This window comes from Schistocerca serialis, chromosome 11 (genome assembly GCF_023864345.2).
Source record: "Schistocerca serialis cubense isolate TAMUIC-IGC-003099 chromosome 11, iqSchSeri2.2, whole genome shotgun sequence".
NCBI classification, from domain to species: domain Eukaryota; kingdom Metazoa; phylum Arthropoda; class Insecta; order Orthoptera; family Acrididae; genus Schistocerca; species Schistocerca serialis.
This window is the reverse complement of record NC_064648.1, coordinates 19876668-20020846: the sequence shown is the minus strand read 5'-3', so window position 1 is coordinate 20020846 and position 144179 is coordinate 19876668.

Here is a 144179-nt window from a genome sequence, read left to right as displayed (position 1 = left end):
GCCTTTACTATGAGTTCAGTTTAGAATCCGATGCTTCACTTCAGGTTTACTGTATCCCTTGGACCTTCTTATTGACGATGAAACACAGAGTTTGCATCCGAATTTAATACAAAAGGCACAATGCCGACTTAAGTGCAAGAGGACTGACACTGTAAATTTCTTTGATTTGAACCTCTCCTGTGAGTCTAGTTGTAGATTCCGATGCTTCACTTCAGGTTTACTGTATCCCTTGGACCTTGTTATTGACTATTAACCACAGGAATTGCATCCGAATTTAATACAAATGGCACAATACCGACTTAGGTACAAGAGGACTGACACTCTCACTTTCTATGATTTGAACCTCTACTGTGAGTTCCGTTTGGATTCCGCTGCTTCAATTCAGGTTTACTGTATCCCTTGGACCTTCGTATTAACGAAGAAACACAGAGTTTGCATCCGAATTTAATACAAAAGGGACAATGCCGACTTAAGTGCAAGAGGACTGACACTCTAATTTTCTATGATTTGAACCTCTCCTGTGAGTCTACTTTTAGATTCCGATGTTCACTTCAGGTTTACTGTATCCCTTGGACCTACTTATTGACGATGAAACACAGAAATTGCATCCGAATTTAATATAAATGGCACAATGGCGACTTAAGTACAAGAGGACTGACACTCTCACTTTCTATGATTTGAACCTCTCCTGTGAGTTCCGTTTAAGATTCCGATGCTTCACTTCAGGTTTACTGTATCCCTTGGACCTTCTTATTGACGATGAAACACAGAAATTGCATCTGAATTTAATACAAAAGGCACAATGCCGAATCAAGTACAAGAGGACTGACACTCTCACATTCTATGAGTTGAACCTCTCCTGTGAGTCCAGTTTTAGATTCCGATGCTTCACTTCAGGTTTACTATATACCTTGCACCTTCTTATTGACGATCAAACACAGAAATTGCATCCGAATTTAATACAATACGCACCATGCCGACTTTAGTACAAGAGGACTGACACTCTCACTTTCTATGATTTGAACCTCTCCAGTTAGTCTAGTTTTAGATTCCAATGCTTCACTTCAGGTTTACTATATCCCTTGAACCTTCGTATTGACGATGAAACACAGATTTTGCATCCGAATGTAACATAAAAGGCGCAATGCCGACTTAAGTACAAGACGACTGACACTCTAACTTTCTAAGAATTGACACCTCTCCTGTGAGTCCAGTTTTAGATTCCGATGCTTCACTTCAGCTTTACTATATACCTTGCACCTTCTTATTGACGATGAAACATAGAAATTGCATCGGAATTTAATATAAATGGGCACAATGCTGACTTAAGTAAAAGAGGACCGACACTCTAATTTTCTATTATTTGAACCTGTCCTGTGAGTCCAGTTTTACATTCCGATGCTTCACTTCAGGTTTACTATATCCCATGGACTATCTTATTGACTATGAAACACAGAAATGGCATCCGAATTTAATACAAAAGGCACAATGCCGTGTTAAGTACAAGAGGACTGACACTCAAAATTTCTATGATTTGAACCTCTCCTGTGAGTATAGTTTTAGATTCCGATGCTTCACTTCAGGTTTACTGTATACCTTGCACTTTCTTATTGACGATGAAACACAGAAATTGCATCTGAATTAAATACGAAAGGCACAATGCCGACTTAAGTACAAGAGGACTGACACTCTCACTTTCTATGATTTGAACCTGTCCTGTGAGTCCAGTTTTAGATTCCGATGCTTCACTTCAGGTTTACTGTATCCCTTGGACCTCCTTATTGACGAAGAAACACAGAAATAGCATCCGAAATTAATACAAATATCACAATGCCGACTTAAGTAGAAGAGGACTGACACTCTCACTTTCTATGATTTGAACCTCTCCTGTGAGTCCAGTTTTAGATTATGATGCTTCACTTCAGGTTTACTGTATCCCTTGGGATTTCCGATTGACGATGAAACACAGAAATTGAATCGGAATTAAATTGAAAAGGCACAATGCCGACTAAAGTGTAAGAGGACTGACACTCTCACTTTCTATGATTTGAACATCTCCTTTGAGTCCAGTTTTAGATTCCGATGCTTCACTTCAGGTTTACGGTATACCTTGCACCTTCTTATTGACGATGAAACACAGAAATTGCATCCGAATTAAATACAAAAGGCACAATGCCGACTTAAGTACAAGAGGACTGACACTCTCACTTTCTATGATTTGAACCTCTCCTGTGAGTCCGGTTTTAGATTCCGATGCTTTACTTCAGGTTTACTGTATACCTTGCACCTTCTTATTGACGATGAAACATAGAAATTGCATCGGAATTTAATACAAATGGGCACAATGCTGACTTAAGTAAAAGAGGACCGACACTCTAATTTTCTATTATTTGAACCTCTCCTGTGAGTCCAGTTTTACATTCCGATGCTTCACTTCAGGTTTACTGTATCCCTTGGACCTTCTTATTGACGACGAAACACAGAAATTGCATCCGAATTTAATACAAAATGCACAATACCGACTTAAGTACAAGTGGAGTGACACTCTCTCTATGATCTGAACCTCTCCTGTGAGTCCAGTTTTAGATTCTGATGCATCACTTCAGGTTTACTGTATCCCATGGACCTTCTTATTGACTATGAAACACAGAAATTGCATCCGAATTTAATACAAAAGGCACAATGCCAACTTAAGAACAAGAGGAATGACACTCTCACTTTCTATGATTTGAACCTCTCCTGTGAGTCCAGTTTTAGATTCCAATGCTTCACTTCAGGTTTATTGTATACCTTGCACCTTCTTATTGACGATGAAACACAGAAATTGCATCCGAATTTAATACAAACCGCACAATGCCGACTTAAGTACAAGAGGACTGACACTCTCACTTTCTATGATTTGTACCTCTACTGTGAGTCTAGTTTTAGATTCCGATGCTCCACTTCAGGTTTACTGTATCCCTTGGTTCTTCTTATTGACGATGAAACACAGAGTTTGCATCCGAATTTAATACAAAAGGCACAATGCCGACTTTAGTACAAGAGGACTGACTCTCAAAGTTTCTATGATTTGAACGTCTCCTGTGAGTCCAGTTTTAGATTCCGATGCTTCACTTCAGGTTTACTGTATACCTTGCACCTTCTTATTGACGATGAAACACAGAAATTGCATCCGAATTTAATACAAAAGGCACAATGCCGACTTAAGTACAAGAGGACTGACACTCTCACTTTCTATGATTTGAACCTCTACTATGAGTTCAGTTTAGAATCCGATGCTTCACTTCAGGTTTACTGTATCCCTTGGACCTTCTTATTGACGATGAAACACAGATTTTGCATCCGAATTTAATACAAAAGGCACAATGCCGACTTAAGTGCAAGAGGACTGACACTGTAAATTTCTTTGATTTGAACCTTTCCTGTGAGTCTAGTTGTAGATTCCGATGCTTCACTTAAGGTTTACTGTATCCCTTGGACCTTGTTATTGACTATTAACCACAGGAATTGCATCCGAATTTAATACAAATGGCACAATACAGACTTAGGTACAAGAGGACTGACACTCTCACTTTCTATGATTTGAACCTCTCCTGTGAGTCCGGTTTTAGATTCCGATGCTTTACTTCAGGTTTACTGTATCCCTTGGACCTTCTTATTGACGATGAAACACATAAATTGCATCGGAATTTAATACAAATGGGCACAATGCAGACTTCAGTACAAGATGACTGACACTCTCACTTTCTATGATTTGAATCTCTCCTGTGAGTCCAGTTTTAGATTCCGAGGCTTCACTTCAGGTATACTATATACTTTGCACCTTCTTATTGACGATGAAACACAGAAATTGCATCCGAATTTAATTTAAAAGGCACAATACCGACTCAAGAACAAGAGGAGTGACACTCTAACCTTCTATGATTTGACCTCTCCTGTGAGGCCAGTTTTGATTCCGATGCTTCACTTCAGGTTTACTGTATCCCTTGGACCTTCTTATTGACGATGAAACACAGAAATTACATCCGAATTTAATACAAATTGCACAATGCCGACTTAAGTACAAGAGGAGTGACACTCACAATTTCTATGATTTGAACCTTTCCTGTGAGTCCAGTTTTAGATTCAGATGCTTCACTTCAGGTTTACTGTATCTCTTGGACCTTCTTATTGACGATGAAACACAGAATTTGCATCCGAATATAATACAAATGGCACAATGCCGACTTCATTACAAGATGACTGACACTGTCACTTTCTATGATTTGAACCTATCCTGTGAGTCCAGTTTTAGATTCCGATGTTTCACTTAAGGTTTACTGTATCCCTTGGACCTTCTTATTGACGATGAAACACAGAAATTGCATCCAAATTTATCACAAAAGGCACAATACCGACTTAAGTACAAGCGGAGTCACTCTCTAGATTTCTTTGATTTGAACCACTCCTGTGAGTCCAGTTTTAGATTCCGATGCTTCACTTCAGGTTTACTGTATCGCTTGGTCCTTCTTGTTGACGATGAAAGGCAGAAATTGCATCCGAATTTAATAGAAAAGGCACAATGGCGACTTAAGTACAAGTGGATTGACACTCTCAAATTCTATGATTTGAACCTCTCCTTTGAGTCCAGTTTTAGATTCCGATGCTTCACTTCAGGTTTACTGTATACCTCGCACCTTCTTATTGACGGTGAAACACAGAAATTGCAGCGGAATTAAATTCAAAATGCACAATGCCGACTTAAGTACAAGAGGACTGACACTCTAACTTTCTATGACTGGAACCTCTCCTGTGAGTCCAGATTTATGTTCCGATGCTTCACTACAGGTTTACTGTATCCCTTGGACCTTTTTATTGACGATGAAACACAGAAATTGCATCCGAATTTAATACAAATGGCACAATGCCGACTTAAGTACAAGAGGACTGACACTCTCACTTTCTGTAATTTGAACATCTCCTGTGAGACAAGTTTCAGATTACGATGCTTCATTTCAGGTTTACTGTATACCTTGCTCCCTCTTATTGGCGATGAAACACAGAAATTGCATCGGAATTAAATTCAAAAGGCACAATGCCGACTTAATTACAAGATGACTGGCACACTCACTTTCTATGATTTGAACCTCTCCTGTGAGTCCAGTTTTAGATTCCGATGCTTCACTTCAGGTTTACTGTATCCCTTGGACCTTCTTATTGACGATGAAACACAGAAATTGCATCCGAATTTAATACGAAATGCACAATGCCGTCTTAAGTAAAAGAGTACTGACACTCTAATATTCTATGATTTGAACCTCTCCTGTGAGTCCAGTTTTAGATTCCGATGCTTCACATAAGGTTTTCTGTATCCCTTGGACCTTCTTATTGACGATGAAACACAGAAATTGCATCCAAATTTAATACAAATGGCACATTGCCGACTTAAGTACAAGAGGACTGACACTCTCACTTTCTATAATTTGAACATCTCCTGTGAGACAAGATTTAGATTCCGATGCTTCATTTCAGGTTTACTGTATACCTTGCTCCCTCTTATTGGCGATGAAACACAGAAATTGCATCGGAATTAAATTCAAAAGGCACAATGCCGACTTAATTACAAGATGACTGACACTCTATTTTTCTATGATTGGAACCTCTCCTGTGAGTCCAGTTTTAGATTCCGATGCTTCACTTCACGTTTACTGTATCCCTTGGACCTTCTTATTAGCGATGAAACACAGAAATTGCATCCGCATTTAATACAAATGGCACAATGCCGACTTAAGTACAAGCGGACTGACACTCTCACTTTCTATGATTTGAACCTCTCCTGTGAGTCCAGTTTTAGATTCCGATGCTTCGTTTCAGGTTTACTGCATTGCTTGGACCTTCTTATTGACGATGAAACACAGAAATTGCATCCGAATTTAATACAAAAGGCACAATGCCAACTTAAGAACAAGAGGACTGACACTCTCACTTTCTATGATTTGAACATCTCCTGTGAGTCCAGTTTTAGATTCCGATGCTTCACTTCAGGTTTACTGTATACCTTGCACTTTCTTATTGACGATGAAACACAGAAATTGCATCCGAATTTAATACAGACGGCACAATGCCGACTTAAGTACAAGAGGACTGACACTCTCACTTTCTATGATTTGTACCTCTACTGTGAGTCTAGTTTTAGATTCCGATGCTCCACTTCAGGTTTACTGTATCCCTTGGTTCTTCTTATTTACGATGAAACACAGAGTTTGCATCCGAATTTAATACAGAAGGCACAATGCCGACTTTAGTACAAGAGGACTGACACTCAAAGTTACTATGATTTGAACGTCTCCTGTGAGTCCAGTTTTAGATTCCGATGCTTCACTTCAGGTTTACTGTATACCTTGCACCTTCTTATTGACGATGAAACACAGAAATTGCATCCGCCTTTAATACAAAAGGCACAATGCCGACTTAAGTACAAGAGGACTGACACTCTCACTTTCTATGATTTGAGCCTTTACTATGAGTTCAGTTTAGAATCCGATGCTTCACTTCAGGTTTACTGTATCCCTTGGACCTTCTTATTGACGATGAAACACAGAGTTTGCATCCGAATTTAATACAAAAGGCACAATGCCGACTTAAGTGCAAGAGGACTGACACTGTAAATTTCTTTGATTTGAACCTCTCCTGTGAGTCTAGTTGTAGATTCCGATGCTTCACTTCAGGTTTACTGTATCCCTTGGACCTTGTTATTGACTATTAACCACAGGAATTGCATCCGAATTTAATACAAATGGCACAATACCGACTTAGGTACAAGAGGACTGACACTCTCACTTTCTATGATTTGAACCTCTACTGTGAGTTCCGTTTGGATTCCGCTGCTTCAATTCAGGTTTACTGTATCCCTTGGACCTTCGTATTAACGAAGAAACACAGAGTTTGCATCCGAATTTAATACAAAAGGGACAATGCCGACTTAAGTGCAAGAGGACTGACACTCTAATTTTCTATGATTTGAACCTCTCCTGTGAGTCTACTTTTAGATTCCGATGTTCACTTCAGGTTTACTGTATCCCTTGGACCTACTTATTGACGATGAAACACAGAAATTGCATCCGAATTTAATATAAATGGCACAATGGCGACTTAAGTACAAGAGGACTGACACTCTCACTTTCTATGATTTGAACCTCTCCTGTGAGTTCCGTTTAAGATTCCGATGCTTCACTTCAGGTTTACTGTATCCCTTGGACCTTCTTATTGACGATGAAACACAGAAATTGCATCTGAATTTAATACAAAAGGCACAATGCCGAATCAAGTACAAGAGGACTGACACTCTCACATTCTATGAGTTGAACCTCTCCTGTGAGTCCAGTTTTAGATTCCGATGCTTCACTTCAGGTTTACTATATACCTTGCACCTTCTTATTGACGATCAAACACAGAAATTGCATCCGAATTTAATACAATACGCACCATGCCGACTTTAGTACAAGAGGACTGACACTCTCACTTTCTATGATTTGAACCTCTCCAGTTAGTCTAGTTTTAGATTCCAATGCTTCACTTCAGGTTTACTATATCCCTTGAACCTTCGTATTGACGATGAAACACAGATTTTGCATCCGAATGTAACATAAAAGGCGCAATGCCGACTTAAGTACAAGACGACTGACACTCTAACTTTCTAAGAATTGACACCTCTCCTGTGAGTCCAGTTTTAGATTCCGATGCTTCACTTCAGCTTTACTATATACCTTGCACCTTCTTATTGACGATGAAACATAGAAATTGCATCGGAATTTAATATAAATGGGCACAATGCTGACTTAAGTAAAAGAGGACCGACACTCTAATTTTCTATTATTTGAACCTGTCCGGTGAGTCCAGTTTTACATTCCGATGCTTCACTTCAGGTTTACTATATCCCATGGACTATCTTATTGACTATGAAACACAGAAATGGCATCCGAATTTAATACAAAAGGCACAATGCCGTGTTAAGTACAAGAGGACTGACACTCAAAATTTCTATGATTTGAACCTCTCCTGTGAGTATAGTTTTAGATTCCGATGCTTCACTTCAGGTTTACTGTATACCTTGCACTTTCTTATTGACGATGAAACACAGAAATTGCATCTGAATTAAATACGAAAGGCACAATGCCGACTTAAGTACAAGAGGACTGACACTCTCACTTTCTATGATTTGAACCTGTCCTGTGAGTCCAGTTTTAGATTCCGATGCTTCACTTCAGGTTTACTGTATCCCTTGGACCTCCTTATTGACGAAGAAACACAGAAATAGCATCCGAAATTAATACAAATATCACAATGCCGACTTAAGTAGAAGAGGACTGACACTCTCACTTTCTATGATTTGAACCTCTCCTGTGAGTCCAGTTTTAGATTATGATGCTTCACTTCAGGTTTACTGTATCCCTTGGGATTTCCGATTGACGATGAAACACAGAAATTGAATCGGAATTAAATTGAAAAGGCACAATGCCGACTAAAGTGTAAGAGGACTGACACTCTCACTTTCTATGATTTGAACATCTCCTTTGAGTCCAGTTTTAGATTCCGATGCTTCACTTCAGGTTTACGGTATACCTTGCACCTTCTTATTGACGATGAAACACAGAAATTGCATCCGAATTAAATACAAAAGGCACAATGCCGACTTAAGTACAAGAGGACTGACACTCTCACTTTCTATGATTTGAACCTCTCCTGTGAGTCCGGTTTTAGATTCAGATGCTTTACTTCAGGTTTACTGTATACCTTGCACCTTCTTATTGACGATGAAACATAGAAATTGCATCGGAATTTAATACAAATGGGCACAATGCTGACTTAAGTAAAAGAGGACCGACACTCTAATTTTCTATTATTTGAACCTCTCCTGTGAGTCCAGTTTTACATTCCGATGCTTCACTTCAGGTTTACTGTATCCCTTGGACCTTCTTATTGACGACGAAACACAGAAATTGCATCCGAATTTAATACAAAATGCACAATACCGACTTAAGTACAAGTGGAGTGACACTCTCTCTATGATCTGAACCTCTCCTGTGAGTCCAGTTTTAGATTCTAATGCTTCACTTCAGGTTTACTGTACCCCTTGGACCATCTTATTGACGATGAAGCACAGAAATTGCAAATGAATTCAATACAAAAGGCACAATGCCGACTTAAGTACAAGAGGACTGACACTCTCACTTTCAATGATTTGAACCTCTACTGTGAGTTCCGTTTAGATTCCGCTGCTTCAATTCAGGTTTACTGTATCCCTTGGACCTTCGTATTAACGAAGAAACACAGAGTTTGCATCCGAATTTAATACAAAAGGGACAATGCCGACTTAAGTGCAAGAGGACTGACACTCTAATTTTCTATGATTTGAACCTATCCTGTGAGTCTACTTTTAGATTCCGATGTTCACTTCAGGTTTACTGGATCCCTTGGACCTACTTATTGACGATGTAACACAGAAATTGCATCCGAATTTAATATAAATGGCACAATGCCGACTTAAGTACAAGAGGACTGACACTCTCACTTTCTATGATTTGAACCTCTCCTGTGAGTTCCGTTTAAGATTCCGATGCTTCACTTCAGGTTTACTGTATCCCTTGGACCTTCTTATTGACGATCAAACACAGAAACTGCATCCGAATTTAATACAAAACGCACCATGCCGACTTAAGTACAAGACGACTGACACTCTAAATTTCTAAGAATTGAACCTCTCCTGTGAGTCCAGTTTTAGATTCCGATGCTTCACTTCAGCTTTACTATATACCTTGCACCTTCTTATTGACGATGAAACATAGAAATTGCATCGGAATTTAATACAAATGGGCACAATGCTGACTTAAGTAAAAGAGGACCGACACTCTAATTTTCTATTAATTGAACCTGTCCTGTGAGTCCAGTTTTACATTCCGATGCTTCACTTCAGGTTTACTATATCCCATGGACTATCTTATTGACTATGAAACACAGAAATTGCATCCGAATTTAATACAAAAGGCACAATGCCGTGTTAAGTACAAGAGGACTGACACTCAAACTTTCTATGATTTGAACCTCTCCTGTGAGTATAGTTTTAGATTCCGATGCTTCACTTCAGGTTTACTGTATACCTTGCACCTTCTTATTGACGATGAAACACAGAAATTGCATCCGAATTAAATACGAAAGGCACAATGCCGACTTAAGTACAAGAGGACTGACACTCTCACTTTCTATGATTTGAACCTCTCCTGTGAGTCCAGTTTTAGATTCCGATGCTTCACTTCAGGTTTACTGTATCCCTTGGACCTCTTTATTGACGAAGAAACACAGAAATTGGATCCGAAATTAATACAAATATCACAATGCCGACTTAAGTACAAGAGGACTGACACTCTCACTTTCTATGATTTGAACCTCTCCTGTGAGTCCAGTTTTAGATTATGATGCTTCACTTCAGGTTTACTGTATCCCTTGGGATTTCTAATTGACGATGAAACACAGAAATTGAATCGGAATTAAATTGAAAAGGCACAATGCCGACTAAAGTGTAAGAGGACTGACACTCTCACTTTCTATGATTTGAACATCTCCTTTGAGTCCAGTTTTAGACTCCGATGCTTCACTTCAGGTTTACGGTATACCTTGCACCTTCTTATTGACGATGAAACACAGAAATTGCATCCGAATTAAATTCAGAAGGCACAATGCCGACTTAAGTACAAGAGGACTGACACTCTCACTTTCTATGATTTGAACCTCTCCTGTGAGTCCGGTTTTAGATTCCGATGCTTTACTTCAGGTTTACTGTATACCTTGCACCTTCTTATTGACGATGAAACATAGAAATTGCATCGGAATTTAATACAAATGGGCACAATGCTGACTTAAGTAAAAGAGGACCGACACTCTAATTTTCTATTATTTGAACCTCTCCTGTGAGTCCAGTTTTACATTCCGATGCTTCACTTCGGGTTTACTGTATCCCTTGGACCTTCTTATTGACGACGAAACACAGAAATTGCATCCGAATTTAATACAAAATGCACAATACCGACTTAAGTACAAGTGGAGTGACACTCGCTCTATGATCTGAACCTCTCCTGTGAGTCCTGTTTTAGATTCTGATGCATCACTTCATGTTTAATGTATCCCTTGGACCTTCTAATTGACAATAAAACACAGAAATTGCATCCGAATTTAATACAAAGCGCACAATGCCGACTTAAGTACAAGAGGACTGACACTCACACTTTCTATGGTTTGAACCTCTCTTGTGAGTCCAGTTTTAGATTCTGATGCTTCACTTCAGGTTTACTGTATCCCTTGGACCTTCTTATTGACGATGAAACACAGAAATTGCATCTGAATTTAATACAAAATGCACAATGCCGAATCAAGTACAAGAGGACTGACACTCTCACATTCTATGAGTTGAACCTCTCCTGTGAGTCCAGTTTTAGATTCCGATGCTTCACTTCAGGTTTACTATATACCTTGCACCTTCTTATTGACGATGAAACACAGAAATTGCATCCGAATTTAACACAAAACGCACCATGCCGACTTTAGTACAAGAGGACTGACACTCTCACTTTCTATGATTTGAACCTCTCCAGTTAGTCTAGTTTTAGATTCCAATGCTTCACTTCAGGTCTACTATATCCCTTGAACCTTCGTATTGACGATGTAACACAGATTTTGCATCCGAATGTAACATAAAAGGCGCAATGCCGACTTAAGTACAAGACGTCTGACACTCTAACTTTCTAAGGATTGAACCTCTCCTGTGAGTCCAGTTTTAGATTCCGATGCTTCACTTCAGGTTTACTATATACCTTGCACCTTCTTATAGACGATGAAACATAGAAATTGCATCGGAATTTAATACAAATGGGCACAATGCTGACTTAAGTAAAAGAGGACCGACACTCTAATTTTCTATTATTTGAACCTCTCCTGTGAGTCCAGTTTTACATTCCGATGTTTCACTTCAGGTTTACTATATCCCTTGGACTATCTTATTGACGATGAAACACAGAAATTGCATCCGAATTTAATACAAAAGGCACAATGCCGTGTTAAGTACAAGAGGACTGACACTCAAACTTTCTATGATTTGAACCTCTCCTGTGAGTATAGTTTTAGATTCCGATGCTTCACTTCAGGTATACTGTATACCTTGCACCTTCTTATTGACGAAACACAGAAATTGCATCCGAATTAAATACAAAAGGCACAATGCCGACTTAAGTACAAGAGGACTGACACTCTCACTTTCTATGATTTGAACCTCTCCTGTGAGTTCAGTTTTAGATTCCGATTTTTCACTTCAGGTTTACTGTATACCTTGCACCTTCTTATTGACGATGAAACACAGAGTTAGCATCCGAATTTAATACAAAAGGCACAATGCCGACTTAAGTACAAGACGACTGACACTCTAACTTTCTATGATTTGAACCTCTCCTGTGAGTCCAGTTTTAGATTCCGATGCTTCACTTCAGGTTTACTGTATCCCTTGGACCGTCTTATTGACGATGAAACACAGAAATAGCATCCGAATCTAATACAAAAATCACAATGGCGACTTAAGTGCAAGAGGACTGACACTCTCACTCTCTATGATTTGAACCTCTCCGGTGAGTCCGGTTTTAGATTCCAATGCTTCACTTTTGGTTTACTGTATACCTTGCACCTTCTTATTGACGATGAAACACAGAAATTGCACCGGACTTAAATTCAAAAGGCACAATGCCGACTTAAGTACAAGACGACTGACACTCTAATTTTCTATGATTTGAACCTCTCCTGTGAGTCCAGTTTTAGATTCCGATGCTTCACTTCATGTTTACTGTATCTCTTGGACCTTCTTATTGATGATGAAACGCAGAAATTGCATCCGAAATTGATACAAAAGGCACAATACCGACTTAAGTACAAAAGGAGTGACACTCTAACTTTCTATGACTTGACCTCTCCTGTGAGTCCAGTCTTAGATTCCGATGCTTCACTTCAGGTTTACTGTATCCCTTGGACCTTCTTATTGACGATGAAACACAGAAATTGTATCCGAATTTAATACAAATTGCACAATGCCGACTTAGGTACAAGAGGACTGACACTCTCACTTTCTATGATTTGAACCTCTCCTGTGAGTCCAGTTTTAGAATCCGATTCCTCAGGTGTACTGTATACTTTGCACCTTCTTATTGACGATGAAACACAGAAATTGAATCCGAATTTAATACAAAAGGCACAATATAGACTTAGGTACAAGAGGAATGACATTCTAACTTTGTATGATTTGAACCTCTCCTGTGAGCCCAGTTTTAGATTCCGATGCTTCACTTCAGGTTTACTCTATCCCTTGGACCTTCTTATTGACGATGAAACACAGAGTTTGCATAAGAATTTAATACAAAAGGCACAATACCGACTCAAGTACAAGAGGAGTGACACTCTAACTTTCTTTGATTTGACCTCTCCTGTGAGTCCAGTTTTAGATTCCGATGCTTCACTTCAGGTTTACTGTATCCCTTGAACCTTCTTATTGACGATGAAACTCAGAAATTGCATCCGAAATTAATACAAATGGCACAATGCCGACTTAAGTACAAGAGGACTGACACTCTAACTTTCTATGATTTGAACCTCTCCTGTGAGTCCAGTTTTAGATTCAGATGCTTCACTTCAGGTTTACTGTATCTCTTGGACCTTCTTATTGACGATGAAATACAGAAATTGCATCCGAAACTAATACAAATGGCATAATGCCGACTTAATTACAAGATGACTGACACTCTCATTTTCTATGATTTGAACCTATCCTGTGAGTCCAGTTTTAGATTCCAATGTTTCACTTAAGGTTTACTGTATCCCTTGGACCTTCTTATTGACGATGAAACACAGAAAATGCATCCGAATTTAATACAAAAGGCACAATACCGACTTAAGTACAAGCGGAGTGACACTCTAACTTTCTATGATTTGAACCTCTCCTGTGAGTTCAGTTTTAGATTCCGATGCTTCACTTCAGGTTTACTGTCTTGCTTGGTCCTTCTTGTTGACGATGAAAGACAGAAATTGCATCCGAATTTAATACAAAAGGCACAATGGCGACTTAAGTACAAGTGGACTGACACTCTCACATTCAATGATTTGAACCTCTCCTGTGATTCCAGTTTTAGATCCCGATGCTTCACTTCAGGTTTACTGTATTCCTTGCACCTTCTTATTGACGATGAAACACAGAAATTGCATCGGAATTAAATTCAAAAGGCACAATGCCGACTTAAGTACAAGAGTTCTGACACTCTAACTTTCTACAATTGGAACCTCTCCTGAGAGTCCAGATTTAAATTCCGGTGCTTCACTACAGGTTTACTGTATCCCTTGGACCTTCTTATTGACGATGAAACACAGAAATTGCACCCGAATTTAATACAAAAGGCACAATGCCGACTTAAGTACAAGAGGACTGACACTCTCACTTTCTATAATATGAAAATCTCCTGTGAGTCCAGTTTTCGATTCCGATGCTTCATTTCAGGTTTTATGTATACCTTGCACCCTCTTATTGACGGTGAAACACAGAAATTGCATCGGAATCAAATTCAAAAGGCACAATGCCGACTTAATTACAAGATGACTGACACTCTCACTTTCTATGATTTAAACCTCTTCTGTGAGTCCAGTTTTAGATTCCGATACTTCACTTCAGGTTTACTGTATCACTTGGACCTTCTTATTGACGATGAAACACAGATATTGCATCCGAATTTAATACAAATGGCTTAATGCCGACTTAATTACAAGATGACTGACACTCTCACTTTCTATGATTTGAACCTCTCCAGTGAGTACAGTTTTAGATTCCGATGCTTCACTTCAGGTTAACTGTATCCCTTGGACCTTCTTATTGACGATGAAACACAGAAATTGCTTCCGAATTTAATACAAAATGCACAATGCCAACTTAAGTAAAAGAGGACTGACACTCTAACATTCTATGATTTGAACCTATCCTGTGAGTCCAGTTTTAGTTTCCGATGCTTCACTTAAGGTTTACTGTATCCCTTGGACATTCTTATTGACGATGAAACACAGAAAATGTATCCGAATTTAATACAAAATGCACAATGCCGTCTTAAGTAAAAGAGGATTGACACTCTAATATTCTATGTTTTGAACCTCTCCTGTGATTCCAGTTTTAGATTCCGAGGCTTCACATAAGGTTTACTGTATCCCTTGGACCTTCTTTTTGACGATGAAACACAGAAATTGCATCGGAATTAAATTCAAAAGGCAAAATGCTGACTTAAGTACAAGAGGACTGACACTCTAACTTTCTATGATTTTAACCTCTCCTGTGAGTTCAGTTTTAGATTCCGATGCTTCACTTCAGGTTTACTGTATCCCTTGGACCGTCTTATTGACGATGAAATACAGAAATTGCATCCGAATTAAATACAAAAATCACAATGGCGACTTAAGTACAAGAGGACTGACACTCTCACTCTTTATGATTTGAACCTCTCCGGTGAGGCCAGTTTTTAGATTCCGATGTTTCACTTAAGGTTTACTGTATCCCTTGGACTTTCTTATTGACGATGAAACACAGAAATTGCATCCGAATTAGTACAAAAGGCACAATACCGACTTAAGTACAAGCGGAGTGACACTCTAACTTTCAATGATTTGAACCTCTCCGTTGAGTCCAGTTTTAGATTGCGATGCTTCACTTCAGCTTTACTGTATCGCTTGGTCCTTCTTGTTGACGATGAAAGACGGAAATTGCATCCGAATTTAATACAAAAGGCACAATGGCGACTTAAGTACAAGTGGGCTGACACTCTCATATTCTATGATTTGAACCTCTCCTGTGAGTCCAGTTTTAGATTCCGGTGCTTCACTTCAGGTTTACTGTATACCTTGCACCTTCTTATTGACGATGAAACACAGAAATTGCATCGGAATTAAATTCAAAAGGCACAATGCCGACATAAGTACAAGAGGACTGACACTCTACCTTTCTATGATTGCAACCTCTCCTGAGAGTCCTGATTTAGATTCCGATGCTTCACTACAGGTTTACTGTATCCCTTGGACCTTCTTATTGACTATGAAACACAGAAATTGCATCTGAATTTAATACCAAAGGCACAATGCCGACTTAAGTACAAGAGGACTGACACTCTCATTTTCTATAATTTGAACATCTCCTCTGAGTCCAGTTTTAGATTCCGATGCTTCATTTCAGATTTACTGTATACCTTGCACCCTCTTATTGACGATGAAACACAGAAATTGCGTCGGAATTAAATTCAAAAGGCACAATGCTGACTTAATTACAAGATGACTGACACTCTCACTTTCTATGATTTGAACCTCTCCTGTGAGTCCAGTTTTAGATTCCGATGCTTCACTTCAGGTTTACTGTATCCCTTGGACCTTCTTTTTGGTGATGAAACACAGAAACTGCATCCGAATTTAATACAAATGGCACAATGCCGACTTAAGTACAAGAGGACTGACATTCTCACTTTCTATGATTTGAACCTTTATTGTGAGTCCAGTTTTAAATTCCGATGCTTCACTTCAGGTTTACTGTATCCCTTGGACCTTCTTCTTGACGATGAAACACAGAAATTGCATCCGAATTTACTACAAATGGCTTAATGCCGACTTAATTTCAAGATGACTGACACTCTCACTTTCTATAATTTGAACCTCCCCTGTGAGTACAGTTTTAGATTCCGATGCTTCACTTCAGGTTAACTGTATCCCTTGGACCTGCTTATTGACGATGAAACACAGAAATTGCTTCCGAATTTAATACAAAATGCACAATGCCGACTTAAGTAAAAGAGGACAGACACTCTAACGTTCTATGATATGAACCTATCCTGTGAGTCCAGTTTTAGATTACGATGCTTCACTTAAGGTTTACTGTATCCCTTGGACCTTCTTATTGACGATGAAACACAGAAATTGTATCCGATTTTAATACAAAAGGCACAATACCGACTTAAGTACAAGCGGAGTGACACTCTAAATTTCAATGGTTGAACCTCTCCTGTGAGTCCATTTTTAGATTTCTATGCTTCACTTCAGGTTTACTGTATCGCTTGGTACTTCTTGTTGACGATGAAAGACAGAAATTGCATCCGAATTTAATACAAAAGGCACAATGGCGACTTAAGTACAAGAGGACTGACACTGTAACTATCTATGATTTGAATCTCTCCTGTGAGTCCAGTTTTAGATTCCGATGCTTCACTACAGATTTACTGTATCCCTTGGACCTTCTTATAGACGACGAAACACAGACATTGCAACCGAATTTATTACAAATGGCACAATACCCACTTAAGTACAAGCGGACTGACACTCTCACTTTCTACGATTTGAACCTGTCCTGTGAGTCCAGTTTTAGATTCCGATGCTTCACTTCAGGTTTACTGTATCCCTTAGACCTTCTTATTGACGATGAAACACAGACATTCCATCGGAACTAAATTCATAAGGCACAATGCCGACTTAATTACAAGATGACTGACACTCTCACTTTCTATGATTTGAACCTATCCTGTGAGTTCAGTTTTAGATTCCGATGCTTCACTTAAGGTTTACTGTATCCCTTGCACATTCTTTTTGACGATGAAACACAGAAAATGTATCCGAATTTAATACAAAATGCACAATGCCGTCTTAAGTAAAAGAGGATTGACACTCTAATATTCTATGTTTTGAACCTCTCCTGTGATTCCAGTTTTAGATTCCGAGGCTTCACATAAGGTTTACTGTATCCCTTGGACCTTCTTTTTGACGATGAAACACAGAAATTGCATCGGAATTAAATTCAAAAGGCACAATGCTGACTTAAGTACAAGAGGACTGACACTCTAACTTTCTATGATTTGAACCTCTCCTGTGAGTCCAGTTTTAGATTCCGATGCCTCACTTCAGGTTTACTGTATCCCTTGGACCGTCTTATTGACGATGAAACACAGAAATAGCATCCGAATTTAATACAAAAATCACAATGGCGACTTAAGTACAAGAGGACTGACACTCTCACTCTTTATGATTTGAACCTCTCCGGTGAGTCCAGTTTTTAGATTCCGATGTTTCACTTAAGGTTTACAGTATCCCTTGGACCTTCTTATTGACGATGAAACACAGAAATTGCATCCGAATTAGTACAAAAGGCACAATCCCGACTTAAGTACAAGCGGAGTGACACTCTAACATTCTATGATTTGAACCTCTCCTTTAGGTCCAGTTTTAGATTCCGATGCTTCACTTCAGGTTTACTGTATCGCTTGGTCCTTCTTGTTGACGATGAAAGACAGAAATTGCATCCGAATTTAATACAAAAGGCACAATGGCGACTTAAGTACAATTGGGCTGACACTCTCATATTCTATGATTTGAACCTCTCCTGTGAGTCCAGTTTTAGATTCCGGTGCTTCACTTCAGGTTTACTGTATACCTTGCACCTTCTTATTGACGATGAAACACAGAAATTGCATCGGAATTAAATTCAAAAGGCACAATGCCGACATAAGTACAAGAGGACTGACACTCTACCTTTCTATGATTGCAACCTCTCCTGTGAGTCCAGATTTAGATTCCGATGCTTCACTACAGGTTTACTGTATCCCTTGGACCTTCTTATTGACGATGAAACACAGAAATTGCATCCGAATTAGTACAAAAGGCACAATCCCGACTTAAGTACAAGCGGAGTGACACTCTAACTTTCTATGATTTGAACCTCTCCTTTAGGTCCAGTTTTAGATTCCGATGCTTCACTTCAGGTTTACTGTATCGCTTGGTCCTTCTTGTTGACGATGAAAGACAGAAATTGCATCCGAATTTAATACAAAAGGCACAATGGCGACTTAAGTACAAGTGGGCTGACACTCTCATATTCTATGATTTGAACCTCTCCTGTGAGTCCAGTTTTAGATTCCGGTGCTTCACTTCAGGTTTACTGTATACCTTGCACCTTCTTATTGACGATGAAACACAGAAATTGCATCGGAATTAAATTCAAAAGGCGCAATGCCGACATAAGTACAAGAGGACTGACACTCTACCTTTCTATGATTTGAACCTCTCCTGTGAGAACAGTTTTAGTTTCCGATGCTTCACTTCAGGTTTACTGTATCCCTTGGACCTTCTTCTTGACGATGAAACACAGAAATTGCATCCGAATTTAATACAAATGGCTTAATGCCGACTTAATTTCAAGATGACTGACACTCTCACTTTCTATAATTTGAACCTCCCCTGTGAGTACAGTTTTAGATTCCGATGCTTCACTTCAGGTTAACTGTATTCCTTGGACCTTCTTATTGACGATGAAACATACAAATTGCTTCCGAATTTAATACAAAATGCACAATGCCGACTTAAGTAAAAGAGGACTGACACTCTAACATTCTATGATATGAACCTATGCTGTGAGTCCAGTTTTAGATTCCGATGCTTCACTTAAGGTTTTCTGTATCCCTTGGACCTTCTTATTGACGATGAAACACAGAAATTGTATCCGATTTTAATACAAAAGGCACAATGGCGACTTAAGTACAAGAGGACTGACACTGTAACTATCTATGATTTGAATCTCTCCTGTGAGTCCAGTTTTAGATTCCGATGCTTCACTACAGATTTACTGTATCCCTTGGACCTTCTTATAGACTACGAAACACAGACATTGCAACCGAATTTAATACAAATGGCACAATACCGACTTAAGTACAAGCGGACTGACACTCTCACTTTCTACGATTTGAACCTCTCCTGTGAGTCCAGTTTTAGATTCCGATGCTTCACTTCAGGTTTACTGTATCCCTTAGACCTTCTTATTGACGATGAAACACAGACATTCCATCAAAACTAAATTCATAAGGCACAATGCCGACTTAAGTACAAGACGACTGACACTCTAACTTTCTATGATTTGAACCTCTCCTGTGTGTCCAGATTTAAATTCCGATGCTTCACTTCAGGTTTACTGCATCCCGTGGACCTTCTTATTGACGATGAAATACAGAAATTCCATCCGAATTGAATACAAATGGCACAATACCGACTTAAGTACAAGAGGAGTGACAGTCTAACTCTCTATGATTTGAACCTCTCCTGTGAGTCCAGTTTTAGATTCCGATGCTTCACTTTAGGTTTACTGTATCCCTTGGTCCTTCTTGTTGACGATGAAACACAGAAATTGCATCCGAAATTAATACAAAGGGCACAAAGGCGACTTAAGAACAAGAAGACTAACACTCTCACTTTCTATGATTTGAACCTCTCCTGTGAGTCCAGTTTTAGAATCCGATGCTTCACTTCAGGTTTACTGTATACCTTGCACCTTTTTATTGCCGATGAAACACAGAAATTGCATCGGAATTAAATTCAAAAGTCACAATGCCGACTTAAGTACAAGAGGACTGACATTCTCACTGTCTATGATTTGAACCTCTCCTGTGAGTCCAGTTTTAGATTCCGATGCTTCACTTCATGTTTACTGTATCCCTTGGACCATCTTATTGACGATGAAACACAGACATTGCATCGGAACTAAATTCAAAAGGCACAATGCCGATTTAAGTAAAAGAGGACTGACACTCTCACTTTTTATGAATTGAACCTCTCCTGTGAGTCCAATTTTGGATTCCGACGCTTCACTTCGGGTTTACTGTATCCCTTGGACCTTCTTATTGACGATGAAACACAGAAATTGCTTCCGAATTTAATACAAAATGCACAATGCCAACTTAAGTAAAAGAGGACTGACACTCTAACATTCTATGATTTGAACCTGTCCTGTGAGTCCAGTTTTAGATTCCGATGCTTCACTTAAGGTTTACTGTATCCCTTGGACCTTCTTATTGACGATGAAACACAGAAATTGTATCCGATTTTAATACAAAAGGCACAATGGCGACTTAAGTACAAGAGGACTGACACTGTAACTATCTATGATTTGAATCTCTCCTGTGAGTCCAGTTTTAGATTCCGATGCTTCACTACAGATTTACTGTATCCCTTGGACCTTCTTATAGACTACGAAACACAGACATTGCAACCGAATTTAATACAAATGGAACAATACCGACTTAAGTACAAGCGGACTGACACTCTCACTTTCTACGATTTGAACCTCTCCTGTGAGTCCAGTTTTAGATTCCGATGCTTCACTTCAGGTTTACTGTATCCCTTAGACCTTCTTATTGACGATGAAACACAGACATTCCATCGGAACTAAATTCATAAGGCACAATGCCGACTTAAGTACAAGACGACTGACACTCTAACTTTCTATGATTTGAACCTCTCCTGTGAGTCCAGATTTAAATTCCGATGCTTCACTTCAGGTTTACTGTATCCCTTGGAACTTCTTATTGACGATAAAACAAAGAAATTGCATTCGAATTTAATACAAAAGGCACAATGGCGACTTAAGTAAAGAGGACTGACACTCTCACATTCTATGATTTGAACCTCTCCTGTGGGTCCAGTTTTAGATTCCGATGCTTCACTTCAGGTTTACTGCATCCCGTGGACCTTCTTATTGACGATGAAATACAGAAATTCCATCCGAATTGAATACAAATGGCACAATACCGACTTAAGTACAAGAGGAGTGACAGTCTAACTCTCTATGATTTGAACCTCTCCTGTGAGTCCAGTTTTAGATTCCGATGCTTCACTTTAGGTTTACTGTATCCCTTGGTCCTTCTTGTTGACGATGAAACACAGAAATTGTATCCGAAATTAATACAAAGGGCACAAAGGCGACTTAAGAACAAGAAGACTAACACTCTCACTTTCTATGATTTGAACCTCTCCTGTGAGTCCAGTTTTAGAATCTGATGCTTCACTTCCGGTTTACTGTATACCTTGCACCTTTTTATTGCCGATGAAACACAGAAATTGCATCGGAATTATATTCAAAAGTCACAATGCCGACTTAAGTACAAGAGGACTGACATTCTCACTGTCTATGATTTGAACCTCTCCTGTGAGTCTAGTTTTAGATTCCGATGCTTCACTTCATGTTTACTGTATCCCTTGGACCATCTTATTGACGATGAAACACAGACATTGCATCGGAACTAAATTCAAAAGGCACAATGCCGATTTAAGTAAAAGAGGACTGACACTCTCACTTTTTATGAATTGAACCTCTCCTGTGAGTCCAATTTTGGATTCCGACGCTTCACTTCGGGTTTACTGTATCCCTTGGACCTTCTTATTGACGATGAAACACAGAAATTGCATCGGAATTAAATTCAAAAGGCACAATGCCGACTTAAGTACAAGAGGACTGACACCTTAACTTTCAGTGATTTGAACCTCTCCTGTGAGTCCAGTTTTAATTTCCGATGCTTCACTTCACTTTTACTGTATCCCTTGGACCTTCTTATTGACGATAAAACACAGAAATTGCATCCGAATTTAATACAAAAGGCACAATGGCGACTTAAGTACATAGGACTGACACTCTCTCTTTCTATGATTTGAACCTCTCCTGTAGATCCAGTTTCAAATTCCGATGCTTCACTTCAGGTTTACTGTATACCTTGCACCTTCTTATTGACGATGAAACACAGAAATTGCATCCGAATTTAATACAAATGCCATAATGCCGACTTAAGTACAAGAGGACTGACATTCTCACTGTCTATGATTTGAACCTCTCCTGTGAGTCCAGTTTTAGATTCCGATGCTTCACTTCATGTTTACTGTATCCCTTGGACCTTCTTATTGACGATGAAACACAGAGTTTGCATCCGAATTTAATACAAAAGGCACAATGCCGACTTAAGTACAAGAGGACTGACACTCTAACTTTCAATGATTTGAACCTCTCCTGTGAGTCCAGTTTAAGATTCCGATGCTTCACTTCAGGTTTACTGTATCCCTTGGTCCTTCTTGTTGACTATGAAACACAGAAATTGCATCCGAAATTAGTACAAAGGGCACAAAGGCGACTGAAGAACAAGAGGACTGACACTCTCACTTTCTATGATTTGAACCTCTCCAGTGAGTACAGTTTTAGATTCCGATGCTTCACTTCAGGTTAACTGTATCCCTTGGACCTTCTTATTGACGATGAAACACAGAAATTGCTTCCGAATTTAATACAAAATGCACAATGCCAACTTAAGTAAAAGAGGACTGACACTCTAACATTCTATGATTTGAACCTATCCTGTGAGTCCAGTTTTAGTTTCCGATGCTTCACTTAAGGTTTACTGTATCCCTTGGACATTCTTATTGACGATGAAACACAGAAAATGTATCCGAATTTAATACAAAATGCACAATGCCGTCTTAAGTAAAAGAGGATTGACACTCTAATATTCTATGTTTTGAACCTCTCCTGTGATTCCAGTTTTAGATTCCGAGGCTTCACATAAGGTTTACTGTATCCCTTGGACCTTCTTTTTGACGATGAAACACAGAAATTGCATCGGAATTAAATTCAAAAGGCAAAATGCTGACTTAAGTACAAGAGGACTGACACTCTAACTTTCTATGATTTTAACCTCTCCTGTGAGTTCAGTTTTAGATTCCGATGCTTCACTTCAGGTTTACTGTATCCCTTGGACCGTCTTATTGACGATGAAATACAGAAATTGCATCCGAATTAAATACAAAAATCACAATGGCGACTTAAGTACAAGAGGACTGACACTCTCACTCTTTATGATTTGAACCTCTCCGGTGAGGCCAGTTTTTAGATTCCGATGTTTCACTTAAGGTTTACTGTATCCCTTGGACTTTCTTATTGACGATGAAACACAGAAATTGCATCCGAATTAGTACAAAAGGCACAATACCGACTTAAGTACAAGCGGAGTGACACTCTAACTTTCAATGATTTGAACCTCTCCGTTGAGTCCAGTTTTAGATTGCGATGCTTCACTTCAGCTTTACTGTATCGCTTGGTCCTTCTTGTTGACGATGAAAGACGGAAATTGCATCCGAATTTAATACAAAAGGCACAATGGCGACTTAAGTACAAGTGGGCTGACACTCTCATATTCTATGATTTGAACCTCTCCTGTGAGTCCAGTTTTAGATTCCGGTGCTTCACTTCAGGTTTACTGTATACCTTGCACCTTTTTGTTGACGATGAAACACAGAAATTGCATCGGAATTAAATTCAAAAGGCACAATGCCGACATAAGTACAAGAGGACTGACACTCTACCTTTCTATGATTGCAACCTCTCCTGAGAGTCCTGATTTAGATTCCGATGCTTCACTACAGGTTTACTGTATCCCTTGGACCTTCTTATTGACTATGAAACACAGAAATTGCATCTGAATTTAATACCAAAGGCACAATGCCGACTTAAGTACAAGAGGACTGACACTCTCATTTTCTATAATTTGAACATCTCCTCTGAGTCCAGTTTTAGATTCCGATGCTTCATTTCAGATTTACTGTATACCTTGCACCCTCTTATTGACGATGAAACACAGAAATTGCGTCGGAATTAAATTCAAAAGGCACAATGCTGACTTAATTACAAGATGACTGACACTCTCACTTTCTATGATTTGAACCTCTCCTGTGAGTCCAGTTTTAGATTCCGATGCTTCACTTCAGGTTTACTGTATCCCTTGGACCTTCTTTTTGGTGATGAAACACAGAAACTGCATCCGAATTTAATACAAATGGCACAATGCCGACTTAAGTACAAGAGGACTGACATTCTCACTTTCTATGATTTGAACCTTTATTGTGAGTCCAGTTTTAAATTCCGATGCTTCACTTCAGGTTTACTGTATCCCTTGGACCTTCTTCTTGACGATGAAACACAGAAATTGCATCCGAATTTACTACAAATGGCTTAATGCCGACTTAATTTCAAGATGACTGACACTCTCACTTTCTATAATTTGAACCTCCCCTGTGAGTACAGTTTTAGATTCCGATGCTTCACTTCAGGTTAACTGTATCCCTTGGACCTGCTTATTGACGATGAAACACAGAAATTGCTTCCGAATTTAATACAAAATGCACAATGCCGACTTAAGTAAAAGAGGACAGACACTCTAACGTTCTATGATATGAACCTATCCTGTGAGTCCAGTTTTAGATTACGATGCTTCACTTAAGGTTTACTGTATCCCTTGGACCCTCTTATTGACGATGAAACACAGAAATTGTATCCGATTTTAATACAAAAGGCACAATACCGACTTAAGTACAAGCGGAGTGACACTCTAAATTTCAATGGTTTGAACCTCTCCTGTGAGTCCATTTTTAGATTTCTATGCTTCACTTCAGGTTTACTGTATCGCTTGGTCCTTCTTGTTGACGATGAAAGACAGAAATTGCATCCGAATTTAATACAAAAGGCACAATGGCGACTTAAGTACAAGAGGACTGACACTGTAACTATCTATGATTTGAATCTCTCCTGTGAGTCCAGTTTTAGATTCCGATGCTTCACTACAGATTTACTGTATCCCTTGGACCTTCTTATAGACGACGAAACACAGACATTGCAACCGAATTTATTACAAATGGCACAATACCGACTTAAGTACAAGCGGACTGACACTCTCACTTTCTACGATTTGAACCTGTCCTGTGAGTCCAGTTTTAGATTCCGATGCTTCACTTCAGGTTTACTGTATCCCTTAGACCTTCTTATTGACGATGAAACACAGACATTCCATCGGAACTAAATTCATAAGGCACAATGCCGACTTAATTACAAGATGACTGACACTCTCACTTTCTATGATTTGAACCTCTCCTGTGAGTACAGTTTTAGATTCCGATGCTTCACTTCAGGTTAACTGTATCCCTTGGACCTTCCTATTGACGATGAAACACAGAAATTGCTTCCCAATTTAATACAAAATGCACAATGCCAACTTAAGTAAAAGAGGACTGACACTCTAACATTCTATGATTTGAACCTATCCTGTGAGTTCAGTTTTAGATTCCGATGCTTCACTTAAGGTTTACTGTATCCCTTGCACATTCTTTTTGACGATGAAACACAGAAAATGTATCCGAATTTAATACAAAATGCACAATGCCGTCTTAAGTAAAAGAGGATTGACACTCTAATATTCTATGTTTTGAACCTCTCCTGTGATTCCAGTTTTAGATTCCGAGGCTTCACATAAGGTTTACTGTATCCCTTGGACCTTCTTTTTGACGATGAAACACAGAAATTGCATCGGAATTAAATTCAAAAGGCACAATGCTGACTTAAGTACAAGAGGACTGACACTCTAACTTTCTATGATTTGAACCTCTCCTGTGAGTCCAGTTTTAGATTCCGATGCCTCACTTCAGGTTTACTGTATCCCTTGGACCGTCTTATTGACGATGAAACACAGAAATAGCATCCGAATTTAATACAAAAATCACAATGGCGACTTAAGTACAAGAGGACTGACACTCTCACTCTTTATGATTTGAACCTCTCCGGTGAGTCCAGTTTTTAGATTCCGATGTTTCACTTAAGGTTTACAGTATCCCTTGGACCTTCTTATTGACGATGAAACACAGAAATTGCATCCGAATTAGTACAAAAGGCACAATCCCGACTTAAGTACAAGCGGAGTGACACTCTAACTTTCTATGATTTGAACCTCTCCTTTAGGTCCAGTTTTAGATTCCGATGCTTCACTTCAGGTTTACTGTATCGCTTGGTCCTTCTTGTTGACGATGAAAGACAGAAATTGCATCCGAATTTAATACAAAAGGCACAATGGCGACTTAAGTACAATTGGGCTGACACTCTCATATTCTATGATTTGAACCTCTCCTGTGAGTCCAGTTTTAGATTCCGGTGCTTCACTTCAGGTTTACTGTATACCTTGCACCTTCTTATTGACGATGAAACACAGAAATTGCATCGGAATTAAATTCAAAAGGCACAATGCCGACATAAGTACAAGAGGACTGACACTCTACCTTTCTATGATTGCAACCTCTCCTGTGAGTCCAGATTTAGATTCCGATGCTTCACTACAGGTTTACTGTATCCCTTGGACCTTCTTATTGACGATGAAACACAGAAATTGCATCCGAATTAGTACAAAAGGCACAATCCCGACTTAAGTACAAGCGGAGTGACACTCTAACTTTCTATGATTTGAACCTCTCCTTTAGGTCCAGTTTTAGATTCCGATGCTTCACTTCAGGTTTACTGTATCGCTTGGTCCTTCTTGTTGACGATGAAAGACAGAAATTGCATCCGAATTTAATACAAAAGGCACAATGGCGACTTAAGTACAAGTGGGCTGACACTCTCATATTCTATGATTTGAACCTCTCCTGTGAGTCCAGTTTTAGATTCCGGTGCTTCACTTCAGGTTTACTGTATACCTTGCACCTTCTTATTGACGATGAAACACAGAAATTGCATCGGAATTAAATTCAAAAGGCGCAATGCCGACATAAGTACAAGAGGACTGACACTCTACCTTTCTATGATTTGAACCTCTCCTGTGAGAACAGTTTTAGTTTCCGATGCTTCACTTCAGGTTTACTGTATCCCTTGGACCTTCTTCTTGACGATGAAACACAGAAATTGCATCCGAATTTAATACAAATGGCTTAATGCCGACTTAATTTCAAGATGACTGACACTCTCACTTTCTATAATTTGAACCTCCCCTGTGAGTACAGTTTTAGATTCCGATGCTTCACTTCAGGTTAACTGTATCCCTTGGACCTTCTTATTGACGATGAAACATACAAATTGCTTCCGAATTTAATACAAAATGCACAATGCCGACTTAAGTAAAAGAGGACTGACACTCTAACATTCTATGATATGAACCTATGCTGTGAGTCCAGTTTTAGATTCCGATGCTTCACTTAAGGTTTTCTGTATCCCTTGGACCTTCTTATTGACGATGAAACACAGAAATTGTATCCGATTTTAATACAAAAGGCACAATGGCGACTTAAGTACAAGAGGACTGACACTGTAACTATCTATGATTTGAATCTCTCCTGTGAGTCCAGTTTTAGATTCCGATGCTTCACTACAGATTTACTGTATCCCTTGGACCTTCTTATAGACTACGAAACACAGACATTGCAACCGAATTTAATACAAATGGCACAATACCGACTTAAGTACAAGCGGACTGACACTCTCACTTTCTACGATTTGAACCTCTCCTGTGAGTCCAGTTTTAGATTCCGATGCTTCACTTCAGGTTTACTGTATCCCTTAGACCTTCTTATTGACGATGAAACACAGACATTCCATCAAAACTAAATTCATAAGGCACAATGCCGACTTAAGTACAAGACGACTGACACTCTAACTTTCTATGATTTGAACCTCTCCTGTGTGTCCAGATTTAAATTCCGATGCTTCACTTCAGGTTTACTGCATCCCGTGGACCTTCTTATTGACGATGAAATACAGAAATTCCATCCGAATTGAATACAAATGGCACAATACCGACTTAAGTACAAGAGGAGTGACAGTCTAACTCTCTATGATTTGAACCTCTCCTGTGAGTCCAGTTTTAGATTCCGATGCTTCACTTTAGGTTTACTGTATCCCTTGGTCCTTCTTGTTGACGATGAAACACAGAAATTGCATCCGAAATTAATACAAAGGGCACAAAGGCGACTTAAGAACAAGAAGACTAACACTCTCACTTTCTATCATTTGAACCTCTCCTGTGAGTCCAGTTTTAGAATCCGATGCTTCACTTCAGGTTTACTGTATACCTTGCACCTTTTTATTGCCGATGAAACACAGAAATTGCATCGGAATTAAATTCAAAAGTCACAATGCCGACTTAAGTACAAGAGGACTGACATTCTCACTGTCTATGATTTGAACCTCTCCTGTGAGTCCAGTTTTAGATTCCGATGCTTCACTTCATGTTTACTGTATCCCTTGGACCATCGTATTGACGATGAAACACAGACATTGCATCGGAACTAAATTCAAAAGGCACAATGCCGATTTAAGTAAAAGAGGACTGACACTCTCACTTTTTATGAATTGAACCTCTCCTGTGAGTCCAATTTTGGATTCCGACGCTTCACTTCGGGTTTACTGTATCCCTTGGACCTTCTTATTGACGATGAAACACAGAAATTGCTTCCGAATTTAATACAAAATGCACAATGCCAACTTAAGTAAAAGAGGACTGACACTCTAACATTCTATGATTTGAACCTGTCCTGTGAGTCCAGTTTTAGATTCCGATGCTTCACTTAAGGTTTACTGTATCCCTTGGACCTTCTTATTGACGATGAAACACAGAAATTGTATCCGATTTTAATACAAAAGGCACAATGGCGACTTAAGTACAAGAGGACTGACACTGTAACTATCTATGATTTGAATCTCTCCTGTGAGTCCAGTTTTAGATTCCGATGCTTCACTACAGATTTACTGTATCCCTTGGACCTTCTTATAGACTACGAAACACAGACATTGCAACCGAATTTAATACAAATGGAACAATACCGACTTAAGTACAAGCGGACTGACACTCTCACTTTCTACGATTTGAACCTCTCCTGTGAGTCCAGTTTTAGATTCCGATGCTTCACTTCAGGTTTACTGTATCCCTTAGACCTTCTTATTGACGATGAAACACAGACATTCCATCGGAACTAAATTCATAAGGCACAATGCCGACTTAAGTACAAGACGACTGACACTCTAACTTTCTATGATTTGAACCTCTCCTGTGAGTCCAGATTTAAATTCCGATGCTTCACTTCAGGTTTACTGTATCCCTTGGAACTTTTTATTGACGATAAAACAAAGAAATTGCATTCGAATTTAATACAAAAGGCACAATGGCGACTTAAGTAAAGAGGACTGACACTCTCACATTCTATGATTTGAACCTCTCCTGTGGGTCCAGTTTTAGATTCCGATGCTTCACTTCAGGTTTACTGCATCCCGTGGACCTTCTTATTGACGATGAAATACAGAAATTCCATCCGAATTGAATACAAATGGCACAATACCGACTTAAGTACAAGAGGAGTGACAGTCTAACTCTCTATGATTTGAACCTCTCCTGTGAGTCCAGTTTTAGATTCCGATGCTTCACTTTAGGTTTACTGTATCCCTTGGTCCTTCTTGTTGACGATGAAACACAGAAATTGTATCCGAAATTAATACAAAGGGCACAAAGGCGACTTAAGAACAAGAAGACTAACACTCTCACTTTCTATGATTTGAACCTCTCCTGTGAGTCCAGTTTTAGAATCCGATGCTTCACTTCCGGTTTAATGTATACCTTGCACCTTTTTATTGCCGATGAAACACAGAAATTGCATCGGAATTATATTCAAAAGTCACAATGCCGACTTAAGTACAAGAGGACTGACATTCTCACTGTCTATGATTTGAACCTCTCCTGTGAGTCTAGTTTTAGATTCCGATGCTTCACTTCATGTTTACTGTATCCCTTGGACCATCTTATTGACGATGAAACACAGACATTGCATCGGAACTAAATTCAAAAGGCACAATGCCGATTTAAGTAAAAGAGGACTGACACTCTCACTTTTTATGAATTGAACCTCTCCTGTGAGTCCAATTTTGGATTCCGACGCTTCACTTCGGGTTTACTGTATCCCTTGGACCTTCTTATTGACGATGAAACACAGAAATTGCATCGGAATTAAATTCAAAAGGCACAATGCCGACTTAAGTACAAGAGGACTGACACCTTAACTTTCAGTGATTTGAACCTCTCCTGTGAGTCCAGTTTTAATTTCCGATGCTTCACTTCACTTTTACTGTATCCCTTGGACCTTCTTATTGACGATAAAACACTGAAATTGCATCCGAATTTAATACAAAAGGCACAATGGCGACTTAAGTACATAGGACTGACACTCTCTCTTTCTATGATTTGAACCTCTCCTGTAGATCCAGTTTCAAATTCCGATGCTTCACTTCAGGTTTACTGTATACCTTGCACCTTCTTATTGACGATGAAACACAGAAATTGCATCCGAATTTAATACAAATGCCATAATGCCGACTTAAGTACAAGAGGACTGACACTCTCTCTTTCTATGATTTGAACCTCTCCTGTAGATCCAGTTTCAAATTCCGATGCTTCACTTCAGGTTTACTGTATAACTTGCACCTTCTTATTGACGATGAAACACAGAGTTTGCATCTGAATTTAATTCAAAAGGCAAAACGCCAACTTAAGTACAAGAGGACTGACACTCTAACTTTCTATGATTTGAACCTCTCCTGTGAGTCCAGTTATAGATTCCGATGCTTCACTTCAGCTTTACTGTATCCCTTGGACCGTCTTACTGACGATTAAACACAGAAATTGCATCCGAATTTAATAAAAAATCAAAATGGCGACTTAAGTGCAAGAGGACTGACACTCTCACTCCCTATGATTTGAACCTCTCCTGTGAGTCCAGTTTTAGATTCCGATGCTTCACTTCAGGTTTACTGTATTCCTTGCACCTTCTTATTGACGATGAAACATAGAAATTGCACCGGAATTAAATTCAAAAGACACAATGCCGTCTTAAGTACAAGACGACTGTCACTCTAACTTTCTATGATTTGAACCTCTCCTGTGAGGCCAGTTTTAGATTCCGATTCTTCAGGTTTACTGTATACCTTGCACCTTCTTATTGACGATGGAACACAGAAATTGCATCCGAATTTAATACAAAAGGCACAATACCGACTCAAGTACAAGAGGAGTGACACTCTCACTTTCTGTGATTTGAACCTCTCCTGTGAGTCCAGTTTTAGATTCCGATTCTTCAGGTTTACTGTATACCTTGCACCTTCTTATTGACGATGAAACACAGAAATTGCATCCGAATGTAATACAAAAGTCACAATGCCGACATAAGTAAAAGAGGACTGACATTCTAACTTCTATGATTTGAACCTCTCCTGTGAGCCCAGTTTTAGATTCCGATGCTTCACTTCAGGTTTACTGTATCCCTTTGACCTTCTTATTAACGATGAAACACAGAGTTTGCATCCGAATTTAATACAAAAGGCACAATACCGATTCAAGTACAAGAGGAGATACACTCTAACTTTCTATGATTTGACCTCTCCTGTGGGTCCAGTTTTAGATTCCGATGATTCACTTCAGGTTTACTGTATCCCTTGGACCTTCTTATTGACGATGAAACACAGATATTGCATCCGAATTTAATACAATTGGCACAATGCCGACTTAAGTACAAGAGGACTGACACTCACACTTTCTATGGTTTGAACCTTTCCTGTGAGTCCAGTTTTAGATTCAGTTTTTTCACTTCAGGTTACTGTATCTCTTGGACCTTCTTATTGACGATGAAACACAGAAATTGCATCCGAATTTAATACAAATGGCATAATGCCGACTTAATTACAAGATGACTGACACTCTCACTTTCTATGATTTGAACCTATCCTGTGAGTCCAGTTTTGGATTCCGATGTTTCACTTAAGGTTTACTGTATCCCTTGGACCTTCTTATTGACGATGAAACACAGAAATTGCATCCGAATTTAATGCAAAAGGCACAATACCGACTTAAGTACAAGCGGAGTGACACTCTAACTTTCTAAGTTTTGACCCCCTCTCCTGTGAGTCCAGTTTTAGATTCCGATGCTTTACTTCAGGTTTACTGTATCGCTTGGTCCTTCTTGTTGACGATGAAAGACAGAAATTGCATCCGAATATAATACAAAAGGCACAATGGCGACTTAAGTACAAGTGGACTGACACTCTCACGTTCTATGATTTGAACCTCTCCTGTGAGTCCAGTTTTAGATTCCGATGCTTCACGTCAGGTTTACTGTATACCTTGCACCTTCTTATTGACGATGAAACACAGAAATTGCATCGGAATTAAATTCAAAACGCACAATGCCGACTTAAGTACAAGAGGACTGACACTCTAACTCTCTATGATTGGAACCTCTCCTGTGAGTCCAGATTTATATCCCGATGCTTCACTACAGGTTTACTGTATCCCTTGGACCTTCTTATTGACAATGAAACACAGAAATTGCAACCGAATTTAATACAAATGACACAATGCCGACTTAAGTACAAGAGGACTGACACTCTCACTTTCTATGATTTGAACCTCTTCTGTGAGTCCAGTTTGAGATTCCGTTGCTTCACTTCATGTTTACTGTATCCCTTGAGACCTTCTTATCGGCGATGAAACACAGAAATTGCAACCGCATTGAATACAAATGGCACATTGCCAACTTAAGTACAAGAACACAGACACTCTCACTTCCTATGTTTTGAACCTCTCCTGTGAGTTCAGTTTTAGATTCCGATGCTTCACTTCAGGTTTACTGTATACCTTGCACCTTCTTATTGACGATGAAACCCAGAAATTGCACCGCAATTAAATTCAAAAGGCACAATGCCGACTTAAGTACAAGACGACTGACACTCTAACTTTCTATGACTTGAACCTCTCCTGTGAGGCCAATTTTAGATTCCGATGCTTCACTTCATGCTTACTGTACCTCTTGGACCTTCTTATTGACGATGAAACACAGAAATTGCATCCGAATTTAATACAAAAGGCACAATGCCGACTTAAGTACAAGAGGACTGACACTCTCACTTTCTATGATTTGAACCTCTACTGTGAGTTCAGTTTAGAATCTGATGCTTCACTTCAGGTTTACTGTATCCCTTGGACCTTCTTATTGTCGATGAAACACAGAGTTTGCATCCGACTTTAATACAAATGGCACAATGCCGACTTTAGTGCAAGAGGACTGACACTGTAAATTTCTATGATTTGAACCTCTCCTGTGAGTCTAGTTTTAGATTCCGATGCTTCACTTCAGGTTTACTGTATCCCTTGGAACTTGTTATTGACTATGAACCACAGGAATTTCATCCGAATTTAATACAAATGGCACAATGCCGACTTAAGTACAAGAGGACTGACACTCTCACATTCTATGATTTGAACCTCTCCAGTGAGTACAGTTTTAGATTCCAATGCTTCACTTCAGGTTTACTATATCCCTTGAACCTTCGTATTGACGATGAAACACAGATTTTGCATCCGAATGTAACAATAAAGGGCCAATGCCGACTTAAGTACAAGAGGACTGACACTCTAACTTTCTAAGAATTGAACCTCTCCTGTGAGTCCAGTTTTAGACTCCCATGCTTCACTTCAGGTTTACTATTTCCCTTGGACTATCTTATTGACGATGAAACGCAGAAATTGCATCCGAATTTAATACCATAGGCACAATACCGACTTAAGTACAAAAGGAGTGACACTCTAACTTCCTATGATTTGACCTCTCCTGTGAGTCCAGTTTTAGATTCCGATGCTTCACTTCAGGTTAACTGTATCCCTAGGACCTTCTTATTGACGATGAACCACAGAAATTGCATCCGAATTTAATACAAATGGCACAATGCCGACTTAAGTACAAGAGGACCGACACTCTCACTTTCTATGATTTGAACCTCTCCTTTGAGTCCAGTTTTAGATTCCGATTCTTCAGGTTTACTGTATACCTTACACCTTCTTATTGACGATGAAACACAGAAATTGCATCCGAATTTAATACAAAAGGCACAATGCTGACTTAAGTACAAGAGGACTGACATTCTAACTTTCTGTGATTTGAACCTCTCCTGTGAGCCCAGTTTTAGATTCCGATGCTTCACTTCAGGTTTACTGTATCCCTTGGACCTTCTTATTGAAGATGAAACACAGAGTTTGCATCCGAATTTAATACAAAAGGCACACTACCGACTCAAGTACAAGAGGAGTGACACTCTAACCTTCTATGATTTGACCTCTCCTGTGAGTCCAGTTTTAGATTCCGATGCTTCACTTCAGGTTTACTGTATCCCTTGGACCTTCCTATTGACGATGAAACACAGAAATTGGATCCGAATTTAATACAAATGGCACAATGGCGACTTAAATACAAGAGGACTGAGATTCTCACTTTCTATGATTTGAACCTCTACTGTGAGTCTAGTTTTAGATTCCGATGCTTCACTTCAGGTTTACTGTATCCATTGGTTCTTCTTATTGACGATGAAACACAGAGTTTGCATCTGAATTTAATACAAAAGGCACAATGCCGACTTAAGTACAAGAGGACTGACACTCTAAGTTTCTATGATTTGAACCTCTCCTGTGAGTCCCGTTTTAGATTCCGATGCTTCACTTCAGGTTTACTGTATTCCTTGCACCTTCTTATTGACGATGAAACACAGAAATTGCATCCGAATTTAATACAAAAGGCACAATGCCGACTTAAGTACAAGAGGACTGACACTCTCACTTTCTATGATTTGAACCTCTACTGTGAGTTCAGTTTAGAATCTGATGCTTCACTTCAGGTTTACTGTATCCCTTGGACCTTCTTATTGTCGATGAAACACAGAGTTTGCATCCGACTTTAATACAAAAGGCACAATGCCGACTTTAGTGCAAGAGGACTGACACTGTAAATTTCTATGATTTGAACCTCTCCTGTGAGTCTAGTTTTAGATTCCGATGCTTCACTTCAGGTTTACTGTATCCCTTGGAACTTGTTATTGACTATGAACCACAGGAATTTCATCCGAATTTAATACAAATGGCACAATGCCGACTTAGGTACAAGAGGACTGACACTCTCACATTCTATGATTTGAACCTCTCCAGTGAGTACAGTTTTAGATTCCGATGCTTCACTTCAGGTTTACTGTATCCCTTGGAACTTGTTATTGACTATGAACCACAGGAATTTCATCCGAATTTAATACAAATGGCACAATGCCGACTTAGGTACAAGAGGACTGACACTCTCACTCTCTATGATTTGAACCTCTCCTGTGAGTCCAGTTTTAGATACCGATGATTCGCTTAAGGTTTACTGTATCCCTTGGAACATCTTATTGACGATGATACACAGAAATTGCATCGGAATTAAATTCAAAACGCACAATGCCGACTTATGTACAAGAGGACTGACACTCAAACTTTCTATGATTTGAACCTCTCCTGTGATTCCAGTTTTAGTTTCCGATGCTTCACTTCAGGTTTACTGTATCCCTTGGACCTTCTTATTGACGATGAAACACAGAAATTGCATCCGAATTTAGTACAAACGGCACAATGGCGACTAAAGTACAAGAGGACTGACACTCTCACTTTCTATGATTTTAAACTCTCCTGTGAGGCCAGTTTTAGATTCCGGTGCTTCACTTCAGGTTTACTGTATACCTTGCACCTTCGTATTGACGATGAAACACAGAAGTTGCATCGGAATTAAATTCAAAAGGCACCACGCCGACTTAAGTACAAGAGGACGACACTCCAACTTTCTATGTTTTGAACCTCTCCTGTGAGTCCATTTTTAGATTCCGATGCTTCACTTCAGGTTTACTGTATCCCTTGGACCTTCTTATTGACGATGAAACACAGAGTTTGCATCCGAATTTAATACAAAAGGCACAAGGCCGACTTACGTGCAAGAGGACTGACACTCTAACTTTCTATGATTTGAACCTCTCCTGTGAGTCCAGTTTTAGATTCCGATGCTTTACTTCAGGTTTACTGTATCCCTTGGACCTTCTTATTGACGATGAAACACAGAAATTGCATCCGAATTTAATACAAAAGGCACAATGGCGACTTAAGTACAAGAGGACTGACACTCTCACTTTCTATGATTTGAACCTCTCCCGTGAGTCCAGTTTTAGATTCCGATGCTTCACTTCAGATTTACTGTATCCCTTGGACCTTCTTATTGACGATGAAACACAGAAATTGCATCCAAATTTAATACAAAAGACACAATGCCGACTTAAGTACAAGAGGACTGACACACTAACTTTCTATGATTTGAACGTCTCTTTTGAGTATAGTTTTAGATTCCGATGCTTCACTTCAGGTTTACTGTATACCTTGCACCTTCTTATTGACGATGAAACACAGAAATTGCATCCGAATATAATACAAAAGGCACAATGGCAACTTAAGTACAAGTGGACTGACACTCTCACGTCCTATGATTTGAACCTCTCCTGTGAGACCAGTTTTAGATTCCGATGCTTCACGTCAGGTTTACTGTATACCTTGCACCTTCTTATTGACGATGAAACACAGAAATTGCATCGGAATTAAATTCAAAACGCACAATGCCGACTTAAGTACAAGAGGACTGACACTCTAACTCTCTATGATTGGAACCTCTCCTGTGAGTCCAGATTTATATTCCGATGCTTCACTACAGGTTAACTGTATCACTTGGACCTTTTTATTGACGATGAAACACAGAAATTGCATCCGAATTTAATACAAATGGCACAATTACGACTTAAGTACAAGACGACTGACACTCTCACTTTCTATAATTTGAACATCTCCTGTGAGTCCAGTTTTAGATTCCGATGCTTCATTTCAGGTTTACTGTATACCTTGCTCCCTCTTATTGACGATGAAACACAGAAATTGCATCGGAATTAAATGGAAAAGGCACAATGCCGACTTAATTACAAGATGACTGACACTCACACTTTCTATGATTTGAACCTCTCCTGTGAGTCCAGTTTTAGATTCCGATGCTTCACTTCAGGTTTACTGTATCCCTTGGACCTTCTTAGTGACGATGAAACACAGAAATTGCATCCGAATTTAATACAAAATGCACAATGCCGTCTTAAGTAAAAGAGGACTGACACTCTAATATTCTATGATTTGAACCTCTCCTGTGAGTCCAGTTTTAGATTCCGATGCTTCACATAAGGCTTACTGTATCCCTTGGACCTTCTTATTGACGCTGAAACACAGAAATTGCATCGGAATTTAATACAAAAGGCACAATACCGACTTAAGTACAAACGGAGTGACACTTTTACTTTCTATTATTGGAATCTCTCCTGTGGGTCCAGTTTTAGATTCCGATGCTTCACTACAGGTTTACTGTATCCGTTAGACCTTCTTATTGACGATGAATCACAGAAATTGCATCCGAATTTAATACAAATGGCACAATGCCGGCTTAAGTACAAGAGGACTGACACTCTAACTTTCTATGATTGGAACCTCTCCTGTGAGTCCAGTTTTCGATTCCGATGCCACACTTCAGGTTTACTGTATCCCTTGGACCTTCTTATTGACAATGAAACACAGAAATTGCAACCGAATTTAATACAAATGACACAATGCCGACTTAAGTACAAGAGGACTGACACTCTCACTTTCTATGATTTGAACCTCTTCTGTGAGTCCAGTTTGAGATTCCGTTGCTTCACTTCATGTTTACTGTATCCCTTGAGACCTTATTATCGGCGATGAAACACAGAAATTGCATCCGCATTGAATACAAATGGCACATTGCCGACTTAAGTACAAGAACACAGACACTCTCACTTCCTATGATTTGAACCTCTCCTGTGAGTTCAGTTTAAGATTCCGATGCTTCACTTCAGGTTTACTGTATACCTTGCACCTTCTTATTGACGATGAAACCCAGAAATTGCACCGCAATTAAATTCAAAAGGCACAATGCCGACTTAAGTACAAGACGACTGACACTCTAACTTTCTATGACTTGAACCTCTCCTGTGAGGCCAATATTAGATTCCGATGCTTCACTTCATGTTTACTGTACCTCTTGGACCTTCTTATTGACGATGAAACGCAGAAATTTGCATCCGAATTTAATACCATAGGCACAATACCGACTTAAGTACAAAAGGAGTGACACTCTAACTTTCTATGATTTGACCTCTCCTGTGAGTCCAGTTTTAGATTCCGATGCTTCACTTCAGGTTTACTGTATCCCTAGGACCTTCTTATTCACGATGAAACACAGAAATTGCATCCGAATTTAATACAAATGGCACAATGCCGACTTAAGTACAAGAGGACCGACACTCTCACTTTCTATGATTTGAACCTCTCCTTTGAGTCCAGTTTTAGATTCCGATTCTTCAGGTTTACTGTATACCTTACACCTTCTTATTGACGATGAAACACAGAAATTGCATCCGAATTTAATACAAAAGGCACAATGCCGACTTAAGTACAAGAGGACTGACACTCTCACTATCTATGATTTGAACCTCTACTGTGAGTTCAGTTTAGAATCTGATGCTTCACTTGAGGTTTACTGTATCCCTTGGACCGTCTTATTGTCGATGAAACACAGAGTTTGCATCCGACTTTAATACAAAAGGCACAATGCCGGCTTTAGTGCAAGAGGACTGACACTGTAAATTTCTATGATTTGAACCGCTCCTGTGAGTCTAGTTTTAGATTCCGATGCTTCACTTCAGGTTTACTGTATCCCTTGGAACTTGTTATTGACTATGAACCACAGGAATTTCATCCGAATTTAATACAAATGGCACAATGCCGACTTAGGTACAAGAGGACTGACACTCTCACTTTCTATGATTTGAACCTCTCCAGTGAGTACAGTTTTAGATTCCAATGCTTCACTTCAGGTTTACTATATCCCTTGAACCTTCGTATTGACGATGAAACACAGATTTTGCATCCGAATGTAACAATAAAGGGTCAATGCCGACTTAAGTACAAGAGGACTGACACTCTAACTTTCTAAGAATTGAACCTCTCCTGTGAGTCCAGTTTTAGACTCCCATGCTTCACTTCAGGTTTACTATTTCCCTTGGACTATCTTATTGACGATGAAACACAGATATTGCATCCAAATATAATACAAAAGACACAATGCCGACTTAAGTACAAGAGGACTGACACACTAACTTTCTATGATTTGAACGTCTCTTGTGAGTATAGTTTTAGATTCCGATGCTTCACTTCAGGTTTACTGTATACCTTGCACCTTCTTATTGACGATGAAACACAGAAATTGCTTCCGAATTAAATACAAAAGGCACAATGCCGACTTAAGTACAAGAGGACTGACACTCTCACTTTCTATGATTTGAACCTCTCCTGTGAGTCCAGTTTTAGATTCCGATGCTTCACATAAGGTTTACTGTATCCCTTGGACCTTCTTATTGACGATGAAACACAGAAATTGCATCCGAATTTAATACAAAAGGCACAATACCGACTTAAGTACAAGCGGAGTGACACTCTAACTTTCTATGATTTTTATATCTCCTGTGGGTCCAGTTTTAGATTCCGATGCTTCACTTCAGGTCTACTGTATCCCTTGGACCTTCTTATTGACGATGAAACACAGAAATTGCATCCGAATTTAATACAAATGGCACAATGCTGGCTTAAGTACAAGAGGACTGACACTCTCACTTTCTATGATTGGAACCTCTCCTCTGAGTCCAGTTTTAGATTCCGATGCTTCACTTCAGGTTTACTGTATACCTTGCACCTCCTTATTGAAGATGAAACAAATAAATTGCATTGGAATTAAATTTAAAATTCACAATTCCGACTTAAGTACAAGAGGACTGACATTCAAACTTTCTATGATTTGAACCTCTCCTGTGCGCCCAGTTTTAGATTCCGATGCTTCACTTCAGGGATACTGTATTCCTTGGACCTTCTTATTGACGATGAAACACAGAAATTGCATCCGAATTTAATACAAATGGCACAATGCCGACTTATGTACAAGAGGACTGACACTCACACTTTCTATGGTTTGAACCTTTCCTGTGAGTCCAGTTTTAGATTCAGATGCTTCACTTCAGGTTTACTGTATCTCTTGGACCTTCTTATTGACGATGAAACACAGAATTTGCATCCGAATTTAATACAAATGGCATAAAGCCGACTTAATTACAAGATGACTGACACTCTCACTTTCTATGATTTGAACCTATCCTGTGAGTCCGGTTTTAGATTCCGATGTTTCACTTAAGGTTTACTGTATCCCTTGGACCTTCTTATTGACGATGAAACACAGAAATTGCATCTGAATTTAATACAAAAGGCACAATACCGACTTAAGTACAAGCGGAGTGACACTCTAACTTTCTATGATTTGAACCTCTCCTGTGAGTCCAGTTTTAGATTCCGATGTTTCACTTCAGGTTTACTGTATCGCTTGGTCCTTCTTGCTGACGATGAAAGACAGAAATTGCATCCGAATTTAATACAAAAGGCACAATGGCGACTTAAGTACAAGTGGACTGACACTCTCACATTCTATGATTTGAACCTCTCCTGTGAGTCCAGTTTTAGATTCCGATGCTTCACTTCAGGTTTACTGTATACCTTGCACCTTCTTATTGAAGATGAAACTCAGAAATTGCATCGGAATTAAATTCAAAAGGCACAATGCCGACTTAAGTACAAGAGGACTGACACTCTAACTCTCTATGATTGGAACCTCTCCTGTGAGTCCAGATTTATATTCCGATGCTTCACTACTGGTTTACCGTATCCCTTGGACCTTTTTTTTGACGATGAAACACAGAAATTGCATCCGAATTTAATACAAAAGGCACAATGCCGACTTAAGTACAAGAGGACTGACACTCTCACTTTCTATAATTTGAACATCTCCAGTGTGTCCAGTTTTAGATTCCGATGCTTCACTTCATGTTTACTGTATCCCTTGAGACTTTCTTATCGGTGATGAAACACAGAAATAGCATCCGCATTTAATACAAATGGCACAATGCCGACTTAAGTACAAGAGCACTGACACTTTCACTTTCTATGATTTGAACCTCTCCTGTGAGTTCAGTTTTAGTTTCCGGTGCTTCACTTCAGGTTTACTGTATACCTTGCACCTTCGTATTGACGATGAAACACAGAGTTTGCATCTGAATTTAATACAAAAAGGCACAATGCCGACTTAAGTACAAGAGGACTGACACACTAACTTTCTAAGATTTAAACCTCTCCTGTGAGTCCAGTTTTAGATTCCGATGCTTCACTTCAGGTTTACTGTATCCCTTGGACCGTCTTATTGACGATGAAACACAGAAATTGCATCCGAATTTAATACAAAAATCACAATGGTGACTTAAGTGCAAGAGGACTGACACTCTCACTCCCTATGATTTGAACCTCTCCTGTGCGTCCAGTTTTAGATTCCGATGCTTCACTTCAGGTTTACTGTATACCTTGCACCTTCTTATTGACGATGAAACACATAAATTGCACCGGAATTAAAATCAAAAGGCACAATGCCGACTTAAGTACAAGACGACTGACACTCTAACTTTCTATGATTTGAACCTCTCCTGTGAGGCCAGTTTTAGATTCGGATGCTTCACTTTATGTTTACTGTATCTCTTGGACCTTCTTATTGACGATGAAACGCCTAAATTGCATCCATATTTAATACAAAAGTCACAATACCGACCTAAGTACAAAAGGAGTGACACTCTAACTTTCTATGATTTGACCTCGCCAGTGAGTCCAGTTTTAGATTCTGATGCTTCACTTCAGGTTTACTGTATCCCTTGGACCTACTTATTGACGATGAAACATAGAAATTGCATCCGAATTTAAAACAAATGGCACAATGCAGACTTAAGTACAAGAGGACTGACACTCTCACTTTCTATGATTTGAACCTCTCCTGTGAGTCCAGTTTTAGATTCCAATTCTTCAGGTTTACTGTGTACCTGGCACCTTCTTATTGACGATGAAACACAGAAATTGCATCCGAATTTAATACAAATGGCACAATGCCGACTTAAGTACAAGAGGATGCCACTCACACTTTCTATGGTTTGAACCTTTCCTGTGAGTCCAGTTTTAGATTCAGATGCTTAACTTCAGGTTTACTGTATCTCTTGGACCTTCTTATTGACGATGAAACACAGAAATTGCATCCGAATTTAATACAAATGGCACAATGCCGACTTAAGTACAAGAGGACTGACACTCTCACTTTCTATGATTTGAACCTCTCCTGTGAGTCCAGTTTTAGAGTCCGATGCTTCACTTCATGTTTACTGTATCGCTTGGTCCTCCTTGTTGACGATGAAAGACAGAAATTGCATTCGAATTTAATACAAAAGGCACAATGGCGACTTAAGTACAAGTGGACTGACACTCTCACATTCTATGGTTTGAACCTCTCCTGTGAGTCCAGTTTTAGATTCCGATTCTTCACTTCAGGTATACTGTATACCTTGCACCTTCTTATTGACGATGAAACACAGAATTTGCATCGGAATTAAATTCAAAAGGCACAATGCCGACTTAAGTACAAGAGGACTGACACTCTAACTCTCTATGATTGGAACCTCTCCTGTGAGTCCAGATTTATATTCCGATGCTTCACTACAGGTTTACTGTATCACTTGGACCTTTTTATTGACGATGAAACACAGATATTGCATCCGAATTAAATTCAAAAGGCACAATTCCGACTTAAGTACAAGTGGACTGACACTCTCACTTTCTATAATTTGAACATTTCCTGTGAGTCCAGTTTTAGATTCCGATGCTTCATTTCAGGTTTACTGTATACCTTGCTCCTTCTTATTGACGATGAAACACAGAAATTGCATCTGAATTTAATACAAAAGGCACAATACCGACTTAAGTACAAGCGGAGTGACACTCTAACTTTCTATGATTTGAATCTCTCCTGTGGGTCCAGTTTTAGATTCCGATGCTTCACTACAGGTTTACTGTATCCCTTAGACCTTCTTATTGACGATGAAGCACAGAAATTGCATCCGAATTTAATACAAATGGCACAATGCCGACTTAAGTACAAGAGGACTGACACTCTCACTTTCTATGATTTGAACCTCTCCTGTGAGTCCAGTTTTAGATTCCGATGCTTCACTTCAATTTTACTGTATCCCTTGAGTCCTTCTTATCGGCGATGAAACACAGAAATTGCATGCGCATTTAATACAAATGGCACATTGCCGTCTTAAATAAAAGAGGACTGACACTCTAATATTCTATGATTTGAACCTCTCCTGTGAGTCCAGTTTTAGATTCCGATGCTTCACATAAGGTTTACTGTATCCCTTGCACCTTCTTGTTGACGATGAAACACAGAGTTTGCATCCGAGTGTAATACAAAAGGCACAATGCCGACTTAAGTACAAGAGGACTGACACTCTAACTTTTTGTGATTTGAACCTCTCCGGTGAGTCCAGTTTTAGATTCCGATGCTTCACTTCATGTTTACTGCATTCCTTGGACCTTCTTATTGACGATGAAACACAGAAATTGCATCCGAATTTAATACAAAAGGAACAATTCCAACTTAAGAACAAGAGGATTGACACTCTCACTTTCTATGATTTGAACCTCTCCTGTGAGTCCTGTTTTAGATTCCGATGCTTCACTACAGGTTTACTGTATACCTTGCACCCTCTTATTGACGATGAAACACAGAAATTGCAACCGAATTTAATACAAAATGCACAATGCCGTCTTAAGTAAAAGAGGACTGACACTCTAATATTCTACGATTAGAACCTCTCCTGTGAGTCCAGTTTAAGATTCCGATGCTTCACATAAGGTTTACTGTATCCCACGGACCTTCTTATTGACGATGAAACACAGAAATTGCATTCGAATTTAATACAAATGGCACAATGCCGACTTAAGTACAAGATGACTGACACTCTCACTTTCTATGATTTGAATCTCTCCTGTGAGTCCAGTTTTAGCTTCTGATGCTTCACTTCAGGTTTACTGTATCCCTTGGACCTTCTTACTGACGATGAAACACAGAAATTACATCCGAATTAAATACAAACGGCACAATGCCGACTTAAGTACAAGAGGAGTGACACTCACACTTTCTATTATTTGATCCTTTCCTGTGAGACCAGTATCAGATTCAGATGCTTCACTTCAGGTTTACTGTATCTCTTGGACCTTCTTTTTGACGATGAAACACAGAATTTGCATCCGAATTTAATACAAATGGCATAATGCCGAATTAATTAGATGATGACTGACACTCTCACTTTCTATGATTTGAACCTATCCTGTGAGTCCAGTTTTAGATTCAGATGTTTCACTTAAGGTTTACTGTATCCCTTGGACCTTCTTATTGACGATGAAACACAGAAATTGCATCTGAATTCAATACAAAAGGCACAATGCCGACTTCATTACAAGATGACTGACACTCCCACTTTCTATGATTTGAACCTCTCCTGTGAGTCCAGTTTTAGATTCCGATGCTTCACTTCAGGTTTACTGTATCCCTTGGACCTTCTTATTGACGATGAAACACAGAAATTGCATCCGAATTTAATACAATATGCACAATGCCGTCTTAAGTAAAAGAGGACTGACACTCTAATATTCAATGATTTGAACCTCTCCTGTGAGTCCAGTTTTAGTTTCCGATGCTTCACATTAAGTTTACTGTATCCCTTGGACCTTCTTGTTGACGATGAAACACAGAAATTGCATCCAAATTTAATACAAATGGCACAATGCCGACTTAAGTACAAGAAGACTGACACTCTCACTTTCTATGATTTGAATCTCTCCTGTGAGTCCAGTTTTAGATTCCGATGCTTCACTTCAGGTATACTGTATACCTTGCACCTTCTTATTGACGATGAAACACAGATATTGCATCGGAATTAAATTCAAAAGGCACAATTCCCACTAAAGTACAAGAGGACTGACACTCTAACTTTTTATGATTTGAACCTCTCCTGTGAGTCCAGTTTTAGATTCCGATGCTTCACATCATGTTTACTGCATTCCTTGGACCTTCTTATTGACGACGAAACACAGAAATTGCATCCGAATTTAATACAAAAGGAACAATTCCAACTTAAGAACAAGGGGACTGACATTCTCACTTTATATGATTTGAACCTCTCCTGTGAGTCCTGTTTTAGATTCCGATGCTTCACTTCAGGTTTACTGTATACCTTGCACCTTCTTATTGACGATGAAACACAGAAATTGCATCCGAATTTAATACAAAATGCACAATGCCGTCTTAAGTAAAAGAGGACTGACACTCTAATATTCTACGATTTGAACCTCTCCTGTGAGTCCAGTTTTAGATTCCGGTGCTTCATATCAGGTTTACTGTATCCCTTTGACCTTCTTATTGACGATGAAACACAGAAATTGCATCCGAATTTAATACCAATGGCACAATGCCGACTTAAGTACAAGAGGACTGACACTCTCACTTTCTATGATTTGAACCTCTACTGTGAGTCTAGTTTTAGATTCCGATGCTTCACTTCAAATTTACTGTATCCCTTGGTTCTTCTTATTGACGATGAAACACAGAAATTGCATCCGAATTTAATACAAATAGCATAATGCCGACTTAATTACCAGATGACTGACACTCTCACTTTCTATGATTTGAACCTATCCTGTGAGTCCAGTTTTAGATTCCGATGTTTCACTTAAGGTTTTCTGTATCCCTTGGACCTTCTTATTGACGATGAAACACAGAAATTGCATCCGAATTTAATACAAAAGGCACAATGGCGACTTAAGTACAAGTGGACTGACACACTCACATTCTATGATTAGAAACTCTCCTGTGAGTCCAGTTTTAGATTCCGATGCTTCACTTGAGGTTTACTGTATACCTTGCACCTTCTTATTGACGATGAAACACAGAAATTGCATCGGAATTAAATTCAAAAGGCACAATGCCGATTTTAGTACAAGAGGACTGACAGTCTAACTTTCTATGATTGGAACCTCTCCTGTGAGTCCAGATTTATATTCCGATGCTTCACTACAGGTTTACTGTATCCCTTGGACCTTTTTATTGACGATGAAACACAGAAATTGCATCCGAATGTAATACAAAAGGCACAATGCCGACTTAAGTGCAAGAGGACTGACACCCTCACTTTCTATAATTTTAACATCTCCTGTGAGTCCAGTTTTAGATTCCGATGCTTCATTTCAGGTTTACTGTATACCTTGCTCCTTCTTATTGACGATGAAACACAGAAATTGCATCCGAATTTAATACAAAAGGCACAATACCGACTTAAGTACAAGCGGAGTTACACTCTAACATTCTATGATTTGAATCTCTCCTGTGGGTCCAGTTTTAGATTCCGATGCTTCACTACAGGTTTACTGTATCCCTTAGACCTTCTTATTGACGATGAAACACAGAAATTGCATCCGAATTTAATACAAATGGCACAATGCCGGATTTAGTACAAGAGGACTGACACTCTCACTTTCTATGATTTGAACCTCTCCTGTGAGTCCAGTTTTAGATTCCGATGCTTCACTTCAGGTTTACTGTATACCTCGCACCTCCTTATTGACAATGAAACACAGAAATTGCATCGGAACTAAAATCAAAAGGCACAATGCCGACTTAAGTACAAGAGGACTGACACTCTAACTTTCTATGATTGGAACGTCTCCTGTGAGTCCAGTTTTAGATTCCGATGCCTCACATCAGGTTTACTGTATCCCTTGGACCTTCTTATTGACGATGAAACACAGAAATTGCAACCGAATTTAATACAAATGGCACAATGCCGACTTAAGTACAAGAGGACTGACACTCTCACTTTCTATGATTTGAACCTCTCCTGTGAGTCCAGTTTTAGATTCCGATGCTTCACTTCATTTTTACTGTATCCCTTGAGTCCTTCTTATCGGCGATGAAACACAGAAATTGCATGCGCATTTAATACAAATGGCACATTGCCGACTTAAGTACAAGAGCACTGACACTCTCACTTTCTATGATTTGAACCTCTCCTGTGAGTTCAGTTTTTGATTCCGATGCTTCACTTCGGGTTTACTGTATACATTGCACCTTCTTATTGACGATGAAACACAGAAATTGCACCGGAATTAAATTCTACAGGCACAATGCCGACTTAAAAACGAGACGACTGACACACTAACTTTCTATGATTTGAACCTCTCCTGTGAGGCCAGTTTTGATTCCGATGCTTCACTTCATGTTTACTGTACCTCTTGGACCTTCTTATTGACGATGAAACGGAGAAATTGCATCCGAATTTAATACCATAGGCACAATACAGACTTAAGTGCAAAAGGAGTGACACTCAAACTTTCTATGATTTGACCTCTCCTGTGTGTCCAGTTTTAGATTCCGATGCTTCACTTCAGGTTTACTGTACCTCTTGGGCCTTCTTATTGACGATGAAACACAGAAATTGCATCCGAATTTAATACAAATGACACAATGCCGACTTAAGTACAAGATGACTGACACTCTCACTTTCTATGATTTGAATCTCTCCTGTGAGTCAAGTTTTAGATTCCGATGCTTCACTTCAGGTATACTGTATACTTTGCACCTTCTTATTGACGATGAAACACAGAAATTGCATCCGAATTTAATACAAAAGGCACAATACCGACTCAAGTACAAGAGGAGTGACACTCACACTCTCTATGATTTGAACCTTTCCTGTGAGTCCAGTTTCAGATTCAGATGCTTCACTTCAGGTTTACTGTATCTCTTTGACCTTCTTATTGACGATGAAACACAGAAATTGCATCCGAATTTAATACAAATGGCATAATGCTACTTAATTACAAGATGACTGACACTCTCACTTTCTATGATTTGAACCTGTCCTGTGAGTCCAGTTTTAGATTCAGATGTTTCACTTAAGGTTTACTGTATCCCTTGGACCTTCTTATTGACGATGAAACACAGAAATTGCATCCGAATTTAATACAAAAGGCACAATACCGACTTAAGTACAAGCGGAGTGACACTCTAACTTTCTATGATTTGAACCTCTCCTGTGAGTCCAGTTTTATATTCCGATGCTCCACTTCAGGTTTACGGTATCGCTTGGTCCTTCTTGTTGACGATGAAAGACAGAAATTGCATCCGAATTTAATACAAAAGGCACAATGGCGACTTAAGTACAAGTGGACTGACACTCTCACATTCTATGATTTGAACCTCCCCTGTAAGTCCAGTTTTAGATTCCGATGCTTCTCTTGAGGTTTACTGTATACCTTGCACCTTCTTATTGACGATGAAACACAGAAATTGCATCGGAATTAAATTCAAAAGGCACAATGCCGACTTAAGTACAAGAGGACTGACACTCTAACTTTCTATGATTGGAACCTCTCCTGTGAGTCCAGATTTATATTCCGATGCCTCACTACAGGTTTACTGTATCCCTTGGACCTTTTTATTGACGATGAAACACAGAAATTGCGAACGAATGTAATACAAAAGGCACAATGCCGACTTAAGTACAAGAGGACTGACACCCTCACTTTCTATAATTTGAACATCTCCTGTGAGTCCAGTTTTAGATTCCGATGCTTCATTTCAGGTTTACTGTATACCTTGCTCCCTCTTATTGACGATGAATCACAGAAATAGCATTGAAATTAAATTCAAAAGGCACAATGCCGACTTAATTACAAGATGACTGACACTCTCACTTTCTATGATTTGAACCTCTCCTGTGAGTCCAGATTTATATTCCGATGCTTCACTACAGGTTTACTGTATCACTTGGACCTTTTTATTGACTATGAAACACAGATGTTGCATCCGAATTTAATACAAAAGGCACAATTCCGACTTAAGTACAAGAGGACTGACACTCTCACTTTCTATAATTTGAACATCTCCTGTGAGTCCAGTTTTAGATTCCGATGCTTCATTTCAGGTTTACTGTATACCTTGGACCTTCTTATTGACGATGAAACACAGAAATTGCATCCGAATTTAATACAAATGGCACAATGCCGACTTAAGTACAAGAGGACTGACACTCTCACTTTCTATGATTTGAACCTCTCCTGTGAGTCCAGTTTTAGATTCCGATGCTTCACTTCATTTTTACTGTATCCCTTGAGTCCGTCTTATCGGCGATGAAACACAGAAAATGCATGCGCATTTAATACAAATGGCACATTGCCGACTTAAGTACAAGAGCACTGACACTCTCACTTTATATGATTTGAACCTCTCCTGTGAGTTCAGTTTTTGATTCCGATTCTTCACTTCGGGTTTACTGTATACCTTGCACCTTCTTATTGACGATGAAACACAGAAATTACGCCGGAATTAAATTCAAAATGCACAATGCCGACTTAAGTATGAGACGACTGACACTCTAACTTTCTATGATTTGAACCTCTCCTGTGAGGCCAGTTTTGATTCCGATGCTTCACTTCATGTTTACTTTACCTCTTGGACCTTCTTATTGACGATGAAACGCAGAAATTGCATCCGAATTTAATACCATAGGCACAATACAGACTTAAGTACAAAAGGAGTGACACTCAAACTTTCTATGATTTGACCCCTCCCGTGTGTCCAGTTTTAGATTCCGATGCTTCACTTCAGGTTTACTGTATCTCTTGGGCCTTCTTATTGACGATGAAACACAGAAATTGCATCCGAATTTAATACAAATGGCACAATGCCGACTTAAGTACAAGAGGACTGACACTCTCACTTTCTATGATTTGAACCTCTCCTTTGAGTCCAGTTTTAGATTCCGATTCTTCAGGTTTACTGTATACCTTATACCTTCTTATTGACGATGAAACACATAAATTACATCCGAATTTAATACAAATGGCATAATGCCGACTTAAGTACAAGATGAGTGACACTCACACTTTCTATGATTTGAACGTTTCCTGTGAGTCCAGTTTCAGATTCAGATGCTTCACTTCAGGTTTACTGTATCTCTTGGAACATCTTATTGACGATGAAACACAGATATTGCATCCGAATTTAATACAAATGGCATAATGCCGACTTAATTAGAAGATGACTGACACTCTCACTTTCTATGATTTGAACCTATCCTGTGAGTCCAGTTTTAGATTCCGATGCTTCACTTCAGGTTTACTGTATCCCTTGGACCTTCTTATTGACGATGAAACACAGAAATTGCATCCGAATTTAATACAAAATGCACAATGCCGTCTTAAGTAAAAGAGGACTGACACTCTAATATTCTATGATTTGAACCTCTCCTGTGAGTCCAGTTTTAGATTCCGATGCTTCACATAAGGTTTACTGTATAACTTGCACCTTCTTATTGACAATGAATCACAGAGTTTGCATCCGAATGTAATACAAAAGGCACAATGCCGACTTAAGTACAAGAGGACTGACACTCTAACTTTTTATGATTTGAACCTCTCCGGTGAGTCCAGTTTTAGATTCCGATGCTTCACTTCATGTTTACTGCATTCCTTGGACCTTCTTATTGAAGATGAAACACAGAAATTGCATCCGAATTTAATACAAAAGGAACAATTCCAACTTAAGAACAAGAGGACTGACACTCTCACTTTCTATGATTTGAACCTCTCCTGTGAGTCCTGTTTTAGATTCCGATGCTTCACTTCAGGTTTACTGTATACCTTGCACCTTCTTATTGATGATGAAACACAGAAATTGCATCCGAATTTAATACAAAATTCACAATGCCGTCTTAAGTAAAAGAGGACTGACACTCTAATATTCCATGATTTGAACCTCTCCCGTGAGTCCAGTTTTAGATTCCGATGTTTCACATAAGGTTTACTGTATCCCTTGGACCTTCTTATTGACGATGAAACACAGAAATTGCATCCGAATTTAATACAAATGGCACAATGCCGACTTAAGTACAAGATGACTGACACTCTCACTTTCTATGATTTGTATCTCTCCTGTGAGTCCAGTTTTAGATTCCGATGCTTCACTTCAGGTATACTGTATACTTTGCACCTTCTTATTGACGATGAAACACAGAAATTGCATCCGAATTTAATACAAAAGGCACAATACCGACTCAAGTACAAGAGGAGTGACACTCTAACCTTCTATGATTTGACATCTACTGTGAGGCCAGTTTTAGATTCCGATGGTTCACTTCAGGTTTACTGTATCCCATGGACCTCCTTTCTGACGACGAAACACAGAAATTACATCCGAATTATATACAAATGGCACAATGCCGACATAAGTACAAGAGGAGTGACACTCACACTTAATATGATTTGAACCTTTCCCGTGAGTCCAGTTTCAGATTCAGATGCTTCACTTCAGGTTTACTGTATCTCTTGGACCTTCTTATTGACGATGAAACACAGAAATTGCATGCGAATTTAATACAAATGGCATAATGCCGACTTAATTAGAAGATGACTGACACTCTCACTTTCTATGATTTGAACCTATCCTGTGAGTCCAGTTTTGGATTCAGATTTTTCACTTAAGGTTTACTGTATGCCTTGGACCTTCTTATTGACGATGAAACACAGAAATTGCATCCGAATTCAATACAAAAGGCACAATACCGACTTAAGTACAAGTGGACTGACACTCTCACTTTCTATAATTTGAACATCTCCTGTGAGTCCAGTTTTAGATTCCGATCCTTCATTTCAGGTTTACTGTATACCTTGCTCCCTCTTATTGACGATGAAACACAGAAATTGCATCGGAATAAAATTCAAAAACACAATGCCGACTTAATTGCAAGATGACTGACACTCTCACTTTCTATGATTTGAACCTCTCCTGTGAGTCCAGGTTTAGATTCCGATGCTTCACTTCAGGTTTACTGTATCCCTTGGACCTTCTTATTGACGATGAAACACAGAAATTGCATCCCAATTTAATACAAAATGCACAATGCCGTCTTAAGTAAAAGAGGACTGACACTCTCACTTTCTATGATTTGAATCTCTCCTGTGAGTCCAGTTTTAGATTCCGATGCTTCACTTCAGGTATACTGTATACCTTGCACCTTCTTATTGACGATGAAACACAGATACTGCATCGGAATTAAATTCAAAAGGCACAATTCCCACTTAAGTACAAGAGGACTGACACTCTAACTTTCTATGATTTGAATCTCTCCTGTGAGTCCAGTTTTAGATTCCGATGCTTCACTTCAGGTTTACTGTATCCCTTGGACCTTCTTATTGACGATGAAACACAGAAATTGCATCCCAATTTAATACAAAATGCACAATGCCGTCTTAAGTAAAAAAGGACTGACACTCTAATATTCTATGATTTGAACCTCTCCTGTGAGTCCAGTTTTAGTTTCCGATGCTTCACATAAGGTTTACTGTATCCCTTGGACCTTCTTATTGACGATGAAACAGTGAAATTGCATCCGCATTTAATACAAATGGCACAATGCCGACTTAAGTACAAGAGGACTGACACTCTCACTTTCTATGATTTGAACCTCTCCTGTGAGTCCAGTTTTAAATTCCGATGCTTCATTTCAGGTTTAGTGTATCCCTTGGACCTTCTTATTGATGATGAAACACAGAAATTGCATCCGAATTTAATACAAAATGCACAATACCGACTTAAGTACAAGCGGAGTGACACTCTAACTTTCTATGATTTGAATCTCTCCTGTGGGTCCAGTTTTAGATTCCGATGCTTCACTACAGGTTTACTGTATCCCTTAGACCTTCTTATTGACGATGAAACACAGAAATTGCATCCGAATTTAATACAAATGGCACAATGCCGGATTTAGTACAAGAGGACTGTCACTCTCACTTTCTATGATTTGAACCTCTCCTGTGAGTCCAGTTTTAGATTCCGTTGTTTCACTTCAGGTTTACTGTATACGTTGGGGCTCCTTATTGACGATGAAACACAGAAATTGCATCGGAACTAAATTCAAAAGGCACAATGCCGACTTAAGTACAAGAGGACTGACACTCTAACTTTCTATGATTGGAACCTCTCCTGTGAGACCAGTTTTAGATTCCGATGCCTCTCTTCAGGTTTACTGTATCCCTTGGACCTTCTTATTGACGATGAAACACAGAAATTGCATCCGAATTTAATACAAAAGGCACAATGCCGACTTAAGTACAAGAGGACTGACACTCTCACTTTCTATGATTTGAACCTCTCCTGTGAGTCCAGTTTTAGATTCCGATGCTTCACTTCATTTTTACTGTATCCCTTGAGTCCGTCTTATCGGCGATGAAACACAGAAAATGCATGCGCATTTAATACAAATGGCACATTGCCGACTTAAGTACAAGAGCACTGACACTCTCACTTTCTATGATTTGAACCTCTCCTGTGAGTTCAGTTTTTGATTCCGATGCTTCACTTCGGGTTTACTGTATACCTTGCACCTTCTTATTGACGATGAAACACAGAAATTGCACCGGAATTAAATTCAAAAGGCACAATGCCGACTTAAGTACGAGACGACTGACACTCTAACTTTCTATGATTTGAACCTCTCCTGTGAGGCCAGTTTTGATTCCGATGCTTCACTTCATGTTTACTGTACCTCTTGGACCTTCTTATTGACGATGAAACGCAGAAATTGCATCCGAATTTAATACCATAGGCACAATACAGACTTAAGTACAAAAGGAGTGACACTCAAACTTTCTATGATTTGACCTCTCCCGTGTGTCCAGTTTTAGATTCCGATGCTTCACTTCAGGTTTACTGTATCTCTTGGGCCTTCTTATTGACGATGAAACACAGATATTGCATCCGAATTTAATACAAATGGCACAATGCCGACTTAAGTACAAGAGGACTGACACTCTCGCTTTCTATGATTTGAACCTCTCCTTTGAGTCCAGTTTTAGATTCCGATTCTTCAGGTTTACTGTATACCTTATACCTTCTTATTGACGATGAAACACAGAAATTACATCCGAATTTAATACAAATGGCATAATGCCGACTTAAGTACAAGATGAGTGACACTCACACTTTCTATGATTTGAACGTTTCCTGTGAGTCCAGTTTCAGATTCAGATGCTTCACTTCAGGTTTACTGTATCCCTTGCACCTTCTTATTGACAATGAAACACAGAGTTTGCATCCGAATGTAATACAAAAGGCACAATGCCGACTTAAGTACAAGAGGACTGACACTCTAACTTTTTATGATTTGAACCTCTCCGGTGAGTCCAGTTTTAGATTCCGATGCTTCACTTCATGTTTACTGCATTCCTTGGACCTTCTTATTGAAGATGAAACACAGAAATTGCATCCGAATTTAATACAAAAGGAACAATTCCAACTTAAGAACAAGAGGACTGACACTCTCACTTTCTATGAATTGAACCTCTCCTGTGAGTCCTGTTTTAGATTCCGATGCTTCACTTCAGGTTTACTGTATACCTTGCACCTTCTTATTGATGATGAAACACAGAAATTGCATCCGAATTTAATACAAAATTCACAATGCCGTCTTAAGTAAAAGAGGACTGACACTCTAATATTCCATGATTTGAACCTCTCCTGTGAGTCCAGTTTTAGATTCTGATGTTTCACATAAGGTTTACTGTATCCCTTGGACCTTCTTATTGACGATGAAACACAGAAATTGCATCCGAATTTAATACAAATGGCACAATGCCGACTTAAGTACAAGATGACTGACACTCTCACTTTCTATGATTTGAATCTCTCCTGTGAGTCCAGTTTTAGATTCCGATGCTTCACTTCAGGTATACTGTATACTTTGCACCTTCTTATTGACGATGAAACACAGAAATTGCATCCGAATTTAATACAAAAGGCACAATACCGACTCAAGTACAAGAGGAGTGACACTCTAACCTTCTATGATTTGACATCTGCTGTGAGGCCAGTTTTAGATTCCGATGGTTCACTTCAGGTTTACTGTATCCCATGGACCTTCTTTCTGACGACGAAACACAGAAATTACATCCGAATTAAATACAAATGGCACAATGCCGACATAAGTACAAGAGGAGTGACACTCACACTTTCTATGATTTGAACCTTTCCCGTGAGTCCAGTTTCAGATTCAGATGCTTCACTTCAGGTTTACTGTATCTCTTGGACCTTCTTATTGACGATGAAACACAGAAATTGCATCAGAATTTAATACAAATGGCATCATGCCGACTTAATTAGAAGATGACTGACACTCTCACTTTCTATGATTTGAACCTATCCTGTGAGTCCAGTTTTGGATTCAGATGTTTCACTTAAGGTTTACTGTATCCCTTGGACCTTCTTATTGACGATGAAACACAGAAATTGCATCCGAATTCAATACAAAAGGCACAATACCGACTTAAGTACAAGAGGACTGACACTCTCACTTTCTATAATTTGAACATGTCCTGTGAGTCCAGTTTTAGATTCCGATCCTTCATTTCAGGTTTACTGAATACCTTGCTCCCTCTTATTGACGATGAAACACAGAAATTGCATCGGAATTAAATTCAAAAGCACAATGCCGACTTAATTACAAGATGACTGACACTCTCACTTTCTATGATTTGAACCTCTCCTGTGAGTCCAGTTTTAGATTCCGATGCTTCACTTCAGGTTTACTGTATCCCTTGGGCCTTCTTATTGACGATGAAACACAGAAATTGCATCCCAATTTAATACAAAATGCACAATGCCGTCTTAAGTAAAAGAGGACTGACACTCTAATATTCTATGATTTGAACCTCTCCTGTGAGTCCAGTTTTAGTTTCCGATGCTTCACATAAGGTTTACTGTATCCCTTGGACCTTCTTATTGACGATGAAACAGTGAAATTGCATCCGAATTTAATACAAATGGCACAATGCCGACTTAAGTACAAGAAGACTGACACTCACACTTTCTATTATTTGAATCTCTCCTGTGAGTCCAGTTTTAGATTCCGATGCTTCACTTCAGGTATACTGTATACCTTGCACCTTCTTATTGACGATGAAACACAGATACTGCATCGGAATTAAATTCAAAAGGCACAATTCCCACTTAAGTACAAGAGGACTGACACTCTAACTTTCTATGATTTGAATCTCTCCTGTGAGTCCAGTTTTAGATTCCGATGCTTCACTTCAGGTTTACTGTATCCCTTGGACCTTCTTATTGACGATGAAACACAGAAATTGCATCCCAATTTAATACAAAATGCACAATGCCGTCTTAAGTAAAAGAGGACTGACACTCTAATATTCTATGATTTGAACCTCTTCTGTGAGTCCAGTTTTAGTTTCCGAAGCTTCACATAAGGTTTAGTGTATCCCTTGGACCTTCTTATTGACGATGAAACAGTGAAATTGCATCCGCATTTAATACAAATGGCACAATGCCGACTTAAGTACAAGAGGACTGACACACTCACTTTCTATGATTTGAACCTTTCCTGTGAGTTCTGTTTTAGATTCCCATGCTTCACTTCAGGTTTACTGTATACCTTGCACCTTCTTATTGACGATGAAACACAGAGTTTGCATCCGAATGTAATACAAAAGGCACAATGCCGACTTAAGTACAAGTGGACTGACACACTAACTTTTTATGATTTGAACCTCTCCTGTGAGTCCAGTTTTAGATTCCGATGCTTCACTTCATGTTTACTGCATTCCTTGGACCTTCTTATTGACGACGAAACACAGAAATTGCATCCGAATTTAATACAAAAGGAACAATTCCAACTTAAGAACAAGAGGACTGACACTCTCACTTTCTATAATTTGAACCTCTCTTGTGAGTCCTGTTTTAGATTCCGATGCTTCACTTCAGGTTTACTGTACACCTTGCACCTTCTTATTGACGATGACACACAGATATTGCATCCGAATTTAATACAAAATGCACAATGCCGTCTTAAGTAAAAGAGGACTGACACTCTAATATTCTATTATTTGAACCTCTCCTGTGAGTCCAGTTTTAGATTCCGATGCTTACATAAGGTTTACTGTATCCCTTGGACCTTCTTATTGACGATGGAACACAGAAATTACATCCGAATTTAATACAAATGGCACAATGCCGACTTAAGTACAAGATGACTGACACTCTCACTTTCTATGATTTGAATCTCTCCTGTGAGTCCAGTTTTAGATTCCGATGCTTCACTTCAGGTATACTGTATACTTTGCACCTTCTTATTGACGATGAAACACAGAAATCGCATCCGAATTTAATACAAAAGGCACAATACCGACTCAAGTACAAGAGGAGTGACACTCTAACCTTCTATGATTTGACCTCTCCTGTGAGGCCAGTTTTAGATTCCGATGCTTCACTTTAGGTTTACTGTATCTTTTGGACCTTCTTATTGACGATGAAACACAGAAATTGCATCCGAATTTAATACAAAAATCGCAATGGCGAGTTAAGTACAAATGGACTGACACTCTCACTTTCTATGAATTGAACCTCTCCTGTGAGTCCAGTTTTAGATTCCGATGCTTCACTTCAGGTTTACTGTATCAGTTAGACCTTCTTATTGACGAAGAAACACAGAAATTGCATCCGAAATTAATACAAATGGCACAATGCCGACTTAAGTTCAAGGGGACTGACACTCACACTTTCTATGATTTGAACGTTTCCTGTGAGTCCAGTTTTAGATTCAGATGCTTCACTTTAGGTTTACTGTATCTCTTGGACCTTCTTATTGACGATGAAACACAGAATTTGCATCCGAATATAATACAAATGGCACAATGCCGACATAATTACAAGATGACTGACACTGTCACTTTCTATGATTTGAACCTATCCTGTGAGTCCAGTTTTAGATTCCGATGTTTCACTTAAGGTTTACTGTATCCCTTGGACCTTCTTATTGACGATGAAACACAGAAATTGCATCGGAATTAAATTCAAAAGGCACAATGCCGACTTAAGTACAAGAGGACTGACACTCTCACTTTCTATAATTTGAACATCTCCTGTGAGACAAGTTTTAGATTCCGATGCTTCATTTCAGGTTTACTGTATACCTTGCTCCCTCTTATTGGCGATGACATACAGAAATTGCATTGGAATTAAATTCCAAAGGCACAATGCCGACTTAATTACAAGATGACTGACACACTCACTTTCTATGATTTGAACCTCTCCTGTGAGTCCAGTTTTAGATTCCGATGCTTCACTTCATGTTTACTGTATCCCTTGGACCTTCTTATTGACTATGAAACACAGAAATTGCATCCGAATTTGATACAAAATGCACAATGCCGTCTTAAGTAAAAGAGGACTGACACTCTAATATTCTATGATTTGAACCTCTCCTGTGAGTCCAGTTTTAGATTCCGATGCTTCACATAAGGTTTACTGTATCCCTTGGACCTTCTTATTGACGATGAAACACAGAAATTGCATCCGAATTTAATACAAATGGCACAATGCCGACTTAAGTACAAGAGGACTGACACTCTCACTTTCTATAATTTGAACATCTCCTGTGAGACAAGTTTTAGATTCCGATGCTTCATTTCAGGTTTACTGTATACCTTGCTCCCTCTTATTGGCGATGACATACAGAAATTGCATTGGAATTAAATTCCAAAGGCACAATGCCGACTTAATTACAAGATGACTGACACACTCACTTTCTATGATTGGAACCTCTCCTGTGAGTCCAGTTTTAGTTTCCGATGCTTCACTTCACGTTTACTGTATCCCTTGGACCTTCATATTGGCGATGAAACAAAGAAATTGCATCCGCATTTAATACAAATGGCACAATGCCGACTTAAGTACAAGCGGACTGACACTCTCACTTTCTATGATTTGAACCTCTCCTGTGAGTCCAGTTTTAGATTCCGATGCTTCGCTTCAGGTTTACTGCATTCCTTGGACCTTCTTATTGACTATGAAACACAGAAATTGCATCCGAATTTAATACAAAAGGCACAATGCCAACTTAAGAACAAGAGGACTGACACTCTCACTTTCTATGATTTGAACCTCTCCTGTGAGTCCAGTTTTAGATTCCAATGCTTCACTTCAGGTTTATTGTATACCTTGCACCTTCTTATTGACGATGGAACACAGAAATTGCATCCGAATTTAATACAAACCGCACAATGCCGACTTAAGTACAAGAGGACTGACACTCTCACTTTCTATGATTTGTACCTCTACTGTGAGTCTAGTTTTAGATTCCGATGCTCCACTTCAGGTTTACTGTATCCCTTGGTTCTTCTTATTGACGATGAAACACAGAGTTTGCATCCGAATTTAATACAAAAGGCACAATGCCGACTTTAGTACAAGAGGACTGACTCTCAAAGTTTCTATGATTTGAACGTCTCCTGTGAGTCCAGTTTTAGATTCCGATGCTTCACTTCAGGTTTACTGTATACCTTGCACCTTCTTATTGACGATGAAACACAGAAATTGCATCCGAATTTAATACAAAAGGCACAATGCCGACTTAAGTACAAGAGGACTGACACTCTCACTTTCTATGATTTGAACCTCTACTATGAGTTCAGTTTAGAATCCGATGCTTCACTTCAGGTTTACTGTATCCCTTGGACCTTCTTATTGACGATGAAACACAGATTTTGCATCCGAATTTAATACAAAAGGCACAATGCCGACTTAAGTGCAAGAGGACTGACACTGTAAATTTCTTTGATTTGAACCTCTCCTGTGAGTCTAGTTGTAGATTCCGATGCTTCACTTCAGGTTTACTGTATCCCTTGGACCTTGTTATTGACTATTAACCACAGGAATTGCATCCGAATTTAATACAAATGGCACAATACAGACTTAGGTACAAGAGGACTGACACTCTCACTTTCTATGATTTGAACCTCTCCTGTGAGTCCGGTTTTAGATTCCGATGCTTTACTTCAGGTTTACTGTATCCCTTGGACCTTCTTATTGACGATGAAACACATAAATTGCATCGGAATTTAATACAAATGGGCACAATGCAGACTTCAGTACAAGATGACTGACACTCTCACTTTCTATGATTTGAATCTCTCCTGTGAGGCCAGTTTTGATTCCGATGCTTCACTTCAGGTTTACTGTATCCCTTGGACCTTCTTATTGACGATGAAACACAGAAATTACATCCGAATTTAATACAAATTGCACAATGCCGACTTAAGTACAAGAGGAGTGACACTCACAATTTCTATGATTTGAACCTTTCCTGTGAGTCCAGTTTCTGATTCAGATGCTTCACTTCTGGTTTACTGTATCTCTTTGACCTTCTTATTGACGATGAAATACAGAAATTGCATCCGAATTTAATACAAATGGCATAATGCCGACTTAATTACAAAATGACTGACACTCTCACTTTCTATGATTTGAACCTATCCTGTGAGTCCAGGTTTGGATTCAGATGTTTCACTTAAGGTTTACTGTATCCCTTAAACCTTCTTATTGACGATGAAACACAGAAATTGCATCCGAATTTAATACAAAATGCACAATGCCGTCTTAAGTAAAAGAGGACTGACACTCTAATATTTTATGATTTTAACCTCTCCTGTGGGTCCAGTTTTAGATTCCGGTGCTTCACATAAGGTTTACTGTATCCCTTGGAGCTTCTTGTTGACGATGAAACACAGATGTTGCATCCGAATTTAATACAAAAAACGCAATGGCGAGTTAGGTACAAATGGACTGACACACTCACTTTCTATGAGTTGGACCTCTCCTGTGAGTCCAGTTTTAGATTCCGATGCTTCACTTCAGGTTTACTGTATCCCTTAGACCTTCTTATTGACAATGAAACACAGAAATTGCAACCGAATTTAATACAAATGGCACAATGCCGACTTAAGTTCAAGAGGACTGACACTCACACTTTCTATGATTTGAACGTTTCCTGTGAGTCCAGTTTTAGATTCAGATGCTTCACTTCAGGTTTACTGTATCTCTTGGACCTTCTTATTGACGATGAAACACAGATTTGCATCCGAATATAATACAAATGGCACAATGCCGACTTCATTACAAGATGACTGACACTGTCACTTTCTATGATTTGAACCTATCCTGTGAGTCCAGTTTTAGATTCCGATGTTTCACTTAAGGTTTACTGTATCCCTTGGACCTTCTTATTGACGATGAAACACAGAAATTGCATCCAAATTTATCACAAAAGGCACAATACCGACTTAAGTACAAGCGGAGTCACTCTCTAGATTTCTTTGATTTGAACCACTCCTGTGAGTCCAGTTTTAGATTCCGATGCTTCACTTCAGGTTTACTGTATCGCTTGGTCCCTCTTGTTGACGATGAAAGGCAGAAATTGCATCCGAATTTAATAGAAAAGGCACAATGGCGACTTAAGTACAAGTGGATTGACACTCTCAAATTCTATGATTTGAACCTCTCCTTTGAGTCCAGTTTTAGATTCCGATGCTTCACTTCAGGTTTACTGTATACCTCGCACCTTCTTATTGACGGTGAAACACAGAAATTGCAGCGGAATTAAATTCAAAATGCACAATGCCGACTTAAGTACAAGAGGACTGACACTCTAACTTTCTATGATTGGAACCTCTCCTGTGAGTCCAGATTTATGTTCCGATGCTTCACTACAGGTTTACTGTATCCCTTGGACCTTTTTATTGACGATGAAACACAGAAATTGCATCCGAATTTTATACAAATGGCACAATGCCGACTTAAGTACAAGAGGACTGACACTCTCACTTTCTGTAATTTGAACATCTCCTGTGAGACAAGTTTCAGATTACGATGCTTCATTTCAGGTTTACTGTATACCTTGCTCCCTCTTATTGGCGATGAAACACAGAAATTGCATCGGAATTAAATTCAAAAGGCACAATGCCGACTTAATTACAAGATGACTGGCACACTCACTTTCTATGATTTGAACCTCTCCTGTGAGTCCAGTTTTAGATTCCGATGCTTCACTTCAGGTTTACTGTATCCCTTGGACCTTCTTATTAACGATGAAACACAGAAATTGCATCCGAATTTAATACGAAATGCACAATGCCGTCTTAAGTAAAAGAGGACTGACACTCTAATATTCTATGATTTGAACCTCTCCTGTGAGTCCAGTTTTAGATTCCGATGCTTCACATAAGGTTTTCTGTATCCCTTGGACCTTCTTATTGACGATGAAACACAGAAATTGCATCCAAATTTAATACAAATGGCACATTGCCGACTTAAGTACAAGAGGACTGACACTCTCACTTTCTATAATTTGAACATCTCCTGTGAGACAAGATTTAGATTCCGATGCTTCATTTCAGGTTTACTGTATACCTTGCTCCCTCTTATTGGCGATGAAACACAGAAATTGCATCGGAATTAAATTCAAAAGGCACAATGCCGACTTAATTACAAGATGACTGACACTCTATTTTTCTATGATTGGAACCTCTCCTGTGAGTCCAGTTTTAGATTCCGATGCTTCACTTCACGTTTACTGTATCCCTTGGACCTTCTTATTAGCGATGAAACACAGAAATTGCATCCGCATTTAATACAAATGGCACAATGCCGACTTAAGTACAAGCGGACTGACACTCTCACTTTCTATGATTTGAACCTCTCCTGTGAGTCCAGTTTTAGATTCCGATGCTTCGTTTCAGGTTTACTGCATTGCTTGGACCTTCTTATTGACGATGAAACACAGAAATTGCATCCGAATTTAATACAAAAGGCACAATGCCAACTTAAGAACAAGAGGACTGACACTCTCACTTTCTATGATTTGAACATCTCCTGTGAGTCCAGTTTTAGATTCCGATGCTTCACTTCAGGTTTACTGTATACCTTGCACTTTCTTATTGACGATGAAACACAGAAATTGCATCCGAATTTAATACAGACGGCACAATGCCGACTTAAGTACAAGAGGACTGACACTCTCACTTTCTATGATTTGTACCTCTACTGTGAGTCTAGTTTTAGATTCCGATGCTCCACTTCAGGTTTACTGTATCCCTTGGTTCTTCTTATTTACGATGAAACACAGAGTTTGCATCCGAATTTAATACAGAAGGCACAATGCCGACTTTAGTACAAGAGGACTGACACTCAAAGTTACTATGATTTGAACGTCTCCTGTGAGTCCAGTTTTAGATTCCGATGCTTCACTTCAGGTTTACTGTATACCTTGCACCTTCTTATTGACGATGAAACACAGAAATTGCATCCGAATTTAATACAAAAGGCACAATGCCGACTTAAGTACAAGAGGGCTGACACTCTCACTTTCTATGATTTGAGCCTTTACTATGAGTTCAGTTTAGAATCCGATGCTTCACTTCAGGTTTACTGTATCCCTTGGACCTTCTTATTGACGATGAAACACAGAGTTTGCATCCGAATTTAATACAAAAGGCACAATGCCGACTTAAGTGCAAGAGGACTGACACTGTAAATTTCTTTGATTTGAACCTCTCCTGTGAGTCTAGTTGTAGATTCCGATGCTTCACTTCAGGTTTACTGTATCCCTTGGACCTTGTTATTGACTATTAACCACAGGAATTGCATCCGAATTTAATACAAATGGCACAATACCGACTTAGGTACAAGAGGACTGACACTCTCACTTTCTATGATTTGAACCTCTACTGTGAGTTCCGTTTGGATTCCGCTGCTTCAATTCAGGTTTACTGTATCCCTTGGACCTTCGTATTAACGAAGAAACACAGAGTTTGCATCCGAATTTAATACAAAAGGGACAATGCCGACTTATGTGCAAGAGGACTGACACTCTAATTTTCTATGATTTGAACCTCTCCTGTGAGTCTACTTTTAGATTCCGATGTTCACTTCAGGTTTACTGTATCCCTTGGACCTACTTATTGACGATGAAACACAGAAATTGCATCCGAATTTAATATAAATGGCACAATGGCGACTTAAGTACAAGAGGACTGACACTCTCACTTTCTATGATTTGAACCTCTCCTGTGAGTTCCGTTTAAGATTCCGATGCTTCACTTCAGGTTTACTGTATCCCTTGGACCTTCTTATTGACGATGAAACACAGAAATTGCATCTGAATTTAATACAAAAGGCACAATGCCGAATCAAGTACAAGAGGACTGACACTCTCACATTCTATGAGTTGAACCTCTCCTGTGAGTCCAGTTTTAGATTCCGATGCTTCACTTCAGGTTTACTATATACCTTGCACCTTCTTATTGACGATCAAACACAGAAATTGCATCCGAATTTAATACAATACGCACCATGCCGACTTTAGTACAAGAGGACTGACACTCTCACTTTCTATGATTTGAACCTCTCCAGTTAGTCTAGTTTTAGATTCCAATGCTTCACTTCAGGTTTACTATATCCCTTGAACCTTCGTATTGACGATGAAACACAGATTTTGCATCCGAATGTAACATAAAAGGCGCAATGCCGACTTAAGTACAAGACGACTGACACTCTAACTTTCTAAGAATTGACACCTCTCCTGTGAGTCCAGTTTTAGATTCCGATGCTTCACTTCAGCTTTACTATATACCTTGCACCTTCTTATTGACGATGAAACATAGAAATTGCATCGGAATTTAATATAAATGGGCACAATGCTGACTTAAGTAAAAGAGGACCGACACTCTAATTTTCTATTATTTGAACCTGTCCGGTGAGTCCAGTTTTACATTCCGATGCTTCACTTCAGGTTTACTATATCCCATGGACTATCTTATTGACTATGAAACACAGAAATGGCATCCGAATTTAATACAAAAGGCACAATGCCGTGTTAAGTACAAGAGGACTGACACTCAAAATTTCTATGATTTGAACCTCTCCTGTGAGTATAGTTTTAGATTCCGATGCTTCACTTCAGGTTTACTGTATACCTTGCACTTTCTTATTGACGATGAAACACAGAAATTGCATCTGAATTAAATACGAAAGGCACAATGCCGACTTAAGTACAAGAGGACTGACACTCTCACTTTCTATGATTTGAACCTGTCCTGTGAGTCCAGTTTTAGATTCCGATGCTTCACTTCAGGTTTACTGTATCCCTTGGACCTCCTTATTGACGAAGAAACACAGAAATAGCATCCGAAATTAATACAAATATCACAATGCCGACTTAAGTAGAAGAGGACTGACACTCTCACTTTCTATGATTTGAACCTCTCCTGTGAGTCCAGTTTTAGATTATGATGCTTCACTTCAGGTTTACTGTATCCCTTGGGATTTCCGATTGACGATGAAACACAGAAATTGAATCGGAATTAAATTGAAAAGGCACAATGCCGACTAAAGTGTAAGAGGACTGACACTCTCACTTTCTATGATTTGAACATCTCCTTTGAGTCCAGTTTTAGATTCCGATGCTTCACTTCAGGTTTACGGTATACCTTGCACCTTCTTATTGACGATGAAACACAGAAATTGCATCCGAATTAAATACAAAAGGCACAATGCCGACTTAAGTACAAGAGGACTGACACTCTCACTTTCTATGATTTGAACCTCTCCTGTGAGTCCGGTTTTAGATTCCGATGCTTTACTTCAGGTTTACTGTATACCTTGCACCTTCTTATTGACGATGAAACATAGAAATTGCATCGGAATTTAATACAAATGGGCACAATGCTGACTTAAGTAAAAGAGGACCGACACTCTAATTTTCTATTATTTGAACCTCTCCTGTGAGTCCAGTTTTACATTCCGATGCTTCACTTCAGGTTTACTGTATCCCTTGGACCTTCTTATTGACGACGAAACACAGAAATTGCATCCGAATTTAATACAAAATGCACAATACCGACTTAAGTACAAGTGGAGTGACACTCTCTCTATGATCTGAACCTCTCCTGTGAGTCCAGTTTTAGATTCTGATGCATCACTTCAGGTTTACTGTATCCCATGGACCTTCTTATTGACTATGAAACACAGAAATTGCATCCGAATTTAATACAAAAGGCACAATGCCAACTTAAGAACAAGAGGACTGACACTCTCACTTTCTATGATTTGAACCTCTCCTGTGAGTCCAGTTTTAGATTCCAATGCTTCACTTCAGGTTTATTGTATACCTTGCACCTTCTTATTGACGATGAAACACAGAAATTGCATCCGAATTTAATACAAACCGCACAATGCCGACTTAAGTACAAGAGGACTGACACTCTCACTTTCTATGATTTGTACCTCTACTGTGAGTCTAGTTTTAGATTCCGATGCTCCACTTCAGGTTTACTGTATCCCTTGGTTCTTCTTATTGACGATGAAACACAGAGTTTGCATCCGAATTTAATACAAAAGGCACAATGCCGACTTTAGTACAAGAGGACTGACTCTCAAAGTTTCTATGATTTGAACGTCTCCTGTGAGTCCAGTTTTAGATTCCGATGCTTCACTTCAGGTTTACTGTATACCTTGCACCTTCTTATTGACGATGAAACACAGAAATTGCATCCGAATTTAATACAAAAGGCACAATGCCGACTTAAGTACAAGAGGACTGACACTCTCACTTTCTATGATTTGAACCTCTACTATGAGTTCAGTTTAGAATCCGATGCTTCACTTCAGGTTTACTGTATCCCTTGGACCTTCTTATTGACGATGAAACACAGATTTTGCATCCGAATTTAATACAAAAGGCACAATGCCGACTTAAGTGCAAGAGGACTGACACTGTAAATTTCTTTGATTTGAACCTTTCCTGTGAGTCTAGTTGTAGATTCCGATGCTTCACTTAAGGTTTACTGTATCCCTTGGACCTTGTTATTGACTATTAACCACAGGAATTGCATCCGAATTTAATACAAATGGCACAATACAGACTTAGGTACAAGAGGACTGACACTCTCACTTTCTATGATTTGAACCTCTCCTGTGAGTCCGGTTTTAGATTCCGATGCTTTACTTCAGGTTTACTGTATCCCTTGGACCTTCTTATTGACGATGAAACACATAAATTGCATCGGAATTTAATACAAATGGGCACAATGCAGACTTCAGTACAAGATGACTGACACTCTCACTTTCTATGATTTGAATCTCTCCTGTGAGTCCAGTTTTAGATTCCGAGGCTTCACTTCAGGTATACTATATACTTTGCACCTTCTTATTGACGATGAAACACAGAAATTGCATCCGAATTTAATTTAAAAGGCACAATACCGACTCAAGAACAAGAGGAGTGACACTCTAACCTTCTATGATTTGACCTCTCCTGTGAGGCCAGTTTTGATTCCGATGCTTCACTTCAGGTTTACTGTATCCCTTGGACCTTCTTATTGACGATGAAACACAGAAATTACATCCGAATTTAATACAAATTGCACAATGCCGACTTAAGTACAAGAGGAGTGACACTCACAATTTCTATGATTTGAACCTTTCCTGTGAGTCCAGTTTTAGATTCAGATGCTTCACTTCAGGTTTACTGTATCTCTTGGACCTTCTTATTGACGATGAAACACAGAATTTGCATCCGAATATAATACAAATGGCACAATGCCGACTTCATTACAAGATGACTGACACTGTCACTTTCTATGATTTGAACCTATCCTGTGAGTCCAGTTTTAGATTCCGATGTTTCACTTAAGGTTTACTGTATCCCTTGGACCTTCTTATTGACGATGAAACACAGAAATTGCATCCAAATTTATCACAAAAGGCACAATACCGACTTAAGTACAAGCGGAGTCACTCTCTAGATTTCTTTGATTTGAACCACTCCTGTGAGTCCAGTTTTAGATTCCGATGCTTCACTTCAGGTTTACTGTATCGCTTGGTCCTTCTTGTTGACGATGAAAGGCAGAAATTGCATCCGAATTTAATAGAAAAGGCACAATGGCGACTTAAGTACAAGTGGATTGACACTCTCAAATTCTATGATTTGAACCTCTCCTTTGAGTCCAGTTTTAGATTCCGATGCTTCACTTCAGGTTTACTGTATACCTCGCACCTTCTTATTGACGGTGAAACACAGAAATTGCAGCGGAATTAAATTCAAAATGCACAATGCCGACTTAAGTACAAGAGGACTGACACTCTAACTTTCTATGATTGGAACCTCTCCTGTGAGTCCAGATTTATGTTCCGATGCTTCACTACAGGTTTACTGTATCCCTTGGACCTTTTTATTGACGATGAAACACAGAAATTGCATCCGAATTTAATACAAATGGCACAATGCCGACTTAAGTACAAGATTACTGACACTCTCACTTTCTGTAATTTGAACATCTCCTGTGAGACAAGTTTCAGATTACGATGCTTCATTTCAGGTTTACTGTATACCTTGCTCCCTCTTATTGGCGATGAAACACAGAAATTGCATCGGAATTAAATTCAAAAGGCACAATGCCGACTTAATTACAAGATGACTGGCACACTCACTTTCTATGATTTGAACCTCTCCTGTGAGTCCAGTTTTAGATTCCGATGCTTCACTTCAGGTTTACTGTATCCCTTGGACCTTCTTATTGACGATGAAACACAGAAATTGCATCCGAATTTAATACGAAATGCACAATGCCGTCTTAAGTAAAAGAGGACTGACACTCTAATATTCTATGATTTGAACCTCTCCTGTGAGTCCAGTTTTAGATTCCGATGCTTCACATAAGGTTTTCTGTATCCCTTGGACCTTCTTATTGACGATTTAACACAGAAATTGCATCCAAATTTAATACAAATGGCACATTGCCGACTTAAGTACAAGAGGACTGACACTCTCACTTTCTATAATTTGAACATCTCCTGTGAGACAAGATTTAGATTCCGATGCTTCATTTCAGGTTTACTGTATACCTTGCTCCCTCTTATTGGCGATGAAACACAGAAATTGCATCGGAATTAAATTCAAAAGGCACAATGCCGACTTAATTACAAGATGACTGACACTCTATTTTTCTATGATTGGAACCTCTCCTGTGAGTCCAGTTTTAGATTCCGATGCTTCACTTCACGTTTACTGTATCCCTTGGACCTTCTTATTAGCGATGAAACACAGAAATTGCATCCGCATTTAATACAAATGGCACAATGCCGACTTAAGTACAAGCGGACTGACACTCTCACTTTCTATGATTTGAACCTCTCCTGTGAGTCCAGTTTTAGATTCCGATGCTTCGTTTCAGGTTTACTGCATTGCTTGGACCTTCTTATTGACGATGAAACACAGAAATTGCATCCGAATTTAATACAAAAGGCACAATGCCAACTTAAGAACAAGAGGACTGACACTCTCACTTTCTATGATTTGAACATCTCCTGTGAGTCCAGTTTTAGATTCCGATGCTTCACTTCAGGTTTACTGTATACCTTGCACTTTCTTATTGACGATGAAACACAGAAATTGCATCCGAATTTAATACAGACGGCACAATGCCGACTTAAGTACAAGAGGACTGACACTCTCACTTTCTATGATTTGTACCTCTACTGTGAGTCTAGTTTTAGATTCCGATGCTCCACTTCAGGTTTACTGTATCCCTTGGTTCTTCTTATTTACGATGAAACACAGAGTTTGCATCCGAATTTAATACAGAAGGCACAATGCCGACTTTAGTACAAGAGGACTGACACTCAAAGTTACTATGATTTGAACGTCTCCTGTGAGTCCAGTTTTAGATTCCGATGCTTCACTTCAGGTTTACTGTATACCTTGCACCTTCTTATTGACGATGAAACACAGAAATTGCATCCGCCTTTAATACAAAAGGCACAATGCCGACTTAAGTACAAGAGGACTGACACTCTCACTTTCTATGATTTGAGCCTTTACTATGAGTTCAGTTTAGAATCCGATGCTTCACTTCAGGTTTACTGTATCCCTTGGACCTTCTTATTGACGATGAAACACAGAGTTTGCATCCGAATTTAATACAAAAGGCACAATGCCGACTTAAGTGCAAGAGGACTGACACTGTAAATTTCTTTGATTTGAACCTCTCCTGTGAGTCTAGTTGTAGATTCCGATGCTTCACTTCAGGTTTACTGTATCCCTTGGACCTTGTTATTGACTATTAACCACAGGAATTGCATCCGAATTTAATACAAATGGCACAATACCGACTTAGGTACAAGAGGACTGACACTCTCACTTTCTATGATTTGAACCTCTACTGTGAGTTCCGTTTGGATTCCGCTGCTTCAATTCAGGTTTACTGTATCCCTTGGACCTTCGTATTAACGAAGAAACACAGAGTTTGCATCCGAATTTAATACAAAAGGGACAATGCCGACTTAAGTGCAAGAGGACTGACACTCTAATTTTCTATGATTTGAACCTCTCCTGTGAGTCTACTTTTAGATTCCGATGTTCACTTCAGGTTTACTGTATCCCTTGGACCTACTTATTGACGATGAAACACAGAAATTGCATCCGAATTTAATATAAATGGCACAATGGCGACTTAAGTACAAGAGGACTGACACTCTCACTTTCTATGATTTGAACCTCTCCTGTGAGTTCCGTTTAAGATTCCGATGCTTCACTTCAGGTTTACTGTAACCCTTGGACCTTCTTATTGACGATGAAACACAGAAATTGCATCTGAATTTAATACAAAAGGCACAATGCCGAATCAAGTACAAGAGGACTGACACTCTCACATTCTATGAGTTGAACCTCTCCTGTGAGTCCAGTTTTAGATTCCGATGCTTCACTTCAGGTTTACTATATACCTTGCACCTTCTTATTGACGATCAAACACAGAAATTGCATCCGAATTTAATACAATACGCACCATGCCGACTTTAGTACAAGAGGACTGACACTCTCACTTTCTATGATTTGAACCTCTCCAGTTAGTCTAGTTTTAGATTCCAATGCTTCACTTCAGGTTTACTATATCCCTTGAACCTTCGTATTGACGATGAAACACAGATTTTGCATCCGAATGTAACATAAAAGGCGCAATGCCGACTTAAGTACAAGACGACTGACACTCTAACTTTCTAAGAATTGACACCTCTCCTGTGAGTCCAGTTTTAGATTCCGATGCTTCACTTCAGCTTTACTATATACCTTGCACCTTCTTATTGACGATGAAACATAGAAATTGCATCGGAATTTAATATAAATGAGCACAATGCTGACTTAAGTAAAAGAGGACCGACACTCTAATTTTCTATTATTTGAACCTGTCCGGTGAGTCCAGTTTTACATTCCGATGCTTCACTTCAGGTTTACTATATCCCATGGACTATCTTATTGACTATGAAACACAGAAATGGCATCCGAATTTAATACAAAAGGCACAATGCCGTGTTAAGTACAAGAGGACTGACACTCAAAATTTCTATGATTTGAACCTCTCCTGTGAGTATAGTTTTAGATTCCGATGCTTCACTTCAGGTTTACTGTATACCTTGCACTTTCTTATTGACGATGAAACACAGAAATTGCATCTGAATTAAATACGAAAGGCACAATGCCGACTTAAGTACAAGAGGACTGACACTCTCACTTTCTATGATTTGAACCTGTCCTGTGAGTCCAGTTTTAGATTCCGATGCTTCACTTCAGGTTTACTGTATCCCTTGGACCTCCTTATTGACGAAGAAACACAGAAATAGCATCCGAAATTAATACAAATATCACAATGCCGACTTAAGTAGAAGAGGACTGACACTCTCACTTTCTATGATTTGAACCTCTCCTGTGAGTCCAGTTTTAGATTATGATGCTTCACTTCAGGTTTACTGTATCCCTTGGGATTTCCGATTGACGATGAAACACAGAAATTGAATCGGAATTAAATTGAAAAGGCACAATGCCGACTAAAGTGTAAGAGGACTGACACTCTCACTTTCTATGATTTGAACATCTCCTTTGAGTCCAGTTTTAGATTCCGATGCTTCACTTCAGGTTTACGGTATACCTTGCACCTTCTTATTGACGATGAAACACAGAAATTGCATCCGAATTAAATACAAAAGGCACAATGCCGACTTAAGTACAAGAGGACTGACACTCTCACTTTCTATGATTTGAACCTCTCCTGTGAGTCCGGTTTTAGATTCAGATGCTTTACTTCAGGTTTACTGTATACCTTGCACCTTCTTATTGACGATGAAACATAGAAATTGCATCGGAATTTAATACAAATGGGCACAATGCTGACTTAAGTAAAAGAGGACCGACACTCTAATTTTCTATTATTTGAACCTCTCCTGTGAGTCCAGTTTTACATTCCGATGCTTCACTTCAGGTTTACTGTATCCCTTGGACCTTCTTATTGACGACGAAACACAGAAATTGCATCCGAATTTAATACAAAATGCACAATACCGACTTAAGTACAAGTGGAGTGACACTCTCTCTATGATCTGAACCTCTCCTGTGAGTCCAGTTTTAGATTCTAATGCTTCACTTCAGGTTTACTGTACCCCTTGGACCATCTTATTGACGATGAAGCACAGAAATTGCAAATGAATTCAATACAAAAGGCACAATGCCGACTTAAGTACAAGAGGACTGACACTCTCACTTTCAATGATTTGAACCTCTACTGTGAGTTCCGTTTAGATTCCGCTGCTTCAATTCAGGTTTACTGTATCCCTTGGACCTTCGTATTAACGAAGAAACACAGAGTTTGCATCCGAATTTAATACAAAAGGGACAATGCCGACTTAAGTGCAAGAGGACTGACACCCTAATTTTCTATGATTTGAACCTATCCTGTGAGTCTACTTTTAGATTCCGATGTTCACTTCAGGTTTACTGGATCCCTTGGACCTACTTATTGACGATGTAACACAGAAATTGCATCCGAATTTAATATAAATGGCACAATGCCGACTTAAGTACAAGAGGACTGACACTCTCACTTTCTATGATTTGAACCTCTCCTGTGAGTTCCGTTTAAGATTCCGATGCTTCACTTCAGGTTTACTGTATCCCTTGGACCTTCTTATTGACGATCAAACACAGAAATTGCATCCGAATTTAATACAAAACGCACCATGCCGACTTAAGTACAAGACGACTGACACTCTAAATTTCTAAGAATTGAACCTCTCCTGTGAGTCCAGTTTTAGATTCCGATGCTTCACTTCAGCTTTACTATATACCTTGCACCTTCTTATTGACGATGAAACATAGAAATTGCATCGGAATTTAATACAAATGGGCACAATGCTGACTTAAGTAAAAGAGGACCGACACTCTAATTTTCTATTAATTGAACCTGTCCTGTGAGTCCAGTTTTACATTCCGATGCTTCACTTCAGGTTTACTATATCCCATGGACTATCTTATTGACTATGAAACACAGAAATTGCATCCGAATTTAATACAAAAGGCACAATGCCGTGTTAAGTACAAGAGGACTGACACTCAAACTTTCTATGATTTGAACCTCTCCTGTGAGTATAGTTTTAGATTCCGATGCTTCACTTCAGGTTTACTGTATACCTTGCACCTTCTTATTGACGATGAAACACAGAAATTGCATCCGAATTAAATACGAAAGGCACAATGCCGACTTAAGTACAAGAGGACTGACACTCTCACTTTCTATGATTTGAACCTCTCCTGTGAGTCCAGTTTTAGATTCCGATGCTTCACTTCAGGTTTACTGTATCCCTTGGACCTCTTTATTGACGAAGAAACACAGAAATTGGATCCGAAATTAATACAAATATCACAATGCCGACTTAAATACAAGAGGACTGACACTCTCACTTTCTATGATTTGAACCTCTCCTGTGAGTCCAGTTTTAGATTATGATGCTTCACTTCAGGTTTACTGTATCCCTTGGGATTTCTAATTGACGATGAAACACAGAAATTGAATCGGAATTAAATTGAAAAGGCACAATGCCGACTAAAGTGTAAGAGGACTGACACTCTCACTTTCTATGATTTGAACATCTCCTTTGAGTCCAGTTTTAGACTCCGATGCTTCACTTCAGGTTTACGGTATACCTTGCACCTTCTTATTGACGATGAAACACAGAAATTGCATCCGAATTAAATTCAGAAGGCACAATGCCGACTTAAGTACAAGAGGACTGACACTCTCACTTTCTATGATTTGAACCTCTCCTGTGAGTCCGGTTTTAGATTCCGATGCTTTACTTCAGGTTTACTGTATACCTTGCACCTTCTTATTGACGATGAAACATAGAAATTGCATCGGAATTTAATACAAATGGGCACAATGCTGACTTAAGTAAAAGAGGACCGACACTCTAATTTTCTATTATTTGAACCTCTCCTGTGAGTCCAGTTTTACATTCCGATGCTTCACTTCGGGTTTACTGTATCCCTTGGACCTTCTTATTGACGACGAAACACAGAAATTGCATCCGAATTTAATACAAAATGCACAATACCGACTTAAGTACAAGTGGAGTGACACTCGCTCTATGATCTGAACCTCTCCTGTGAGTCCTGTTTTAGATTCTGATGCATCACTTCATGTTTAATGTATCCCTTGGACCTTCTAATTGACAATAAAACACAGAAATTGCATCCGAATTTAATACAAAGCGCACAATGCCGACTTAAGTACAAGAGGACTGACACTCACACTTTCTATGGTTTGAACCTCTCTTGTGAGTCCAGTTTTAGATTCTGATGCTTCACTTCAGGTTTACTGTATCCCTTGGACCTTCTTATTGACGATGAAACACAGAAATTGCATCTGAATTTAATACAAAATGCACAATGCCGAATCAAGTACAAGAGGACTGACACTCTCACATTCTATGAGTTGAACCTCTCCTGTGAGTCCAGTTTTAGATTCCGATGCTTCACTTCAGGTTTACTATATACCTTGCACCTTCTTATTGACGATGAAACACAGAAATTGCATCCGAATTTAACACAAAACGCACCATGCCGACTTTAGTACAAGAGGACTGACACTCTCACTTTCTATGATTTGAACCTCTCCAGTTAGTCTAGTTTTAGATTCCAATGCTTCACTTCAGGTCTACTATATCCCTTGAACCTTCGTATTGACGATGTAACACAGATTTTGCATCCGAATGTAACATAAAAGGCGCAATGCCGACTTAAGTACAAGACGTCTGACACTCTAACTTTCTAAGGATTGAACCTCTCCTGTGAGTCCAGTTTTAGATTCCGATGCTTCACTTCAGGTTTACTATATACCTTGCACCTTCTTATAGACGATGAAACATAGAAATTGCATCGGAATTTAATACAAATGGGCACAATGCTGACTTAAGTAAAAGAGGACCGACACTCTAATTTTCTATTATTTGAACCTCTCCTGTGAGTCCAGTTTTACATTCCGATGTTTCACTTCAGGTTTACTATATCCCTTGGACTATCTTATTGACGATGAAACACAGAAATTGCATCCGAATTTAATACAAAAGGCACAATGCCGTGTTAAGTACAAGAGGACTGACACTCAAACTTTCTATGATTTGAACCTCTCCTGTGAGTATAGTTTTAGATTCCGATGCTTCACTTCAGGTATACTGTATACCTTGCACCTTCTTATTGACGAAACACAGAAATTGCATCCGAATTAAATACAAAAGGCACAATGCCGACTTAAGTACAAGAGGACTGACACTCTCACTTTCTATGATTTGAACCTCTCCTGTGAGTTCAGTTTTAGATTCCGATTTTTCACTTCAGGTTTACTGTATACCTTGCACCTTCTTATTGACGATGAAACACAGAGTTAGCATCCGAATTTAATACAAAAGGCACAATGCCGACTTAAGTACAAGACGACTGACACTCTAACTTTCTATGATTTGAACCTCTCCTGTGAGTCCAGTTTTAGATTCCGATGCTTCACTTCAGGTTTACTGTATCCCTTGGACCGTCTTATTGACGATGAAACACAGAAATAGCATCCGAATCTAATACAAAAATCACAATGGCGACTTAAGTGCAAGAGGACTGACACTCTCACTCTCTATGATTTGAACCTCTCCGGTGAGTCCGGTTTTAGATTCCAATGCTTCACTTTTGGTTTACTGTATACCTTGCACCTTCTTATTGACGATGAAACACAGAAATTGCACCGGACTTAAATTCAAAAGGCACAATGCCGACTTAAGTACAAGACGACTGACACTCTAATTTTCTATGATTTGAACCTCTCCTGTGAGTCCAGTTTTAGATTCCGATGCTTCACTTCATGTTTACTGTATCTCTTGGACCTTCTTATTGATGATGAAACGCAGAAATTGCATCCGAAATTGATACAAAAGGCACAATACCGACTTAAGTACAAAAGGAGTGACACTCTAACTTTCTATGACTTGACCTCTCCTGTGAGTCCAGTCTTAGATTCCGATGCTTCACTTCAGGTTTACTGTATCCCTTGGACCTTCTTATTGACGATGAAACACAGAAATTGTATCCGAATTTAATACAAATTGCACAATGCCGACTTAGGTACAAGAGGACTGACACTCTCACTTTCTATGATTTGAACCTCTCCTGTGAGTCCAGTTTTAGAATCCGATTCCTCAGGTGTACTGTATACTTTGCACCTTCTTATTGACGATGAAACACAGAAATTGAATCCGAATTTAATACAAAAGGCACAATATCGACTTAGGTACAAGAGGAATGACATTCTAACTTTGTATGATTTGAACCTCTCCTGTGAGCCCAGTTTTAGATTCCGATGCTTCACTTCAGGTTTACTCTATCCCTTGGACCTTCTTATTGACGATGAAACACAGAGTTTGCATAAGAATTTAATACAAAAGGCACAATACCGACTCAAGTACAAGAGGAGTGACACTCTAACTTTCTTTGATTTGACCTCTCCTGTGAGTCCAGTTTTAGATTCCGATGCTTCACTTCAGGTTTACTGTATCCCTTGAACCTTCTTATTGACGATGAAACTCAGAAATTGCATCCGAAATTAATACAAATGGCACAATGCCGACTTAAGTACAAGAGGACTGACACTCTAACTTTCTATGATTTGAACCTTTCCTGTGAGTCCAGTTTTAGATTCAGATGCTTCACTTCAGGTTTACTGTATCTCTTGGACCTTCTTATTGACGATGAAATACAGAAATTGCATCCGAAACTAATACAAATGGCATAATGCCGACTTAATTACAAGATGACTGACACTCTCATTTTCTATGATTTGAACCTATCCTGTGAGTCCAGTTTTAGATTCCAATGTTTCACTTAAGGTTTACTGTATCCCTTGGACCTTCTTATTGACGATGAAACACAGAAAATGCATCCGAATTTAATACAAAAGGCACAATACCGACTTAAGTACAAGCGGAGTGACACTCTAACTTTCTATGATTTGAACCTCTCCTGTGAGTTCAGTTTTAGATTCCGATGCTTCACTTCAGGTTTACTGTCTTGCTTGGTCCTTCTTGTTGACGATGAAAGACAGAAATTGCATCCGAATTTAATACAAAAGGCACAATGGCGACTTAAGTACAAGTGGACTGACACTCTCACATTCAATGATTTGAACCTCTCCTGTGATTCCAGTTTTAGATCCCGATGCTTCACTTCAGGTTTACTGTATTCCTTGCACCTTCTTATTGACGATGAAACACAGAAATTGCATCGGAATTAAATTCAAAAGGCACAATGCCGACTTAAGTACAAGAGTTCTGACACTCTAACTTTCTACAATTGGAACCTCTCCTGAGAGTCCAGATTTAAATTCCGGTGCTTCACTACAGGTTTACTGTATCCCTTGGACCTTCTTATTGACGATGAAACACAGAAATTGCACCCGAATTTAATACAAAAGGCACAATGCCGACTTAAGTACAAGAGGACTGACACTCTCACTTTCTATAATATGAAAATCTCCTGTGAGTCCAGTTTTCGATTCCGATGCTTCATTTCAGGTTTTATGTATACCTTGCACCCTCTTATTGACGGTGAAACACAGAAATTGCATCGGAATCAAATTCAAAAGGCACAATGCCGACTTAATTACAAGATGACTGACACTCTCACTTTCTATGATTTAAACCTCTTCTGTGAGTCCAGTTTTAGATTCCGATACTTCACTTCAGGTTTACTGTATCACTTGGACCTTCTTATTGGCGATGAAACACAGAAATTGCATCCGAATGTAATACAAATGGCACAATGCCGACTTAAGTACAAGAGGACTGACACTCTCACTTTCTATGATTTGAACCTTTATTGTGAGTCAAGTTTTGGATTCCGATGCTTCACTTCAGGTTTACTGTATCCCTTGGACCTTCTTATTGACGATGAAACACAGATATTGCATCCGAATTTAATACAAATGGCTTAATGCCGACTTAATTACAAGATGACTGACACTCTCACTTTCTATGATTTGAACCTCTCCAGTGAGTACAGTTTTAGATTCCGATGCTTCACTTCAGGTTAACTGTATCCCTTGGACCTTCTTATTGACGATGAAACACAGAAATTGCTTCCGAATTTAATACAAAATGCACAATGCCAACTTAAGTAAAAGAGGACTGACACTCTAACATTCTATGATTTGAACCTATCCTGTGAGTCCAGTTTTAGTTTCCGATGCTTCACTTAAGGTTTACTGTATCCCTTGGACATTCTTATTGACGATGAAACACAGAAAATGTATCCGAATTTAATACAAAATGCACAATGCCGTCTTAAGTAAAAGAGGATTGACACTCTAATATTCTATGTTTTGAACCTCTCCTGTGATTCCAGTTTTAGATTCCGAGGCTTCACATAAGGTTTACTGTATCCCTTGGACCTTCTTTTTGACGATGAAACACAGAAATTGCATCGGAATTAAATTCAAAAGGCAAAATGCTGACTTAAGTACAAGAGGACTGACACTCTAACTTTCTATGATTTTAACCTCTCCTGTGAGTTCAGTTTTAGATTCCGATGCTTCACTTCAGGTTTACTGTATCCCTTGGACCGTCTTATTGACGATGAAATACAGAAATTGCATCCGAATTAAATACAAAAATCACAATGGCGACTTAAGTACAAGAGGACTGACACTCTCACTCTTTATGATTTGAACCTCTCCGGTGAGGCCAGTTTTTAGATTCCGATGTTTCACTTAAGGTTTACTGTATCCCTTGGACTTTCTTATTGACGATGAAACACAGAAATTGCATCCGAATTAGTACAAAAGGCACAATACCGACTTAAGTACAAGCGGAGTGACACTCTAACTTTCAATGATTTGAACCTCTCCGTTGAGTCCAGTTTTAGATTGCGATGCTTCACTTCAGCTTTACTGTATCGCTTGGTCCTTCTTGTTGACGATGAAAGACGGAAATTGCATCCGAATTTAATACAAAAGGCACAATGGCGACTTAAGTACAAGTGGGCTGACACTCTCATATTCTATGATTTGAACCTCTCCTGTGAGTCCAGTTTTAGATTCCGGTGCTTCACTTCAGGTTTACTGTATACCTTGCACCTTCTTATTGACGATGAAACACAGAAATTGCATCGGAATTAAATTCAAAAGGCACAATGCCGACATAAGTACAAGAGGACTGACACTCTACCTTTCTATGATTGCAACCTCTCCTGAGAGTCCTGATTTAGATTCCGATGCTTCACTACAGGTTTACTGTATCCCTTGGACCTTCTTATTGACTATGAAACACAGAAATTGCATCTGAATTTAATACCAAAGGCACAATGCCGACTTAAGTACAAGAGGACTGACACTCTCATTTTCTATAATTTGAACATCTCCTCTGAGTCCAGTTTTAGATTCCGATGCTTCATTTCAGATTTACTGTATACCTTGCACCCTCTTATTGACGATGAAACACAGAAATTGCGTCGGAATTAAATTCAAAAGGCACAATGCTGACTTAATTACAAGATGACTGACACTCTCACTTTCTATGATTTGAACCTCTCCTGTGAGTCCAGTTTTAGATTCCGATGCTTCACTTCAGGTTTACTGTATCCCTTGGACCTTCTTTTTGGTGATGAAACACAGAAACTGCATCCGAATTTAATACAAATGGCACAATGCCGACTTAAGTACAAGAGGACTGACATTCTCACTTTCTATGATTTGAACCTTTATTGTGAGTCCAGTTTTAAATTCCGATGCTTCACTTCAGGTTTACTGTATCCCTTGGACCTTCTTCTTGACGATGAAACACAGAAATTGCATCCGAATTTACTACAAATGGCTTAATGCCGACTTAATTTCAAGATGACTGACACTCTCACTTTCTATAATTTGAACCTCCCCTGTGAGTACAGTTTTAGATTCCGATGCTTCACTTCAGGTTAACTGTATCCCTTGGACCTGCTTATTGACGATGAAACACAGAAATTGCTTCCGAATTTAATACAAAATGCACAATGCCGACTTAAGTAAAAGAGGACAGACACTCTAACGTTCTATGATATGAACCTATCCTGTGAGTCCAGTTTTAGATTACGATGCTTCACTTCAGGTTTACTGCATCCCGTGGACCTTCTTATTGACGATGAAATACAGAAATTCCATCCGAATTGAATACAAATGGCACAATACCGACTTAAGTACAAGAGGAGTGACAGTCTAACTCTCTATGATTTGAACCTCTCCTGTGAGTCCAGTTTTAGATTCCGATGCTTCACTTTAGGTTTACTGTATCCCTTGGTCCTTCTTGTTGACGATGAAACACAGAAATTGTATCCGAAATTAATACAAAGGGCACAAAGGCGACTTAAGAACAAGAAGACTAACACTCTCACTTTCTATGATTTGAACCTCTCCTGTGAGTCCAGTTTTAGAATCCGATGCTTCACTTCCGGTTTACTGTATACCTTGCACCTTTTTATTGCCGATGAAACACAGAAATTGCATCGGAATTATATTCAAAAGTCACAATGCCGACTTAAGTACAAGAGGACTGACATTCTCACTGTCTATGATTTGAACCTCTCCTGTGAGTCTAGTTTTAGATTCCGATGCTTCACTTCATGTTTACTGTATCCCTTGGACCATCTTATTGACGATGAAACACAGACATTGCATCGGAACTAAATTCAAAAGGCACAATGCCGATTTAAGTAAAAGAGGACTGACACTCTCACTTTTTATGAATTGAACCTCTCCTGTGAGTCCAATTTTGGATTCCGACGCTTCACTTCGGGTTTACTGTATCCCTTGGACCTTCTTATTGACGATGAAACACAGAAATTGCATCGGAATTAAATTCAAAAGGCACAATGCCGACTTAAGTACAAGAGGACTGACACCTTAACTTTCAGTGATTTGAACCTCTCCTGTGAGTCCAGTTTTAATTTCCGATGCTTCACTTCACTTTTACTGTATCCCTTGGACCTTCTTATTGACGATAAAACACAGAAATTGCATCCGAATTTAATACAAAATCACAATGGCGACTTAAGTACATAGGACTGACACTCTCTCTTTCTATGATTTGAACCTCTCCTGTAGATCCAGTTTCAAATTCCGATGCTTCACTTCAGGTTTACTGTATACCTTGCACCTTCTTATTGACGATGAAACACAGAAATTGCATCCGAATTTAATACAAATGCCATAATGCCGACTTAAGTACAAGAGGACTGACATTCTCACTGTCTATGATTTGAACCTCTCCTGTGAGTCCAGTTTTAGATTCCGATGCTTCACTTCATGTTTACTGTATCCCTTGGACCTTCTTATTGACGATGAAACACAGAGTTTGCATCCGAATTTAATACAAAAGGCACAATGCCGACTTAAGTACAAGAGGACTGACACTCTAACTTTCAATGATTTGAACCTCTCCTGTGAGTCCAGTTTAAGATTCCGATGCTTCACTTCAGGTTTACTGTATCCCTTGGTCCTTCTTGTTGACTATGAAACACAGAAATTGCATCCGAAATTAGTACAAAGGGCACAAAGGCGACTGAAGAACAAGAGGACTGACACTCTCACTTTCTATGATTTGAACCTCTCCAGTGAGTACAGTTTTAGATTCCGATGCTTCACTTCAGGTTAACTGTATCCCTTGGACCTTCTTATTGACGATGAAACACAGAAATTGCTTCCGAATTTAATACAAAATGCACAATGCCAACTTAAGTAAAAGAGGACTGACACTCTAACATTCTATGATTTGAACCTATCCTGTGAGTCCAGTTTTAGTTTCCGATGCTTCACTTAAGGTTTACTGTATCCCTTGGACATTCTTATTGACGATGAAACACAGAAAATGTATCCGAATTTAATACAAAATGCACAATGCCGTCTTAAGTAAAAGAGGATTGACACTCTAATATTCTATGTTTTGAACCTCTCCTGTGATTCCAGTTTTAGATTCCGAGGCTTCACATAAGGTTTACTGTATCCCTTGGACCTTCTTTTTGACGATGAAACACAGAAATTGCATCGGAATTAAATTCAAAAGGCAAAATGCTGACTTAAGTACAAGAGGACTGACACTCTAACTTTCTATGATTTTAACCTCTCCTGTGAGTTCAGTTTTAGATTCCGATGCTTCACTTCAGGTTTACTGTATCCCTTGGACCGTCTTATTGACGATGAAATACAGAAATTGCATCCGAATTAAATACAAAAATCACAATGGCGACTTAAGTACAAGAGGACTGACACTCTCACTCTTTATGATTTGAACCTCTCCGGTGAGGCCAGTTTTTAGATTCCGATGTTTCACTTAAGGTTTACTGTATCCCTTGGACTTTCTTATTGACGATGAAACACAGAAATTGCATCCGAATTAGTACAAAAGGCACAATACCGACTTAAGTACAAGCGGAGTGACACTCTAACTTTCAATGATTTGAACCTCTCCGTTGAGTCCAGTTTTAGATTGCGATGCTTCACTTCAGCTTTACTGTATCGCTTGGTCCTTCTTGTTGACGATGAAAGACGGAAATTGCATCCGAATTTAATACAAAAGGCACAATGGCGACTTAAGTACAAGTGGGCTGACACTCTCATATTCTATGATTTGAACCTCTCCTGTGAGTCCAGTTTTAGATTCCGGTGCTTCACTTCAGGTTTACTGTATACCTTGCACCTTCTTATTGACGATGAAACACAGAAATTGCATCGGAATTAAATTCAAAAGGCACAATGCCGACATAAGTACAAGAGGACTGACACTCTACCTTTCTATGATTGCAACCTCTCCTGAGAGTCCTGATTTAGATTCCGATGCTTCACTACAGGTTTACTGTATCCCTTGGACCTTCTTATTGACTATGAAACACAGAAATTGCATCTGAATTTAATACCAAAGGCACAATGCCGACTTAAGTACAAGAGGACTGACACTCTCATTTTCTATAATTTGAACATCTCCTCTGAGTCCAGTTTTAGATTCCGATGCTTCATTTCAGATTTACTGTATACCTTGCACCCTCTTATTGACGATGAAACACAGAAATTGCGTCGGAATTAAATTCAAAAGGCACAATGCTGACTTAATTACAAGATGACTGACACTCTCACTTTCTATGATTTGAACCTCTCCTGTGAGTCCAGTTTTAGATTCCGATGCTTCACTTCAGGTTTACTGTATCCCTTGGACCTTCTTTTTGGTGATGAAACACAGAAACTGCATCCGAATTTAATACAAATGGCACAATGCCGACTTAAGTACAAGAGGACTGACATTCTCACTTTCTATGATTTGAACCTTTATTGTGAGTCCAGTTTTAAATTCCGATGCTTCACTTCAGGTTTACTGTATCCCTTGGACCTTCTTCTTGACGATGAAACACAGAAATTGCATCCGAATTTACTACAAATGGCTTAATGCCGACTTAATTTCAAGATGACTGACACTCTCACTTTCTATAATTTGAACCTCCCCTGTGAGTACAGTTTTAGATTCCGATGCTTCACTTCAGGTTAACTGTATCCCTTGGACCTGCTTATTGACGATGAAACACAGAAATTGCTTCCGAATTTAATACAAAATGCACAATGCCGACTTAAGTAAAAGAGGACAGACACTCTAACGTTCTATGATATGAACCTATCCTGTGAGTCCAGTTTTAGATTACGATGCTTCACTTAAGGTTTACTGTATCCCTTGGACCTTCTTATTGACGATGAAACACAGAAATTGTATCCGATTTTAATACAAAAGGCACAATACCGACTTAAGTACAAGCGGAGTGACACTCTAAATTTCAATGGTTTGAACCTCTCCTGTGAGTCCATTTTTAGATTTCTATGCTTCACTTCAGGTTTACTGTATCGCTTGGTACTTCTTGTTGACGATGAAAGACAGAAATTGCATCCGAATTTAATACAAAAGGCACAATGGCGACTTAAGTACAAGAGGACTGACACTGTAACTATCTATGATTTGAATCTCTCCTGTGAGTCCAGTTTTAGATTCCGATGCTTCACTACAGATTTACTGTATCCCTTGGACCTTCTTATAGACGACGAAACACAGACATTGCAACCGAATTTATTACAAATGGCACAATACCCACTTAAGTACAAGCGGACTGACACTCTCACTTTCTACGATTTGAACCTGTCCTGTGAGTCCAGTTTTAGATTCCGATGCTTCACTTCAGGTTTACTGTATCCCTTAGACCTTCTTATTGACGATGAAACACAGACATTCCATCGGAACTAAATTCATAAGGCACAATGCCGACTTAATTACAAGATGACTGACACTCTCACTTTCTATGATTTGAACCTATCCTGTGAGTTCAGTTTTAGATTCCGATGCTTCACTTAAGGTTTACTGTATCCCTTGCACATTCTTTTTGACGATGAAACACAGAAAATGTATCCGAATTTAATACAAAATGCACAATGCCGTCTTAAGTAAAAGAGGATTGACACTCTAATATTCTATGTTTTGAACCTCTCCTGTGATTCCAGTTTTAGATTCCGAGGCTTCACATAAGGTTTACTGTATCCCTTGGACCTTCTTTTTGACGATGAAACACAGAAATTGCATCGGAATTAAATTCAAAAGGCACAATGCTGACTTAAGTACAAGAGGACTGACACTCTAACTTTCTATGATTTGAACCTCTCCTGTGAGTCCAGTTTTAGATTCCGATGCCTCACTTCAGGTTTACTGTATCCCTTGGACCGTCTTATTGACGATGAAACACAGAAATAGCATCCGAATTTAATACAAAAATCACAATGGCGACTTAAGTACAAGAGGACTGACACTCTCACTCTTTATGATTTGAACCTCTCCGGTGAGTCCAGTTTTTAGATTCCGATGTTTCACTTAAGGTTTACAGTATCCCTTGGACCTTCTTATTGACGATGAAACACAGAAATTGCATCCGAATTAGTACAAAAGGCACAATCCCGACTTAAGTACAAGCGGAGTGACACTCTAACATTCTATGATTTGAACCTCTCCTTTAGGTCCAGTTTTAGATTCCGATGCTTCACTTCAGGTTTACTGTATCGCTTGGTCCTTCTTGTTGACGATGAAAGACAGAAATTGCATCCGAATTTAATACAAAAGGCACAATGGCGACTTAAGTACAATTGGGCTGACACTCTCATATTCTATGATTTGAACCTCTCCTGTGAGTCCAGTTTTAGATTCCGGTGCTTCACTTCAGGTTTACTGTATACCTTGCACCTTCTTATTGACGATGAAACACAGAAATTGCATCGGAATTAAATTCAAAAGGCACAATGCCGACATAAGTACAAGAGGACTGACACTCTACCTTTCTATGATTGCAACCTCTCCTGTGAGTCCAGATTTAGATTCCGATGCTTCACTACAGGTTTACTGTATCCCTTGGACCTTCTTATTGACGATGAAACACAGAAATTGCATCCGAATTAGTACAAAAGGCACAATCCCGACTTAAGTACAAGCGGAGTGACACTCTAACTTTCTATGATTTGAACCTCTCCTTTAGGTCCAGTTTTAGATTCCGATGCTTCACTTCAGGTTTACTGTATCGCTTGGTCCTTCTTGTTGACGATGAAAGACAGAAATTGCATCCGAATTTAATACAAAAGGCACAATGGCGACTTAAGTACAAGTGGGCTGACACTCTCATATTCTATGATTTGAACCTCTCCTGTGAGTCCAGTTTTAGATTCCGGTGCTTCACTTCAGGTTTACTGTATACCTTGCACCTTCTTATTGACGATGAAACACAGAAATTGCATCGGAATTAAATTCAAAAGGCGCAATGCCGACATAAGTACAAGAGGACTGACACTCTACCTTTCTATGATTTGAACCTCTCCTGTGAGAACAGTTTTAGTTTCCGATGCTTCACTTCAGGTTTACTGTATCCCTTGGACCTTCTTCTTGACGATGAAACACAGAAATTGCATCCGAATTTAATACAAATGGCTTAATGCCGACTTAATTTCAAGATGACTGACACTCTCACTTTCTATAATTTGAACCTCCCCTGTGAGTACAGTTTTAGATTCCGATGCTTCACTTCAGGTTAACTGTATCCCTTGGACCTTCTTATTGACGATGAAACATACAAATTGCTTCCGAATTTAATACAAAATGCACAATGCCGACTTAAGTAAAAGAGGACTGACACTCTAACATTCTATGATATGAACCTATGCTGTGAGTCCAGTTTTAGATTCCGATGCTTCACTTAAGGTTTTCTGTATCCCTTGGACCTTCTTATTGACGATGAAACACAGAAATTGTATCCGATTTTAATACAAAAGGCACAATGGCGACTTAAGTACAAGAGGACTGACACTGTAACTATCTATGATTTGAATCTCTCCTGTGAGTCCAGTTTTAGATTCCGATGCTTCACTACAGATTTACTGTATCCCTTGGACCTTCTTATAGACTACGAAACACAGACATTGCAACCGAATTTAATACAAATGGCACAATACCGACTTAAGTACAAGCGGACTGACACTCTCACTTTCTACGATTTGAACCTCTCCTGTGAGTCCAGTTTTAGATTCCGATGCTTCACTTCAGGTTTACTGTATCCCTTAGACCTTCTTATTGACGATGAAACACAGACATTCCATCAAAACTAAATTCATAAGGCACAATGCCGACTTAAGTACAAGACGACTGACACTCTAACTTTCTATGATTTGAACCTCTCCTGTGTGTCCAGATTTAAATTCCGATGCTTCACTTCAGGTTTACTGCATCCCGTGGACCTTCTTATTGACGATGAAATACAGAAATTCCATCCGAATTGAATACAAATGGCACAATACCGACTTAAGTACAAGAGGAGTGACAGTCTAACTCTCTATGATTTGAACCTCTCCTGTGAGTCCAGTTTTAGAATCCGATGCTTCACTTCAGGTTTACTGTATACCTTGCACCTTTTTATTGCCGATGAAACACAGAAATTGCATCGGAATTAAATTCAAAAGTCACAATGCCGACTTAAGTACAAGAGGACTGACATTCTCACTGTCTATGATTTGAACCTCTCCTGTGAGTCCAGTTTTAGATTCCGATGCTTCACTTCATGTTTACTGTATCCCTTGGACCATCTTATTGACGATGAAACACAGACATTGCATCGGAACTAAATTCAAAAGGCACAATGCCGATTTAAGTAAAAGAGGACTGACACTCTCACTTTTTATGAATTGAACCTCTCCTGTGAGTCCAATTTTGGATTCCGACGCTTCACTTCGGGTTTACTGTATCCCTTGGACCTTCTTATTGACGATGAAACACAGAAATTGCTTCCGAATTTAATACAAAATGCACAATGCCAACTTAAGTAAAAGAGGACTGACACTCTAACATTCTATGATTTGAACCTGTCCTGTGAGTCCAGTTTTAGATTCCGATGCTTCACTTAAGGTTTACTGTATCCCTTGGACCTTCTTATTGACGATGAAACACAGAAATTGTATCCGATTTTAATACAAAAGGCACAATGGCGACTTAAGTACAAGAGGACTGACACTGTAACTATCTATGATTTGAATCTCTCCTGTGAGTCCAGTTTTAGATTCCGATGCTTCACTACAGATTTACTGTATCCCTTGGACCTTCTTATAGACTACGAAACACAGACATTGCAACCGAATTTAATACAAATGGAACAATACCGACTTAAGTACAAGCGGACTGACACTCTCACTTTCTACGATTTGAACCTCTCCTGTGAGTCCAGTTTTAGATTCCGATGCTTCACTTCAGGTTTACTGTATCCCTTAGACCTTCTTATTGACGATGAAACACAGACATTCCATCGGAACTAAATTCATAAGGCACAATGCCGACTTAAGTACAAGACGACTGACACTCTAACTTTCTATGATTTGAACCTCTCCTGTGAGTCCAGATTTAAATTCCGATGCTTCACTTCAGGTTTACTGTATCCCTTGGAACTTCTTATTGACGATAAAACAAAGAAATTGCATTCGAATTTAATACAAAAGGCACAATGGCGACTTAAGTAAAGAGGACTGACACTCTCACATTCTATGATTTGAACCTCTCCTGTGGGTCCAGTTTTAGATTCCGATGCTTCACTTCAGGTTTACTGCATCCCGTGGACCTTCTTATTGACGATGAAATACAGAAATTCCATCCGAATTGAATACAAATGGCACAATACCGACTTAAGTACAAGAGGAGTGACAGTCTAACTCTCTATGATTTGAACCTCTCCTGTGAGTCCAGTTTTAGATTCCGATGCTTCACTTTAGGTTTACTGTATCCCTTGGTCCTTCTTGTTGACGATGAAACACAGAAATTGTATCCGAAATTAATACAAAGGGCACAAAGGCGACTTAAGAACAAGAAGACTAACACTCTCACTTTCTATGATTTGAACCTCTCCTGTGAGTCCAGTTTTAGAATCTGATGCTTCACTTCCGGTTTACTGTATACCTTGCACCTTTTTATTGCCGATGAAACACAGAAATTGCATCGGAATTATATTCAAAAGTCACAATGCCGACTTAAGTACAAGAGGACTGACATTCTCACTGTCTATGATTTGAACCTCTCCTGTGAGTCTAGTTTTAGATTCCGATGCTTCACTTCATGTTTACTGTATCCCTTGGACCATCTTATTGACGATGAAACACAGACATTGCATCGGAACTAAATTCAAAAGGCACAATGCCGATTTAAGTAAAAGAGGACTGACACTCTCACTTTTTATGAATTGAACCTCTCCTGTGAGTCCAATTTTGGATTCCGACGCTTCACTTCGGGTTTACTGTATCCCTTGGACCTTCTTATTGACGATGAAACACAGAAATTGCATCGGAATTAAATTCAAAAGGCACAATGCCGACTTAAGTACAAGAGGACTGACACCTTAACTTTCAGTGATTTGAACCTCTCCTGTGAGTCCAGTTTTAATTTCCGATGCTTCACTTCACTTTTACTGTATCCCTTGGACCTTCTTATTGACGATAAAACACAGAAATTGCATCCGAATTTAATACAAAAGGCACAATGGCGACTTAAGTACATAGGACTGACACTCTCTCTTTCTATGATTTGAACCTCTCCTGTAGATCCAGTTTCAAATTCCGATGCTTCACTTCAGGTTTACTGTATACCTTGCACCTTCTTATTGACGATGAAACACAGAAATTGCATCCGAATTTAATACAAATGCCATAATGCCGACTTAAGTACAAGAGGACTGACATTCTCACTGTCTATGATTTGAACCTCTCCTGTGAGTCCAGTTTTAGATTCCGATGCTTCACTTCATGTTTACTGTATCCCTTGGACCTTCTTATTGACGATGAAACACAGAGTTTGCATCCGAATTTAATACAAAAGGCACAATGCCGACTTAAGTACAAGAGGACTGACACTCTAACTTTCAATGATTTGAACCTCTCCTGTGAGTCCAGTTTAAGATTCCGATGCTTCACTTCAGGTTTACTGTATCCCTTGGTCCTTCTTGTTGACTATGAAACACAGAAATTGCATCCGAAATTAGTACAAAGGGCACAAAGGCGACTGAAGAACAAGAGGACTGACACTCTCACTTTCTATGATTTGAACCTCTCCAGTGAGTACAGTTTTAGATTCCGATGCTTCACTTCAGGTTAACTGTATCCCTTGGACCTTCTTATTGACGATGAAACACAGAAATTGCTTCCGAATTTAATACAAAATGCACAATGCCAACTTAAGTAAAAGAGGACTGACACTCTAACATTCTATGATTTGAACCTATCCTGTGAGTCCAGTTTTAGTTTCCGATGCTTCACTTAAGGTTTACTGTATCCCTTGGACATTCTTATTGACGATGAAACACAGAAAATGTATCCGAATTTAATACAAAATGCACAATGCCGTCTTAAGTAAAAGAGGATTGACACTCTAATATTCTATGTTTTGAACCTCTCCTGTGATTCCAGTTTTAGATTCCGAGGCTTCACATAAGGTTTACTGTATCCCTTGGACCTTCTTTTTGACGATGAAACACAGAAATTGCATCGGAATTAAATTCAAAAGGCAAAATGCTGACTTAAGTACAAGAGGACTGACACTCTAACTTTCTATGATTTTAACCTCTCCTGTGAGTTCAGTTTTAGATTCCGATGCTTCACTTCAGGTTTACTGTATCCCTTGGACCGTCTTATTGACGATGAAATACAGAAATTGCATCCGAATTAAATACAAAAATCACAATGGCGACTTAAGTACAAGAGGACTGACACTCTCACTCTTTATGATTTGAACCTCTCCGGTGAGGCCAGTTTTTAGATTCCGATGTTTCACTTAAGGTTTACTGTATCCCTTGGACTTTCTTATTGACGATGAAACACAGAAATTGCATCCGAATTAGTACAAAAGGCACAATACCGACTTAAGTACAAGCGGAGTGACACTCTAACTTTCAATGATTTGAACCTCTCCGTTGAGTCCAGTTTTAGATTGCGATGCTTCACTTCAGCTTTACTGTATCGCTTGGTCCTTCTTGTTGACGATGAAAGACGGAAATTGCATCCGAATTTAATACAAAAGGCACAATGGCGACTTAAGTACAAGTGGGCTGACACTCTCATATTCTATGATTTGAACCTCTCCTGTGAGTCCAGTTTTAGATTCCGGTGCTTCACTTCAGGTTTACTGTATACCTTGCACCTTCTTATTGACGATGAAACACAGAAATTGCATCGGAATTAAATTCAAAAGGCACAATGCCGACATAAGTACAAGAGGACTGACACTCTACCTTTCTATGATTGCAACCTCTCCTGAGAGTCCTGATTTAGATTCCGATGCTTCACTACAGGTTTACTGTATCCCTTGGACCTTCTTATTGACTATGAAACACAGAAATTGCATCTGAATTTAATACCAAAGGCACAATGCCGACTTAAGTACAAGAGGACTGACACTCTCATTTTCTATAATTTGAACATCTCCTCTGAGTCCAGTTTTAGATTCCGATGCTTCATTTCAGATTTACTGTATACCTTGCACCCTCTTATTGACGATGAAACACAGAAATTGCGTCGGAATTAAATTCAAAAGGCACAATGCTGACTTAATTACAAGATGACTGACACTCTCACTTTCTATGATTTGAACCTCTCCTGTGAGTCCAGTTTTAGATTCCGATGCTTCACTTCAGGTTTACTGTATCCCTTGGACCTTCTTTTTGGTGATGAAACACAGAAACTGCATCCGAATTTAATACAAATGGCACAATGCCGACTTAAGTACAAGAGGACTGACATTCTCACTTTCTATGATTTGAACCTTTATTGTGAGTCCAGTTTTAAATTCCGATGCTTCACTTCAGGTTTACTGTATCCCTTGGACCTTCTTCTTGACGATGAAACACAGAAATTGCATCCGAATTTACTACAAATGGCTTAATGCCGACTTAATTTCAAGATGACTGACACTCTCACTTTCTATAATTTGAACCTCCCCTGTGAGTACAGTTTTAGATTCCGATGCTTCACTTCAGGTTAACTGTATCCCTTGGACCTGCTTATTGACGATGAAACACAGAAATTGCTTCCGAATTTAATACAAAATGCACAATGCCGACTTAAGTAAAAGAGGACAGACACTCTAACGTTCTATGATATGAACCTATCCTGTGAGTCCAGTTTTAGATTACGATGCTTCACTTAAGGTTTACTGTATCCCTTGGACCTTCTTATTGACGATGAAACACAGAAATTGTATCCGATTTTAATACAAAAGGCACAATACCGACTTAAGTACAAGCGGAGTGACACTCTAAATTTCAATGGTTTTAACCTCTCCTGTGAGTCCATTTTTAGATTTCTATGCTTCACTTCAGGTTTACTGTATCGCTTGGTCCTTCTTGTTGACGATGAAAGACAGAAATTGCATCCGAATTTAATACAAAAGGCACAATGGCGACTTAAGTACAAGAGGACTGACACTGTAACTATCTATGATTTGAATCTCTCCTGTGAGTCCAGTTTTAGATTCCGATGCTTCACTACAGATTTACTGTATCCCTTGGACCTTCTTATAGACGACGAAACACAGACATTGCAACCGAATTTATTACAAATGGCACAATACCGACTTAAGTACAAGCGGACTGACACTCTCACTTTCTACGATTTGAACCTGTCCTGTGAGTCCAGTTTTAGATTCCGATGCTTCACTTCAGGTTTACTGTATCCCTTAGACCTTCTTATTGACGATGAAACACAGACATTCCATCGGAACTAAATTCATAAGGCACAATGCCGACTTAATTACAAGATGACTGACACTCTCACTTTCTATGATTTGAACCTCTCCTGTGAGTACAGTTTTAGATTCCGATGCTTCACTTCAGGTTAACTGTATCCCTTGGACCTTCCTATTGACGATGAAACACAGAAATTGCTTCCCAATTTAATACAAAATGCACAATGCCAACTTAAGTAAAAGAGGACTGACACTCTAACATTCTATGATTTGAACCTATCCTGTGAGTTCAGTTTTAGATTCCGATGCTTCACTTAAGGTTTACTGTATCCCTTGCACATTCTTTTTGACGATGAAACACAGAAAATGTATCCGAATTTAATACAAAATGCACAATGCCGTCTTAAGTAAAAGAGGATTGACACTCTAATATTCTATGTTTTGAACCTCTCCTGTGATTCCAGTTTTAGATTCCGAGGCTTCACATAAGGTTTACTGTATCCCTTGGACCTTCTTTTTGACGATGAAACACAGAAATTGCATCGGAATTAAATTCAAAAGGCACAATGCTGACTTAAGTACAAGAGGACTGACACTCTAACTTTCTATGATTTGAACCTCTCCTGTGAGTCCAGTTTTAGATTCCGATGCCTCACTTCAGGTTTACTGTATCCCTTGGACCGTCTTATTGACGATGAAACACAGAAATAGCATCCGAATTTAATACAAAAATCACAATGGCGACTTAAGTACAAGAGGACTGACACTCTCACTCTTTATGATTTGAACCTCTCCGGTGAGTCCAGTTTTTAGATTCCGATGTTTCACTTAAGGTTTACAGTATCCCTTGGACCTTCTTATTGACGATGAAACACAGAAATTGCATCCGAATTAGTACAAAAGGCACAATCCCGACTTAAGTACAAGCGGAGTGACACTCTAACTTTCTATGATTTGAACCTCTCCTTTAGGTCCAGTTTTAGATTCCGATGCTTCACTTCAGGTTTACTGTATCGCTTGGTCCTTCTTGTTGACGATGAAAGACAGAAATTGCATCCGAATTTAATACAAAAGGCACAATGGCGACTTAAGTACAATTGGGCTGACACTCTCATATTCTATGATTTGAACCTCTCCTGTGAGTCCAGTTTTAGATTCCGGTGCTTCACTTCAGGTTTACTGTATACCTTGCACCTTCTTATTGACGATGAAACACAGAAATTGCATCGGAATTAAATTCAAAAGGCACAATGCCGACATAAGTACAAGAGGACTGACACTCTACCTTTCTATGATTGCAACCTCTCCTGTGAGTCCAGATTTAGATTCCGATGCTTCACTACAGGTTTACTGTATCCCTTGGACCTTCTTATTGACGATGAAACACAGAAATTGCATCCGAATTAGTACAAAAGGCACAATCCCGACTTAAGTACAAGCGGAGTGACACTCTAACTTTCTATGATTTGAACCTCTCCTTTAGGTCCAGTTTTAGATTCCGATGCTTCACTTCAGGTTTACTGTATCGCTTGGTCCTTCTTGTTGACGATGAAAGACAGAAATTGCATCCGAATTTAATACAAAAGGCACAATGGCGACTTAAGTACAAGTGGGCTGACACTCTCATATTCTATGATTTGAACCTCTCCTGTGAGTCCAGTTTTAGATTCCGGTGCTTCACTTCAGGTTTACTGTATACCTTGCACCTTCTTATTGACGATGAAACACAGAAATTGCATCGGAATTAAATTCAAAAGGCGCAATGCCGACATAAGTACAAGAGGACTGACACTCTACCTTTCTATGATTTGAACCTCTCCTGTGAGAACAGTTTTAGTTTCCGATGCTTCACTTCAGGTTTACTGTATCCCTTGGACCTTCTTCTTGACGATGAAACACAGAAATTGCATCCGAATTTAATACAAATGGCTTAATGCCGACTTAATTTCAAGATGACTGACACTCTCACTTTCTATAATTTGAACCTCCCCTGTGAGTACAGTTTAGATTCCGATGCTTCACTTCAGGTTAACTGTATCCCTTGGACCTTCTTATTGACGATGAAACATACAAATTGCTTCCGAATTTAATACAAAATGCACAATGCCGACTTAAGTAAAAGAGGACTGACACTCTAACATTCTATGATATGAACCTATGCTGTGAGTCCAGTTTTAGATTCCGATGCTTCACTTAAGGTTTTCTGTATCCCTTGGACCTTCTTATTGACGATGAAACACAGAAATTGTATCCGATTTTAATACAAAAGGCACAATGGCGACTTAAGTACAAGAGGACTGACACTGTAACTATCTATGATTTGAATCTCTCCTGTGAGTCCAGTTTTAGATTCCGATGCTTCACTACAGATTTACTGTATCCCTTGGACCTTCTTATAGACTACGAAACACAGACATTGCAACCGAATTTAATACAAATGGCACAATACCGACTTAAGTACAAGCGGACTGACACTCTCACTTTCTACGATTTGAACCTCTCCTGTGAGTCCAGTTTTAGATTCCGATGCTTCACTTCAGGTTTACTGTATCCCTTAGACCTTCTTATTGACGATGAAACACAGACATTCCATCAAAACTAAATTCATAAGGCACAATGCCGACTTAAGTACAAGACGACTGACACTCTAACTTTCTATGATTTGAACCTCTCCTGTGTGTCCAGATTTAAATTCCGATGCTTCACTTCAGGTTTACTGCATCCCGTGGACCTTCTTATTGACGATGAAATACAGAAATTCCATCCGAATTGAATACAAATGGCACAATACCGACTTAAGTACAAGAGGAGTGACAGTCTAACTCTCTATGATTTGAACCTCTCCTGTGAGTCCAGTTTTAGATTCCGATGCTTCACTTTAGGTTTACTGTATCCCTTGGTCCTTCTTGTTGACGATGAAACACAGAAATTGCATCCGAAATTAATACAAAGGGCACAAAGGCGACTTAAGAACAAGAAGACTAACACTCTCACTTTCTATGATTTGAACCTCTCCTGTGAGTCCAGTTTTAGAATCCGATGCTTCACTTCAGGTTTACTGTATACCTTGCACCTTTTTATTGCCGATGAAACACAGAAATTGCATCGGAATTAAATTCAAAAGTCACAATGCCGACTTAAGTACAAGAGGACTGACATTCTCACTGTCTATGATTTGAACCTCTCCTGTGAGTCCAGTTTTAGATTCCGATGCTTCACTTCATGTTTACTGTATCCCTTGGACCATCTTATTGACGATGAAACACAGACATTGCATCGGAACTAAATTCAAAAGGCACAATGCCGATTTAAGTAAAAGAGGACTGACACTCTCACTTTTTATGAATTGAACCTCTCCTGTGAGTCCAATTTTGGATTCCGACGCTTCACTTCGGGTTTACTGTATCCCTTGGACCTTCTTATTGACGATGAAACACAGAAATTGCTTCCGAATTTAATACAAAATGCACAATGCCAACTTAAGTAAAAGAGGACTGACACTCTAACATTCTATGATTTGAACCTGTCCTGTGAGTCCAGTTTTAGATTCCGATGCTTCACTTAAGGTTTACTGTATCCCTTGGACCTTCTTATTGACGATGAAACACAGAAATTGTATCCGATTTTAATACAAAAGGCACAATGGCGACTTAAGTACAAGAGGACTGACACTGTAACTATCTATGATTTGAATCTCTCCTGTGAGTCCAGTTTTAGATTCCGATGCTTCACTACAGATTTACTGTATCCCTTGGACCTTCTTATAGACTACGAAACACAGACATTGCAACCGAATTTAATACAAATGGAACAATACCGACTTAAGTACAAGCGGACTGACACTCTCACTTTCTACGATTTGAACCTCTCCTGTGAGTCCAGTTTTAGATTCCGATGCTTCACTTCAGGTTTACTGTATCCCTTAGACCTTCTTATTGACGATGAAACACAGACATTCCATCGGAACTAAATTCATAAGGCACAATGCCGACTTAAGTACAAGACGACTGACACTCTAACTTTCTATGATTTGAACCTCTCCTGTGAGTCCAGATTTAAATTCCGATGCTTCACTTCAGGTTTACTGTATCCCTTGGAACTTTTTATTGACGATAAAACAAAGAAATTGCATTCGAATTTAATACAAAAGGCACAATGGCGACTTAAGTAAAGAGGACTGACACTCTCACATTCTATGATTTGAACCTCTCCTGTGGGTCCAGTTTTAGATTCCGATGCTTCACTTCAGGTTTACTGCATCCCGTGGACCTTCTTATTGACGATGAAATACAGAAATTCCATCCGAATTGAATACAAATGGCACAATACCGACTTAAGTACAAGAGGAGTGACAGTCTAACTCTCTATGATTTGAACCTCTCCTGTGAGTCCAGTTTTAGATTCCGATGCTTCACTTTAGGTTTACTGTATCCCTTGGTCCTTCTTGTTGACGATGAAACACAGAAATTGTATCCGAAATTAATACAAAGGGCACAAAGGCGACTTAAGAACAAGAAGACTAACACTCTCACTTTCTATGATTTGAACCTCTCCTGTGAGTCCAGTTTTAGAATCCGATGCTTCACTTCCGGTTTACTGTATACCTTGCACCTTTTTATTGCCGATGAAACACAGAAATTGCATCGGAATTATATTCAAAAGTCACAATGCCGACTTAAGTACAAGAGGACTGACATTCTCACTGTCTATGATTTGAACCTCTCCTGTGAGTCTAGTTTTAGATTCCGATGCTTCACTTCATGTTTACTGTATCCCTTGGACCATCTTATTGACGATGAAACACAGACATTGCATCGGAACTAAATTCAAAAGGCACAATGCCGATTTAAGTAAAAGAGGACTGACACTCTCACTTTTTATGAATTGAACCTCTCCTGTGAGTCCAATTTTGGATTCCGACGCTTCACTTCGGGTTTACTGTATCCCTTGGACCTTCTTATTGACGATGAAACACAGAAATTGCATCGGAATTAAATTCAAAAGGCACAATGCCGACTTAAGTACAAGAGGACTGACACCTTAACTTTCAGTGATCTGAACCTCTCCTGTGAGTCCAGTTTTAATTTCCGATGCTTCACTTCACTTTTACTGTATCCCTTGGACCTTCTTATTGACGATAAAACACAGAAATTGCATCCGAATTTAATACAAAAGGCACAATGGCGACTTAAGTACATAGGACTGACACTCTCTCTTTCTATGATTTGAACCTCTCCTGTAGATCCAGTTTCAAATTCCGATGCTTCACTTCAGGTTTACTGTATACCTTGCACCTTCTTATTGACGATGAAACACAGAAATTGCATCCGAATTTAATACAAATGCCATAATGCCGACTTAAGTACAAGAGGACTGACATTCTCACTGTCTATGATTTGAACCTCTCCTGTGAGTCCAGTTTTAGATTCCGATGCTTCACTTCATGTTTACTGTATCCCTTGGACCTTCTTATTGACGATGAAACACAGAGTTTGCATCCGAATTTAATACAAAAGGCACAATGCCGACTTAAGTACAAGAGGACTGACACTCTAACTTTCAATGATTTGAACCTCTCCTGTGAGTCCAGTTTAAGATTCCGATGCTTCACTTCAGGTTTACTGTATCCCTTGGTCCTTCTTGTTGACTATGAAACACAGAAATTGCATCCGAAATTAGTACAAAGGGCACAAAGGCGACTGAAGAACAAGAGGACTGACACTCTCACTTTCTATGATTTGAACCTCTCCTGTGAGTCCAGTTTTAGATTCCGATGCTTCACTTCAGGTTTACTGTATACCTTGCACCTTCTTATTGCCGATGAAACACAGAAATTGCATCGGAATTAAATTCAAAAGGCACAATGCCGACTTATGTACAAGAGGACTGACATTCTCACTGTCTATGATTTGAACCCCTCCTGTGAGTCCAGTTTTAGATTCCGATGCTTCACTTCATGTTTACTGTATCCCTTGGACCTTCTTATTGACGATGAAACACAGACATTGCATCGGAACTAAATTCAAAAGGCACAATGCCGACTTAAGTAAAAGAGGACTGACACTCTCACTTTTTATGAATTGAACCTCTCCTGTGAGTCCAATTTTGGATTCCGACGCTTCACTTTGGGTTTACTGTATCCCTTGGACCTTCTTATTGACGATGAATCACAGAAATTGCATCGGAATTAAATTCAAAAGGCACAATGCCGACTTAAGTACAAGAGGACTGACACCTTAACTTTCAGTGATTTGAACCTCTCCTGTGAGTCCAGTTTTAAATTCTGATGCTTCACTTCACTTTTACTGTATCCCTTGGACCTTCTTATTGACGATAAAACACAGAAATTGCATCCGAATTTAATACAAAAGGCACAATGGCGACTTAAGTACAGAGGACTGACACTCTCTCTTTCTATGATTTGAACCTCTCCTGTGGATCCAGTTTCCGATTGCGATGCTTCACTTCAGGTATACTGTATCCCTTGGACCTTCTTGTTGACGATGAAACAAAGAAATTCTATCCGAAATTAATACAAAGGGCACATAGGCGACTTAAGAACAAGAGGACTGACACTCTCACTTTCTATGATTTGAACCTCTCCTGTGAGTCGAGTTTTAGATTCCGATGCTTCACTTCAGGTTTACTGTATACCTTGTACCTTTTTGTTGACGATGAAACACAGAAATTGCATCGGAATTAAATTCAAAAGGCACAATGCCGATTTAAGTACAAGAGGACTGACACTCTAACTTTCTATGATTGGAACCTCTTCTGTGAGTCCAGTTTTAGATTCCGATGCTTCACTACAGATTTACTGTATCCCTTTGACCTTCTTATTGACGATGAAACACAGAAATTGAATCCGAATTTAATACAAATGGCACAATGCCGACTTAAGTACAAGAGGAGTGACACTCTAACTTTCTATGATTTGAACCTCTCCTGTCAGTCCAGTTTTAGATTCCGATGTTTCACTTAAGGTTTACTGTATCCCTTGGACCTTCTTATTGACGATGAAACACAGAAATTGCATCCGAATTTAATACAAATGCCATAATGCCGACTTAAGTACAAGAGGACTGACATTCTCACTGTCTATGATTTGAACCTCTCCTGTGAGTCCAGTTTTAGATTCAGATGCTTCACTTCATGTTTACTGTATCCCTTGGACCTTCTTATTGACGATGAAACACAGAGTTTGCATCCGAATTTAATACAAAAGGCACAATGCCGACTTAAGTACAAGAGGACTGACACTCTAACTTTCAATGATTTGAACCTCTCCTGTGAGTCCAGTTTTAGATTCCGATGCTTCACTTCTGGTTTACTGTATCCCTTGGACCTTCTTATTGACGATGAAACACAGAAATTGCATCCGAATTTAATACAAAAGGCACAATGGCGACTTAAGTATAAGAGGACTGACACTCTCTCTTTCTATGATTTCAACCTCTCCTGTGAGTCCAGTTTCAGATTCCGATTCTTCACTTCAGGTTTACTGTATGCCTTGCACCTTCTTATTGACGATGAAACACAGGAAATGCATCGGAATTAAATTGAAAAGGCACAATGCCGACTTAAGTACAAGAGGACTGACACTCTAACTTTCTATGATTTGAACCTCTCCTGTGAGTCCAGTTTCAGATTCCGATGCTTCACTTCAGGTTTACTGTATCCCTTGGACCTTCTTATTGACGATGAAACACAGAAATTGCATCCGAATTAATTACAAAAGGCACAATACCGACTTAAGTACAAGAGGAGTGACACTCTAACTCTCCATGATTTGAACCTCTCCTGTGAGTCCAGTATTAGATTCTGATCCTTCACTTCAGGTTTACTGTATCGCTTGGACCATCTTATTGACGATGAGACACAGAAATTGCATCCGAATTTAATACAAGTGGCACAATGCCGACTTAAGTACAAGAGGACTGACACTCTAACTTTAAATGATTTGAACCTCTCCTGTGAGTCCACTTTTAGATCCCGATGCTTAACTTCAGGTTTACTGTACCCGTGGACCTTCTTATTGACGATAAAACACAGAAAATCCATCCGAATTGAATACAAATGGCACAATACCGACTTAAGTACAAGAGGAGTGACACTCTAACTCTCTATGATTTGAACCTCTCCTGTGGGTCCAGTTTTAGATTCCGATACTTCACGTCAGGTTTACTGTATCCCTTGGACCTTCTTGTTGACGATGAAACACAGAAATTGCATCCGAAATTAATACAAAGGGCACATAGGCGACTTAAGAACAAGATGACTGACACTCTCACTTTCTATGATTTGAACCTCTCCTGTGAGTCCAGTTTTAGATTCCGATGCTTCACTTCAGGTTTACTGTATACCTTGTACCTTTTTATTGACGATGAAACACAGAAATTGCATCGGAATTAAATTCAAAAGGCACAATGCCGATTTAAGTACTAGAGGACTGACACTCTAACTTTCTATGATTGGAACCTCTTCTGTGAGTCCAGTTTTAGATTCCGATGCTTCACTACAGATTTACTGTATCCCTTGGTCCTTCTTGTTGACTATGAAACACAGAAATTGCATCCGAAATTAATACAAAGGGCACAAAGGCGACTTAAGAACAAGAGGACTAACACTCTCACTTTCTATGATTTGAACCTCTCCTGTGAGTCCAGTTTTAGATTCCGATGCTTCACTTCAGGTTTACTGTATCCCTTAGACCTTCTTATTGACGATGAAACACAGACATTCCATCGGAACTAAATTCATAAGGCACAATGCCGACTTAAGTACAAGACGACTGACACTCAAACTTTCTATGATTTGAACCTCTCCTGTGAGTCCAGATTTAAATTCCGATGCTTCACTTCAGGTTTACTGTATCCCTTGGAACTTCTTATTGACGATAAAACAAAGAAATTGCATTCGAATTTAATACAAAAGGCACAATGGCGACTTAAGTAAAGAGGACTGACACTCTCACTTTCTATGATTTGAACCTCTCCTGTGGGTCCAGTTTTAGATTCCGATGCTTCACTTCAGGTTTACTGTATCCCGTGGACCTTCTTATTGACGATGAAACACAGAAATTCCATCCGAATTGAATACAAATGGCACAATACCGACTTAAGTACAAGAGGAGTGACAGTCTAACTCTCTATGATTTGAACCTCTCCTGTGAGTCCAGTTTAAGATTCCGATGCTTCACTTCAGGTTTACTGTATCCCTTGGTCCTTCTTGTTGACTATGAAACTCAGAAATTGCATCCGAAATTAATACAAAGGGCACAAAGGCGACTTAAGAACAAGAGGACTGACACTCTCACTTTCTATGATTTGAACCTCTCCTGTGAGTCCAGTTTTAGATTCCGATGTTTCACTTAAGGTTTACTGTATCCCTTGGACTTTCTTATTGACGATGAAACACAGAAATTGCATCCGAATTTAATACAAATGGCACAATACCGACTTAAGTACAAGAGGAGTGACACTCTAACTCTCTATGATTTGAACCTCTCCTGTGGGTCCAGTTTTAGATTCCGATACTTCACTTCAGGTTTACTGTATCCCTTGGACCTTCTAGTTGACGATGAAACACAGAAATTGTATCCGAAATTAATACAAAAGGCACATAGGCGACTTAAGAACAAGAGGACTGACACTCTCACTTTCTATGATTTGAACCTCTCCTGTGAGTCGAGTTTTAGATTCTGATGCTTCACTTCAGGTTTACTGTATACCTTGTACCTTTTTATTGACGATGAAACACAGAGTTTGCATCCGAATTTAATACAAAAGGCACAATGACGACTTAAGTATAAGAGGACTGACACTCTAACTTTCAATGATTTGAACCTCTCCTGTGAGTCCAGTTTTAGGTTCCGATGCTTCACTTCTGGTTTACTGTATCCCTTGGACCTTCTTATTGACGATGAAACACAGAAATTGCACCCGAATGTAATACAAAAGGCACAATACCGACCTAAGTACAAGAGGAGTGACACTCTAACTTTCTATGATATAAACCTCTCCTGTGAGTCCAGTTTTAGATTACGATGCTTCACTTAAATTTTACTGTATCCTTTGGACCTTCTTATTGACGATGAATCACAGAAATTGCATCGGAATTAAATTGAATAGGCACAATGCCGACCTAAGTAGAAAAGAACTGACACTCTCACATTCTATGATTTGAACCTCTCCTGTGAGTCCAATTTTAGATTCCGATTGTTCACTTCAGGTTTACTGTATCCCTTGGACCTTCTTATTGACGATGAAACACAGAAATTGCATCCGAATTAATTACAAAAGGCACAATACCGACTTAAGTACAAGAGGAGTGACACTCTAACTCTCCATGATTTGAACCTCTCCTGTGAGTCCAGTATTAGATTCTGATCCTTCACTTCAGGTTTACTGTATCCCTTGGACCATCTTATTGACGATGAAACACAGAGTTTGCATCCGAATTTAATACAAAAGGCACAATGCCGACTTAAGTACAAGAGGACTGACACTCTAACTTTCAATGATTTGAACCTCTCCTGTGAGTCCAGTTTTAGATTCCGATGATTCACTTCTGGTTTACTGTAACCCTTGGACCTTCTTATTGACGATGAAACACAGAAATTGCATCCGAATTTAATACAAAAGGCACAATGGCGACTTAAGTATAAGAGGACTGAAACTCTCTCTTTCTATGATTTGAACCTCTCCTGTGAGTCCAGTTTCAGATTCCGATTCTTCACTTCAGGTTTACTGTATGCCTTGCACCTTCTTATTGACGATGAAACACAGGAATTGCATCGGAATTAAATTGAAAAGGCACAATGCCGACTTAAGTACAAGAGGACGGACACTCTAACTTTCTATGATTTGAACCTCTCCTGTGAGTCCAGTTTCAGATTCCGATGTTTCACTTCAGGTTTACTGTATCCCTTGGACCTTCTTATTGACGATGAAACACAGAAATTGCATCCGAATTAATTACAAAAGGCACAATACCGACTTAAGTACAAGAGGAGTGACACTCTAACTCTCCATGATTTGAACCTCTCCTGTGAGTCCAGTATTAGATTCTGATCCTTCACTTCAGGTTTACTGTATCCCTTGGACCATCTTATTGACGATGAAACACAGAGTTTGCATCCGAATTTAATACAAAAGGCACAATGCCGACTTAAGTACAAGAGGACTGACACTCTAACTTTCAATGATTTGAACCTCTCCTGTGAGTCCAGTTTTAGATTCCGATGCTTCACTTCTGGTTTACTGTATCCCTTGGACCTTCTTATTGACGATGAAACATAGAAATTGCATCCGAATTTAATACAAAAGGCACAATGGCGACTTAAGTATAAGAGGACTGAAACTCTCTCTTTCTATGATTTGAACCTCTCCTGTGAGTCCAGTTTCAGATTCCGATTCTTCACTTCAGGTTTACTGAATGCCTTGCACCTTCTTATTGACGATGAAACACAGGAATTGCATCGGAATTAAATTGAAAAGGCACAATGCCGACTTAAGTACAAGAGGACTGACACTCTAACTTTCTATGATTTGAACCTCTCCTGTGAGTCCAGTTTCAGATTCCGATGCTTAACTTCAGGTTTACTGTACCCGTGGACCTTCTTATTGACGATAAAACACTGAAATTCCATCCGAATTGAATACAAATGGCACAATACCGACTTAAGTACAAGAGGGGTGACACTCTAACTCTCTATGATTTGAACCTCTCCTGTGGGTCCAGTTTTAGATTCCGATACTTCACTTCAGGTTTACTGTATCCCTTGGACATTCTTGTTGACGATGAAACACAGAAATTGCATCCGAAATTAATACAAAGGGCACATAGGCGACTTAAGAACAAGAGGACTGACACTCTCACTTTCTATGATTTGAACCTCTCCTGTGAGTCCAGTTTTAGATTCCGATGCTTCACTTCAGGTTTACTGTATACCTTGTACCTTTTTATTGACGATGAAACACAGAAATTGCATCGGAATTAAATTCAAAAGGCACAATGCCGATTTAAGTACTAGAGGACTGACACTCTAACTTTCTATGATTGGAACCTCTTCTGTGAGTCCAGTTTTAGATTCCGATGCTTCACTACAGATTTTCTGTATCCCTTTGACCTTCTTGTTGACGATGAAACACAGAAATTGAATCCGAATTTAATACAAATGGCACAATGCCGACTTAAGTACAAGAGGAGTGACACTCTAACTTTCTATGATTTGAACCTCTCCTGTGAGTCCAGTTTTAGATTCCGATGTTTCACTTAAGGTTTACTGTATCCCTTGGACTTCCTTATTGACGATGAAACACAGAAATTGCATCCGAATTTAATACAAATGCCATAATGCCGACTTAAGTACAAGAGGACTGACATTCTCACTGTCTATGATTTGAACCTCTCCTGTGAGTCTAGTTTTAGATTCCGATGCTTCACTTCAGGTTTACTGTATCCCTTGGACCTTCTTATTGACGATGAAACACAGAAATTGCATCCGAATTAATTACAAAAGGCACAATACCGACTTAAGTACAAGAGGAGTGACACTCTAACTCTCCATGATTTGAACCTCTCCTGTGAGTCCAGTATTAGATTCTGATCCTTCACTTCAGGTTTACTGTATCCCTTGGACCATCTTATTGACGATGAAACACAGAGTTTGCATCCGAATTTAATACAAAAGGCACAATGCCGACTTAAGTACAAGAGGACTGACACTCTAACTTTCAATGATTTGAACCTCTCCTGTGAGTCCAGTTTTAGATTCCGATGCTTCACTTCTGGTTTACTGTATCCCTTGGACCTTCTTATTGACGATGAAACACAGAAATTGCATCCGAATTTAATACAAAAGGCACAATGGCGACTTAAGTATAAGAGGACTGAAACTCTCTCTTTCTATGATTTGAACCTCTCCTGTGAGTCCAGTTTCAGATTCCGATTCTTCACTTCAGGTTTACTGAATGCCTTGCACCTTCTTATTGACGATGAAACACAGGAATTGCATCGGAATTAAATTGAAAAGGCACAATGCCGACTTAAGTACAAGAGGACTGACACTCTAACTTTCTATGATTTGAACCTCTCCTGTGAGTCCAGTTTCAGATTCCGATGCTTAACTTCAGGTTTACTGTACCCGTGGACCTTCTTATTGACGATAAAACACTGAAATTCCATCCGAATTGAATACAAATGGCACAATACCGACTTAAGTACAAGAGGGGTGACACTCTAACTCTCTATGATTTGAACCTCTCCTGTGGGTCCAGTTTTAGATTCCGATACTTCACTTCAGGTTTACTGTATCCCTTGGACATTCTTGTTGACGATGAAACACAGAAATTGCATCCGAAATTAATACAAAGGGCACATAGGCGACTTAAGAACAAGAGGACTGACACTCTCACTTTCTATGATTTGAACCTCTCCTGTGAGTCCAGTTTTAGATTCCGATGCTTCACTTCAGGTTTACTGTATACCTTGTACCTTTTTATTGACGATGAAACACAGAAATTGCATCGGAATTAAATTCAAAAGGCACAATGCCGATTTAAGTACTAGAGGACTGACACTCTAACTTTCTATGATTGGAACCTCTTCTGTGAGTCCAGTTTTAGATTCCGATGCTTCACTACAGATTTACTGTATCCCTTTGACCTTCTTATTGACGATGAAACACAGAAATTGAATCCGAATTTAATACAAATGGCACAATGCCGACTTAAGTACAAGAGGAGTGACACTCTAACTTTCTATGATTTGAACCTCTCCTGTGAGTCCAGTTTTAGATTCCGATGTTTCACTTAAGGTTTACTGTATCCCTTGGACTTCCTTATTGACGATGAAACACAGAAATTGCATCCGAATTTAATACAAATGCCATAATGCCGACTTAAGTACAAGAGGACTGACATTCTCACTGTCTATGATTTGAACCTCTCCTGTGAGTCCAGTTTTAGATTCCGATGCTTCACTTCATGTTAACTGTATCCCTTGGACCTTCTTATTGACGATGAAACACAGAGTTTGTATCCGAATTTAATACAAAAGGCACAATGCCGACTTAAGTACAAGAGGACTCACAGTCTAACTTTCAATGATTTGAACCTCTCCTGTGAGTCCAGTTTAAGATTCCGATGCTTCACTTCAGGTTTACTGTATCCCTTGGTCCTTCTTGTTGACTATGAAACACAGAAATTGCATCCGAAATTAATACAAAGGGCACAAAGGCAACTTAAGAACAAGAGGACTGACACTCTCACTTTCTATGATTTGAACCTCTCCTGTGAGTCCAGTTTCAGATTCTGATGCTTCACTTCAGGTTTACTGTATACCTTGCACCTTTTTATTGCCGATGAAACACAGAAATTGCATCGGAATTAAATTCAAAAGGCACAATGCCGACTTAAGTACAAGAGGACTGACATTCTCACTGTCTATGATTTGAACCTCTCCTGTGAGTCCAGTTTTAGATTCTGATGCTTCACTTCATGTTTACTGTATCCCGTGGACCTTCTTATTGACGATGAATCACAGAAATTGCATCGGAATTAAATTCAAAAGGCACAATGCCGACTTAAGTACAAGAGGACTGACACCTTAACTTTCAGTGATTTGAACCTCTCCTGTGAGTCCAGTTTTAAATTCCGATGCTTCACTTCAGGTTTACTGTATACCTTGCACCTTCTTATTGACGATGAAACACAGAAATTGCATCGGAATTAAAATTCAAAGGCACAATGCCGACTTATGTACAAGAGGACTGACACTCTAACTTTAAATGATTTGAACCTCTCCTGTGAGTCCACTTTTAGATTCCGATGCTTAACTTCAGGTTAACTGTATCCGTGGACCTTCTTATTGACGATAAAACACAGAAATTCCATCCGAATTGAATACAAATGGCACAATACCGACTTAAGTACAAGAGGAGTGACACTCTAAGTCTCTATGATTTGAACCTCTCCTGTGGGTCCAGTTTTAGATTCCGATACTTCACTTCAGGTTTACTGTATCCCTTGGACCTTCTTGTTGACGATGAAACACAGAAATTGTATCCGAAATTAATACAAAGGACACATAGGCGACTTAAGAACAAGAGGACTGACACTCTCACTTTCTATGATTTGAACCTCTCCTGTGAGTCCAGTTTTAGATTCCGATGCTTCACTTCAGGTTTACTGTATACCTTGTACCTTTTTATTGACGATGAATCACAGAAATTGCATCGGAATTAAATTCAAAAGGCACAATGCCGATTTAAGTACAAGAGGACTGACACTCTAACTTTCTATGATTGGAACCTCTTCTGTGAGTCCAGATTTAGATTCCGATGCTTCACTACAGATTTACTGTATCCCTTTGACCTTCTTATGGACGATGAAACACAGAAATTGAATCCGAATTTAATACAAATGGCACAATGCCGACTTAAGTAAAAGAGGACTGACACTCTCTCTTTCTATGATTTGAACCTCTCCTGTGAGTCCAGTTTTAGATTCCATTGTTTCACTTAAGGTTTACTGTATCCCTTGGACCTTCTTATTGACGATGAAACACAGAAATTGCACCCGAAATTAATACAAATGCCATAATGCCGACTTAAGTACAAGAGGACTGACATTCTCACTGTCTATGATTTGAACCTCTCCTGTGAGTCCAGTTTTAGATTCCGATGCTTCACTTCATGTTTACTGTATCCCTTGGACCTTCTTATTGACGATGAAACACAGAGTTTGCATCCGAATTTAATACAAAAGGCACAATGCCGACTTAAGTATAAGAGGACTGACACTCTATGATTTGAACCTCTCCTGTGAGTCCTGTTTCAGATTCCGATTCTTCACTTCAGGTTTACTGTATGCCTTGCACCTTCTTATTGACGATGAAACACAGGAATTGCATCGGAATTAAATTGAAAAGGCACAATGCCGACTTAAGTACAAGAGGACTGACACTCTAACTATCTATGATTTGAACCTCTCCTGTGAGTCCTGTTTCTGATTCCGATGCTTCACTTCAGGTTTACTGTATCCCTTGGACCTTCTTATTGACGATGACACACAGAAATTGCATCCGAATTAATTACAAAAGGCACAATACCGACTTAAGTACAAGAGGAGTGACACTCTAACTGTCCATGATTTGAACCTCTCCTGTGAGTCCAGTATTAGATTCTGATCCTTCACTTGAGGTTTACAGTATCCCTTGGACCATCTTATTGACGATGAGACACAGAAATTGCATCCGAATTTAATACAAGTGGCACAATGCCGACTCAAGTACAAGAGGACTGACACTCACACTTTCTATGATTTGAACCTCTCCTGTGAGTCCAGTTTTAGATTCCAATGCTTCACGAAAGGTTTACTGTATCCCATAGACCTTCTTATTGACGATGAAACACAGAAATTGCATCCGAATTTAATACAAATGGCACAATGCCGACTTAAGTACAAGAGGACTGACACTCTCACTTTCTATGATTTGAACCTCTCCTGTGAGTCCAGTTTTAGATTCCGATGCTTCACTTCAGATTTACTTTATCCCTTCGACCATCTTAATGACGATGAAACACAGAAATTGCATCCGAATTTAATACAAATGGCACAATGCCGACTTAAGTACAAGAGGACTGACACTCTCACTTTCTATGATTTGAACCTCTCCTGTGAGTCCAGTTTTAGATTCCGATGCTTCACTTTAGGTTTACTATATCCCTTGGACCTTCTTATTGACGATGAAACACAGAAATTGCATCCGAATTTAATACAAATGGCACAATGCCGACCTAAGTACAAGAGGACTGACACTCAAAATTTCTATGATTCGAACATCTCCTGTGTGGTCAGTTTTAGATTCCGATGCTTCACTTTAAGTTTACTGTATCCTTTGGACCTTCTTATTGACGATAAAGCACAGAAATTGCATCCGAATTTAATACAAAAGGCACAATACCGACTTAATTACAAGAGGAGTGACACTCTAACTTTCTATGATTTGAACCTCTCCTGTGAGTCCAGTTTTAGATTCCGATGTTTCACTTCAGGTTTAGTGTATCCCTTGGACCTTCTTATTGACTATGAAACACAGGAATTGCATCCGAATTTAATACAAATGGCACAATGCCGACTTAAGTACAAGATAACTGACACTCTCACTTTCTATGATTTGAACCTCTCCTGTGAGTCCAGTTTTAAATTTCGATGCTTCACTTCAGGTTTAATGTATACCTTGCACCTTCTTATTGACGATGAAACATAGAAATTGCATCGGAATTTAATACAAAAGGCACAATTCCGACGTAAGTAAAAGAGGCCTGACACTCTAACTTTCAATGATTTGAACCTCTCCTGTGAGTCCAGTTTTAGATTTCGATGCTTCACTTCAGGTATACTGTATCCCTTGGACCTTCTTATTAACGATGAAACACAGAAATTGCATCCGAAATAATCAAAAGGCACAACACCGACTTGAGTACAAGAGGAGTGACACTCTAACTCTCCATGATTTGAACCTCTCCTGTGAGTCCAGTATTAGATTCTGATCCTTCACTTCAGGTTTACTGTATCCCTTGCACCATCTTATTGACGATGAGACACAGCAATTGCATCCGAATTTAAGACAAATGGTACAATGTCGACTTAAGTACAAGAGGACTGGCATTCTAACTATCTATGATTTGAACATCTCCAGAGAGTCCAGTTTTAGATTCCGATGCTTCACTTCTGGTTTACTGTATCCCTTGGACTTTCTTATTGACGATGAAACACAGAAATTGCATCCGAGTTTAATACAAATTGCACAATACCGACTTAAGTACAAGAAGAGTGACACACTAACTTTCTATGATTTGAACCTCTCCTGTGAGTCCAGTTTAGATTCCGATGCTTCACTTCAGGTTTACTGTATATCTTGGACCTTCTTATTGACGATGAAACACAGAAATTGCATCCGAATTTAATACAAATGGCACAATGCCGACTTAAGTACAAGAGGACTGACACTCTCACTTTCTATGATTTGAATCCCTCCTGTGAGTCCAGTTTTAGATTCCGATGCTTCACTTCGGGTTTTCAGTATAACTTGCACCTTCTGATTGACGATGAAACACAGAAATTGCATCGGAATTTAATACAAAAGGCACAATGCCGATTTAAGTAAAAGAGGACAGACCCTCTAACTTTCTATGATTTGAACCTCTCCTGTGAGTCCAGTTTTAGATTCTGATGCTTCACTTCAGGATTACTGTATCCCTTGGACCTTCTTATTGACGATGAAACACAGAAATAGCATCCGAATTTAATACAAAATGCACAATGCCGACTTGAGTACAAGAGGACTGACACTCTCACTTTCTATGATTTGAACCTCTCCTGTAAGTCCGGTTTTAGATTCCGATGCTTCACTTCAGGGTTACTGTATACCTTGCACCTTCTTATTGACGATGAAACACAGAAATTGCATCGGAATTAAATTCAAAAGGCACAATGCCTGCATAAGTAAAAGAGGAGAGACACTCTCACTTTCAATGATTTGAACCTCTCCTGTGAGTCCAGTTTTAGATTCCGATGTTTCACTTCAGGTTTAGTGCATCCCTTGTACCTTCTTATTGACTATGAAACACAGGAATTGCATCCGAATTTAATACAAATGGCACTATGCCGACTTAAGTACAAGAGGACTGACACTCTAACTTTCTATGATTTGAACGTCTCCCGTGAGTCCAGTTTTAGATTCCGAAGCTTCACTTCAGGTTTCCTGTATACCTTGCACCCTCTTATTGACGACGAAACACAGAAATTGTATGCGAATTTAATACAAAAGGCACAATGTCGACTTAAGTACAAGAGGACTGACATTCTAACTTTCTATGATTTGAACCTCTCCTGAGAGTCCAGTTTTAGATTCCGATGCTTCACTTCTGGTTTACTGTATCCCTTGGACTTTCTTATTGTCGATGAAACATAGAAATTGCATCCGAGTTTAATACAAATGGCACAATACCGACTTAAGTACAAGAGGATTGACACTCTAACTTTCTATGATTTGAACCTCTCCTGTGAGTCCAGTTTTAGATTCCGATGCTTCACTTCAGGTTTACTGTATATCTTGGACCTTCTTATTGACGATGAAACACAGAAATTGCATCCGAATTTAATACAAAAGGCACAATGCCGACATAAGTAGAAGAGGACTGACACTCTCACTTTCTATGATTTGAACCTCTCCTGTAAGTCCAGTTTTAGATTCCGATGCTTCACTTCAGGGTTACTGTATACCTTGCACCTTCTTATTGACGATGAAACACAGAAATTGCATCGGAATTAAATTCAAAAGGAACATTACCTACTTAAGTAAAAGAGGACAGACACTCTCACTTTCTATGATTTGAACCTCTCCTGTGAGTCAAGTTTTAGATTCCGATGCTTCACTTCAGGTTTACTGTATCCCTTGGACCTTCTTATTGACGATGAAACACAGAAATTGCATCGGAATTAAATTCAAAAGGCACAATGCCGACTTAAGTACAACAGGACTGACACTCTAACCTTCTATGATTTCAACCTCTCCTGTAGGTCCAGTTTTAGATTCCGATGCTTCACTTCAGGTTTACTGTATCCGTTGGACCTTCTTATTGACGATGAAACACAGAGTTTGCATCCGAATTTAATACAAAAGGCACAATGCAGACGTAAGTACAAGAGGACAGACACTCTAACTTTCTATGATTTGAACCTCCCCTGTGAGTCCAGTTTTAGATTCCGATGCTTCACTTCAGGTTTACTGCGTCCCTTGGACCTTCTTATTGACGATGAAACACAGAAATTGCATCCGAATTTAATACAAAAGGCACAATACCGACTTAAGTACAAGAGGAGTGACACTCTAACTTTCTATGATTTGAACCACTCCTGTGAGTCCAGTTTTAGATTCCAATGTTTCACTTCAGGTTTAGTTTATCCCTTGGATCTTCTTAACGACTATGAAACACAGGAACTGCATCCGAATTTAATACAAATGGCACAATGCCGACTTAAGTACAAGAAGACTGACACTCTAACTTTCTATGATTTGAACCTCTCCTGTGAGTCCAGTTTTAGATTCCGATGCTTCACTTCAGGTTTACTGTATATCTTGGACCTTCTTATTGACGATGAAACACAGAAATTGCATCCGAATTTAATACAAAAGGCACAATGCCGACATAAGTAGAAGAGGACTGACACTCTCACTTTCTATGATTTGAACCTCTCCTGTAAGTCCAGTTTCAGATTCCGATGCTTCACTTCAGCGTTACTGTATACCTTGCACCTTCTTATTGACGATGAAACACAGAAATTGCATCGGAATTAAATTCAAAAGGCACATTACCTACTTAAGTAAAAGAGGACAGACACTCTCACTTTCTATGATTTGAACCTCTCCTGTGAGTCTAGTTTTAGATTCCGATGCTTCACTTCAGGTTTACTGTATCCCTTGGACCTTCTTATTGACGATGAAACACAGAAATTGCATCGGAATTAAATTCAAAAGGCACAATGCCGACTTAAGTACAACAGGACTGACACTCTAACCTTCTATGATTTCAACCTCTCCTGTAGGTCCAGTTTTAGATTCCGATGCTTCACTTCAGGTTTACTGTATCCGTTGGACCTTCTTATTGACGATGAAACACAGAGTTTGCATCCGAATTTAATACAAAAGGCACAATGCAGACGTAAGTACAAGAGGACAGACACTCTAACTTTCTATGATTTGAACCTCTCCTGTGAGTCCAGTTTTAGATTCCGATGCTTCACTTCAGGTTTACTGCGTCCCTTGGACCTTCTTATTGACGATGAAACACAGAAATTGCATCCGAATTTAATACAAAAGGCACAATACCGACTTAAGTACAAGAGGAGTGACACTCTAACGTTCTATGATTTCAACCTCTCCCGTGAGTCCAGTTTTAGATTCCGATGCTTCACTTCAGGTATACTGTATTCCTTGGACCTTCTTATTAACGATGAAACACAGAAATTCCATCCAAAATTAATACAAATGGCACAATGTCGACTAAAGTACAAGAGGACCGACACTCTCACTTTCTATGATTTGTACCTCTCCTGTGAGTCCAGTTTTAGATTCCGAAGCTTCACTTCAGGTTTCCTGTATACCATGCACCTTCTTATTGACGATGAAACACAGAAATTGTATCCGAATTTAATACAAAAGGCTCAATGCCGACTTAAGTACAAGAGGACTGACATTCTAACTTTCTATGATTTGAACCTCTCCTGTGAGTCCAGTTTTAGATTCCGATGCTTCACTTTAGGTTTACTGTATCCCTTGGACCTTCTTATTGACGATGAAACACAGAAATTGCATCCGAATATAATACAAATGGCTCAATGCCGACTTAAGTACAAGAGGACTGACACTCTCACTTTCTATGATTTGAACCTCTCCTGTGAGTCCAGTTTTAGATTCCGATGCTTCACTTCAGGTTTACTTTACCCTTGGACACTCTTATTGAGGATGAAACACAGAAATTGCTTCCGAATTTAATACAAACCGCACAATGCCGACTTAAGTACAAGAGGACTGACACCCTAACGTTCTATGATTCGAAACTCTCCTGTGGGGTCAGTTTTAGATTCCGATGCTTCACTTCAGGTTCACTCTATCATTTGGTCCTTCTTATTGACGATAAAACACAGAAATTGCATCCTAATTTAATACAAAAGGCACAATACCGACTTAAGTACAAGAGGAGTGACGCTCTAACTTTCTATGATTTGAACCTCTCCTGTGAGTCCAGTTTTAGATTCCGATGTTTCACTTCAGGTTTAGTGCATCCCTTGTACCTTCTTATTGACTATGAAACACAGGAATTGCATCCGAATTTAATACAAATGGCACAATGCCGACTTAAGTACAAGAGGACTGACACTCTAACTTTCTATGATTTGAACGTCTCCTGTGAGTCCAGTTTTAAATACGGATGCTTCACTTCAGGTTTACTGTATACCTTGCACCTTCTTATTGACGATGAAACATAGAAATTGCATCGGAATTTAATACAAAAGCCACAATGCCGACGTAAGTAAAAGAGGCCTGACACTCTAACTTTCTATGATTTGAACCTCTCCTGTGAGTGCAGTTTTAGATTCCGATGCTTCACTTCAGGTATACTGTATCCCTTGGACCTTCTTATTAACGATGAAACACTGAAATTGCATCCGAATTTGATACATATGCCACAATGCCGACATCCGTACAAGAGGACTGACACTCTCACATTCTATGATTTGTACCTCTCCCGTGAGTCCAGTTTTAGATTCCGATGCTTCACTTCAGGTTTTCTGTATACCTTGCACCTTCTTATTGACGACGAAACACAGAAATTGTATGCGAATTTAATACAAAAGGCACAATGCCGACTTAAGTACAAGAGGACTGACATTCTAACTTTCTAAGATTTGATGCTCTCCTGAGAGTCCAGTTTTAGATTCCGATGCTTCACTTCTGGTTTACTGTATCCCTTGGACTTTCTTATTGACTATGAAACACAGGAATTGCATCCGAATTTAATACAAATGGCACAATGCCGACTTAAGTACAAGAGGACTGACACGCTAACTTTCTATGATTTGAACGTCTCCCGTGAGTCCAGTTTTAGATTCCGATGCTTCACTTCAGGTTTCCTGTATACCTTGCACCCTCTTATTGACGACGAAACACAGAAATTGTATGCGAATTTAATACAAAAGGCACAATGCCGACTTAAGTACAAGAGGACTGACATTCTAACTTTCTATGATTTGAACCTCTCCTGAGAGTCCAGTTTTAGATTCCGATGCTTCACTTCTGGTTTACTGTATCCCTTGGACTTTCTTATTGTCGATGAAACATAGAAATTGCATCCGAGTTTAATACAAATGGCACAATACCGACTTAAGTACAAGAGGAGTGACACTCTAACTTTCTATGATTTGAACCTCTCCTGTGAGTCCAGTTTTAGATTCCGATGCTTCACTTCAGGGTTACTGTATACCTTGCACCTTCTTATTGACGATGAAAGACAGAAATAGCATCGGAATTAAATTCAAAAGGCACATTACCTACTTAAGTAAAAAGGACAGACACTCTCACTTTCTATGATTTGAACCTCTCCTGTGAGTCCAGTTTTAGATTCCGATGCTTCACTTCAGGTTTACTGTATCCCTTGGACCTTCTTATTGACGATGAAACACAGAAATTGCATCGGAATTAAATTCAAAAGGCACAATGCCGACTTAAGTACAACAGGACTGACACTCTAACCTTCTATGATTTCAACCTCTCCTGTAGGTCCAGTTTTAGATTCCGATGCTTCACTTCAGGTTTAATGTATCCGTTGGACCTTCTTATTGACGATGAAACACAGAGTTTGCATCCGAATTTAATACAAAAGGCACAATGCAGACGTAAGTACAAGAGGACAGACACTCTAACTTTCTATGATTTGAACCTCCCCTGTGAGTCCAGTTTTAGATTCCGATGCTTCACTTCAGGTTTACTGCGTCCCTTGGACCTTCTTATTGACGATGAAACACAGAAATTGCATCCGAATTTAATACAAAAGGCACAATACCGACTTAAGTACAAGAGGAGTGACACTCTAACTTTCTATGATTTGAACCACTCCTGTGAGTCCAGTTTTAGATTCCAATGTTTCACTTCAGGTTTAGTTTATCCCTTGGATCTTCTTAACGACTATGAAACACAGGAACTGCTTCCAAATTTAATACAAATGGCACAATGACGACTTAAGTACAAGAAGACTGACACTCTAACTTTCTATGATTTGAACCTCTCCTGTGAGTCCAGTTTTAGATTCCGATGCTTCACTTCAGGTTTACTGCGTCCCTTGGACCTTTTTATTGACGATGAAACACAGAAATTGCATCCGAATTTAATACAAAAGGCACAATACCGACTTAAGTACAAGAGGAGTGACACTCTAACTTTCTATGATTTGAACCTCTCCCGTGAGTCCAGTTTTAGATTCCGATGCTTCACTTCAGGTACACTGTATTCCTTGGACCTTCTTATTAACGATGAAACACAGATATTGCATCCAAAATTAATACAAATGGCACAATGTCGACTAAAGTACAAGAGGACCGACACTCTCACTTTCTATGATTTGTACCTCTCCTGTGAGTCCAGTTTTAGATTCCGAAGCTTCACTTCAGGTTTCCTGTATACCATGCACCTTCTTATTGACGATGAAACACAGAAATTGTATCCGAATTTAATACAATAGGCTCAATGCCGACTTAAGTACAAGAGGACTGACATTCTAACTTTCTATGATTTAAACCTCTCCTGTGAGACCAGTTTTAGATTCCGATGCTTCACTTTAGGTTTACTGTATCCCTTGGACCTTCTTATTGACGATGAAACACAGAAATTGCATCCGAATATAATACAAATGGCACAATGCCGACTTAAGTACAAGAGGACTGACACTCTCACTTTCTATGATTTGAACCTCTCCTGTGAGTCCAGTTTTAGATTCCGATGCTTCACTTCAGGTTTACTTTACCCCTTGGACACTCTTATTGAGGATGAAACACAGAAATTGCTTCCGAATTGAATACAAATCGCACAATGCCGACTTAAGTACAAGAGGACTGACATCCTAACGTTCTATGATTCGAAACTCTCCTGTGGGGTCAGTTTTAGATTCCGATGCTTCACTTCAGGTTCACTCTATCATTTGGTCCTTTTTATTGACGATAAAACACAGAAATTGCATCCGAATTTAATACAAAAGGCACAATACCGACTTAAGTACAAGAGGGGTGACACTCTAACTTTCTATGATTTGAACCTCTCCTGTGAGTCCAGTTTTAGATTCCGATGCTTCACTTTAGGTTTACTGTATCCCTTGGACCTTCTTATTGACGATGAAACACAGAAATTGCATCCGAATATAATACAAATGGCACAATGCCGACTTAAGTACAAGAGGACTGACACTCTAACTTTCTATGATTTGAACGTCTCCTGTGAGTCCAGTTTTAAATACGGATGCTTCACTTCAGGTTTACTGTATACCTTGCACCTTCTTATTGACGATGAAACATAGAAATTGCATCGGAATTTAATACAAAAGCCACAATGCCGACGTAAGTAAAAGAGGCCTGACACTCTAACTTTCTATGATTTGAACCTCTCCTGTGAGTGCAGTTTTAGATTCCGATGCTTCACTTCAGGTATACTGTATCCCTTGGACCTTCTTATTAACGATGAAACACAGAAATTGCATCCGAATTTGATACATATGCCACAATGCCGACATACGTACAAGAGGACTGACACTCTCACTTTCTATGATTTGTACCTCTCCCGTGAGTCCAGTTTTAGATTCCGATGCTTCACTTCAGGTTTTCTGTATACCTTGCACCTTCTTATTGACGACGAAACACAGAAATTGTATGCGAATTTAATACAAAAGGCACAATGCCGACTTAAGTACAAGAGGACTGACATTCTAACTTTTTATGATTTGATGCTCTCCTGAGAGTCCAGTTTTAGATTCCGATGCTTCACTTCAGGTTTACTGTATATCTTGGACCTTCTTATTGACGATGAAACACAGAAATTGCATCCGAATTTAATACAAAAGGCACAATGCCGACTTAAGTACAAGAGGACTGACACTCTCACTTTCTATGATTTGAACCTCTCCTGTAAGTCCAGTTTTAGATTTCGATGCTTCACTTCAGGGTTACTGTATACCTTGCACCTTCTTATTGACGATGAAACACAGAAATTGCATCGGAATTAAATTCAAAAGGCACAATGCCGACTTAAGTACAACAGGACTGACACTCTAACCTTCTATGATTTCAGCCTCTACTGTAGGTCCAGTTTTAGATTCCGATGCTTCACTTCAGTTTTACTGTATCCCTTGGACCTTCTTATTGACGATGAAATACAGAGCTTGCATCCGAATTTAATACAAAAAGCACAATGCAGACGTAAGTACAAGAGGACAGACACTCTAACTTTCTATGATTTGAACCCCTCCTGTGAGTCCTGTTTTAGATTCCGATGCTTCACTTCAGGTTTACTGCGTCCCTTGGACCTTCTTATTGACGATGAAACACAGAAATTGCATCCGAATTTAATACAAAAGGCACAATACCGACTTAAGTACAAGAGGAGTGACACTCTAACTTTCTATGATTTGAACGTCTCCTGTGAGTCCAGTTTTAAATACGGATGCTTCACTTCAGGTTTACTGTATACCTTGCACCTTCTTATTGACGATGAAACATAGAAATTGCATCGGAATTTAATACAAAAGCCACAATGCCGACGTAAGTAAAAGAGGCCTGACACTCTAACTTTCTATGATTTGAACCTCTCCTGTGAGTGCAGTTTTAGATTCCGATGCTTCACTTCAGGTATACTGTATCCCTTGGACCTTCTTATTAACGATGAAACACAGAAATTGCATCCGAATTTGATACATATGCCACAATGCCGACATACGTACAAGAGGACTGACACTCTCACTTTCTATGATTTGTACCTCTCCCGTGAGTCCAGTTTTAGATTCCGATGCTTCACTTCAGGTTTCCTGTATACCTTGCACCCTCTTATTGACGACGAAACACAGAAATTGTATGCGAATTTAATACAAAAGGCACAATGCCGACTTAAGTACAAGAGGACTGACATTCTAACTTTCTATGATTTGAACCTCTCCTGAGAGTCCAGTTTTAGATTCCGATGCTTCACTTCTGGTTTACTGTATCCCTTGGACTTTCTTATTGTCGATGAAACATAGAAATTGCATCCGAGTTTAATACAAATGGCACAATACCGACTTAAGTACAAGAGGAGTGACACTCTGACTTTCTATGATTTGAACCTCTCCTGTGAGTCCAGTTTTAGATTCCGATGCTTCACTTCAGGTTTACTGTATATCTTGGACCTTCTTATTGACGATGAAACACAGAAATAGCATCGGAATTAAATTCAAAAGGCACAATGCCGACTTAAGTACAACAGGACTGACACTCTAACCTTCTATGATTTCAGCCTCTACTGTAGGTCCAGTTTTAGATTCCGATGCTTCACTTCAGTTTTACTGTATCCCTTGGACCTTCTTATTGACGATGAAACACAGAGTTTGCATCCGAATTTAATACAAAAAGCACAATGCAGACGTAAGTACAAGAGGACAGACACTCTAACTTTCTATGATTTGAACCCCTCCTGTGAGTCCTGTTTTAGATTCCGATGCTTCACTTCAGGTTTACTGCGTCCCTTGGACCTTCTTATTGACGATGAAACACAGAAATTGCATCCGAATTTAATACAAAAGGCACAATACCGACTTAAGTACAAGAGGAGTGACACTCTAACTTTCTATGATTTGAACCTCTCCTGTGAGTCCAGTTTTAGATTCCAATGTTTCACTTCAGGTTTAGTTTATCCCTTGGATCTTCTTAACGACTATGAGACACAGGAATTGCATCCGAATTTAATAGAAATGGCACAATGACGACTTAAGTACAAGAAGACTGACACTCTAACTTTCTATGATTTGAACCTCTCCTGTGAGTCCAGTTTTAGATTCCGATGCTTCACTTCAGGTTTACTGCGTCCCTTGGACCTTCTTATTGACGATGAAACACAGAAATTGCATCCGAATTTAATACAAAAGGCACAATACCGACTTAAGTACAAGAGGAGTGACACTCTAACTTTCTATGATTTGAACCTCTCCCGTGAGTCCAGTTTTAGATTCCGATGCTTCACTTCAGGTATACTGTATTCCTTGGACCTTCTTATTAACGATGAAACACAGATATTGCATCCAAAATTAATACAAATGGCACAATGTCGACTAAAGTACAAGAGGACCGACACTCTCACTTTCTATGATTTGTACCTCTCCTGTGAGTCCAGTTTTAAATTCCGAAGCTTCACTTCAGGTTTCCTGTATACCATGCACCTTCTTATTGACGATGAAACACAGAAATTGTATCCGAATTTAATACAAAAGGCTCAATGCCGACTTAAGTACAAGAGGACTGACATTCTAACTTTCTATGATTTGAACCTCTCCTGTGAGTCCAGTTTTAGATTCCGATGCTTCACTTTAGGTTTACTGTATCCCTTGGACCTTCTTATTGACGATGAAACACAGAAATTGCATCCGAATATAATACAAATGGCACAATGCCGACTTAAGTACAAGAAGACTGACACTCTCACTTTCTATGATTTGAACCTCTCCTGTGAGTCCAGTTTTAGATTCCGATGCTTCACTTCAGGTTTACTTTACCCCTTGGACACTCTTATTGAGGATGAAACACAGAAATTGCTTCCAAATTTAATACAAATCGCACAATGCCGACTTAAGTACAAGAGGACTGACACCCTAACGTTCTATGATTCGAAACTCTCCTGTTGGGTCAGTTTTAGATTCCGATGCTTCACTTCAGGTTCACTCTATCATTTGGTCCTTCTTGTTGACGATAAAACACAGAAATTGCATCCGAATTTAATACAAAAGGCACAATACCGACTTAAGTACAAGAGGAGTGACACTCTAACTTTCTATGATTTGAACCTCTCCTGTGAGTCCAGTTTTAGATTCCGATGTTTCACTTCAGGTTTAGTGCATCCCTTGTACCTTCTTATTGACTATGAAACACAGGAATTGCATCCGAATTTAATACAAATGGCACAATGCCGACTTAAGTACAAGAGGACTGACACTCTAACTTTCTATGATTTGAACGTCTCCTGTGAGTCCAGTTTTAAATACGGATGCTTCACTTCAGGTTTACTGTATACCTTGCACCTTCTTATTGACGATGAAACATAGAAATTGCATTGCAATTTAATACAAAAGCCACAATGCCGACGTAAGTAAAAGAGGCCTGACACTCTAACTTTCTATGATTTGAACCTCTCCTGTGAGTGCAGTTTTAGATTCCGATGCTTCACTTCAGGTATACTGTATCCCTTCTACCTTCTTATTAACGATGAAACACAGAAATTGCATCCGAATTTGATACAAATGCCACAATGCCGACATACGTACAAAAGGACTGACACTCTCACTTTCTATGATTTGTACCTCTCCCGTGAGTCCAGTTTTAGATTCCGATGCTTCACTTCAGGTTTTCTGTATACCTTGCACCTTCTTATTGACGACGAAACACAGAAATTGTATGCGAATTTAATACTAATGGCACAATGCCGACTTAAGTACAAGAGGACTGACATTCTAACTTTCTATGATTTGAACCTCTCCTGAGAGTCCAGTTTTAGATTCCGATGCTTCACTTCTGGTTTACTGTATCCCTCGGACTTTCTTATTGTCGATGAAACATAGAAATTGCATCCGAGTTTAATACAAATGGCACAATACCGACTTAAGTACAAGAGGAGTAACACTCTAAATTTGTATGATATGAACCTCACCTGTGAGTCCAGTTTTAGATTCCGATGCTTCACTTCAGGTTTACTGTATATCTTGGACCTTCTTATTGACGATGAAACACAGAAATTGCATCCGAATTAAATACAAATGGCACAATGCGGACTTAAGTACAAGTGGACTGACACTCTCACTTTCTATGATTTGAATCCCTCCTGTGAGTCCAGTTTTAGATTCCGAAGCTTCACTTCGTGTTTTCCGTATAACTTGCACCTTCTGATTGACGATGTAACACTGAAATTGCATCGGAATTTAATACAAAAGGCACAATGTCGACTTAAGTAAAAGAGGACAGACCCTCTAACTCTCTATGATTTGAACCTCTCCTGTGAGTCCAGTTTTAGATTCTGATGCTTCACTTCAGGTTTACTGTATCCCTTGGACCTTCTTATGGACGATGAAACACAGAAATTGCATCCGAATTTAATACAAAAGGCACAATGCCGACTTAAGTACAAGAGGACTGACACTCTCACTTTCTATGATTTGAACCTCTCCTGTAAGTCCAGTTTTAGATTCTGATGCTTCTCTTCAGGGTTACTGTATACCTTGCACCTTCTTATTGACGATGAAACACAGAAATTGCAACGGAATTAAATTCAAAAGGCACAATGCCTACTTCAGTAAAAGAGGACAGACACTCTCACTTTCTATTATTTGAACCTCTCCGGAAAGTCCGGTTTTAGATTCCGATGCTTCACTTCAGGGTTACTGTATAGCTTGCACCTTCTTATTGACGATGAAACACAGAAATTGCATCGGAATTAAATTCAAAAGGCACAATGCCTAATTAAGTAAAAGAGAACAGACACTCTCACTTTCTATGATTTGCACCTCTCCTGTGAGTCCAGTTTTAGATTCCGATGCTTCACTTCAGGTTTACTGTATCCCTTGGACCTTCTTATTGACGATGAAACACAGAAATAGCATCGGAATTAAATTCAAAAGGCACAATGCCGACTTAAGTACAACAGGACTGACACTCTAACCTTCTATGATTTCAACCTCTCCTATAGGTCCAGTTTTAAATTCCGATGCTTCACTTCAGGTTTACTGTATCCCTTGGAGCTTCTTATTGACGATGAAACACAGAGTTTGCATCCGAATTTAATACAAAAGGCACAATGCCGACGTAAGTACAAGAGGACTGACACTCTCACGTTCTATGATTCGAACCTCTCCTGTGGGGTCAGTTTTAGATTCCGATGCTTCACTTCAGGTTCACTCTATCATTTGGTCCTTCTTATTGACGATAAAACACAGAAATTGCATCCGAATTTAAAACAAAAGGCACAATGCTGACTTAAGTACAAGAGGACTGACACTCTAACTTTCTATGATTTGAACGTCTCCTGTGAGTCCAGTTTTAAATACCGATGCTTCACTTCAGGTTTACTGTATACCTTGCACCTTCTTATTAACGATGAAACACAGAAATTAGATCCGAATTTGATACAAATGCCACAATGCCGACATAAGTACAAGAGGACTGACACTCTCACTTTCTATGATTTGTACCTCTCCCGTGAGTCCAGTTTTAGATTCCGATGCTTCACTTCAGGTTTCCTGTATACCTTGCACCCTCTTATTGACGACGAAACACAGAAATTGTATCCGAATTTAATACAAAAGGCTCAATGCCGACTTAAGTACAAGAGGACTGACATTCTAACTTTCTATGATTTGAACCTCTCCTGTGATTCCAGTTTTAGATTCCGAAGCTTCACTTCAGGTTTCCTGTATACCATGCACCTTCTTATTGACGATGAAACACAGAAATTGTATCCGAATTTAATACAAAAGGCTCAATGCCGACTTAAGTTCAAGAGGACTGACATTCTAACTTTCTATGATTTGAACCTCTCCTGTGGGTCCAGTTTTAGATTCCGATGCTTCACTTTAGATTTACTGTATCCCTTGGACCTTCTTATTGACGATGAAACACAGAAATTGCATCCGAATATAATACAAATGGCACAATGCCGACTTAAGTACAAGAGGACTGACACTCTAACTTTCTATGATTTGAACCTCTCCTGTGAGTCCAGTTTTAGATTCCAATGTTTCACTTCCGGTTTAGTTTATCCCTTGGATCTTCTTAACGACTATGAAACACAGGAATTGCATCCGAATTTAATACAAATGGCACAATGACGACTTAAGTACAAGAAGACTGACACTCTAACTTTCTATGATTTGAACCTCTCCTGTGAGTTGTGGTGTAACGACGTATTAAATTTTCGTTTGATATATGTATGACCATGTGCAGACTTCGTCACCTACGTCAGTTACACTCACTTCAAAAATTATTTATATTCTTTTTTAAATTGTCCTAGAATGGTTCTTGAACGAAACTGTAAAACATCAGTTAAGTCGTGTGCAAAGAATTACATCACTTGGGCCAATTGGTTTTCGTAACTTTTTCGAATTTAAATTTCGTTTGTTTCTCCTCAGAAAATTATATCGACACTCGTTATCTTGACCTAATCGATATCAGAATCACACATTAAATAAACTTTTTAGATTCAAAGTGTTGGCCAACGCTGTCTGAATCAATAATCTTGTCAAATATATTATTAATCAGTTCACATAACTCTTCATAAATAAATCTTCACGACACGAGTTACAACTTTAGTAGCATACACTATTTTTATTAGCTTCCTACACATACAGATGTGAACTTGAGCGTTGACAGACAGTGACTAACATTTCAATAAGACTAAGCTCATTATGACGTCATTGTTGTACCAAAAAAGAGTATAAAAATTCATTTTTAATTTTTAGAAACACGACGCAACAACTCGGTTCCAGGATCTTCTGTTGCTCCTTGGCTGTCGACCCGCGACGTATAGCGGCCAGCAATTTCCTCTCTGGTCGCGGCAACGAAGATGCTGTCCCCGTTCGTTGCGCCGATCTCTCCGTACATGAAACACATAAAAAAATACAAAACTTTTAGATAATTCACATTTATTACAAATAATAAGAAAACACATAAACAAAAACTAAATTAAACTTATAGTCACCTGCAAACTGGGCTGACTTGGTGGATGGGTGACGTTTAATTTCGTCCCACTACATACCCCACCCACAAGCTCAGTTTGTCAGGTTTTAACCGAAATTAAAACTGTTCAATATACAATATTTAACTGTTAATACATTTTCCTCACATTTTACGTAACCTAGAGTCCTTGCTATTAGAGAGATTTAATTCTTTTAATACGATATCGTTGTGACTATTTGTCATTTACTCTTAATTGTGCTCTTATGGTAATTCGTAACCGAATATAGGGAGATTGCTCCTCTTCAGTTAATAGTTGCTAATAAATACTAATTTAGTACGTTCTTTAACGTTGTACATTAGGACAGAGCGTTCAAATTGTGATAGATTAGTTTCAGCTTCATTTATTTACTAGAGTTATTCTTTTCAAGAATGTATATTACTAATAAGTTTCTCACAATAACTAATAGTACTATTTACTTTACGTCATTTTCTTCCCTAATGCCTTATTTATGCCTGAGGTCAAGAAGAAATCAAGCAAAACTCTCTTTAGAATCTCGGCACGGCTTTCTTTACCTTCGGACCCCTTGTTGGGTAATGGCCATTTATTTAGGAGAAACAAGCGAGAGAGCCCCGTTTGGTGTGTTCTATATTAACACTATTGCAAACCTCTATTAAAGGCACTCTGCTATGTTCTCGTGAGCCATATAGCTCTGGACGCCCATGGTCCCTAAACTATTAACCAACCCCTTTGGTTCCTACTATCCGAGTAAATTTAAAATATGCAAAATTTCTTTTGACCTAAGAGCAAAGTTTCTTCCATATAAATCCCCCTTTGGGTTATCTTTCTCTTTTTGAAGTACCAGTAGATTATTGTAGAACACTTGTTTAAGCTTTCTGTCATTTATTTAAAATAACACGTCACTATCACGAAAAACTCCACATGAATAAACTATGAATGCTCTTCCGTGTATAACATATACTAAATATTAACTTATTTAGGAATGAAGGGTTTCATTTGATCAACACTATATAATCCTTTAATTACACCTGATGAAGGTTCCACAAGAAGTAATGCTTTGGGATGTACAATCTTATGTACAACATATGGACCTTCAAAGATAAAGAAGAATTTTCTACATTCCTTATCGATCTTAGAACTTTTAGGATGAGATCGTACTAGCACAAGATCTCCTACCTGAAATGAGGGTTCTATAGCCTGTTGATTATAACTTTTAATTCTCCGTTCGGCATTTTTTACAATCTGTTCGCAAACTTTTTCGTCTGGAATATCTTGTTGTATCTCATTTACTGGTGGCCAAGGTAAAGCAGCTAGTAAAGGCTCACCTATAATTCGTTTGCCTAAAATTTCTATAGGTGATAATCCCGTCGTTAGGTGAGGCAATTCATTTAATATCTTTTCGAATTCAGGCATTAGTTTGGCCCACCGAGTATGTTTATGTGCACAATAAGTTCTACATAATCGTCCTAATTCTTTCATGACTCTTTCTACTAAATTACTTTGAGGGTGATATTTCGAAATTAAGATATGTTTGATTCCATATTGTCTTATCATGTCTTGAAATCTTTGACTAATAAAGGCACTACCGTTGTCAGACATAAGTCGTTTAGGAATGCCCCAGTTAACAAAGTAATTTCGGGTGAGGCAGCGTATAACGCTTGCTGTATTCGCTCGTTTCAAAGTATACAGTTTCACATGTTTGGACCAACATTCCATTACAACAAACACATATGTTAATCCTCCTGAACTCCGAGGCAGAGGGCCGAAAAAATCTAATGATAGTAGATCCCACAAACCTCGAGGAATTACAGCATATAATTTATAACGCTTGGATTTGTTATTAACTTTAACCTTTTGACAGGTTTCACAAGCCCTAATAATACTTCTCACAATACGTGACATATTTTTGAAATAATAATACTTCATTAGATGTTTAATACATTTATGAATTCCAAAATGCCCGTAACCTTCATGAATATAAGTAATTAACTCGTCCACAACAGTTTCCGGAATGCAGATTTTCCATCTCTGGTGTTCCCTCTGTGCTTTCCAATACAACAAGTCGTTAAAATATAACCACACACCCCGGGTGTTAACTGTTTCGTCCCCATTATTAAGGTTTTGTATAAGGTCCCTATATTGATCGTCATTTCTTTGATTGCATCTAACAGCAGTTACTATCCGTTTAACCTTACGTTCGTTCTCCTTAGTTAAAAGGAAATAAACATGGTAATTTGTTCCTGGTTCTTCTGCAATATTAATATTCTCCATTCCTACGGGAAGCCTTGACAAAGCATCTGAAACTACATTCTGAGATCCTTTTATATACCTAATTTCGTACTGAAATTCTTGCAAGTATAATACCCAACGTAATAGCCTACGGTGAAGTAACCGGCAATTGTTCAAAAAGATTAAAGCCTGATGATCAGTATATACAATTGTTTTTCTTCCCATTAATAATCCTCTAAATCGTTGAAAACCCCATACCACTGCGAGAGCTTCCTTCTCGGATACAAAATAATTTCTTTCATGTTTATTTAAAGTTCGACTAGCGAATCCAATAGGCCGATATAATCCCTCTTCATTGGTCAGATCACCTTGGAATATTACACAAGACACACCATAATCAGAGGCATCCGTACACATACCAAAGTCCTGATTGAAATCTGGGTGGTATAACATTTTGGCTTTTGTTAACGCTCCTTTTATCTTATTAAAAACTTCCTCTTCCTTTTGTCCCCAGAGCCATACTGACTTCTCTTTCAATAAATCTAGTAATGTAGGATTAACAATATCCTGCCCTGGAAGAAATCTTCTCAGAAATCCTACCATTCCTAAGAATGATTTCAATTGTTTCCGATTTCTAGGACTCGGGCATTGAGCAATAGCTTCAATACGTGCTGGGTCTGGCCTAATACCTTTACTGTCCACTATATGCCCCAAAAATCTCACTTCCTCCTTTCCGAAGTAAGACTTAGATAATTTTAAAGTAATTCCTCTGTCAATTAAACGGTTAAACAATTCCCGTAATATCGTTACGTGTTCTTCCCACGTTTTAGTAGCTACCAAAATATCATCTACATATAAAATAATCTTTTGTAACAATTGCTGACCCAAAGCAGAATCTAATGCCCTAATGAAAGTTGACACTGATATATTAAGTCCAAAAGGTAAAACTTGGAACTGATATGATCTGCCTTCAAAAAGAAAAGCCGTATATTGCCGTGAATCCGGGTGTAATGTTACTTGATGGTAGCCGGCGGTTAAATCCATTGTACTCATATAACGAGAACCAGCGATCTTAAGAAGTACGTCCTCCATAGGAATAGGTCTGTCTCTTTCCATCTCTATAATTTTATTTAATTCACGGGCATCCAGAACTAGTCGTACCCCACCAGTGGCTTTCTTAACTACCCACAACGGACTGTTAAAAGCGCTACATGATCGTTCGATAATGTTTTGCTCTAGCATCTTACTTATTTCTCTACTAGCCGCTTCTTTGAATTGTACTGGAATAGGATAAGGTTTCTTAAAGAATGGTTTCTTATCTTTAATCTTAAGTTTACAAACGTAATCTTTAATTCTCCCCGGTTCATCTGAGAAGACGGCTCTAAATTCTAACATCAAAGATTCCAACTCTTCCTTTTCTTGCTCGGATAGACAATTCGTAGATAAACATTTTTCTTTCACTTCGGTTTCGATACTATTACTAGCCTGACATTGGTATACTGCATACCCAAGATCACTAAAATCTGTTAATAGATTCATGGTCGGTGCGTACTTAATCTGTAAGGACTCGTAGCAATTTTCAGGTACTTGACTGTTAGAGAACCTCACCTTAAAAGTACATGCCTCCTTATGGATGGTTAAGGAAGAATCTTTAAAATCTAATATAGCTTTATATTTACACAGCCAATCGATACCTAAAATTATGGCCACATTTAAGTTGGCTACGACGAGTACAGAGTGAGCAATTAATTGTTTAGCAATTTCAAAAGTTACATAAACTTCCTCAGTAATATTTTGACTTCTTTTACCAGTAACTCCTATAATTTTCACCCCAGTTACAGGTAAAGTCGGGAAATTCCAATATTTCCTTTTAAGCTGAAATAATTCTTTGGATAAAATACTCACTTCACTACCCGAATCAACTATAATATTTACTTCGGTATCTTTAATATAACCTTTAATAACGGGTTTATATGTTACATTCTCCCTTATCTGATTCTCTTCCTGAAGTAAATCTTGTTGCCAGTCATCGTCCTTTTGGCAGCTTAATGATAAATTGCAATTGGGTCTTGGATAATCTTGACCAATAGTTCCCTTTAGTTGACCCGTACTAAAGGACTTTACTAGTTTTCCGAACGTTCTATGATGACGTCACCTACCACTTGACCTTCATTAATTACTTGAGGATGCTTTATCTCATGATCGTTACTGTGTAATTTCCGCACTTTAGGGTTATTACCACGATTTTGTTGGCTCTCTTTATCTTTAGATTGACGTTTTATATAACAGAACCGGCTATGATTGTTGTTATTAGCTTTTCGTGGTTCTGAATTATTATTATTATTATTTCGAGGATTGTCATTTCTACCAAATCTAAACTTCTCGTCTTCCCTTTCTCTATTAAGTATATCTAACTGCTCTAAATATCCTAACAATTCGCACGGCTGTGACCATTCTCTTTCTATCATTCTTTCCTTTACGTAATACGGTAACCTACTAATTAGGACTCGTATTAAATGACTTTCAATAATTGGTTCTTCAATTAACTTAGCACGGTTTAAATGCCATTCAAAATAATTCCTATAACCTCCCCACCGTTTAGAATATGGAGGAGGGTCTAACAACTCTAAAGTTAAGTGTTGTTGTTTTCCTCTTGACCAATAATTTTGTTTAAACTGCTTAACAAAATCATCCCAATCCCTGAATTCATTTCTATGCAGTACTGCCCATTCCGCAGCTTCTGCTTCTAAATGTCCTATTACAAATTGAATGCGTTTTTCATTACTCCATTTAGGAGATAATGATGTTTCAAAAGCTTTTATAAAGATTATAGGGTGCAGTTCGCCTCCTGGTTTGAATACAGGAAATCGACTTGCTACATTTGAATGTGTCGTTATGTCATCCAGACATTCTGCGAGAGAAATAGTCGGATTTTGTTTAGATTGCAGAGATGGAAATGCATCGGATTGGCTTGCCGTGATTGCTTTATTCATATTGTTGTCGTCCGTGCTAGCAAATTCGATGCGACTGTTGTCTCTGATTGTGTTATTACCTCTGCTACCTGAAATGTTCTCGTTATTATCTAATTCCGATAACCGTTTAGTAATTTCCTGTATCCGCATTTCTGTATTGGATACGCGATTAGCTAATATCGATTCTTCACTGTGTTTACGATGTGAACGCTCTGTACCTTCATCAATGTTATTATCTTTGGCAGTCTCAAGATTACTGCATATTTCAGTAATTAAAAATTTCATGTTTTCGATTTCGGTATGGTCCTTTTCTACTTGATGAGTTAATGTCTCTAATTCTACATTATCTATTGAAGAAATCTCTACAGGTTTGGTAGAGACCTCTTTAATAGATTTCAATAATTCTCTGCGAACAGTTTCTGTTTGCATAGAAAATTCATCTCGTAACATATCGTTATTTTTCTGTATTTCATTTACAACTAAGATATTGACACTATCTAGTCTCTCGGATAAGTCAGTAATATCGTGTCGCATGCGAGCTTTTTCCTCGCGCGATTCCTGGATATGTTCTTCTAACCTTTTACAATTATCAGCAATCTTATTACTAAGTCCTACTAGTTTTTCCTGCATTTCAACTTTAGAAGACTCTATTTTATCCCTTAATTCTCGACTGGTTTCATTAAGATATTCTTGCAACCTGTCTGTTGATTTTGTTAACTCCCCTTTAAGTCTAGCAGTAGATTCCTCGTTAGACTGTTTTAATTCCTGTTTTAGTTCCTGTTTCAATCTAGCAGTAGATTCCTCGTTAGACTGTTTTAATGTAACCATAGATTCTTCGTTAGACTGTTTTAATTCCTGTTTTAGTTCCTCTTTCAATCTAGCAGCAGATTCTTCGTTAGCCTGTTTTAATTCCTCTTTTAATCTAGCAGTAGATTCTTCGTTAGATTGTTTCAATTTAGCGATCGCCCTAAAAAGGGCTCTCATGCTCCTATCGGACATAGATTGCTCTTCGTCTGACATTTCACTTCCCGACATTATTTAAAATATTAACTATTTACACACGCAGATTTGTAATCAACAATCCTGTAAAAGCACACTCCCTATATACAACACTCCACTTCCAACTTGAAACAAACTCACCGGACACTAATATTGTAATTTGTAGTTCTCGATGATCAGTGTGCTGCTATGGGCTGCAGATGTAACAGCCGTCGATGCAGCCGCTGAGATGCTGCGACCCCGCTTCCGCAACCGGCAGGACGCTGAGTCGAACACCGAAAACGTCGCTGGCTGCAACCACGCCCGGCACCGCCGTAGACAGGCGAAGCCCTCAGCAACACCTCTAATACCAGCCGGAGGAACGCCCCGCAGCTGACGTACTGGGCCTATTAGTTTAGGGAGAAAAAAGGTTGTCGGGGTTTGCAGCGTTCAGCTGCTGCCCAACAGACGCGCCTTCTCGTGGAACAACTGCGTGACCGTACTGCTTGGCTGCACTCCGTCAGATGCCCACACCCGCGAAGTCGCCGCTGGCTGGTGAAGGCTCCACGAAAACTCACATTGACTTCCGAAGGACTCTTGATGTTTCGTTTCGTACCTGTGTGCCTTATTTACACACAAGTCCTGTTTCTAAGGTCGCCACGGTGCGGTTGTAACGACATATTAAATTTTCGTTTGATATATGTATGACCATGTGCAGACTTCGTCACCTACGTCAGTTACACTCACTTCAAAAATTATTTATATTCTTTTTTAAATTGTCCTAGAATGGTTCTTGAACGAAACTGCAAAACATCAGTTGAGTCGTGTGCAAAGAATTACATCACTTGGGCCAATTGGTTTTCGTAACTTTTTCCCAATTTAAATTTCGTTTGTTTTTCCTCAGAAAATTATATCGACACACGTTATCTTGATCTAATCGATATCAGAATCACACATTAAATAAACTTTTTAGATTCAAAGTTTTGGCCAACGCTGTCTGAATCAATAATCTTGTCAAATATATTATTAATCAGTTCACATAACTCTTCATAAATAAATCTTCACGACACGAGTTACAACTTTAGTAGCATACACTATTTTTATTAGCTTCCTACACATACAGATGTGAACTTGAGCGTTGACAGACAGTGACTAACATTTCGTTAAGACTAAGCTCATTATGACGTCATTGTTGTACCAAAAAAGAGTATAAAAATTCATTTTTAATTTTTAGAAACACGACGCAACAACTCGGTTCCAGGATCTTCTGTTGCTCCTTGGCTGTCGACCCGCGACGTATAGCGGCCAGCAATTTCCTCTCTGGTCGCGGCAACGAAGATGCTGTCCCCGTTCGTTGCGCCAATCTCTCCGTACATGAAACACATAAAAAAATACAAAACTTTTAGATAATTCACATTTATTACAAATAATAAGAAAACACATAAACAAAAACTAAATTAAACTTATAGTCACCTGCAAACTGGGCTGACTTGGTGGATGGGTGACGTTTAATTTCGTCCCACTACAGAGTCCAGTTTTAGATTCCGATGCTTCACTTCAGGTTTACTGCGTCCCTTGGACCTTCTTATTGACGATGAAACACAGAAATTGCATCCGAATTTAATACAAAAGGCACAATACCGACTTAAGTACAAGAGGAGTGACACTCTAACTTTCTATGATTTGAACCTCTCCCGTGAGTCCAGTTTTAGATTCCGATGCTTCACTTCAGGTATACTGTATTCCTTGGACCTTCTTATTAACGATGAAACACAGAAATTGCATCCAAAATTAATACAAATGGCACAATGTCGACTAAAGTACAAGAGGACCGACACTCTCACTTTCTATTATTTGAACCTCTCCGGAAAATCCGGTTTTAGATTCCGATGCTTCACTTCAGGGTTACTGTATAGCTTGCACCTTCTTATTGACGATGAAACACAGAAATTGCATCGGAATTAAATTCAAAAGGCACAATGCCTAATTAAGTAAAAGAGGACAGACACTCTCACTTTCTATGATTTGAACCTCTCCTGTGAGTCCAGTTTTAGATTCCGATGCTTCACTTCAGGTTTACTGTATCCCTTGGACCTTCTTATTGACGATGAAACACAGAAATAGCATCGGAATTAAATTCAAAAGGCACAATGCCGACTTAAGTACAACAGGACTGACACTTTAACCTTCTATGATTTCAACCTCTCCTATAGGTCCAGTTTTAAATTCCGATGCTTCACTTCAGGTTTACTGTATCCCTTGGAGCTTCTTATTGACGATGAAACACAGAGTTTGCATCCGAATTTAATACAAAAGGCACAATGCCGACGTAAGTACAAGAGGACTGACACTCTCACGTTCTATGATTCGAACCTCTCCTGTGGGGTCAGTTTTAGATTCCGATGCTTCACTTCATGTTCACTCTATCATTTGGTCCTTCTTATTGACGATAAAACACAGAAATTGCATCCGAATTTAAAACAAAAGGCACAATACCGACTTAAGTACAAGAGGAGTGACACTCTAACTTTCTATGATTTGAACCTCTCCTGTGAGTCCAGTTTTAGATTCCGATGTTTCACTACAGGTTTAGTGCATCCCTTGTACCTTCTTATTGACTATGAAACACAGGAATTGCATCCGAATTTAATACAAATGGCACAATGCCAACTTAAGTACAAGAGGACTGACACTCTAACTTTCTATGATTTAAACGTCTCCTGTGAGTCCAGTTTTAAATACGGATGCTTCACTTCAGGTTTACTGTATACCTTGCACCTTCTTATTGATGATGAAACATAGAAATTGCATTGCAATTTAATACAAAAGCCACAATGCCGACGTAAGTAAAAGAGGCCTGACACTCTAACTTTCTATGATTTGAACCTCTCCTGTGAGTGCAGTTTTAGATTCCGATGCTTCACTTCAGGTATACTGTATCCCTTGGACCTTCTTATTAACGATGAAACACAGAAATTGCATCCGAATTTGATACAAATGCCACAATGCCGACATACGTACAAGAGGACTGACACTCTCACTTTCTATGATTTGTACCTCTCCCGTGAGTCCAGTTTTAGATTCTGATGCTTCACTTCAGGTTTTCTGTATACCTTGCACCTTCTTATTGACGACGAAACACAGAAATTGTATGCGAATTTAATACAAAAGGCACAATGCCGACTTAAGTACAAGAGGACTGACATTCTAACTTTCTATGATTTGAACCTCTCCTGAGAGTCCAGTTTTAGATTCCGATGCTTCACTTCTGGTTTACTGTATCCCTTGGACTTTCTTAATGTCGATGAAACATAGAAATTGCATCCGAGTTTAATACAAATGGCACAATACAGACTTAAGTTCAAGAGGAGTAACACTCTAACTTTGTATGATTTGAACCTTTCCTGTGAGTCCAGTTTTAGATTCCGATGCTTCACTTCAGGTTTACTGTATATCTTGGACCTTCTTATTGACGATGAAACACAGAAATTGCATCCGAATTAAATACAAATGGCACAATGCCGACTAAAGTACAAGTGGACGGACACTCTCACTTTCTATGATTTGAATCCCTCCTGTGAGTCCAGTTTTAGATTCCGAAGCTTCACTTCGTGTTTTCTGTATAACTTGCACCTTCTGATTGACGATGTAACACAGAAATTGCATCGGAATTTAATACAAAAGGCACAATGTCGACTTAAGTAAAAGAGGACAGACCCTCTAACTTTCTATGATTTGAACCTCTCCTGTGAGTCCAGTTTTAGATTCTGATGCTTCACTTCAGGTTTACTGTATCCCTTGGAACTTCTTATTGACGATGAAACACAGAAATTGCATCCGTATTTAATACAAAAGGCACAATGCCGACTTAAGTACAAGAGGACTGACACTCTCACTTTCTATGATTTGAACCTCTCCTGTAAGTCCAGTTTTAGATTCTGATGCTTCTCTTCAGGGTTACTGTATACCTTGCACCTTCTTATTGACGATGAAACACAGAAATTGCATCGGAAATAAATTCAAAAGGCACAATGCCTACTTAAGTAAAAGAGGACAGACACTCTCACTTTCTATTATTTGAACCTCTCCGGAAAATCCGGTTTTAGATTCCGATGCTTCACTTCAGGGTTACTGTATAGCTTGCACCTTCTTATTGACGATGAAACACAGAAATTGCATCGGAATTAAATTCAAAAGGCACAATGCCTAATTAAGTAAAAGAGGACAGACACTCTCACTTTCTATGATTTGAACCTCTCCTGTGAGTCCAGTTTTAGATTCCGATGCTTCACTTCAGGTTTACTGTATCCCTTGGACCTTCTTATTGACGATGAAACACAGAAATAGCATCGGAATTAAATTCAAAAGGCACAATGCCGACTTAAGTACAACAGGACTGACACTTTAACCTTCTATGATTTCAACCTCTCCTATAGGTCCAGTTTTAAATTCCGATGCTTCACTTCAGGTTTACTGTATCCCTTGGAGCTTCTTATTGACGATGAAACACAGAGTTTGCATCCGAATTTAATACAAAAGGCACAATGCCGACGTAAGTACAAGAGGACTGACACTCTCACGTTCTATGATTCGAACCTCTCCTGTGGGGTCAGTTTTAGATTCCGATGCTTCACTTCATGTTCACTCTATCATTTGGTCCTTCTTATTGACGATAAAACACAGAAATTGCATCCGAATTTAAAACAAAAGGCACAATACCGACTTAAGTACAAGAGGAGTGACACTCTAACTTTCTATGATTTGAACCTCTCCTGTGAGTCCAGTTTTAGATTCCGATGTTTCACTTCAGGTTTAGTGCATCCCTTGTACCTTCTTATTGACTATGAAACACAGGAATTGCATCCGAATTTAATACAAATGGCACAATACTGACTTAAGTACAAGAGGACTGACACTCTAACTTTCTATGATTTGAACGTCTCCTGTGAGTCCAGTTTTAAATAACGATGCTTCACTTCAGGTTTACTGTATACCTTGCACCTTCTTATTAACGATGAAACACAGAAATTGCATCCCAATTTGATACAAATGCCACAATGCCGACATAAGTACAAGAGGACTGACACTCTCACTTTCTATGATTTGTACCTCTCCCGTGAGTCCAGTTTTAGATTCCGATGCTTCACTTCAGGTTTCCTGTATACCTTGCACCCTCTTATTGACGACGAAACACAGAAATTGTATCCTAATTTAATCCAAAAGGCTCAATGCCGACTTAAGTACAAGAGGACTGACATTCTAACTTTCTATGATTTGAACCTCTCCTGTGAGTCCAGTTTTAGATTCCGAAGCTTCACTTCAGGTTTCCTGTATACCATGCACCTTCTTATTGACGATGAAACACAGAAATTGTATCCGAATTTAATACAAAAGGCTCAATGCCGACTTAAGTTCAAGAGGACTGACATTCTAACTTTCTATGATTTGAACCTCTCCTGTGAGTCCAGTTTTAGATTCCGATGCTTCACTTTAGGTTTACTGTATCCCTTGGACCTTCTTATTGACGATGAAACACAGAAATTGCATCCGTTGATAATACAAATGGCACAATGCCGACTTAAGTACAAGAGGACTGACACTCTCACTTTCTATGATTTGAACCTCTCCTGTGAGTCCAGTTTTAGATTCCGATGCTTCACTTCAGGTTTACTTTACCCCTTGGACATTCTTATTGAGGATGAAACACAGAAATTGCTTCCGAATTTAATACAAATCGCACAATGCCGACTTAAGTACAAGAGGACTGACACCCTCACGTTCTATGATTCGAAACTCTCCTGTGGGGTCAGTTTTAGATTCCGATGCTTCACTTCAGGTTCACTCTATCATTTGGTCCTTCTTATTGACGATAAAACACAGAAATTGCATCCGAATTTAATACAAAAGGCACAATACCGACTTAAGTACAAGAGGAGTGACACTCTAACTTTCTATGATTTGAACGTCTCCTGTGAGTCCAGTTTTAAATACGGATGCTTCACTTCATGCTTACTGTATACCTTGCACCTTCTTATTGACGATGAAACATAGAAATTGCATCGGAATTTAATACAAAAGCCACAATGCCGACGTAAGTAAAAGAGGCCTGACACTCTAACTTTCTATTATTTGAACCTCTCCTGTGAGTGCAGTTTTAGATTCCAATGCTTCACTTCAGGTATACTGTATCCCTTGGACCTTCTTATTAACGATGAAACACAGAAATTGCATCCGAATTTGATACAAATGCCACAATGCCGACATACGTACAAGAGGACTGACACTCTCAATTTCTATGATTTGTACCTCTCCCGTGAGTCCAGTTTTAGATTCCGATGCTTCACTTCAAGTTTCCTGTATACCTTGCACCTTCTTAATGACGACGAAACACAGAAATTGTATGCGAATTTAATACAAAAGGCACAATGCCGACTTAAGTACTAGAGGACTGACATTCTAACTTTCTATGATTTGAACCTCTCCTGAGAGTCCAGTTTTAGATTCCGATGCTTCACTTCTGGTTTACTGTATCCCTTGGACTTTCTTATTGTCGATGAAACATAGAAATTGCATCCGAGTTTAATACAAATGGCACAATACAGACTTAAGTACAAGAGGAGTGACACTCTAACTTTCTATGATTTGAACCTCTCCTGTGAGTCCAGTTTTTGATTCCGATGCTTCACTTCAGGTTTACTGTATATCTTGGACCTTCTTATTGACGATGAAACACAGAAATTGCATCCGAATTAAATACAAATGGCACAATGCCGACTTAAGTACAAGTGGACTGACACTCTCACTTTCTATGATTTGAATCCCTCCTGTGAGTCCAGTTTTAGATTCCGAAGCTTCACTTCGTGTTTTCTGTATAACTTGCACCTTCTGATTGACGATGTAACACAGAAATTGCATCGGAATTTAATACAAAAGGCACAATGTCGACTTAAGTAAAAGAGGACAGGCCCTCTAACTTTCTATGATTTGAACCTCTCCTGTGAGTCCAGTTTTAGATTCTGATGCTACACTTCAGGTTTACTGTATCCCTTGGACCTTCTTATTGACGATGAAACACAGAAATTGCATCCGAATTTAATACAAAAGGCACAATGCCGACTTAAGTACAAGAGGACTGACACTCTCACTTTCTATGATTTGAACCTCTCCTGTAAGTCCAGTTTTAGATTCTGATGCTTCTCTTCAGGGTTACTGTATACCTTGCACCTTCTTATTGACGATGAAACACAGAAATTGCATCGGAATTAAATTCAAAAGGCACAATGTCTACTTAAGTAAAAGAGGACAGACACTCTCACTTTCTATGATTTGAACCTCTCCTGAAAGTCCGGTTTTAGATTCCGATGCTTCACTTCAGGGTTACTGTATACCTTGCACCTTCTTATTGACAATGAAACACAGAAATTGCATCGGAATTAAATTCAAAAGGCACAATGCCTACTTAAGTAAAAGAGGACAGACACTCTCACTTTCTATGATTTGAACCTCTCCTGTGAGTCCAGTTGTAGATTCCGATGCTTCACTTCAGGTTTACTGTATCCCTTGGACCTTCTTATTGACGATGAAACACAGAAATAGCATCGGAATTAAATTCAAAAGGCACAATGCCGACTTAAGTACAACAGGACTGACACTCTAACCTTCTATGATTTCAACCTCTCCTATAGGTCCAGTTTTAAATTCCGATGCTTCACTTCAGGTTTACTGTATCCCTTGGAGCTTCTTATTGACGATGAAACACTAAGATCAAGAGGACAGACACTCTAACTTTCTATGATTTGAACCCCTCCTGTGAGTCCAGTTTTAGATTCCGATGCTTCACTTTAGGTTCACTGTATCCCTTGGACCTTCTGATTGACGATGAAACACAGAAATTGCATCCGAATTAGATACAAATGCCACACTGCCGACATACGTACAGGGGGACTGACACTCTCACTTTCTATGATTTGAACCTCTCCTGTAAGTCCAGTTTTAGATTCTGATGCTTCTCTTCAGGGTTACTGTATACCTTGCAACTTCTTATTGACGATGAAACACAGAAATTGCATCGGAATTAAATTCAAAAGGCACAATGCCTATTTAAGTAAAAGAGGACAGACACTCTCACTTTCTATGATTTGAACCTCTCCTGTAAGTCCGGTTTTAGATTCCGATGCTTCACTTCAGGGTTACTGTATACCTTGCACCTTCTTATTGACGATGAAACACAGAAATTGCATCGGAATTAAATTCAAAAGGCACAATGCCTACTTAAGTAAAAGAGGACAGACACTCTCACTTTCTATGATTTGAACCTCTCCTGTGAGTCCAGTTTTAGATTCCGATGCTTCACTACAGGTTTACTGTATCCCTTGGACCTTCTTATTGACGATGATACACAGAAATAGCATCGGAATTAAATTCAAAAGGCACAATGCCGACTTAAGTACAACAGGACTGACACTCTAACCTTTTATGATTTCAACCTCTCCTATAGGTCCAGTTTTAAATTCCGATGCTTCACTTCAGGTTTACTGTATCCCTTGGAGCTTCTTATTGACGATGAAACACAGAGTTTGCATCCGAATTTAATACAAAAGGCACAATGCCGACGTAAGTACAAGAGGACAGACACTCTAACTTTCTATGATTTGAACCTCTCCTGTGAGTCCAGTTTTAGATTCCGATGCTTCACTTTAGGTTTACTGTATCCCTTGGACCTTCTTATTGACGATGAAACACAGAAATTGCATCCGAATATAATACAAATGTCACAATGCCGACTTAAGTACAAGAGGATTGACACTCTCACGTTCTATGATTCGAACCTCTCCTGTGGGGTCAGTTTTAGATTCCGATGCTTCACTTCAGGTTCACTCTATCATTTGGTCCTTCTTATTGACGATAAAACACAGAAATTGCATCCGAATTTAATACAAAAGGCACAATACCGACTTAAGTACAAGAGGAGTGACACTCTAACTTTTTATGATTTGAACGTCATCTGTGAGTCCAGTTTTAAATACCGATGCTTCACTTCAGGTTTACTGTATACCTTGCACCTTCTTATTAACGATGAAACACAGAAATTGCATCCGAAATTGAAACAAATGCCACAATGCCGACATAAGTACAAGAGGACTGACACTCTCACTTTCTATGATTTGTACCTCTCCCGTGAGTCCAGTTTTAGATTCCGATGCTTCACTTCAGGTTTCCTGTATACCTTGCACCCTCTTATTGACGACGAAACACAGAAATTGTATGCGAATTTAATACAAAAGGCACAATGCCGACTTCAGTACAAGAGGACTGACATTCTAAATTTCTATGATTTGAACCTCTCCTGAGAGTCCAGTTTTAGATTCCGATGCTTCACTTCTGGTTTACTGTATCCCTTGGACTTTCTTATTTTCGATGAAACATAGAAATTGCATCCGAGTTTAATACAAATGGCACAATACCGACTTAAGTACAAGAGGAGTGACACTCTAACTTTCTATGATTTGAACCTCTCCTGTGAGTCCAGTTTTAGATTCCGATGCTTCACTTCAGGTTTACTGTATATCTTGGACCTTCTTATTGACGATGAAACACAGAAATTGCATCCGAATTTAATACAAATGGCTCAATGCCGACTTAAGTACAAGTGGACTGACACTCTCACTTTCTATGATTTGAATCCCTCCTGTGAGTCCAGTTTTAGATTCCGAAGCTTCACTTCGTGTTTTCTGTATAACTTGCACCTTCTGATTGACGATGTAACACAGAAATTGCATCGGAATTTAATACAAAAGGCACAATGTCGACTTAAGTAAAAGAGGACAGACCCTCTAACTTTCTATGATTTGAGCCTCTCCTGTGAGTCCAGTTTTAGATTCTGATGCTTCACTTCAGGTTTACTGTATCCCTTGGACCTTCTTATTGACGATGAAACACAGAAATTGCATGCGAAATTGAAACAAATGCCACAATGCAGACATAAGTACAAGAGGACTGACACTCTCACTTTCTATGATTTGTACCTCTCCCGTGAGTCCAGTTTTAGATTCCGATGCTTCACTTCAGGTTTCCTGTATAACTTGCACCCTCTTATTGACGACGAAACACAGAAATTGTATGCGAATTTAATACAAAAGGCACAATGCCGACTTAAGTACAAGAGGACTGACATTCTAACTTTCTATGATTTGAACCTCTCCTGAGAGTCCAGTTTTAGATTCCGATGCTTCACTTCTGGTTTACTGTATCCCTTGGACTTTCTTATTGTCGATGAAACATAGAAATTGCATCCGAGTTTAATACAAATGGCACAATACCGACTTAAGTACAAGAGGAGTGACACTCAAACTTTCTATGAATTGAACCTCTCCTGTGAGTCCAGTTTTAGATTCCGATGCTTCACTTCAGGTTTATTGTATATCTTGGACCTTCTTATTGACGATGAAACACAGAAATTGCATCCGAATTTAATACAAATGGCTCAATGCCGACTTAAGTACAAGTGGACTGACACTCTCACTTTCTATGATTTGAATCCCTCCTGTGAGTCCAGTTTTAGATTCCGAAGCTTCACTTCGTGTTTTCTGTATAACTTGCACCTTCTGATTGACGATGTAACACAGAAATTGCATCGGAATTTAATACAAAAGGCAAAATGTCGACTTAAGTAAAAGAGGACAGACCCTCTAACTTTCTATGATTTGAACCTCTCCTGTGAGTCCAGTTTTAGATTCCGATGCTTCACTTCAGGTTTCCTGTATACCTTGCACCCTCTTATTGACGACGAAACACAGAAATTGTATGCGAATTTAATACAAAAGGCACAATGCCGACTTAAGTACAAGAGGACTGACATTCTAACTTTCTATGATTTGAACCTCTCCTGAGAGTCCAGTTTTAAATACCGATGCTTCACTTCAGGTTTACTGTATACCTTGCACCTTCTTATTAACGATGAAACACAGAAATTGCATCCGAAATTGAAACAAATGCCACAATGCCGACATAAGTACAAGAGGACTGACACTCTCACTTTCTATGATTTGTACCTCTCCCGTGAGTCCAGTTTTAGATTCCGATGCTTCACTTCAGGTTTCCTGTATACCTTGCACCCTCTTATAGACGACTAAACACAGAAATTGTATGGGAATTTAATACAAAAGGCACAATGCCGACTTAAGTACAAGAGGACTGACATTCTAACTTTCTATGATTTGAACCTCTCCTGAGAGTCCAGTTTTAGATTCCGATGCTTCACTTCTGGTTTACTGTATCCCTTGGACTTTCTTATTGTCGATGAAACATAGAAATTTCTTCCGAGTTTAATACAAATGGCACAATACCGACTTAAGTACAAGAGGAGTGACACTCTAACTTTCTATGATTTGAACCTCTCCTGTGAGTCCAGTTTTAGATTCCGATGCTTCACTTCAGGTTTACTGTATATCTTGGACCTTCTTATTGACGATGAAACACAGAAATTGCATCCGAATTTAATACAAATGGCTCAATGCCGACTTAAGTACAAGTGGACTGACACTCTCACTTTCTATGATTTGAATCCCTCCTGTGAGTCCAGTTTTAGATTCCGAAGCTTCACTTCGTGTTTTCTGTATAACTTGCACCTTCTGATTGACGATGTAACACAGAAATTGCATCGGAATTTAATACAAAAGGCACAATGTCGACTTAAGTAAAAGAGGACAGACCCTCTAACTTTCTATGATTTGAACCTCTCCTGTGAGTCCAGTTTTAGATTCTGATGCTTCACTTCAGGTTTACTGTATCCCTTGGACCTTCTTATTGACGATGAAACACAGAAATTGCATCCGAATTTAATACAAAAGGCATAATGCCGACTTAAGTACAAGAGGACTGACACTCTCACTTTCTATGATTTGAACCTCTCCTGTAAGTCCAGTTTTAGATTCTGATGCTTCTCTTCAGGGTTACTGTATACCTTGCACCTTCTTATTGACGATGAAACACAGAAATTGCATCGGAATTAAATTCAAAAGGCACAATTCCTACTTAAGTAAAAGAGGACAGACACTCTCACTTTCTATGATTTGAACCTCTCCTGAAAGTCCGGTTTTAGATTCCAATGCTTCACTTCAGGGTTACTGTATACCTTGCACCTTCTTATTGACGATGAAACACAGAAATTGCATCGGAATTAAATTCAAAAGGCACAATGCCTACTTAAGTAAAAGAGGACTGACACTCTCACTTTCTATGATTTGAACCTCTCCTGTGAGTCCAGTTTTAGATTCCGATGCTTCACTTCAGGTTTACTGTATCCCTTGGACT